This window comes from Wolffia australiana, chromosome 15 (genome assembly GCF_029677425.1).
Source record: "Wolffia australiana isolate 7733 chromosome 15, ASM2967742v1".
Taxonomy (NCBI): domain Eukaryota; kingdom Viridiplantae; phylum Streptophyta; class Magnoliopsida; order Alismatales; family Araceae; genus Wolffia; species Wolffia australiana.
The window spans coordinates 10311850-10425539 of record NC_135849.1 but is presented as its reverse complement, the minus strand read 5'-3'; the positions used below and the strand labels follow the sequence as shown (position 1 = coordinate 10425539).

The 113690-nt window shown below is 42.1% G+C and overlaps 4 protein-coding genes across 4 annotated transcripts; all 4 read right to left on the bottom strand.

Annotated features, from left to right (window-relative positions):
• Window positions 1–4530: 4530 nt before the first annotated feature.
• LOC144713229 (FAD-dependent oxidoreductase family protein) lies at window positions 4531–7290 on the bottom strand. Its single transcript, XM_078587756.1, has 9 exons — window positions 6906–7290; window positions 6411–6468; window positions 6176–6284; window positions 5995–6097; window positions 5879–5930; window positions 5654–5800; window positions 5472–5565; window positions 5191–5317; window positions 4531–5129 (listed from the first exon to the last, which is right to left on the bottom strand). The coding sequence occupies exons 1-9, from the start codon at window positions 7073–7075 to the stop codon at window positions 4664–4666; spliced, it is 1326 nt and encodes a 441-aa protein (XP_078443882.1). The 5' UTR covers window positions 7076–7290; the 3' UTR covers window positions 4531–4663.
• Window positions 7291–10132: 2842 nt separating this feature from the next.
• Window positions 10133–11209, bottom strand: LOC144712658 (putative transcriptional regulator tpeD). The gene has a single exon (XM_078586925.1). It carries the CDS (start codon window positions 11207–11209, stop codon window positions 10133–10135), a length of 1077 nt encoding a protein of 358 aa, XP_078443051.1.
• Window positions 11210–18417: 7208 nt separating this feature from the next.
• LOC144712760 (ENHANCED DISEASE RESISTANCE protein (DUF1336)) lies at window positions 18418–87869 on the bottom strand. The gene is made up of 22 exons (XM_078587060.1): window positions 87474–87869; window positions 86691–86765; window positions 86548–86601; window positions 78540–78605; window positions 78039–78094; window positions 77867–77943; window positions 76345–76470; window positions 68887–68921; window positions 68076–68176; window positions 67906–68001; window positions 52149–52213; window positions 33233–33301; window positions 29903–30070; window positions 27892–28109; window positions 27722–27788; window positions 26288–26463; window positions 24292–24393; window positions 19527–19574; window positions 19272–19415; window positions 18928–19023; window positions 18747–18848; window positions 18418–18656 (listed from the first exon to the last, which is right to left on the bottom strand). Exons 1-22 carry the CDS (start codon window positions 87684–87686, stop codon window positions 18570–18572), a joined length of 2241 nt encoding a protein of 746 aa, XP_078443186.1. The 5' UTR covers window positions 87687–87869; the 3' UTR covers window positions 18418–18569.
• A 1720-nt stretch (window positions 87870–89589) lies between these two features.
• Window positions 89590–92563, bottom strand: LOC144713209 (putative receptor-like protein kinase At1g80640). Its single transcript, XM_078587723.1, has 10 exons — window positions 92120–92563; window positions 91475–91645; window positions 91136–91383; window positions 90894–91026; window positions 90731–90794; window positions 90549–90645; window positions 90363–90459; window positions 90167–90285; window positions 89995–90084; window positions 89590–89860 (listed from the first exon to the last, which is right to left on the bottom strand). Exons 1-10 carry the CDS (start codon window positions 92283–92285, stop codon window positions 89696–89698), a joined length of 1350 nt encoding a protein of 449 aa, XP_078443849.1. The 5' UTR covers window positions 92286–92563; the 3' UTR covers window positions 89590–89695.
• Between the last annotated feature and the right edge of the window lie 21127 nt (window positions 92564–113690).

Sequence of the window (113690 nt, the reverse complement as noted above, 5' to 3'; positions counted from 1 at the left end):
CAAAGGACTCTCATTTTAAGCACCCATGCAAGCCAGATTTGAGAGCCCCTCCATTTATTCATTCTATTTTCCAATCATCCAAGGAGTGTGTCTTCATGGTGAGAAGATCTTCTAGATTTTCAAGAAGATTTGAAGAAGAAGGCGTGGAAATCCAAGTGCGAAGAGATCACGTGGATACTTCTAGAGGCCAAACGCGTGAACGGCTTTAGAACAATCTTATTTTAAAGGGTGGAACAAGTTCCCCAAAAGGTACATTCAATGTTTTATTTTAAAGATCGATTGTGAATCGATCGACACGCTTTCACATCCATAGGAATGTGTTTTCCATGGACGAACCAAGACACCAAACCCAACAGCGCATAGGATGCTCTCAAGAATTCCTTCCAGAAGTCCTCTAGAGTTCCCTCAAAATTCCTCACCCATGATGAAGCAGACACCTCCTTTTATAAAGATCCTTTGGAAGCTTCTAGAAACCTCTCTCTCTAAAATGTTTTCAAAACTTTCTAGAACACCTAGAAAGACCCAAAATCTTCTAGAAAGATATATTAGCTTCTAAAATAGTCTAGAGGAATCCATAAATAAAGGAGTCATCTAGACTATTCTCGGGGAATCCTATTCTCTAATGATTTACCAAAAAAATTAGTTATAACTAGGATGAGAAAAAAGGGTTTGCCAGTTGACAATACCCAAAATTGTTCTAGGAGTGTTACACATATCAAGGATTGCATACATTGTAACTGACGACAAAATATTCTAGGAAAGAGCAGATAAAAACCTATTTACCTTCTGGAGCACACAATGTGGCATGCCACCTCTCATATTGGTGACTCAACCTATTGATTGGGTTAAAATCAACCCAATAGCATTTAATCAACATGTTAGATAGATAGTTTTGCTTTGATTGTGAAGTATGAATTCCTATTCATAGAATTCTGAACCATCTTTGTTCGGGAAACAAGTTTAGAAAGATGATTGAGTGGTCAAGATGGAATCATTTAAGAGGAGGGAGCTCAAGGAAGATGGTTTGAGAAAGTCCTTGGCCAAGGAAATGGAAAATCAGAGAAGACTTCTCTTATGATTTATGAAGATATCATATTAACTTGGATGGCCGATTAGGGTTTGATATTTACCACTAAGCCATTCTAGAAGTGCCAAGAAAATGAGGGACATAGTAACTGATGACAGAAAGGTTACATGAGTGAGTAAATAATCTTTGGATTATTGTTTATCTTCTAGACATAAGGTGTAGCTTGGTCCCCCACAGGCTAGAAACTCAACCTATTGATAGGTGTAAATTTATAAGTGACTAATAAACATAGAAATTAATATTTTTAATTAACCAGACTAATACATGGGCCTAGAGGATCACTGGAAAATTGTATTTTGTACATTAGAATATATAAATAAAATTTAGGGGATTTTATAAAAAAATTCTACAGTTTAAATAAGGGTAGTCCATAAAAAAATTCAACCATGCCAGAATTGTTGAGGGCCAAACCCTCATTCTCCCTTCTTCTCCCTTCTCCTCTTTTCTCTTCTTCATTCCCAATATGATTGAGACATTGTAATTACAATAATGGTGCGACAGTAAGTCTTATCAGTGAAGAAGGATATTCGATGTGTCATGGATCACACAGATACATCTAGAGGTTAGACACATGCACAAATAAACACATCTCAGTCCAGGATCCAAGAAATCACAGAATTGACCTGTGCTCATGTGATTTGATCATTATTTAATAAGTGTCATTTTGATTTTGTAAACTCATCTTTCACCATGTTAATTTATTTAGTTTCCTCCCAGTCAAGGCCATAGAACCCAACACCTAGAATATCACATGCACAAGGTATATTAGAGGCCGGCGGACATACCTAGGTTGTAGTAGTCTTTATGAGAAAATTCAGTATAAATGTATATAAAGGCCCAAACAAAATAAACTCATGCAAGTCTTTCCTTTGGATCCCTCTTCTCCCTCTATTCTTGGATGTTCTACCCTCCTTGGACACTTGTCATTTAGAAGCGGAAGATATCAGATGAGCCAAGGACCATGTAGATACATATATAGGTCAAAAATTTGTAGGGGTAATAAGAATTTGTTGAATGAAACTAACAGTTGCAAGTTTGATTTCATTCAAGGTGATAAAATATTTTTTTGGGTTTTAGTTTTAAAGGTTTGATTCAAATTGTTTTGTTCCACTACATGAATTGTGTTTGGTTTTAAGACCGTAGCCCATAATTATGCACTAATGATATCTGATATCCAAAAAAATTGGGATGGATTCGGATGAAAATATGGGATATCGATATGCATACCAATGTTATAACGTATATCGGATATCAGATTACGATCTGTATACTGCAGCATTGTGAACAATAATAGTGGATATTAAAAATCAGATGTTAGTATCTGAAATATAGATATAAAATATATTCCGATTGAACTAATGGCTCAGTTTTTTTTCACATTTAATTCATACCAAAATACCATTTGGTAAGGGAATTAAATATGACATAACTGATGATCCATAAATATGACTGAAAATCATATCTTTATTTTTTTCAGAAAATTTGGATCAATAATAATCATTATGAGATAATTATTAAAACACACCAATTAAAATTGTAAATTATTGTCATCAAAATCGAAACAATAAATGTGATTGATTCTTTGGCCGGAGTTGGGCATTAATTTTGTGGGCCCATATATTGCCTTTCTTCTGTTTGGTGGCCAACAAGTGTTTTCATCGGATGTAAATAAATAATGGAATTATAATATTGGGTTCTTATACCATGTACAAATACTACATAGGAGTTCTGCACTCCCCATTAGCGTTGTGTCTCTCACTTGTCGCAACCCTGTGGAAGTTGGGGGTGGTTTTTGGGTCTTTGTTTGGGACTCTCCCTCAACCATCTCATGGGTCTAGGTCATGGCTAATGGTGAGCTATGTCATTAGTCATGGTTCAGGATAACACAAACGGTTACCCACTGACCTAGTTGCTGATTTGTTGATCACTGTTGGCCTTGGCCTTTAGACAGCCACTCGCATTCTTTGACTTTTCTTTCAAAAAATATATCATGGTCAATTCATGTTTTGACCACAAATAAGCCACACAACCAAGATTTTTTTTGAAATAAGGTAAATAAGAAAAAAAAGTGGAAGGATTTGGGCATTGTTTCATTCAAATTTTGAAAGAATGGAATTCAAAATAAATGTAAAATTCTCAAAACCATAAATTCATGAAATTTCATTGTCTCATCCCAAAAATTCATGATATTATGTTGCTGTTGAATGTCTTACATAATATAGTTTAATAGTGCTCTGATTGCACTAATTTTTTGAGGAACAAATTGATGCATGAGGTAAAATTAAATACCATGAATTGACCATAGTATTTAATTGCCTGATAAAAACACTTAGTTGAATGAATAATATTTAAAACTTTCTCTAAATTGTTAAATCATGATTTCTATGACAGTTAATTCATAATACATTAATGCTGATACACCGTATTAATTTAAATGGCAACATATTTATACATGAGGCAAAACTGTAAATTTTAAAATCTGATGTTACATGTTATTGTCTAAAATTTTGTTAGTCATTTAAAAAATGGTTGCCATAAATTATATCTTTTGGAGTTATTTGTTACATAATATGTTACTATTGTGCACTCCTCCATTGGTTTAATTGCAAGCCTGTTGGTGCATGAGGCTGTGCTATAAGGTTTGAAAATATTGTCATTTACATTAATTACCAATTAATTTATAATTCAAAAAATGGTTGTCTTAAATTACGCCCTTATGAGTTATTTATTCCATAATATATTCCGATAAGCACTTACTAGATTAAATTAAACGCCAACATATTGACCCATGACGCACTGTTGTAAAGTTCGAAAACCATTAAGTCATACAGTATTAATTACCAATTTTGTAATATCTTAAATAATGTTTTTGTCATGTATTTTCTGTTCTTATTCCATGATGTTTACTAATAAATTTTGTGCAAACAATCCTTTACATTATCTCCTAAATCAAGTGTGTCAAAAAAATACAATTTAGTATCTTCTTGTTTTCAGAACTTGTTGCTCTCCGATTCCCCAAAATTTCCCATCTTGATGAACAATGGATGTCGACAATTGCAACCAGCACTTCAATGTGTATAGAAGCCTCGTTCTTGGTGTTGCTCTTTTGTACATGACAATTCCACTACCACACCAAGAATAGCCTCACTGCTGCTAGGCTTATCACCAATGTCAAAAAGAATTCTTGTGCTATATCTTTAATAATTGGAAAGTTCACTTGCATCTCACGAAACTTCCATTTATTGCCAACATAAATTAAACTAGTCTTTGTCCTATGATTTACGGCGCTGGTATGTTTCGAATACATCATTGAGATCTCTTCAGGGGAGAGTGACTGATACAATCCCCATGTTGGGCATACAAGCTATGGTCGACGGGGACGTAGAGAGCTCATTAGGGATCTATCTTTATCAATGTATTTTTCAGGGTAGAGAGCACCAACAAAGTTCAAATATCACTGCTGCCCGGCCAAAACTTTTTGTTACAAAGTAGAGTTACAAAAATACTAAAAAAGACTAAAGACAGTTGGATGGAAAACCTACAGATGAACAGACTGGGACACATTAAATCAATCTGTTACCTGGGTTTCAGGTGCAGCTTCTTCCAAGATATCAACTCAGATGGAAGGAAACCCTCATCCTGTAATACCACAGCTTGAGCGGTCAACTTTCCGAGAAGACCATGATAGAGCAAGCCTCTGGCGCCTAGACCTCCTATAATCCAGTACTTTGCTTGGCCCTTCTCTTTCACAAAATCGTCCACACAGCCAAGCAGAGGTAGCGAGCCGGCAGAAGTCAATGGAGGCATTGCCCTCAGACCTCCTTTCATCTCTGCCATGCTCCATTTTTCAATGGCAGGATAAACAGAGACCACCTTTGGGATAAGCTCTTCTAGTGCCCGGCATTCTTCCTGCGGAGAAACATCCGGCGAGCTGTTTTCTGATCCCCAATCCCACGTCGAGCCCATGACCAGGGTACGTGGCCCTTGCGCTGCAAGCCATGCATCTGACAGGATTGAAGGACTCCTTTCTTCATATGCCTCTCTGAATAAGATATGATCATGAGAGAAAAGTCAGGAAATAAAGATATATTTGCAGTAATAACCTCGCAGAATCAGGAAGTTGCATGTGGGCAATGACCCCTCGGCAGAGTCTCAGAGGAAGGAGGCCCTCAAGCTCTGGAAGCATTGTAGCCTTGGCGCCAAGACAGATGATCACGCAATCGTAGTCATCTGAAAGGATTTATAAATGTTTTTGATAACATGAATTTCGTTCCTTCAAGAATGCATCATTTCATAGTCATTTAGCTTACTGCATATAAACATACTCATTCTGCCGTAGATTTTCCGGAAATTTCAACGAGAAAGAATACTCTAGTAGAGCTACCTTGAAGCTCCAGCAAACTTTTGATGCGCTTCTTGAAAAATCTTATTTGCATGGAAGTTTCCTCGGACAAGTTCTTGCATGCTAAAAACAGCGCCTTTGGAATGAATGTGAGATGAACACCATGCATGTGTTTTTGATCCATAATTGACGAAAGCGAACCAATTCTAGATGAATTTTGGCACCTGAAGATACCGACTGGGATGAATGTTGACCGCATGCGGCATATAGACTGATGCATCGTAAGGCGCACGCAAGCCGGGGACCAGTTTTTGGGTTGCATCTTGACCAAGGAATTCATTGCAGAAGCCGTCGGGCAAATTTGATGCGTTCTGATTGAGCAGTTTGAATGTTTAACCACGTAAGGGAAGAACAAAGCAGATGAAAGTTTCAGGGAAGAAGAAAGATACTTCTTTCAGAATCTCAGCGTTCTTAGGAGTGGTCGCTGGTCTTATGATCCCTCTGGAAAAAATAGCAGAATACATTGATACTTCGAAATTGATAATTAACAATACTGATCACCAACCTTCTCCAAACTATCTGATCTTCATCAGAGTTTTCCTTTTCAGCAACTGATAACAGCTTCAAGCACTCTTTCCAAAATTCAGGACCTCGCCAAAGAAGCTTACCTGAAGATCATTGATTTTGCCATGCACAACACTGTATATTCATGGAGAGGAATTTCATGATCATGGCATAAACCAAACCTTTCGGTGAGTAAGGATGAATTAAGCCTCCAGCAACGCCAGATGCGCCGCCACCTATCCCAACTTCGTCGAACAGGTCAATGACGAGAGATAATTCCTTTGGATTGCTCTGATACACGAAAAAAATCAGGATAAGAGATCGTTAATATACAAGAAATTACAAAGATCCATGGCAGTTTAATCAAAACTGGAGAGGATTATGGGAAGCAGATGATTGAGCTTAGTAGAATCAAACCTCAAGAAGGTGCCAGACGACGGACAACCCCGCGAATCCAGCTCCAAGCACGGCGTACCTTCCTTCCAAAGAAATAGCACTTACGATTGAATGACCTTTTCTCTCTCATTATGAGATTTTACACACCCTACATGAACTTATAATCCGACGATCGAGTTGATTCCATGATGATTAAATGCTCATAACTCCAGCACATTCCCATGTAGTGCAGAACAGAGATTCAAAATCGTTTACAACGATGGAACAAATCAAGAAGGGATTTTACAGTTCACTTTATCTCGTCGAAAGAAAATGCGCTTTCTGACACTAAACTGTTTTCAGAACGATGAAGAAATGGATAAGAAGAAGAAATAATACTTTAAAAACTTTTACCGCAACGAAACAAATCAACAAGGGATTGATCAAGCGAATCAAAAATACAATAAGAATTCAACTATCATCAGAGTGACAAGCCGATTGAGTAACCTAGAACTGTACAAAAAGGAAGAAAGAAACCTGAGAGGTTGCAGACAGCAAGCAGATGAGGTCACGGATTTGGCGCTGCTGGATCTTCTGAGGTAGATTGGCGTTGCCAATCCTTCCCGAAGATCAGATGCAGAGCTTGGGACATCCGTTCTACGCCACAACGCACCGCCGCGGATCCAAAACCTCCCATCCAACGCCATTCCTGTGAAATTTCAACCTCCTCTCAATTCCTTCTTCGTTTATCTCTTCCTCTTCCCAACGCAGTTGAAAGTTTTGGGGATCGAATTGGATCGAATCGTTCGAAATTTGGTCGAAAGTTCCGATCGAACAAAACTCAAGTCGAGCCCGTTCGAGTTCTACCTAGACATGGTGTTCTGTTCTGTTCTCTTTATTCGCACAAAAGAACCGCACACGGGTCTGTTCTTTGTTCTGTTCATTGAATGAGCGAAATAAGAACTCACAATTCGCTCATTCGCACAAATTCGCATAATCCGCAGAAATTCACACAATTCGCACAAATTCGCACAAATTCGCACATCCGCACAAAATTCGCACAACCGCACAAAATTCGCACGAACCGCACAAATTTCGCACAAATCTTTGGAAAATTTGAATAATTTGGTTGCAAATTGCATAAAACAGTGTATAGTTGGGAGAACATTGCTAATATATCGGTTAATATTCTGACATAATAATATCCTAGTTGATATGTTATCATCCAGATGAGCAGTGGGAATATAAAATGAATTAAAAATTTTAATTGGAAGAGGTCTCATTTTAGTGGTAGAAGACTAATTGATAATGTAGTGTTTAATTTTTGTTTAGATAAGTTGAGGGTTATGGAACAAAAATTAAGAAAAGTGAGGGGCAACTAACCCCACTAAAATTAAAGTATGAGGCAGTCGTTTAATTGTTAAAATTAAATGTGGGCTTCTTATGGTTTAATTTTTTAGAAAAAAAAAGTTATGCTCTGAGTTGTTATTAATCACTAGAAGTTACAGTCACAAAATAAATGATGGCACACACAACGACAGTCACTGGAATACCGCCTTCAGGGTCACTTGAACGAGCATAAGCTCTAAGAATGATATTGCCAATTAGAGCATCTGGGTTTTTGAGGTGAGAGAAGATGAACACAGCTCCATGGATAGAAGAGGGATAACCAGAATTGCAGCGCTTCAAAACGACTCGACCGGCAGCAAGCGAGTGCTGGAAGATGCCAGAGACTTGGAGTTGTGACCAAATCTGGTGGAATTGTCTCTTGTTGCACGCGATAGATTCTAATTTTATAAGAACATGGTGGGTCAGGTTCAAAGACTGTTCTTTCCTCCCCTCCTTGCTGGGCCAAATCTTACGAGGGAAATCTTGCTGACCAGAGTGCATGAGTCTGAAATTACAAAATAATAACAATATAATCAAATGATTTCCGATGGACTGGATATTAGATTCAAAGATAATGCTTCTAAAACTTCATCGCAATCCAGAGAGAATTCAAAATAAAAAACAATAGACCAGAAGAAAAAGGATCGAGAAAAGGAAAGAATGACAAACAGTACAGTCCCGAGAAAATATCAAAAGAAGACAGAAAAACAGAAGAAAAACAAAAAAAACGAAATCAGAAGGATCATTTAAGCAATAGGAGAAAAGAAAACGACAGAGAAAAAACAGATCGAAAGAGGATCCAGACGAGAAAATATCAAAAGAAGGCAGACCACTGAAAAAACAGCTCAAAAGAGGAGAAAAACGACGGAGCAAGAAGAGATCAGAAGAGGAAAAAAATAGAGATCAGAAAAAACAGTTCAGAAGAAAAAAAGACCTAGTGCGGAAGGAAAACGAAAAAAACAAGATGGGAACAGCAGAGATCGAAAAAAGTATCAAAAAACAGAAAATAAACAAAATAACCGATAAAAACAGATCGACTGAGGATCAAGATGAAAAAAAAACGCCGAAATCAAAAAACAGAGCGCAAGTGGAGAAAAAACAGATGGAAAGAGGATCAAGATGAAAAAAAAACGTCGAAAAAGAAAAAACAGAGCGCAAGTGGAGAAAAAACAGATCGAAAGAGAATCAAGATGAGAAAAACGTAAAGTCGAAAGAAAATAAAGAAAGAAGAGAAACTAACACCGAAAAAACAGCTCAAAAGATAAAAAAAAGCCAAGATGAGAACAGCGAAGATCAAATCGGAGAGAGAGGGACTCAAAATCAGCAGCACCTGTGCGAGGAAGAGGACGGGGGAGGTGTGGCCGGTGAGCTCGGCCATCTTCACCATGGAGGATACTTGAGCTGGTTGTGTGTGAATCCGTACCTGCACTTCAACAGAAAAAATACATGGAAATTCTCAGTAGAGCACACTTCAGTAGAGAAACATGACAATCAACGCGCAATTAAAGGAGAAATAAGCGAGGATATATGGAAATTCTCTAAGTAACACGCACTCACCTTGTTCTATGATGCGTCGACACGAATGTGTGACTGGGCCGTCATCTTCGTCACCATCTTCGTCCTCATCCGCTCGCAAATCTTCGTTGCTGTACCATGACTTTAGCATCATTAGGACTTCCATGCTCTCCGCTGTGAGTCGCGATCGCCTGTAGTTGATTACACGGCAGCCTTCTGAGAATAGACGCTCACACGCCGCACTCGTCGCTTGCACAGCTAGGAACTCCTTCGCAACCGCCGCTAACGATGGGTAAGAAATCTGACCTGTTTTGAGAGAATTTTTAATCCTGTACGCATTCACGACTACAATATATATGAAAATTAAATATTACCTATCGTCTTCCACCAATGCAACACCTGTGTGTCAAAAGCTGGGGGGGCCGTCGCATACACGTCGAGCTCCTCAATAGACTCAACTCTCTGCGGTAGTTCAGAGGGATCGAGCAGTTCTTCTAGTTCCATTTGTATGAAGTCACAACTCGCTGCTATAGCGGATCGTTCGGTGAATCCACTCCCATCATTCCTAGATACCGCACGGGACTGCAGGATATTGCGCACTGTAGACAGTACATCACTCTTTGCGTGTGGATCAATCAAGCGAAGTTTCATGGATAGGTCCAGTAGAGAGGCAATAGTTAACGCCTCATTTCGCGTAAGTACGGATACATATTTCTCTAACTTCGCCCACATAGCCGCACAAACATTAGATAAGGCATTCCGTTGCCTGGCGGACATAGCGTGTCCAATGTGAACCGTGGAGGACTCTGTGACTCTCACTCTAATAAGCTCAAGGTGCCTCATCAAACCCTTAATAATTACTATGCCCTCATTAACGTCGGTGCCTTGCTCTGAATTGCGACGGAGGTACCTTGCTGTAGTGGTTTCAACAAGTCGACAAATTTCTCAATGAGGTCCCACTCTACGTCAAGTAACGACCGTTTGCGAAGCACATTTGACAGTAGCATATCGATGACGAATCTCTTGCCCATGCATCCACGGAGCATCTTGAAAGTAGAGCTCCACCGTGTGGGGCAATCTGTCGGGATCCTACTCATTTCTGTCATATTCAACTGCCGGCAATATGAGAAATATTTTGCCTCTTTCTTAGACGATCCTCTTATAGCGACAACCACCTCTCTTAGGCGCCGGACAATGCCACCTAAGGAAATCGCTAGACCAGCTGACTCCTCCGCAGGAAAGTCATTGACAATATCAGTGAGGTCGACTTCATCAACGAAGGTTACCTCGGGCGCTTCGTCAACGACATCGAGCGCCTTAAGTTCGGCCTGCATAACTAAATTGATCACGTGGGCAATACACATCACATGTCTCTTTGTAGTGAAATGGGGGTTCACGGAGCGCAACTCTCGCTCCAATTTCGCCATCATTGCTGTATTATTCGACACATTATCCGTCGTCATCGTGCATACCTTTGCGCTCAAGTTAAAATCAGAAAGAACCTCCAACACAATTTCGCTCAAGCACTTCCCACTGTGCGTGCCCTCCAACTGACATATAGCGAGGACACACTCACACATCTTCCACCCCTCGTCAATCCAATGCACAGTGAGTCCTAAAAATGATATTCGATTTGCAGAAGTCCAACAATCTAAAGTGATCGCTACTTTTTCGACGCCCTCCAATCGGGCGCGAATACCAATCTTTAACTCACTGTATAGCTTGAAGGCCTTTTCCTTCACAGCCCTTGTTGATGGGATCGAGATCTCCTCTTGTGCGATGTAGCGCAGTAATCGTATGAAGTATTTCTTGTAGACAATGTTCCACGGTGCGGCTGCCTGGCATATGAACCGTACAAGCTCCTCTTTTGTCGTCTCCGCCGTGTACCCAGTGAAGCACAATTTTCTTGTACTCTGTCGATCAAAAATGTTCGCCATAGATGGTTGGTTGGAAGAGCTCCCTTCATGAGCCCTGAGTGCGTTATACTCTTTACGGTGCACAGTCTGCAAATGACGCCATAGCACTATACTGCAGCTATATTTGTTCTGCTCTAGTGTCACTCCATGACCCCTGGGCCGAGCAGCACATAAATTGCATGTGAACACCCTAGGCGCTACCGCGGTGTAGTGTACCTGGGCAGCGCATTCGTTCTTTCTTTTCTTCTTCTTTTGGACTTGGCCAACAGTCCGCTCCGATGATGCGGAGCTCTGGGATGAAGCAGATGTATGTGATTCATGTGTTCTAGGCATCTTAGGCTACAAGTTCAAACCTAAAATGCGAGAAAGTTAAACACATCAATTAGTAGGCTAAGATTGTCACAGATAACTGTAGTGCAACAATGCTCAATCTACACTGCAACACGGCTATAGAACACAAACATTTAAATTCTAGATTATTATAACTTTCAGATGAATATGAAGTATTACGTAAGGAAAAATTTAACAAGCAAAAAATAACGAACAACAACGTAAAGTGGCGGGGATTGTTTGGAATATCCAAGATAGATGGAACAAAAAGTTAATAAAACTGAAGAAGAAAATGTACCAGGAACTACGCAACCAATTTTCCACAGGCCTCAAGAAACGCTTGCGATGCTCAGCCTACTCCACGTCGAATCAAGAATAAATATAGTGAGAGTTTCGACAACCTAGCAACCAACTGAGCATTGCATATGAAGAGGGGGATGGAGAGGAAGAGGAATTGAAAGGGGGGAACATAGAGTTACATAGATAGATGGAATATGGAGAAGAAGGGAAGAAAAGGGTAGGTGAAGAGATTAAAGAAGAAGAAGAAGAAGATTAAAACGCTGGAGAGAAAAAATAAAATAATATCAAGGACGTTGAGTAGGAAAAAAAAGAAGAAGACGAAGAGAGAAAAAAAAGGCAGGAAAAAAACTACGAAGAGAGAAACGAGGAAGAGAAAAAAGAAGAGAATAAAACGGTAGAATGTGCTGTTAAAGAAGAAGAAAAAGACAAAAAAATAAGAGTAAGATAAACTAACAGGCACAAGAGAAGAAACAAGAAGAATAAGAATATGGAGAAGAAGGGAAGGAGACAAAAGAAAAAAAAACAAAAAAATGAGGAAGAGAAAAGAGAACAAAATAAAATAATAGAATAAGAAGAAGGGGAAAATAGACTACAAGAGGAAAAAGACAAAAAAAACAAAGAAGGGAAAAAAGAGTAAGAGGAAAAAAAGAGAATAAAACTGTAGAATATGAAAATGAAGAAGATGAAGAAGATAAAAAAAGAAGAAGAAGAATATGGATAAGGGAAGAAAAGGGTAGATTAAGAGATTAAAGAAGAAGAAGAAGATTAAAATGCTGGAGAGAATAAATAAAATAATATCAAGGATGTTGAGTAGGAAAAAAAAGAAGAAGACGAAGAGAAAAAAATGAAAAGGACTATGGCAAGTTATATCCAACATCTTCATCCCATATCTGGATACTATATAGCCTATTTCCAATATCTGGTTCAGCCTTCATCCTGATATCATCATCCGTCATCAGCTCAGGACAGGCAAGAACTACTTGGGGGGATCCGGATCATTTTATTCAACTAATCCAGGTTTACTAAACAAAAATTAAGTTATGAAACTATGGAACCCCCCTATGTATGTTGGATATGTTGGATATGGAATCCCCCTATGTATGTTGGATATGTTGAATCCCCATACTTTCCACAAAACATCTAACTATGTATGTTGAAATGAGGATGCAAAACAGAATAAAACCGTCCCATGGCTGAAGTGCACTATGACTTCTGCGAGGATGCCAAAGATCATGTACTTTTATCTTAAAGCAAAGTCTGTGCCTTATACTCTTGCTTTATTTTCTCATTTTATGCCTATTCGAAGGAATTATCGTACTTCTTTACCTATTGATGTCCAATTTGCGGTCAAATGCCTTCGGTTTTTAGTCGGCCCTGTTTCCCGGTCGTACTGGGAGGCAGAGTCAGGCAGATGACAGAGAGAGATTGCTTACGGGGAAAGAAGAAGAAAAAGACTATGAATATGGCTATCCAATATAACTTGCCATAGTACTCAAATTGGGAAAATTTGTGAAATTCATTGATATCGAAACTATGAATAAAAGTCTCATGATTTAACCTTTACAAATGGAAAGTCAACATACACAACAAGGTGGCATAAGAAAGCTAATCGAAGATGAACACCATATTTCGCTTATGTTACACAGATACATGAAAACATTCCTTGACAACTCGTAAAGAGAAGCAATACCTGGACAACTAAAAGCAAATATTGATAAAATAGATTGAGTCTGGGAAATTTTAAGTCCCTGAAGACAACCCAATGGAGGATTGCTATGAGAGATGAAATATAAATGGAAATCCAGCATCAATCAATGAGAGGAATTGTAGATATATCCCCTGAGCGGGAGTCAGGTGAATCATTTAGTGTCAAGGGGAAGAAGATGGCCGAGAAGGGCGTCTGAAGACTAGATGAATTAGGTTATCTATAAAATCTTTTTCTATAATATTTGGGCCTGTTGAGATATACATCGCTGTGAACTAAGGAAGTGTGAGCGTGAGGAAGAGACAACGAGAGAAGCATACGGAGAGGGAGCGGGGGAGGGAGAGGGAGAGGGAGCGGGAGAGGGGGAGTGATTGAGCATAGGAGAAGAGGAGGGAAGAGGACGATGGAAGGGAGTTCTTACCTCGCAGATGTCTCTCTCACGCGCTGGTCGGGGACGTCGGGGACGCCAAGGCGGACTCTGCGAGGGCGGCGGCGTCGGGGACTAGAGAGTGGGAACTGGGAAGTGAGGACTGAGGACTGACCGACTGGCGAGTGGCGACTGAGGACTCCTTTAATTGTTTTTTAATATGTTTAAAAATGAACCGCACAATTCGCACAAACGAACCGCACAGGGGTTTGTGCGAAGTGCGGTTCGTTTCATTGTGCGTTCTGTTCGGAAAATCCGAACAGAACACACAATTCGCACACATTCGCTCAAAAAGAACCGCACGACCATGTCTTGTTCTACCTACAGATTGGGTTTGACTAGTCAAACTCAATAAGTTGGGTCCGGTTGCAGTCCGGACACAGTCATGTCCCAGTCCGGTCTCGGTCCAGTCATGTTGACTAGTCAAAGTCAAAATCAAAGTCAAGATGAAAAATTGGCAAGAACTTTTGCTAAAAGAATATGGCATTAGAAGGTAATTTAGAATGTCCATGTTGGAAAGTAAAAAGCTAATCAAGATGAGATAGTGCAAGAGTGCAAGAGTATTAACCAACACAATAAAAAATAAGAGTACCAAAACAAAACCAGCTAGAACCTGACAAAAAAATATTCTTATAGTATAAAAGAAGAAGAATAAAACAAGAAGAAGAAAAATAAAAATAAATGAAAATAAGATGAATAAAAGAAGAAGAGAACAATAAAAAGGAAGGAAGATGAAAATAAAATGAACAAAAGAAGAAGAGAACAAGTAGAAAAGAAAGGAAGATGAAAATAACAAGAATAAAAGGAAAATAAAAGAAGGAGAAGAGAAGAAAAAATAATAAGATAAAAAAATGAAAAACGAAAAAGAAAAAGGAGGAAAAGAAGAATAAAAGAAGAAGAAGAATAAGAAGATAAGATAAGAGATAAGAGAAAATTGATGAAGATAAGAAGAGAAGAGAAGAATAAAGAAGACCAGAAGTGAAGATAAGAAGAAAGGAAGATGAAAATCAGAAGAAAAGAAGAATAAAGGAAGAAAGGAAGTAATGAAGATCAGAAGAGAAGAAAAAGTGAAAGAGGAATACTACAAAGAAGAGAAGAACACAGAAAAGAATAGTAAGAAGAAGAAGAAGAAGAAGAAGAAGAAGAAGAAGAAGATAAGAGCAAAGAAATATGAAAAGAGCGGCGAGCGCGCGGTTGGGGGGGGGCAACAAGGGCGCAGGGATCGGGGGGGGGTGGGAGGGGTTCCGGTCTGACCTTCAGGCCAGTCCCCCAGGAAATGGGGGACTGCTGGTCCAGGTTCGGTCCGGACTGACCGGTCCCCGGTCCAAAATGTCAAAGCCTACCTACAGACAATATATTCGATCGATTCGACTGCAGTAATCGAAATTGATTGAAAATTTAATCCAACTTCTGTTCTATAGAAATCAAACAGTTGAAAAAAATGATTAAGCTTTCTCGTTCTCTCTCTCATATCACTTCTAATACATATTTTTTTTTTCACACATTTTTTTATTTGTTAAATACTGCATCATATTGTTTAAGACAATCTGACCCAATGGACAGATCGATGGTTTGGATTCAATCGAATGCTCGAATATTCGATCGATTAGATTGAATCCCCGATCCCTACCGGCATAGTTCACTTTTGGGGGATCGATCAAATTAGATCGGCTAGGTGAGCCCCACCGAGCATGAAAATTTTGATTAAGTGGCAACTCTCCATTGGATGACCTTTTTCCTAATCTTAATACTAATGCAATAGTGCCAATATGCAATTCTGCTATGTTAATAATGTAAAGCTATTGACCAGGAAGATCACCCTCTTTTGAAGAATATAGCATAAAATATCGCATTCCTCAGTCATACTGTAAAGGTTCAGCATTTAAAAAAAATGTTACATCGTAAAAAAAACAAAAAATAAATTATGCAATAACAAACTATTAACAACTCCTACTTCAATACATTCAACCAACTTCAACACTTTGTCTAATTAACATCTTAGAAAATTTCATGAAACTATTATCACCTGGTTTTTGACTTTTCGAAAATACTTATATTTTCTTTAGTACTTTAGTGGTTCCTGTTCCTGTTATGTTTTCCTTTGAATCTTACATTCGAGATAGTTTGATGATAGAAAATTTTTCAAAGATTGCTTCATCCAAAGCATGCCCTGCTGGCTCTGCTTCCCGTGATCCTACAAGTTCTCTGGGTGAGATAATATTAGACCATTCTATCTTCTGAAACCACGAATTTTCATGTTACTTGATGTACTATTTTCTATATCTTCTATGGATATGTACCCCTTGGGATTGATTTTTAGAGCATATTAAACAAAGAGATACATATTTGGGCGATAGTTAGCTCAGTGCTGATAAAGAACCCCCAAAAGTATCACCACAATCCTTGATATACACTCATTCCATGCTTTAACCCTCTTTTCCAGATATCTCGATATTGAATCAATCGAACACACTTTTAAGACGTTCCATTTTTTGGGAAACCATACACAATGTCACTGGATCTTGATTTTTCCTATATAAATGTAACTAATGTATCTCCCTGATGACGAATTTCTCCATAATGACTGTGAACTGTCACTTTTGGAGTAGCCAAATAAGGATTAACTGATCTTATAACTAAGTAGTCAATACGGCAGAACTTGAACTTAACCCCATTTTTTTCTGTAATCTGTATTTGAGTAGACATTCATCTTCACAAAAAAGTGTCGAAGGCTAATAAGTGTGGCTGTTTCATCACAAAAAATGGGATAGGACAAAAATCAATTTAAACCAAATAGAAAAAGCTATCTCACGGCCTGGATAATGATTATAAATACCCTTATTTTTAAAAGTCTGACCAAATGTAGGAAATAATATTTTCTATAAAACTGTCATTATAAGTTATTAAATGGCAAGATGAATAGAAGTTGGGCAATTTTGAATGCTACCTGTACTAAAGGGCCTAAATAATTCCTAATTGGTGCTATATGATCTGTTTCAATTGGTTGTTTTGTCACAGTGGTGGTGTTAGATTTCAAATTGTTAATAAAATGATGGCGTGTGATAATTTATGAACCAGCCGTTAGGATAGGCAGTGTTGCATGTGGATTGGGCAATGTGTGATTCAGCCCTATAGCCCATGTATAAATGTTGACTAACTTAAATGAAAAAGACTGCGCATCTATCTTTCTTTTGCTCCTGCCACTTCCACTCTTCTACCATCCATAAAGAATAGTTTGATTCCTTATTTCTATTCAAGAATGTACCGGCTGTTCCGTTATGTGTGCAAAGTGACAAAATCTTTGCTTTAGAATAAAATGATTAATTTTGTTGTTTTAGCGCAATAACAGGAATTTTCCTAATGGAACTTCTTTTGCAGTCCCAGGAGAGATGGTCCAGTAATAAAATGAGGGGTCAGTAATACAACTCATTTACATACAAATCATGAATATTTGGAAACCATATTATGGAAGGAGATAATTCTTTGGTTCGTTTGAATTGAGGAATTTCAGACCAAACTTTTGATGAACTTAGATCTTAGGCTAATCCAGAACTTACTCTTTGATATATTACTTGCTCAAAAAAGACCTGATCCCACTATGAGAAAAAAGTTTGTTCAATGTGTTACAAACTAGTGAGCCTTCTGAAGAAGCCAAAAAAATCCTACCTGAATACTAAAATGAAGGGCAGTTTTGTTATGATGGTAAACCAATGCCCAGTTCTAGAATTTGCATAACTATTGGAACACCCGATTCATAACCTTCGCAAATAGACAATCATGGATTTTAGATTCTTATATATTATCACGCTGAGAGATTTTCCGAAAGATAGTTCAGATATCCTTTGGAACCTATCTGCTCCCATTTTTTTCTTGGTCTGAGCAACCCAGTTGACAATTTACGACAAGTCTTTCTGAATTTCTGAATTTTAAGGGAAAAATTAAGCTTTCTTTACTTTTCATCGGCACAATTTGTATTACTAGGGCTAATCATATTATCAGGATTTGCAACTATTTTTCATCTGTCTTTTATGATTTGTTCTATTTGATTTCTCATTGTGGTTGTCCAGCCAACAACCTAAACCTACCAACAATTGTAGTAAAAGTAAGGATGCATAGTGCGCTTAAAAGTTTGTTAGACTTGATATGTGAGATTCCGACTTTAGGTTCTTGTCATTTCAACCCGTTGAACAGATTGAAAAGTTCTATCCAATAGACTGACTGTAGAAAGCAGATCGAAAAGACAGTAAAATAGCTTCATTCCAGTAGTATTTGTAGGACCGAAAAAACAATAAGACAGACCAACTCGACAAGATCAATCCAACCCATTCACGATCACATTGGGCTTTTAGTTGTTTTGGGCTTTCCATATCAGTTTAGATTGAAAAATTTCTACAGCCCAATAAATATGTTCCTTTCACACACCAAATAATGAATGGGTCTCAGCAGAAATGGTGACTAATTTTGCGATTGGTCTTGGAAGAGATCAGTCACCTCTCCTCTCTATACTCTTATTACCTTCTTCTGAGATCCACCAAATAAAGTGAAGTGTTCCAACCACATAAATATCAGTCTCAATTCATGACAGTAAGATACAGCCTTTATCATCCCACAAAGCTTCATCAGAAAGGGACTGCGGATTCGGGCTTCAAACGATACAAACGAACGGTTCCCAGAACGTATTCAGGGAGTTCCGAATCTTCTTTGGCCTGAGAGCATTGTCAATATTTATCAACCATGCATTGTGATAGCAGAATTTGAGACAAACCAGAAGACAGATGAGAGTTTTATGCGCTGACCTCAATGAGAATGGCCAGGTCAACGACAAGGCTGGTGACATAGCCAAGCACCAAGCCAATGATGCTCCTAGCAACGGACGATGATCCAATGTCCACATCGATCTGCAGAGAAGATGGCGAGGTAATACGGGATCAAAGTTAGAGGCAACAGAGAAAGAAGGGCTGCTCGGAGAAGACCCACTTCAAGGAAGTTATCTTGGCGTATGTAGTTGCAAGTCACGGCTTTTCCGAGGAGGCATGCTTTTGTTCCGACAGCGCGTTTCACCATCCAGTACCCCTGGAAAATCATTAGAACATTGAAAATTTCTGTCCCATATGCACAAAAAATTTTCAAATTTAAATGAATCCAATCAATGATTGACCAAGGAAATTATACTACTTTTTCCTGTATTACTTGGTCCCACTCGTCTAAATATGACTTTTTCCTTGCATCCTGCATCCCATTCATTGTATCCGGATGGATATATAGTACGTAATAAATATTTAAAATTACAATTCTAGTTTTCAGTTTAACGTTAGGCAAACCTCCACAATGCTTGGAATGAGCTTGAATCTCGCATCCCGGAAGGCATCAGATCCGTCAATGAACCTGCCCAGCAGAGAATCCTTCCTAACAGGTCGGTCAGCTCCATAGTACATCACCAGGCTGTAGTTTGGCTTGGCAGGAATCTGAAAAATTGATTGGATTTCAATATAATTTGGTTTTGCAGTTGTTTCTATGCATATGGAAGACTTCAATTTCAGTCAAAGGTGGAGATAAATCATCAGAAAAATACGTACCTGTAAATTTATGGCGAGAATAAATGGAAGCTTCTTCGCTGTTTCAGACTGAAAATGGGAAAATATGCCATTAGTTGACTGCTTGAGTTTACTAAGATGTCGATTTGTAGGAAGAGCGAAGGAGACACAGAGAGATAGAGAGAGGGGGAGAGAGGGAGGGGGCAGATAGAGAGAGACGAGGGAGGGAGGGAGATAGAGAGGGAGAAGGAGAGGGGGGAAGAGAGAGAGGGAGAGAGAAGGAGAGGGTAGGGAGAGGGAGAGAGGGAGAGGGGAAGAGAGAGAGGAGAGAGAGGAGGGGAGAGAGAGAGAGGGAGGAGGAGAGAGGGAGGGGGCGAGAGGGAGGGGAGAGAGCGGGAGAGAGTGAGAGAGGGCGGGAGAGAGCGGGAGAGAGCGGGAGAGAGCGGGAGAGAGCGGGAGAAGGGGAGAGAGGGAGAGAGAGAGGAAGAGATAAGGAAAGAGAGTGGGAGAGAGAGGGAGAGAGAGGGGGAGGGAGAGAGAGAGGGAGAGAGGGGGAGAGAGAGAGGGAGAGAGGGAGAGAGAGAGGGAGAGGAGAGAGAGAGAGAGAGAGAGAGGGACGGTGGAGGGAGGGAGAGAGGGGGGAGAGAGAGAGGGAGAGAGGGACGGTGGAGGGAGGGAGAGAGGGGGGAGAGAGAGAGGGGGAGAGGGGGGGGAGAGAGAGGGAGAGGGAGAGAGAGAGAGAGAGAGAGAGAGAGAGAGAGAGAGAGAGAGGGGGGGAGAGAGGGAGAGAGGGAGAGAGAGAGAGAGAGGGAGAGAGGGAGAGAGAGAGAGAGGGAGGGAGAGAGAGAGGGAGGGAGAGAGAGAGGGAGGGAGGAAGGGAGGGAGAGAAAGAGAGAGATACGAGGGAGGGAGAGAGGGAGAAAGGGAGTGAGGGAGGAAGGGGGAGAGAGAGAGTGACACAGGAAACACAATGTCAGATACGATGGAAGAAAAAATTCTGGCAGCCTCAAAGTATGAACTTCCTTCTCTAGATTGAAACAAATAAGGAACTTCTTCATATCTAGTAGATAGAGTGGTCGATTAAAGCAAACAACCACTGTCACTAATACATGCGGTGATGGAAGTTTAATCCTTGGAGTAAGACTATGTAGTCCTGTCCATATATGTGGGTAAACCCAAGAGTGACACAGCAACCCACAATGCCTTTAAACTAGATTTCACAATGCAGACCCATTCGCAACCAAGACCTATGAATTTACTTTGTTGGACCGCAATTTTGCATCAATATCTGCTCTGGTAGCATTCTAGATCTCCTACATTTTCTTCCCTAAGGTCCTGCCAAGTTTCACTGGAGTCAGCGATCATTCCTTGCTAAGCGCTATGTGATCTTCTGATATGATACAACTGCAGGGTATGCAAGGAGGAAGGGCCAACAGGGGCCCAAGCCTGAAGCACGGGCCGAGCCCACAACAGACTCTACTTGAGGCCCACTTTGAGGGAGCTTGACACTGGAAATTACACTGTAAGCTCTCCACCTCTCTCTCTCATAATACCACCTTTCTCCCGATTTGGCTGTGACTCTTCCACAACCCCCCCCTCCCCTGTTCATTGGCGATCCTTCACCATCCCCTTGTCATTCCTATTCTCTCATCTCTACCCCCGGAATATCTCATATCTCTCGTCTCATAACCCCTTCTAGTGCTAAATTGCACAATCATTGGACAATGAGAGTCGTTCTTCGTTGAATTTGAAGATACACTCATCACACCGATTCATCCCTGGCACTGGATCATATCATCTTCCAGCTTAGTGGCCCTGGCGATCCCATCTGCAGGTTATTAATGAATGACTCCAGTTCATCCATTGTCATCTTAGTCATAACTATGCTCATTAATTTTTGCCCAAGGTTGTCCAGCCTCTGAATTTTAGTGTTTTCAACGTTTCAATGACTTATGGAAGATTATAGAACAATGAAAGAGAAAAGTGTATAAGGGGTTGAAGGATGTCAGCACAAAGAACATTACCAGAAATGACGTTGCCAGGACTCGCATGAAAGATTATAAATAATGGAGGCCAAAGGGAGGCTGTGTCATGGCAGTAGAGAGGAAAAGGAGAGGGAAACATGCAATATTTAAACAAATCTTTTGCCCCCCTAAAAAAGGAGGGCTATTAATGTTTGAAGGGTCACTTAAAGCGATATCGTTAATGTGAGGTATCACGGGTTCGTATCAATGTCACATGACTTTGACGCCAAACATCTGAATGAACGAGGTTAGACAAAGAAGAAAGATAACGAGGGTGCATGTTAATTTACCAGCATATAACTCCCTCGCCTCCTATGTTTACTTATTTCCTCTATTTCATTGAATTAATAATTCCATTCTTATAATATTCAAAGTTCTTAGATCTAACTCGAGTAAGTCTTATTGGGTAACACTTTCCCTTACATAAAAGTGAGGGAAAACCCTAATACAACAATATCCATTTTTAGCTGATTCATGTCGGTGGTGGCTAGGGCTTTGCTTGGTGGTCCATCTATGGGGCATGAGAGGGCACATACTATCAGAGCTTGCTAGGTGATATTGGATGACTGCTGCACCACAACAATGGAAGCTAAATTCCTGGCTTACCTCACATGTGTCAACTGCATCAAGCTCTTAAAAAAAAACAGGGTCTAAAGAAGTCAAGAATTGAGAGAGAGTATTGGCTCCAAAGGAATCAAAAAAGAGGCTTGACCATCATAATCAATTTTAGGGTTCATTACATGTTATTTATAATGGTGAGAGAGAATCAAAATTGAGCCCATCTTAATGGACCATTACATCTATATATAAGAACAATTGAGAAAGAATCCCACTCAACACCATCCCTCAAGCTGATGAGAGGATATTATCCATTCCCAGTTTGCCACAACTCTTAGAATCATCATGCGGACAGGCCTATGGCGAAGATTTTGGCTCACTATTGATCAGAAGGGATATGCGGAGTGCAAAATTGTCCCAACTCAACATTCTCCTCAGTAAGTGACAATCAAATTGAACATGTTTAGTGAGATCTTATTTCACTGGACCATGGCCTATACTGAGCAGATTTATTGTCAAAAAATATCTGAGTAGGCTGATCACACGAGAGCGTCAGCTCTGCGAGAAGATTCATGAGTCATAACGCCTTGTAACGACCTTGAGCAAGGGTGCGAGACTCTGCTTCAATGCTTGACCAAGATACCACATTGCTTTCGATACGTTGTTATTATGGTGTGTGTCTGTAATTGTACTTGTGCTCTATTTTTCAATAGAATTCCATTTAAGCTCACAGATTGTGCACTTTCCAAGAGGGTTGAGGGAGATGAGAGAGAGGGAGAGAGCTGAAATCGTGCAGTAACGTATTCAACCCCCTTGAGCCCAGCATGAGGAGGGACTGAAAGTGTTTCATTCATAGGCCAGGCCTCTAAGCTAGTCCCTCTTGTTCTCTAGGATTTCTTCTGTTGATAGATCCAATGCCAGATCATATCAGCTTCTTACTGTGCCGCATAATAAGATTGCCACCAAGAAAGGTACAATACCCTGTCGTTGATTGTCGGTTAACATGTAAACCAACATAATCACCATTTGTGTACAAGGTCCGAATAGAGGCCACCCTGACGCTTGAACTGAAGACCAAGTCCAGTGATACCTGTGAGATGTTGGAGTACAATGGATGGCTGTGTACATGTGACACATTTTTGGATCATGCATGCATTGCCTCAGAACACTCAAAATACATGCAAAAATTCTCTATTTCTCTTATATTTTTGTTTAGTGACCCATTAACATGGGGCCATTTCAAATTCTCTCTCGACCCCATTATACATAGCATGTAATGAACCATAAAACTGATAATGATCCTCTTTTTGATTCCTGACTTCTTTATGGAATCATAAATAATTTAGGGTTCATTATATGCTATTTATAAGATTTCCATTCTATTTGATATTTGATATGTTGACACGGTGTAGGCCTTTCTACCACCATCTCTGCCACAGTTTCTGCTGCTGCTCGTGCTATTTCTCATTGCCATTCATAGCGTTTTTGCTAACATTCAGGTTGAGCGTAGCCTAAACTGATTATTAGGGTTAAGCCTATTTTGATTATTGATTTCTTAATTTTGTGCAATATTGGGTGCTGTGTGAGCCTGTGGAGTGAAAGCAGTGGAGCTGTACATGAGGTCGTAGCACTGATGAGTCCTACCTGATGGCTTGATGTGAATTGGTGAGGACAACAATTCCAATCGGTAGATCACACCAACTTCCTATCAAGAAAACCACTTTATCTTTAAGATTATCCAAGGTCCATGATGAGGATCAAGAACAAAAATGGAGAAGGAAGAGAATCGCAGAATGGAATGACAGGAATGGATAGATGGAGGTCCCTGGTGGAGATCTCCCATCTGGAAGCAGCCTTCATCCTGCCAGCCAGCCTCTAGGTTGCTATCTGCAACCTATTTCTTGAAATGACCAAGAATGCTCTGCTCCTTTCCTGGTCTTTCTTATTTATATGTTCCCACATAGGATGCATTGTCATCCCTTGATCGGCCTTCCATTTATTTCTTCTTTGGCAAGTCTTGGAGAAGAATCAATGTGTATCATCTCTGATATCATGTAGTGTGAAAGACATGAATTCAAAATGGGAGAGTAAATAAGATAGCATAAATGCAAAGAAGATATGAAAGAAGGGGAGAAGTGGGCCAAAGCCCATTTATATTACAGGGAACCATGCAACTGTTTAAACGGATCAAAGACTGTATAAAAATATTAAGTACAAGTCTTTACCTGGACGAGACATTTCGTATGCTGTGCAACCTGATTTATGCAATTTTCAGACTTAAGCCAGTCAACTGCAATTAACTTAAGAAGTGGATCGCCTCCTGAAACCTAAGAGCAAAAGGAATATAGAACTTATAAGAATCCAAAAAAAACAACAATTCAAACTGGTACAAGAATTTTAACTAATCAAGTATTAAATAAGTCTTTGACATTAACCGGAGACATATATGTATTTTTACTCATACTGATCCACCAATGTGTTCAGATGACCTCTCTTGTTGGTGCATCTGCGATAGGTCTTTGAATGAACCTATCAACTTTATAATTCAATGGGTCTCGAGATTCCTTGGTCTATAAGCGCCCTGATTCTTGAAAATCATAAAATACTCTTCATCTCCTTGAGGACGCTCTTATGCTTAAGATAAAACTTGATTCTCAAATGAATGGCTTACCTGAGGACCAAGGTAAACATCATCATCTGGGTGGGCGACTAAAATATCTAGTAATTTCTCAACCCGACTGCCGACTGCCTTTTCGTATGATTGAGGTCACACCTTTTTTGGCTAAACCATGCTCAAACCATTAGAATGCTGTGATAGGATCCTAGTTGGGTTCCAATCACAATGTACCTTGATTTGGGCATAGCAATGAACACGACCCTTCATTTAGGATTGATCCAAAGGGATAGTGAGAGAGGGAGAAGGAGTGCAAATTTTGGGAGTAAGATTGCTGGCCGCCAATACAAGACAGGGAGAGGATATCAGACAGATCATCGGTGGAGGGAGGTACATGCCGGGAAGAACCAAAACACCTTTGATAATTCTTGGGTTCTTGCTTACAGGGAGGGCTTTCCTATTTAAAGGGAAATCCATGTAGAATGGAAAATCACAATGGGTGTCCCTAGCAGCTAAAATACAAAAAATGCCCAAGATCCTATGGGATGATATCAAAATTTTTAACACATCCTTTGGAATCTGAAACAGATTCCTTGGCACGGAATTCTTTTTATGAATACTGTTAACATAGATTTACATGGGTACTGGGCTTTCTCCCATGACAATAATCATATCACCATTTGCTTATCTGTTATTCTTTGTAATAATCTTATGTCTTTGAAGACCATGATACAATCTATCCTCTTATGATCTAGTGTAGAGTGAGTATCATGCTATAGTACTCACATCCTATGATCATTTTTAGATTTCACATTTTCTCTTTGATATGGGTTCTCACTCTCCAGTCCCCTGTTGATGCAATAGGATAATTAGATGGCTCTTCATATTGCATCAAATCCAGGGTTCTACTAAAAGAACAAAACATACTGACATAAAATGCCATTTCTTTGGGCAGAGAGTCTGAGTATCATGCTATGGTATCCACATCCTATGAGCATTTTTAGGTTTTACATTTTCTCACTGATATATGTTCTCACTCTCCAGTGACATGTCTCTATGATATGAAAATCAGACAACTCCTCATATTGCATCAAATCCAGAGTTCTATGAAAAGAACAAACACACTGAGATCAAATGCCATTTCTTTGGGCAGCGAGTCATGCTAAGGTCATTACATCAATCCCTATCTATTTTAATGTTCAGCTTGTTCCCATTTAGTAGTTCAATCTGATTGAAGCTCTGCGATGACAACAAAAAATCAAGTGGACTAAGGTCCAAGAAGCATCTATTTGTATGTGCAATGGAATAGTATCATATAATGATCATAAATGCATTCTGAAAATTCTATGAACAAAAAGCTAGAATATGAAGAATTAGATAAAGAAATAGAGGGATAATTCAATAAAGTACTTTGATTTTCATGAAGCAAGAAGAAATAAAGCAGAGGAAATTAACGTTAGACACATTTCTCTGAAAGTAACAGCATAAATTCCGATATCAGTTCCCACTAACCTTAAATAGAGAACTTTTTTTACGTAGCTTGGAACCTAGTAATCCACCACGCAATGAACTTATAGAGAAATTTTGATATAGTGAAGAAGACTAACCTTAGCATAATCGCTCAGGTATGTCTTTCCTCTTATCATAAATCCAATGCCGCTGGGTTCCGCCCAACAGTTTGTAATATTAGAGTCCTTACCATGATCCACTGAACCCCGAAATCCATTAAGATCAATATTCATTGAAGGTATGTTGAAATCCAACTCACTTCTTTCCGCCGTATCTGCCAGAATAGGTGGGAGAAAATAAAGTCATTGCCTTTAGTGTGACACAGAGGTTATATTAGAAAGTCAATGAGATAATTTAGTAGAGTTCACAAAAAACTTGTACTAAAACTGAATAGATACTTTTTGGTGTTACCAATGGGTAAAAAAAGGAGAAATCAGCTTTGAACCAGGCTAAACTTATGTGAGTTCCTCAACATTGATCTAGAGGTTTTCTGAATAAATGAAACCAGGTAGCAAGATTGAGGTTGCCTCGTTCTTGGTCATCCAAAATCAGCTGCGAGACTATTTTCTCCTGAATTGCGTCAGAGTCCAGTTCCCAAGGCCCATAAATAACCCATTCCTGGGAGACAATTTTCTCTCATTCTCCCTTTACATTATTGCTTCTTTTGTGCCAGAGAATCAACATATAGGAAGACAACCTCCATGAACACTATATTAGTCAAACAGGAAATACACCTAGAACAAGTGGAAATAAGAGACCAAAACTGAAATTCGACAATGAAGAAATAAGAAAAAGAAGTTCAAAAAATATTTTATTGTTAAGATCAAGGGAATTAATATCATTAGCTAGCATTGATTTACCATATTTTATTTCTATATTTGTCTTTGATAGCAAAGATAACGTCAAACACAAAATAAAATAGTTTTTCCCATTTTTTACAATCGTACCCAAAAGTCTCTGTAATTGTACATAAATCCATTTTATTTTTGGACCGTTCAACCCCATAACCCTTGAATATTGTATAAAATTAGGGCTTCTCTGCCCTTGCAATGTATGTTCTTTCCACCTCTATTTTTCTCATTTTCTCTTCTCTGCTGCTCACATTCAAAGTTCTCTCCATGGAGATTTAAAGCTCCCGCACTGGTCTTGTGGAGGCTCATTGCAACATTCAGATCTCTCCCTTGCCCTGGACTCTGGTCTATTTACTTCCAGTCTTTAGGTGTATGTCGGCCACATTTCTATAAATGGACCCATATGACTAAGCTGTTAAGTCACTTATTCTCCCAAGTGAGAACAAGTGACTTAATATGAGTGGGCCCAATTTAAGAATGAGCCACTTAATATGAGTAGGCTCAGCCCATTAGCTTTCATTGGCTGGTATTTAAACTGGCTGTAATAGGTGAAAAAGTAAGAAGTCCTATTCTTGTTTTTGTTAACCCTAGCCACCACAAGAGAGGTTTAGGAGAGGGTGCTGGAAGAAGAACCAGAGCTGCGCAAGGGGAACAAAATACAAAAACTATCAAGAGGACTACCTTTCCTTCTTTTCAAAGAGAAGCTTGCAATTGCCCATGAAACATTTTTCAGTGTCACTCGTCTACCCTGAAAATAGAAAAGCCAACATAAACATAGAGTATATATAAAGTAATAGCTAACATAAACATGGATTTTAGTTTAAGTTCTCTATGAAGAGATTAATTCCCACCTTAATGGGGACACCATTATCATCAACATTTTCATCATCACCATCACTATCTTCATCATTTATTGACTCATCATTTGCAATTGCATCATAAAATTCCTCCACTTCTTGGCTATCAAGATCAGAACCGGGAGTAGGAGTATCAAGGCTAGTCGAACCAAACACATCCAATGAAGAATCAAATGCCAAGGACGGATTAGCTTGAAAATATTCCTTTAATCCTGGAGAAGACAGGGAAGCCAGGCTTCAATTTGCGTAGAAAGTATTTCAGAATGTGGAAATAAAGAAAGTCAAGAATTAGGAAAATTATTTCTTATTAATTTAGACTAGATGAATTGAAGGAAATTATTTCTTTACAGATATTCCCAAGAAATTTTATCCGGATGGATGACTAGTACTTATTGGTCTTCACTTTTGGTTTTTTTGGTAACTGTAATACTATGATTTGAAACTTTCTGCGTTATTCTTGAAAAAAAGATAGAAAGCATAAAGGACTGCAATAGGGACAATAATGGTAGATGTTCCTAAAAAATATAAAAATTTTGCGCCCATTGAAAGGTAGTTTAGCAGAATAAGAAAATAAGTTACGATCCTAAAAACGAACAAATAGTTTTAAGATTCATATGTTATTAAAGTTACCCCCTTTTTAGGCAAAATAAAATCACAAAAAGAACTGACCTAAGTTTCTCCATTTTCTATCTCATATTTTACCATATCTATTCTCCATCTCTGATACGATCCTCGATCTAGGCTTGTATCGGGAAGGTGCGTAGCAGGCGAGGTGAGGTAGAAGTTCTTGGGGTAGAGAGGGGAAATGGCAATGATCTGAGGAAGGGCCGAATGGATGGGGCAGGGATCGACCTGGGATGAGCCGGCTGAAGACGCGGTGAGGAAGAGATGATCATGAGAGACGGGGATCGTAGAGAGAGAGAGAGAGGACCTAGACGTGGAGAGGAGAGACAAGAGACCTTATTTCATACTTCTTGGCTGCCCTCCTAAAGAGAGGGCATCCCTATTTAAAGGAAATACAAAATATAACCAAATCACCAAAATGCCCTTGACGGCTAATATGACAAGACTACCTCTAGCTAGGTTCAGGATCCTATCAACCATCAAGCATCCTAATATTCTCCAATCAATTTGCCATCATGGAAAAATGATTATACTACAATCTTTTTACATAAAAATTCAGTTTTTACAAGAGTTCAAATATGTCATCTTAGTGATTTACTTACAAACTTTTTATTTGGACATGCTTGACTTTTCTTCATCCTATTTGTTTTGTCTTAGTTTGGAATAAAGATTAATTATTAGGCCCATTTTTTCTCCAAAGGGTGTGTATCTTAAGTATTCTGAAATTTCAGGATGACTATGTTAGGACTCCACTATGAGTCTACAAAAGAAAGCCCTGTGGCCCCCTCTGGCCTCGCAACCGGCAACAGCGCCCGCGGAAGTAACAGAAGGGGATTCCGTCTTAAGGGGAGGAATGAAGAAAGAAGGGGATATCGAAGAATCAGTACTGTCTTCCTCCTTGCTCTCTCTCTCTCTCCTCCCTCGCCCTGACCCTTCCCTGACCTAATTGTTTTCTCTCCCCTCCTCTGTCCTTTCTCCTCCTACCAGGCTACCTAGCGTCCGATAGCCGCATCACGGGAAGGGCTTCCCCTAGCCAAGGCGTCACCCTGTTTTACCTTATTCGAACCTCTCTCTCTCCTTCTCCCCTATTCTGAACCGTTTGGGTGGCTAAGAACCCTTTTTGGTTCTTCCTCTCTTCTACTCGACGGAGAAGTTGGAATTCTAACAGACTAACAACGGATTTAAGAGAGAAAAACAATATAAATTAAATAAATTTTCCCTTTTTAGTACAGAAAGAAATCACATAAAACTTGTGCATAAAAACAGAGCACAAGAAATTTACATACATTTACATGAAAATTGCAATCAAGCAACAGATTGTGCATCAGTTTCAATTTATTCCAAGACAAGAATAATCATATATCTATGAAATCTTATAAACCTGCGACTTGGGACAACATAGCAAATGGGACTGTCTTTTCAAAATTTGAGTAGCTTTTAGACTTCCATCTGTCCCAGAATCTGCGATTTATCTCCAACATCTGTGTCACTTGGCATTTTCTAATATTAGACTGAGGCGTGCTTATCCTTCTGATTTCCCATATTGATGCTTCAAAAGAAATATACTTGTAAGAAATTTTACAATCATAGCTCGAGTCAATCAAACCAGAAAATTACAACAAAAGAGACTCCTTCCTAGAAAGGATAAAGTGATGCCTATTAAATTGATCTTTCATGAACTTAATATTTCTGTTCAGTAGGCTAATAACAAGGGGGTCTGAAGTCTTTGGCTTGTTTTGGTGAGCTTCCTTGCCTGATATTGGAGCTGCAATCTTTTGGATCCTTTAATGCAGATTTTACTCTTTAAGAGATAGAGACTAATTTATGAATAGGCTTAATGGTTCCCTTTCCTAAATAATGGTAGATAACCCCCTTATTGTAATTTGAGTTAGGTTTTCACCTCTACACTTTGCCTGATTCTCAGGGTGGCGAGGTTCCTCCCCCACCCTGCTCTCTCTCCATGCCTGATCCCTTGCCACTCTATCTCCCAGTGGATTTAACATGGTATCAGAGCTGAAGGTTTGCAGTTCCTTCACTTGATGCCCCCACGATTGTTGAGCTGCCATCATTATCGTCTTTAGCATTGTCATTGTCCCTGCCCATCCAAGGATCTCCCATCACCACTGTCCTATGCCATCTTGTCGTGCGTCCTCATTTCCATGTTCCCTGTCATCTTCTGCTCCTGTCGGTGGCACCAAAGGATGACTAGTTGCCTATCATGGTGCTACAGGATGATATTCATGCCTACTACGGCTGCAATTGGCTCTCTACCCCATCTTCCGTGTCTGACAGTCCTATACATGGCTGCTCTGATGCTGTCAAAGTTGCACAACAGTCCTCTCCCTAGTCTCAATGATGTGTCTCTCACAACAGCAAAGTCACCTTAGGAAAAAACTATCTCAGTTTCTGAGTCATCCCTATGTCATGTCATCACATTCTGCCCCTTGAGCTCAACTCACAACATCACAGTGCCTTTGTCACTTCCGGATTAATAGAAATATGTGCCACATCAGCACACGTGCCCCACATCAGCAGCGCTCTACCACAACACTACACCTTTATGATGACACACAAAGACATATGCCAACCATGTTACACACCTGTGCATGCCAGTGTGAAATAGCTGCAGCCCTTGTTGTGCCCTTGCCAGACATCTCTAAGCGTGATCCTGCGATTGTCCCCTTAATGTGCCCTTGGCTGGGTGCTATAGTTCCAACTTGGGCACCCCATGTCGTGCTTTCTTAGTGTCCTTTTGGTACTTTGCGACGTCTCTGTAATATTTCTCAACAACATTGTGGCACTTTCTGGCACCCTTGTGACTCTTTATCAGCATCCTTGTGGTGCTATTTGGTGGCCCTAGGATATTTATAGTGCATTTATTGTGCTTTGTGACAACCTTTGTTTGTTTTCATCATTCTTTTTGATGTTTTAATCACCCTTATACTGTTTCTTTGCTTCCCTGTGGTTCTTTCCTTGGAGTTTTTTTATGTTGAATGTCATCCTTGTAGTGTCTTTGCGGCGACCATCATTCACCAGTGTCTTCTAAGGATTGCGCTTCTTCTTTTGGTGATCCTCTTTTGGGGTTCTTACTTTGACAACACTTCTGTGCCATAGAAGAGCCTATTTTTGCACTTTCAAATTTCAATTACTGTATTACGTTTAAGTACTTTGAATGTGATACTCTTCCTCACCGCCATTGTTTTGGAATTATGGACATGTCAAAGTCTACACAATCCTCCCCCTCGTAGCCGATTTTTTGTCGGCCACCATCAAACCAGCACAACGTTTCCAATTCCTGCCACTGCTACGAGTGCCTCCCGTACTGCCTAACCTTACCATCGCTGCCAATATTGCATGCTGTCACCACTGCACGCATCATTGTGCCTGCCATAGTCACCTCACTTCACCACTGTCACTGTCACAGCGGCAACACACACCACTGCTACTAATGGTTCCACCTTATCATATAGCTATTGTCAAGCTGTTGCCATCACACTGAGTCGACCTGTCCTTGAGGGTACAATGATAGGCGCATGATGATTGTAAAAAACCGCCATGGCATATTCGCCGCCAACCCTATGCTTATCCTCCTTATTAGATCCAACGGTGGCCCACTCTACCACTACCACTCTGATACGAACCTCAGACTTGGTTCGTATCGGGAGGAGGTTGGAAGACGAGGTAGGGTAGAAGTTCCCGGGGTAGAGAGGTGAAACGGGAATGATCGGGAGGAGGCCGAGCAGAGGGGATAGGGATCGGCCGGGGACAAGCTGCCTGGAGATGCGGTGAGGAAGAGGCGATCTCGGGGGATGGGGATCGTGAAGGGAGAGGGGATACCAGACCTGGACTTGGAGAGGGGAGACAAGGCACTACTTCATTATTCTCCTTCTTTCTTGGCTGCCCTCCTAAAGGGAGGGCATCCCTATTTAAAGGGAAATACATAATAGCAAGTGACTAAAATGCCCCTGTGGGCTAAATGACGAAACTACCCCTAGATAGGTTTAGGATCCTCTCCAGGATCCTATCACACTCTTCAGTGCAGCCATGGACCCCTGCAAACAAGCATGCAGACCAACTATAGAGGTTCATCTTGGATTGATAGAGTCTTGCTGAGAAATCATTACAGAAAGTCCAGTCAATGGGAGATTCAAATGACAACTCAGCTTTAAGCAAAAAAATAACCAATTCTTGAATATCATTGTAGGGCTACAAATGGAGATACTTTTTGATGAATAATCAATTGGGGCTCTTCTTGGCACAAGTTAACTGTATCCTGCAGTAAGAGGGCCAGTACTGTATTTGGAAGTTCTCGAGGTTACCTTCCAGTTTCCACATCTTTTTGCTCTCCTTTTCCTATCTTATCTTCCTCCTCATTTTCTTGAATCAAGATAGATCTCCATGGGGCATCAATCATTTTCCTTTCCTCTTCTCTCTCTTCTTGGCTTAGGGCCAAGTATGGATTAGGGCCCTTCACATGAAACTCTTTCAGCTTTGTAGTTGGAAAACAAAGTCTAATGTGTAGCAAATGTTAAAACTTGCTACACACTACCTGACCATTGCCTCTGTATTTGTATAATTATCGCATATACTTGTAAATAAATGTTAAGCTTTTACTTTCCCTATTTGTGTCTCTCTTTTCTCTCATATTGGTTGGAGAAACCTAACACAAAGCAAAATAAATATAACCAATAAAGACCTGAAAATATCTTACAATTTATCTTGATTCTCTTGTACGAAGATCTTGGAGGTTTCTTCTTGTGAACAGGAGATTGTAATATAGCTGAAAAAATATATAAAATGATTAGTTGAATCTATGAAAGATTATTACACTGGAAATTATATGATGCCTACTACGTTCAGGCACATTTTTCAGGATTTTCATGTTCTAGTAAGAATTAATATTTTCAACAATATATCAAGACAGATTTTGAGATGTACATAACTCAACTATGATAGAGCAGAGATAGGAAAGAAAAATGGATCAAAGTGACAAGAAACAAGGGTGGCCAAAGAATTTTTTTTTCTTTCATTCACTACTGTTAAGAAGAAATGACTCATCTCTATCATCGAAATTGTCTTTACAAGTTTTGTAACTGTAATTATCTCCTTTCCTATTTATAATTGTTGTCATGAAATGGATACTGATCCTGTCATATGATGAAAAGATCCAATATCATGTATTCTAATACAATAAAATGTGTTTTGCCCTGCATCAATACATGGGTGTTTCTTGTTTCCACCTCTACTTTTTTCTTCTTCCTATCCGATAATGCTTCAAGCACGACGACTCTCATTGAAGAAGAGCCGATGAAGGCAGTCCCCTTGACTCGTCGTCAAATGGCAAGGAAAGAAAAGGATGCAGTCCCAATCAATTGGGATGGCACAACGATGGCCAAGGAAGGCACTGTGACCAGGCTGTCATTGACAGAGGACGCAGGTACTAAAAACCATTGCGGTCGTCAAGGAGAGTCGATGAAGGCAGTTCCTATGACTCATCCTCAAATGGCAATAAAAGAAAATTGCCGCTGTCGTAATCTGTCGAGGTGGCACGACGATGGCAAACAGTGGCCGGAATCATTGTTCAAAACTCCATAAATATTATTGGCCCTCGTTCAAGCAATCTTGCAAACCGAGAAAAACTTGGCAAGAAGAAAAGAAGGATTGTCAGCCATGTTGATTTCGAATTTGTCACCAGGTGAGCGGAAAGGTCATCGTAGGACCATATCGAATCTCTAATAAATTTTCTATACAGAGATATGCAACTCAACTTGTTCCTGCCCTGGGGGAGAGGAAGAGAGAGAGAGAAGATGTTTCTGTGGCAGAGGGAAGACTGGGAATGGCAAGAAAAAGATGAAGGATCATCGACGAAGCGGTTGTAGCTCAAAGGGAAGATGAAGTTGGCCTACAAGCACAAGGGAGAGAGTTACACCCGACTGAGGAAGAGGAGGGGAATGGTGTAGAATGACTTATACAACTGGATTTCTGCCCTAGTCTCTTCCAAGGCGGGGCATAAGTAATATGGGTGGGTCATTGTGCCCGGGCTTTGCTTCTGTCGGGGTTCCTTTCACTCATATACCCGTCCCTGAATCATATCAGTGAGTCAGTCCCGTCAACCTTGCTTTGATACCATGGCAAGTTTGTGAGATTGAGTTGATGAGATAACACAGGCAGCGAGAAAGAGCTACAAAACTCTTAGGGCGTAAACAATCCTTGGAGATGATAGAAGAATAAATAAGCTAGCCTCAAACAAAATTCAAAAGAGCCCAGGTGTGATCTTTCCTTGTTTTTACCTTCCTCAACCGCTGGTACTCCATCAATTGGTACTCCATTTCCTTTTTCCGCTGCTTTATCTGATTCATTTCTAGTCACTTGGGTGCAGTATAAGGGGGGTAAGAGGAGAGTTGTGACCTTCAGACAATAGACTTGCCTGTTTTTTCCTTTTTAAGTCATTAAAGGCAGTAGGGCACGCCATTATGCTGGATTCCACTCTTGAGCCATTGCCCACTCTCTGGGAGAGCTTGTTTGGCTCATAACCTGCTCTGTTTTTTTGAGCAGTAATACTGTTTAAGGGTGAACTCACTTGCTGATTGAAAATCCGACCTGGGTAGAGAGGCATTCCATGTATGATCTTAGTTTTTAACGATGTCCTTCTGGTCGGTAAAGATAATTGATGGCAGTATGAGAACTCAAATCTCCCCTGTTATTGTTCACTCATCTGCTGATTATGCTAAGTCCTGTTATGACTTACCTAAAGCCCTTGAAGTCTTCAAGCTGAAAGGACCAAATTTATTAGAATGGTCTGAATATATTAAGATGATCTTTCAAGAACGACGAAAGCTCACACGCCTCACTACATACCCACCAACCTCCTTTAATCCACTTTATGAAGGGTGGCTTGAGGCAGATGCCTTGCTTAAGGCATGGAACCCGCTATTGGTCGGACTCTACTACGATCCCATACGTGAAGGATGTCTCGGAGAAAGTCCATCAGACCCACTCCAAATGACACGATAAAGCTTGCATAGTTGTACTCTTTCAGCAATCAATCACCCTTAACCAAGGGAGTATGAAAGTACTTGAGTATGCTTCGGCTCTAGAAGCAATTTGGAATGAATTAGATCACTACAGACCTGTGAAAAACCTAGACACAGAGGAAGGATCCTATGTTCTAGAAGACAAAGTGCACAAGTTTATATCAGGAATAAATGCACAGTTTGACACACTTAAAACCCTACTCATTAGTAGAGAAATAACTCCTATTTTTGAAGAAACAGCGAGTCTTGCCATCTGAGAAGGGCCGTCTATAAACAATGATTGTAGACCCTATCCAGGAGACAACAGCCTTTGGGATCAAATCATCCACAAAGAAAATTCCCACCATGGCTGCTGGCCAATCACAAGGGCCTACAGAACAAAGAGGTCCGATAATCATTGCTGAAGAAGATCCCAAAGCACACATGTGGTGCAGTCTCTGTGGCAAGTGACGTCATATGCAGGATATGTGTTGGACACTTCACGGGAAGCCTCAATATAGTCTGAAGAAGACATTTTTAAGTGAGACGCATGAAGAGATTCCATGGAGGTTTCCACAAGAACAATCACCCATCAGGACTATGATATGGTTCTAACTAAATCAAGAAACGAATTCTTGAAAAAGATAGAATTGACTCACAATGGTAGTGTAGCAATACAATTCTTCAGATAGAGTAAGATCCCAGATCCGTAGCGCCTTCTCGAGCTACCCAGCCGAATGCAGCTTCAGCTCAGCAACGCCTCCAATCTCCATGTTCTTTCTCCAAGTGATCGATCCCCTCCCATTCAGAGGGTTTTTCCTTATATAGGAGCAAGATCTCCCTGCTCCTAGCCCAGGCAGTAAGTTACTGCCCTGGGCGGTTACCTCCTTGGTTTAGATTCCCTCCACACGTGCGGACCCAGGTGTGGTCCCATGTGCAGATGCCTCAATCTTATTTTTCCCTTTTCTTTTATAAGTGATCCAAGGTATCGTAACAGACTATTACTCAACACCAAGGATCTTCAAATGGGGAAAATCCTAATCTTTCAACTTTAACCACAGTTATATCTGCAGAGGAGGTTGAAAAGTTGAAGCAGGAACTTGATCAGATGTGTCGAATGATGGTCACTGCATCAGTTGCACCCTCCACTACCTCACCTGGTATGATCCCTTATGGTTACACTAGTTTCATATCTCAAAATGCACCTAATGCACCTTTATGGTTACACTCGATTCAGGACCCACAGATCACATGACTCCGCTAAAGCATTTCTTTTATTCACTATACACCGTTTTCCTCTACTCATAAAGTGTTAACTGCCAATGGCCATCTCATCCCTATCACTGCCATTGACACTATTCACATCCCAAGGGTCGGGTCCTTTAAAGGCACTCTTCATCTTCTGTCTCTCTCCGCCAATCCAATTTCCTTGAGTAGGCTGAGAGAATCAATGATGCATGACTTGGTCTTTACTGAAACTGGATGTGTTCTTGTGAATCAGATTACCAAGAGGAGTAAACGACGCAGTCTGTACTACTTTTGAGGAGCAGCATGCCCCATCCACCTCCAATCATGTCACAAAGGCCCTTCACAACACTGTGTCACCCTCAAGAGAGGCACTCCTACTTCATCAACGACTAGGACATCCATCTCTTGCAACATTGCCTGTATTATTTCCCCAAGTTTGTAGTCATTTAAACCCATTGGATATTGTTTGTGAAACTTGTCAAATAGCTAAGCACACACGTGCTCGCTATCCTCCGTCACTTCAGAGATGTCAACAACCCTTTGCATTAATTCACATTGATATCTGGGGACCATCTCCCGGCCCCACAACAGGGACCAATCGTTGGTTTATCACCTTCATAGATGACTGTACTAGAATGACTTGGGTATTCTTTATGCCTCCGAAATCAGACTCTGTGCAACTAATCATTAGATTTTTCCAAATGGTTCACATACAAGATCATCCAACGATTTTGTTCCAAGAATGCTAAGGATTATGTAAATTATGAGTTATGCAGTTTTTTCCAAACACACGGAGTTGTGCATGAGACATCACGCGTCAACACCCCAGAACAGAATGGAGTTGCTGAATGGAAGAATAGGCTTCTATTAGACGTCACCAGGGCTCTCCTCATCCATAATCATGCGCCTAAATATCTCTGGGTTGATGTCTTGTTGACCACCATGCACTTGCTAAATATGTGGCCTACACGAGAACTAGGACATAAAAGTCCCATTGACGAACTTGAAAACACATACCAAGTGTTCGATTATGATCCTCACTTCCACTTAAAACCTTTGGCTACACGGCCTATCTACATTGCTATGCTGTCATGAAATTCTAGCCACGTGCACTCAGATGTATCTTTGTAGGTTACTCTATGACTCAAAAGGGGAATTGGTGTTATGACCCTAAGGACCGAAAATACTATGTGACACTTCATGTCAGCTTCCATGAACACGTTCCATTCTATATGAGTACTTCAAGCCAGTCTGATCATAATATGGATCCAATCATGACACTTCCAGCAACCACCAGTCCACACTTAAATGAACTTTTGAATCACAGTAGTAATGACCCACTAATCGCTTCAGTTCCGAAACACACCAGTGAACTTGGTCCTACACCTGTCGCACTAGAATAAAGTGAGGGTAAAATACAAAGATTTGGTAAACAAGTATACCATCAGAGGGTCGATCCAGGTTCATTCACCCTACTCACCAGAATGGTGTGTGAGAATGTGATAGGTCTCCCGGGCTGCGTCGAGGGCATTCTCATCATGTTTCCCTTTTATGTTCCTTTAAATAGCCTGACCCTCCTTCTGGGGAGGGCAGATTGGATGTTGGTTCTTAAGTGATAGTTGGTTTTCCCTTCCCTCTCGTCTCTTCTATATCCACGCTCCGCCTCCCTCCACGATCCCCATTCTCGTGATCGTCTCTGCTTCACCGCGTCTTCAAGCGGCTCTTCCCCGGTCAATCCCTACCTCCCCTGCTCGGTCTCCTCTCCTACCCTTCCCGTTTCTCCTCTCTACCCTGGGAAATTCTACGTCGTCTCATCCTCCACTCCTTCCGATACGAGCCTAGATCAAGGTTCGTATCAGAATGATTGGGTCCCTACTCGGACCTATCAGAGGATGAAGAGGATGGCAGACATTGGACTCCACATGTGTCGCCGACTGCACGTGTGACGCACAACTAACGCCCGGTAGGGTTTCATTAAATAAAACTGCAGACAACTGGTCGAGACACAGAAAAGATTCCAAGTGATTGTTTCTGCCTGGGGAGCGGAGATCCTTCAGCTCGAAGGAGAAGGAGCTGCAGCCGATTCGGCCAGGCCTCTTCTTACTTTCCTTCAGTTCAACAGTTCTTCCCTATATCTCTCTTATCTCTTCTACTTTTGTTTCTCTGAATAAGAGACCTCAGTATTACACTTGGTTCGTACATAGAAATTGTGGTCAACTACTTGTTAAGTCTTGAATTTTTCCCCTGGTTTACGATTCCTCTTCATTTGCACATCAGAGTCCTAACAGGGAAATTGGACACTCTATTTCCTATTCAGGCATACATCTCCCCTTGGTTATTTACCAAACCTTATCAAGCATTTATCTCTAAAGTTGGCTCAGTGCCTACCCCTACTGTGACCAAAGCCCTGAAAAATAGCCATGGGAAGATGGCTATGGAAGAGGAAATGACAGCTCTACACAAAATTCAAACTTGGTCTTTGGTTCCGTTACCACACAAAGAAAAACCAGTAGGATGCAGGTGGGTTTTTACCATTTAGTATTGTCCAAATGGGGACATCGACAGGTATAAAGCCCGCCTAGTTGCTAGAGGCTACACACAAACCTTTGGCATCGACTACCTAGAGACGTTTGCCCCAGTAGCCAAAATGAACACAATGCAGATTCTGATTTCTCTTGCCGCGGTTAAAGGATGGAATCTGCATCAACTGGATGTCAATAATGCTTTTCTACATGGCAATTTAGAGGAGGAGATAAATATGAGTATCCCCCCCAGCTTTAACACAGATAAAACTCAGAATATGGTCTGCAAACTACATAAAACCTTGTATGGACTCAAGCAGTCTCCATGAGCGTGGTTTGGGGAATTCACTGAATCCATGAAACACATGGGTTATACACAAAGCAATGGAGATCACACATTGTTCATCAAACATACATCAGTTGACATAAATACTACTTGTCTAGGTAGATGACATGATTTTGATTGGAGATGATCCAACAGAAATAGAGAGGTCAAATGATCACTTAGCTAGGGATTTTGATATCAAACGCTTAGGTAAACTTCGGTATTGAAGTGGCCTACTCAGGAGGAGAGATTGTATTATCCCAACTTAAATACACTTTTGATTTGTTAACTGAGATGGGGATGCTTGGCTGTAAACCTGTGTCTTCACCAGTGGATCCTGACCTCAAGTTAGGACTAGGAACATATACCCCACCAACTGACAAGGCCAGGTATCAAAGGCTAGTGGGAAAACTCATTTCTCTTTCTCATACCCATCCTGACATTTCTTATGCTGCCGGACTTGTCAGTCAACTTATGCAAGATCCTAGAGAATTACATGAAACTGCAGTAATCCGTACACTCAGATACTTGAAAGGAACCCCTGAATATGGGATTACATTTCAGAAAAATAAACATACTAATCTAGAAATTTTACTGATGCAGATTATGCAGGGAACATTTTTGATGTACACTCCACTACAAGGGAATTTTTTCTTTCCTAGAGGGCAACCTCATCTCTTGGTGAAGTAAAAAATAGATGGTCATGTTGTGATCTAGTGCGGAGGGAGAATTTTGTGCCATAGCGCATGGCATATGTGAAGCACTCTGGCTTAAATCCATTGTGGAAGACCTGAAAATTCCATTTAAGACTCCTATCCACCTCTTCTGTGACAACAAATCTGCAATTGAGATTACTTGAATTCTAGTTCAACATGATCCTACCAAGAATGTGGAGGTGGACCGACACTTCATTAAAGAGAAATTGGAAAGGTGGTTAATCACTACGCCATATGTCAAGTCAGAAGATCAATGTGCTGTCGTGTTCACAGAAGGACTCCACAGTCCTGCCTTGCAAAACCTTTTTTGCAAGCTGGGAATGAAGAATATACACTCTCCAGATTGAGGGTGAATGTTGGCGGAGCTATAAGATTTTTCATCTTTTCCTTATTCAACCCTGTAAGTCTGTATATTACATCTATATCCCTATTCATTTTTTCGACCATTGTATCTTTTAACGGGTCTCACAAATGGCCAGTGGACCCGTCGTGTATAAATCTAGGACTTTTTGGCCATCAGAGTAAGTGAAATTTTTTTCTCATTCTTTCTCATTCCCCTACACAAGCCAATATATTAACAATGAGGTTTTTAACGCACATATATAGACCAAGGTTTCAAGAGCTGTTACAACACCTAGTTGGTGTCTAGGTAACATAGCGCGTGAGCTTCACGTGCTATGCCATAGCACTTTCGTTAGGTCTGGTGGAGCAGAACAGACCAGCTGCCAGCCTCCACATTTTGGTTATCAAAAAAGGATTACTTTTATTCTTCCCATGAGCATACGGTTTAAATACCAATGAGATACAACTGTGGGCTTAGGCCTTGGCCCGGGGTGAGTTTAAGTGACTTAATTCTCATGTATATGAATATGTCACTTAAACAGTGAACAAAATAGAAGTAAAACAATATCCTCTGCTTAATTTCTTTAATGGACAGATTTAAAGGGCCCCATCGCTTAGGTTAGGCTGTAGCGGACCCGAACCTGGGCTTGTTGCTTGCCGCCAATTGGCTCGGTCTGTGTCCTTGTAGTCTGTAGACTGAAGAATGGATTGTTTGGTCTTGATAAATATCTAAGAGCTTGAAGAGTTCTCCATGTCATGAAATTGTTTGGTAATAGACAGAGCAATGAAGACCATTCGTTGTTTATTAAACATGGTTCCTCAGGTTACCCGACTGTCCTTATTGTGAATATGGATGATATTCTCATTAATGACTATGATAGTGTAGGAATTCTGAAGTCGTCAAGTGAGCCGGCAAAGTATTTAAACATTAAGTCACGGGGAACTCTGAAGTTCTTTTGGGAGTCGAAGGTTTTTTTTGGAAAACACATAGGCGGTCACCTGAAAAGATCGGTGATCACCAGAAAGATACATGCCTCAAGCCCTAAGGCTCCATTACATGGGTATTCATCCTCTTCCCCCATCCATCCCCAGCTTGGGGGAACCAAGACGGCATGAGTCCCTCCGCTTCATGTGCTAGCCTGTCCGTGGAGGCCTTCCCCCCACTAAATATCACTTCATTTCTCTGGCGCCAAATTCTCCAAAGCACTGTCAGCGCTCAGCCCCCCACTTCATTTCATCTAGGACCAAGTCTCTTCATGGACTCCCAAAAGGCCTCCTCTGATGACGTGTCCACCACCATCTGTGTTCAAGTGGCCCAGAACGTTCGAGCGTAAGGGCACCCAAAGAATAAATGGTTACAGTCCTCGATGCGTACTGTGCAAAATACACATTCCGCCGATGCGTCAGAATACATCCGCTTGCGGAAGACGCGAGTCGCCAATCTCTTTTGATATAAAAGCCACACGAAAATTGTCACCTTCAGAGGGACCTTTAGGCACCATATAGTTTGGCATGTGTGGACAGTGTCTTGGTTTTCCACGTTTCCCTGAACGATCCCTGTGTAAGCTTTCCGCACTGAAAATGGAGCGCTTAACCATCTTTTTCGTCTGATTTAGGGTGCCCACGTCCCTCGGAGTTCACGTGCTGTCCCAACACTCTCCCACTGCGGTCACAGGGCATTATGCTAGCGCAAATAGCTGTGGGAATGCTACTCGCACGGGGGCGCATGGCGACCAGTAGTCTGTCCAGAAGCGAAATATAGAGCCGTTGCCTCTTCGGGCTGAGTAGAACTCCCGAACTTTGGGGAAAATTTGTCTAAGACCTTGCCAGAATAGTGACGGCCCCCCTGACTGGGGTTGTTTTCTCATCCTAGCTTAAGCCTTTGTCATGATCCTTGTAGGACTTGGTCCTCACATGGTTGCATGATCCTTGTCACCCACTTCGCCAATAGTGCCGAATTTATACTTAGGGTTGTGCAGAACACCCAGACCTCCTTGTTTAAGGGGCTCGCAAATGGTATCCCATGCAACTGGTGCTAGAACTCGGCTTTGGTCACTTTTGGGTCCTTTCCAGAAGAAGCATCTCATCAAGCCCTCGAGTCTCTGATGGACTCCAACTGGCAGCTTGTACACTGAGAGATAGAAAATGGGGATATCTGATAGAACTAACCTCAGAAGCACCAGCCGGACACCTATGGATAACACTTCAGCTTGCTTTCCTTTCAACCGTCGCTCAACCTTCTCTATCACCAGCTGCCAATCTGCCTTTGTCATCTGCCCTCTTGTCAGTGGCAAACCCAAATATCTCATTGGAAGGCTGCCGATCGATGTACCCAATACTTCCATTCCTTTTCGGAATGGAAGTATCCCATACGATAAGTGGCATTATCATTTCTCAACATAAAAATAGAAATCATCTCCTCAAGGAGGCAAGAATGACGGGTTGCAGATTCATATGTATCCCAGTTGATGTGAAAATAGTTTTACAGTTGATAAGCACTCATTCCAGCAATGGTGGGCAGACTAATTTATTTAAATCATATTTATCCAAATGTTTCCTTTGCAGTTAGTACAATGAGTCAATACAAGAGTGTTCCACATGATTCTCATTACTAGGTTGCAAACAGAATCTTAAGTTATTTTAAATACACTTCAACAAGGTTTTAATTTATACGGAGTTGTGGTCTGTTAGTATAAATCTACTTAGATGCAGATTATGCTGGTTTGCCAGAGGACAGAAGGTCCACATCCAGATGCTGTGCCTCTTTCGACAGGATTCTGATTACATGGAGAACTAAGAACTTGAATGTGGCCAGATCAAGTTCTGAAGCATAATGCAGATCTATGGCACAACGTGTTTGTGAGGCTCTAGATAAAGTGAATATCAAATCAGCTACCTTTTCTGATCGCTATGATTGAGTCATCAATCAGCCAACTGCTCTTACTGCCTAAGGTGCTGCCTCTGGGACCTCTGACTTGAGCACTCAGCATTAACATCTCCCAAACATTTCCTTCAGAAATTTCACTTTACAGGGCACAATCTTTTTCATGGTGCCAAAAAAGTCAAGTGAAAGTTGACGAAACACCTTCACTAGGATGGACTTCTATCAACCTTTTATACTTCCACTGGATTGATGTTGAGGGTGCCATACATTTCCAGGTTATTGGACAGTATCAGTCCCACAATTGTCGTGTAGTTTTGATGACTCTGCTCTGCCAAACAATTTGGAAAAGTGGTCACGAGAGACTCGTACAAAAAAGAATAATATGGCTATAATTGGTGACTCAACTAATCTTGTCCAAGGCAATTGGTCTCTTATGAAGTAAAACACTGAGTAAACTTCTCAATGGACTGAGCCTGATCACTATACCCTATCACCACCATTGATCTTGGCTAATTCTTAAAAATTCACATATTAGAATTCACAATTATGATAGGGCTTAACTAAGAATTTCTCTTCCCATTCAATTCCACTTCCAAGAGAAGAGTCCGACTTGTGAGGAGGTTATGCATGTTACTTGGTTAAAGGAGACCAGTGTGAGCTTTATACACTTCGCCAGGCAGGCCAAGGCACTTCGGTATTCCAGCAGCTATTATGCTTTGCTTCTAGGGGGAGTGCAGTATGATCATCAAGAAATGAACCAAAACTGATCCTTCATTATTTTTCTATAACTGTGGTCACTAAAAAGAAGCATGCTATAAACTACAGAAGAAAGCAACTTATTAGAGTCAATAAGCCATGGTTGCTTCATTGATGGCTATTGCTCCCAAGGACTGATAGCCATTGGTCTGTTTTCAACAGTTTCTTCTTGTTAGTGAGAGAGTCTCCCTCATGGGCTAATGGGCCCTATTCTATTAGCCCATTAGCCCAACTATCCTTCTCTCCCTCTTAGGGTATACATACCCTTCTATGTACTCTGGTTGAGGTATGTGGTTACCTTCCTCCTTCCTTCCTCAACATGGTATCAGAGCTCCAGAGCTCTCCTAGGGTTTGACATCGCCCGCCCATCGCCGCCGCACGCACAGCAGCAACCCCGCCACCGCGCACGCAGCAGCAGCCGCCGCCGAGCACGCCGCAGCAAACTGCCGCCACGCACGTAGCAGCAGCCACCGCCGCACGCGCAGCAGCACCCCGCCGCCGCGCACGCAGCAGCAGCCGCCGCCGCGCACGCCGCAGCAAGCCGCCGCCGCACGCGCAGCAGCAGACAGCCGCCGCGCGCACCGTAGCAACCCGCCGCCGCGCACGCAGCAGCAGCAGACCGCCGCCGCGCGCGCCGCAGCAACCCGCAGCCGCGCACGCAGCTGCAAGCCGCAGCCGCAGCCGCTGTTCGCCCCTGCCGCATGCGCCGCTGCCGCACCATGCCGTTCATTGAGCATAATTTCATGGAGAAGCCCCTGTCTTACAAGGTGGCTCATCCGCTTCCGTCAATCCTGGAGGTGACACTCCTACGGGCCCCGAATCTTCTCCAGTGGATGCGCTTCGTCGAGACCAACTTGAAGGCGCGCCAGCTCTTCAAGCACTGCACTGAAGACCCACTGACCGTCGACCACCCACACCATGCTGCGTGGGACGTTGAGGAACAGTTCATCCACGGCTGGCTGTATACGTACACCCTATCTCCAGAATTCCGTGACCGTTTTCCGCATCATAAAACGGTGAAAGGCTTCTGGGATCAGGCGCGGTCCTTCTGCGGCAGGGAAAACGACTGGTGGCGCCTTTACTCCCTTGCATGTCAGGCCAGTTATCTCTGTCAGGGTTTGATGACGATCCCCGACTATGCACTTGCCCACAAGAAGATGTGGGACGAAGTAGATTACTACCTACCGCCCGACGACCCGACGTCCAAGACGTACCATAATGTGCTTCTTCTGCGGATCATGGGCTTCCTCAGCGGCCTGAATCGCGAGTATGATGACGTCCGTCGTCGTGCCTTGCATTGCAAGGAAGGTCCTCCTGCCCTAGAGGAGTTGGTGAAGGAACTCCAAGAGGAGGAAAGCCACTTCCTCCATGGGACTCCCTCCTCCGGCCCTCCAGGTGAGTTGACCGCACTGCTGTATGCCCCCGCATCTTCTGTACACTCTTCAGGCAGCAAGCCACCGCCGCTCCTCCCTACGCCCACCTCCGCCGCTCCACCAGCTGGGACGACGATTTGCTCGTATTGCGGCAAACCGGGCCACGGGAAGAAAAAGTGCAAGAAGCGACTGAATGATTGGAGAAAGAAGAAAGAGGCCGCAGAAGGCAAGGCCATGGTGGCCCAGTCTGATTCGTCCTCCGCCAGCACCTCCTCAGTGACCATGGACCAGCTTCAGGCAGATTTGGCCCGCCTTCGTGACCAGATGGCTGCCCTGCAGAACCCGTCCATGGCCTACTTCGGCGGTTTTGGTGCGTCTCATACTCCTCCCTCTTCAGATGCATGGTACTGTGGTCATACGGCCTTCCACTCACCTGTCGTCTCCGATACTACTTGGGTACTTGACTCGGGGGCCACCGAACATATGACCCCGAGCAATGCCCGGTTTGTATCCTACGAGAGGCATCGTGGTGGCCGTACTGTCCTCACGGCCGGGGGTGGACGTCTCCGTGTGGCCGGAATCGGGGCGGTCTATGTGGACGGCCTTGGTGTGGTCCACAACGTTCTGCATGTCCCCGACCTGCGGGCAGTTCTTATGTCTCCGCAGCGTTTAGTTGATGCCGTTTCCTGTTCCTTCCACCTCCAGCCTGACGGCATGTTCTGTCTGACAAGGTGGGCCAGACTACACTGATTAGGCGGGAGAACGGACTGCTGCTGCTGGACGATGGAGGCTGCTCCTAGTGCTTCATGGTGCACCGGACTCTTCTCTCGGTGGCTGAGCAGCGTCGGGGATGCCTTCTGATGGAGCATCAGCGACTTGGACACCCACCTTTCTCGACTTTACAGCGTCTTTTTCCGTTGTTGTGTTCGGGCGTGGACCTTAAGACTGTGATTTGTGAAGCTTGTCAGTTAGCCAAGCACCGCAGATCCTCTTTTGCTTCATCCCTGTCTCACACCTCAACTCCGCTGTTCCGCGTCCACAGTGATGTTTGGGGGCCGGCACCGCAGACCAATCTGAAGGGGCACCACTATTTCTCCTCTTTATGGACGAAGCTACCCGCTATACGTGGGTCTACCTCCTGACTGCGAAGTCGGAGGTTGCGCAGAATGTTCGGCATTTTTGCGCCATGGTACAGACGCAGTTTGGTCGAGGCATCCAGCGCTTTCGTTCCGACAATGCTCGGGACTTCTTCAACGCTGACCTCGACTCCTTTGCCGACCGGGGTATCCTACATGAGTCCTCCTGCGTGGCCACGCCAGAGCAGAATGGCATGGCTGAACGTTGGATCGGCTATGTTACCTCGACGGCGCGGACATTGCTGCTGGACTCCAAGGCGCCGTGGCGGTATTGGGGAGATGCGGTTTTGACGAGCACTCATTTCGTTAACCGTATTTCCACCCCGCTCCTGGAGTTCTCCAGCCCCTTGGACCGGATGACGGTGGCCTTCCCGAATGCTTCCTTGCGAACGGGACTCTTGCCTCGTATCTTTGGCTGCACCGCCTACGCCCATGATACCTCTCCAGCGCGCACGAAGCTCGATGCCCGAGCATTCCGGTGTGTGTTCGTGGGGTACTCTTCCCTCCAAAAAGGGTACCGGTGCTATCATCTGCCCTCTCGGCGTTTCTTCATCTCGGCAAACGTCACCTTTGCCGAGCATGAACCCTACTTTGCGGACTACTCTACCTCATCCCGCCTTCCGTTGGATGAGGCTCCTCCGGTCCCCCCCTTGGGGCCATGCCCGATCATGGAACCCGCTACCCCCCTTCACCCTCCTCCATCCATGATCTCTCTCCCCTTGATTCCTCTTCATCCGTTCCTCCTCCGGTGCCTTTGGACGTGTCCTCCACCTCGTCTTCCCTTCCGGCCTCCCCTACTTCGGCCCCTCTTCCCCTCCCGTTGGTCTCGGTCACTCCTTCCGATGCGTCACCCTCGTCTCCCCCCGGTGACCACCCCTCGTCTCCTTCCGAGCCTTTTCCACCTACCACTTCCAGCCTCCCCTCGTCCACCGGTGCGTCTCCTCCGACTCCCAGTGCGTCGGCTGGCGCTCCCCCCGGTGAGTCCCCTCTTGCTTTCGCTCATTCTCCGTCGACCGATCCAGTCCCACCTCTTGTCGAAGGTGACGACCTGTTGGATTGGCCTATTGCTTTACGGAAAGGGGTTCGTCAGTGCACTAAGACCCCTCTCTATCCTCTCTCTCATTACCTCTCCTTTGACCGGCTGAGTCCTCCCTACCGGTTGTTTCTTACCCGCATCGAGTCGGATCCCATTCCTCGCCGCTTAGCCGATGCTATCGCTTCTCCTCATTGGAAAGTGGCGATGGACGAGGAGATGCAGTCTCTCCTCAAGAACCACACGTGGGACGTCGTTTCACTCCCTCCTGGCAAGAGGGTAGTGGACTGCAAGTGGATACATGCCAAGAAGTACCATGCAGACAGTACTCTCGAACGCCTCAAGTCTCGGCTTGTGGCTCGGGGGTTCACTCAGTCCTATGGCGTGGACTACTTCGAGACGTTCTCTCCAGTGGCGAAGATGGAGACTGTCCGTCTTCTCCTGGCGCTTGCCGTGCTCTTCCACTGGGCCATCCGCCAGTTCGACGTCAAGAACGCCTTCTTGCACGGCGACTTGACGGAGGAGGTGTACATGCAGCAGCCACCGGGCTACTCACTCGGCCCCCCCGGTCACGTGTGCCGACTGCGGAAGTCCCTTTATGGACTCAAGCAGTCCCCGCGCATGTGGTTTGGGCGGTTCTCCTCTGTTCTGAAGACCAAAGGGTACACTCAGAGCAATGGAGATGCCTCTCTCTTCTTCTGCCACCGCCTGACTGGTGTCTCCATTCCTGTCGTGTACGTCGACGACATCCTCATCACGGGATCTGATGCTGCTGAAGCCATCCGCCTCAGCACTGCCTTGGCTAAGGAGTTTGAGATCAAGGCCCTCGGTCTTCTTTGCTACTTCCTTGGTCTTGAGGTGGCCTACTCCCCTCGTGGGATCTTTGTCTCGCAGCAGAAGTACGCCGTCGACTTACTGGCCCTGACAGGTCTGACCGACTGTGCGCCGGTGAGCACTCCTATTGATCCCAACGTGAAGTTGGGCAAAGGGGAGGATTCGCCGCTGACGAACTCCCACCGGTATCAGCAGCTGGTGGGGAAGCTCCTCTACTTGACGCACACTCGGCCCGACATCGCCTTCACCGTCAACCTGCTCAGTCAGTTTATGCACTCCCCACGAGAGATTCACTGTCAGGCCGCCCACCGGGTTCTTGCGTACCTGAAGGGCTGCCCCGGAAAGGGCCTGCTCTTCCCTCGCAGCCCTGACCGGACAGTGAAAGTATACACTGATGCTGACTTTGCCGGCTCCGTTGTGGATCATTGGTCTACCACGGGATACTGCACTTTTGTCTTTGGCAGTCTCGTCAGCTGGAAAAGCAGCAAGCAGGACAAGTGTCCCGCTCTAGTGCCGAAGCCGAGTACCGAGCACTCGCCGATGGGGCCTCTGAGGGCCAGTGGATCTATGGCATCCTTCACGATCTCCGCGTGGAGTATGCTGGCCCGATTCACTTCTACTGCGACAACAAGTCGACGATTGCGCTGGCCAAGAACCCTGGACAACAGGGCCGCATCAAGCACATGGAGCGCAATCGCTACTTTTTCAAGGAGCGAATGGACGAAGGGATCTTTGATCTGGACTTTGTTGCATCCGCCGACCAGGCAGCGGACGTCCTCACCAAGGGACTCTCCCGCCCCCTTCTTCAACGTGCTGTCTCCAAGCTCGGCATGGAAGACATCCATACTTCGCTTGCGGGGGGGTGTTGAGGAAGGAAGGAGGAAGGTAACCACATACCTCAACCAGAGTACATAGAAGGCTATTGCTCCCAATGACTGATAGCCATTGGTCTGTTTTCAACAGTTTCTTCTCTCAGAATTCAGCAAGCTTTTGTATCAACAAATTCCTATTGTGGAGGTGTGTCACCACTTCTGTGCTCAGGCATGAAATTCTCTTCACCACAAAATATAGCCCTTTAGAAATGCTTGGAATTTAGCTCCTGTTTATTTGAATTATCTAATGGGCAAACACCTGAGAGATTTTTTCATTCTTACTTTGCTCACTTCTCTAGTAATGCTTACGCCTTTTCCATAGAAATCGAATGGGTCAATTGTGCTATAAGGTCGCATGACCTTTGCAATCAAACCTTAATTTTTTTCAGAAAAAATGAAAATAGTTGGAGTATCCTTTTTTTTTTGAATAACAAAAAAGGTGGTCACCCGAAAAGGGTCGGTAAACAACCTCCGATTACATGCCTTAAACCGTAAGGCTCTATTACAAAGGGGTTTATCCTCTCCTCTCTCTTTTCCTGACTCAGGGGAACCAAGCTGCCAGAAGTCCTTCCACCTCGTGGGCTAGCCCATCCGTAGAGGCCGTCCCCCCATGAAAGATCACGTCATTTCTGGTGTGCCATATTCCCCAGAGCACTGCCAACAATTTGCCCCCTGTTTCTCTTTGTCTAGAGCCGCGTCTCTGTATTGAGTCCCAGAAGGCTTCCTCTGATGTCGGGTTCACCGCCTTCTGAGTTCGAGTAGCCCAAATTGTGCGAACAAGAGGGCACTCGAAGAATAGGTGATCACAATCCTCTCCTCCTCCTGTGCAAAATACGCATTCTGTCGGTGTGTGGATACATCTTCTTTCGGAAGACTCGGGTTGTCACTCTTTTTTGAAACACAAGCCACCCAAAGATCTTCAGTTTCAGAGGGACCTTTAGACGCCATATGACTTGGCATGTGTGTGTTACGTTCCTAAGTCCCAAACCCCCTTGTAACCAAGAAGGAAAATATATCAACCACCAAAAGACGAGGAAACTCCTTCGTCACAAAGAAGCGTTTAGGGTTTCTAGAGCACAACGGTCTCCCGTGACGCTTGTGAAACAAGAGGGGAAATAGAGGTAGTGAGAGGGGGAAATGAAGAGGGCGATAGGCTTCTTCCAAAGGAGGGACAGCAGCTCGCCTGAATGATGCCTTGCTTGGGCGAGACCCTGAGGATGCGGGATGAGTGTATTAGGTCACAGGGAAAGGGATGAGAAGTAAGAGGGACTCGGGGTGAGATGAGGGAAATAACATACCGTGAAATTACTTTCTGCCTTCGTTACTCTCTGCTGGGCTGCTTATACCCTTCTTCCAACGGCTCCTTTGGTACACCCGATGGTGGACCATATCAGTGTGCGCCATCTCTATATTTTCTATGTTGGCTGACAGATTCTCACGTAGGCTTTCCGGACTGTAAAGGGGGAATTGGACCAGTCCCAGCCATAACTCACGGTGGCTCTAGTTCGAAGCTGATTCAATGCTTGTTGCACGTCCAAAAGCTCTGTTCGTCTTCGGGCTGATAGAGTGCCCACAAACCTCGGGTTCCATGTGCCGTCCCAACACTCTCCCACTGTGCCCTCGGGGCGTTGTACTAGTGCTGATAGCCGTGGGAATGTTGCTCGCAAAAAGGCCACGTGTCGACCAATGGTCTGTCCAGAAACGAAATAGCGAGCCGTCTCCTATTCGGGCTGAGTAGAATTCCTGAACTTTGGGGAAGATTTGCCTAAGGCCTTGCCAGAATGGGGACGCCCCCCTGACTGGAGCTGATTTCTTGTCCCAGTTTAGACCTTCTTCATAGTTGTCTCTCAAGATTTGAATGACTTGATCCTCGCTTGGCTGCATCATCCTTGTCACCCACTTCGCTAGTAGCGCCGTATTCATACCTTGGGTATGCAGAACACCTAGGCCTCCTTAGTTGGAGTATCGTTTAAGATGATCAAAAGATGCTTCCATCAAATTGTGGAGAAGCCCAACAGATACAGACAATTCATTCAGCTGAAATTACAGCCCAAGTTGTAGCCATTTTTTTCACACAAGGGGGGTTGTAAAATTAGACGAAATTGCTAAATCTATCATTTATGGCAGGTGTGAGGCATCCATCCTTACATCAGGGAAAGATTTCTTTGAGGATGTCTCAGGAAATTTCTGCATATTAAGTAATGTCAGCACCTGGACAACTTATAATCTCTCCATCAAATCATAAGCGAGCGTATAAGTACAGCGAGCACCTCTCACCACTTTCTTTTTGCTTACTTTTTAGTTTCCAAGTCGAAAAAATAAAGACCTCAACTTTCTGTAGCCCAAGAGAATATGCTATTTTTAAATAGCTTTATTGAAGTACCACATGATGAATTGAACAGAGAATACTATGGGCAACCACAAAGCAGGATTATGAATTTTTCAAAGGAATTGATAATCATGAGATTAATGCTCTAATTCAAAAGTATGGTTCAATAGTCTTTTATCATTTACTAAGAGTTTTGCTTGAGCCACTAATTTTTGGGATCATTTTTTAATGATAGGAAACTCACTGTATCCCCCATCTTGGCCACGAAACCATTGTCTTATGAAAACAAAATCTGTTTTTGATTTCCACCTAGAGACATCAAGAAAAAAAATTATTAAGGTTGCTCAGATTCATAACTGAATATACAAATACTAGTAAGCTAGCTCGACAACATACCACACTGAAAAAATTGAAAAGTATACTAGTGCATGGTAAAATAACATGTGCAGTTTGTAAGTGGCCTGTGGTGGATCTGCCCAAAGAAAAAGAAAAGAATCTTGGAGGCTACATCTGAGAAACAGATAAAGCCATTTTGAGAACCCTGGCCTTGTGCCTTGCAAAAAGAGAGAAGTAAACTACTCTTACAATTGTAGCCATAAGTTTTGGTCCAAGAATCTGAAATGCAAAGAGTGAAATCTGCTTCTTTGTTCTCTTTGGAGTCACCCAATATTGGATCACTTATGGCAATCATATCTGGTTCACATGCCAGCGCACTAAAAAATTAATGATTAGGGATATGTTTTCAATGAAAAATAAGTCTATAACACCATCTAATATACAAGCTCAGTATGGATGCTAAACCTGCCAAGCTAGACCACTGCATCTCTCGGTCTGGTCCAGTCATGGTCCACTCAGGTTGACTGGTCAATGTGAAAGTTAATGTCATGTTGATTTGGTCGTCTCACTGCATCTGCCTAGACTTCATCTGAATGTCGCCTCAGGTGCCAAGTAGTGTTTGATAATGAGAGAGAGAGAGGAGTGAGAGGAATATAATTATAGAGCAAAAGAGTGTGAGAATGAGAGAGGGAGATATTGAAAAGTTAGAGGGGGAGATAATGAGAGAGGGAGAGAGAAAGAGAGAGAGCAATATAATTAAAGAGCAAAAGAGTGTGAGAATGAGAGAGGGAGAGAGAAAGAGTAAGAGCAATATAATTAAAGAGCGAAAGAGTGTGAGAATGAGAGAGGGAGAGAGATGAGAAAGTTAGAGGGGGAGATAATGAGAGAGGGAGAGAGAAAGAGTGAGAGAAATATAATTCTAGAGCGAAAGAGTGTGAGAATGAGAGTGGGAGAGAGATGAGAAAGTTAGCGGGGGAGAAAGGGAGAGATTCGGAGAATGAAAGAGGGAGAGAGTGCGAGAATGAGAGAGAGAGACAGTGAAATAGTTGGAGCATGAGAGAGGGAGAGAGTGAGAAAGTTAGAGGGGTAGATAATGAAAGAGGGAGAGAATGAGAGCGAGAAAGGAAGAGAGTCAGAGAAGGAGAGAGTGTGAGAATGAGGGAATGAGATAGTGAAAAAGTGTGAGAAATGAGACACGGAGAGTGAGAGCGAGATAATGAGGGAGAGAGGGAGAGAATGAGAGCAAGAAAGGAAGAGAGTCAGAGAAGGAGAGAGGGAGAATGAGAGAGACATAATGCAAGAGAGAGGGAGAAAGTGAGAGCGAGATAATGAGAAAGAGAGAGGGAGAGTGAGAGCGAGCTAATATGAGAGAGAGAGAGAGAGAGGGAGAGAGTCAGAGAGAGCTAATGAGAGAGAGAGGGACAAAGGGAGAGAGGGAGAGCGAGATAATTAGAGAGAGAGGGAGAGTGAGAGTGATTGAATGATAGAGACAGAGAGAGGGAGAGAGCGAGAGAGAGGGAGAGTGAGAGTGAGATAATGAGAGATAGAGAAGGCAAGGAGGAGAGTGAGTGGGGGAGGCTGAGAAATTGAGAGGGGGAGTGTGTGAGAGGGGGAGACTGAGAAATCGAGAGGGAGAGAGGGAGGAAATAAAGTAGGGAGATTATGAGAGTGAGGAAAGGAGAGAGTGGAAGTGAGACGGAGATAGTGCAAGACGGAGAGAATACGAGACAGAGAGAGGGCAAGAGTGAGACAGTGAGAGGGTGAATGAGAGGCAAGACTAAGAGAGAGAGACTGAGGAAGGGACTGCAAGAGGGAGAGAGAGAGAGGGAGTGGGTAAGAGGGAGAGAGTTTGAGACAGAGAGAGAGAGAGGGAGAGAGTGTACATGGGAGAGATTGATTGAAGGAGAGGGAGAGAGAGAGAAAAAGAGGGAGAGTGAGCGGGAAAGAGCGCGAGCAGGAGGGACTTCAAGGAGAGAGGGAGAGAGTGAAATGGCATGGGTAGGAAGAAGAGAGTGTGAGACGGAGAGAGTGTGAGGGGGAGAGACTGCAAGGAGAGAGGAAGACAGTGAGAAGGAGCAGGTGGGAGGTAGAGAGTGCAAAAGGGAGAGTGTGCGAGAGTGCGCGAGTGAGAGGCAGAGAGGGAGAGGGGGAGAGAGCCAGAGAGGGAGAGGGAGTGGGTGAGGGAGAGTGGGGGGAGAGGCGAGAGTTATTATAATATAACATAAGGTATTATATTTACATGGACGGCCATTGGTCTGGTTAGAAGTGCAAATTGGAACCAGACCGAACATTTGATCAGGCCGAAGAAGGCTGAATGACTGTCCAGTTTGGTCCGGTCTGACGGAACTTCAGTCAGACCGTGTCCTTCCTTAGCATTAATTTTCTCCTTGCATAATTACTGATCAAACTTAATATGATTTTTATTTTTTTTGAAAAAATAGGGAAGATCACCTAAGAATGGTGTTCAACCTGATACTGTTAAAAGTAGATAAACGGTTAATACTCATGATGTACAGGATGGCCCTCCCTTCTAAACTTATACACAACAAAACTCAACATGTCACGAAGAACACTTTTCGCTGGAAACCGTCCTCCCCTTAAAAACCATCTCATTATGATGCAGACATACCGCCCATAATACCGTCAAGAGACTTCCCCATTCTGCCTTCTTTCCCTGACAGAGCCCCAGAAGTATCATCCCAACACTAATAAATCGTGGCATGACGACTCTGCCCATGTTCATAAAGGCGTAGAAACTCTACCAATAAAATACCTTTAGGGTGACCAATTGTCCAACCAATATCTAAAAAAAGATCCCAAAGCTTGGCATAAAAAATTTCTCAGATTCAAGTGAGTGTCAGCTGCATAACATGCCAGAAAGTAGATTCCCCTTGAACTAGAACCACTTGCCTCTCCCAATCCAGCCTTGAGCTATAATTGTCCTTCAGGATATTCATGACCATATCCTCCTCCGACTGCATAATTCTGTCCACCCATTATGTCAACAATGCCAAGTTCATGGAGTGCGTATGAAGCCCCCAACCCTCGATCTAGTGGTCTACAAACAACATTGTAGGAGACCATAGGCATTCCCTTGCCATTCCTGGTCCCTGACTGTTTTCAGAAAAACGTCTCATCAAGCCATCGAGGCGACTTCCTACCTGGTAGGCATTATAAAGATCACAAAGAAGAAAATCAATTTCACCATGATTTGTCCGTTCATTTGTGACACGATTACTGGCAACTGCAATAGCTGACTTGTTGTCACAATACTTTTTCTCTGCCTTTGGTTTTTCTACTTTTAGCTCTTGAGGAGTACCTTGATCCTAAATACTTCAGCAGGGATCAAAATTCAAACTTCACCTGAATTTGGCAATGACCTGTTATTTTTTGCTGCTCCATGTCACAGGTTGCCTCCGATGAAAGAGCAACATGCAGACATTGTTAGTCAGAGACTGATCCGTCATTGACAGCACTAGTTCAGATGATGGCGGGCAATTTTATAGCAATCCTGAATAAAAGTCTTAACCCCAATGTAGTCCTCTGATTGACCAGTGACCAGCCAATGGTCATCATTTCAGTCAGCTCGTCCAACATTAGATGCAACATCAGCACTCAAGATCGGTGTTAGGCATCAGGTGCAGAGTTGGGGTTCAACAACTGTGTCACGCATCTGCTGTGGCAACCACAAATGACATCGTCATGATCGCTCTCCTGAACCTGCTCCTACCAGATGCAGCCAATTGACTCATTGGTATCTTCAGAACTGAGAAGGTGAGCTACACAGTTTGGCACCTTCTTTGGACTAGCATATTTTTGGCAATGAGGTCCCACTACCTAGGGGACTGTTCCCTGATAAATGCCCTACTCTTATAACAATCAGCTAGAAGAAACTCCCCATCTCTAGGGCTTCGTTGATGCCTTAGAGAGGAGGCCTGCATTCAACGTTCAGGGGAAGGAACCCAGAGGTTCAGTCTAGAAAGGGGGAAAGTAAAGTAAAGGGGAAACAAGGAGAGCGAAGATCGCCACTCTGGTGGTAGGATGCCGACTCCACCGCAGGGAAGAACTTCTGCACGATGGGGAGGCGAGCACGGTAAAGAGGAGAAGATAGAGGTAGAGGGCTAGGGAAAGAGAGGGGAAACACTCACATTGAGATTGCCTGCATTCTCCTTCAACTTCTCCACCTTAAGTTAGGCCTTCTGGTCGGCTGTTGGGCTGGTTCGACTTCCTGGGCCACCGGCATTCATAAATGCCGGCCCGGGATCATATCAATACTCCCCCCTATTTGAGTCAGCTTGTCCTTGAGCTGGAAACTTGGTAAATTGTTGACGGAGGACGGAAGCCAGCTCCCATGTTGCCTCGTGGGGCGTCAGATTACGCTACTGGGTAAGGAATAGCAGGCCTTGGGACGAGGGCCGAAAAGCCGTGATTGCTTCGAGGTAAACCAGCCATTTGTTCTCTTCACAGAGAGATGAAGGAACGGGTAGAGGATGACCCGACGGCACGCTCCAGCTGTGAAACATAGAAAGCTGGGTGTAAATGAACCTTAGGGGAAAATCGAGGTGATAAATGACAGCCCCAATGCGCTGGATCATACGATACGCTCCGAAGAATTTAGGTCCCAACTTCTCGTTTGGTTGACGTGCCAAGGTCTTCATCTGGAAGGGCCGAAGTTTGACATAAACTTGCTCACGTTCTTTGAATGACACCCCCACGCCGTTTCTTGTCCACCTGGTATTTCATTTGGGATTGAGCCCGAGTGAGGTGCATCTTTATGTGAAGAATGCAGAGAATTCTGCCTTTGGGAACAGATAGGACAAATGAGGCCTTTTTGAGACAAATGAGAAAGATACAGAAGAAGTTTATTGAGATTTTTTATACAGAGAAAAGGGGAAAAACTCACATATAAACAGGTTGGGAAAGACTTTCCTTTATAGGCTAAGTCCTTTCTCAAGATAGCCGTTGGGGGCAACGGTCATATAGCCGTTGCCCCAACGGCTATTTTTAAGGGGCAAAAAGGTCATTCTTTGGGGAGCGATAGAAAAAGAAAGAAAAGAAGGAAAAAGAAAGGAAAAAGAAGAGAAAGTAGGAGAGATAGGTGGGCCATTTATAACTCATGGCCCACCTTTACATGTGTGTCAAAATAGAAAAGGATGAAATTAGATGTTTAACACTCCCCCTCAAGTTGGGCATAGATGTTAATCATGCCCAACTTGGACGCCAAATCTTGAAACTGTCTTCCTGGTAGTCCTTTGGTCAGAATGTCAGCCACCTGTTGCGGTGATGGTATGTATTCTGGACTGATGAGTCCAGAATTAATCTTCTCTTTGATGTAGTGTCTGTCAATTCTTGCATGCTTCAGACGATCATGATGCACGGGGTTCTTGGCCATAGCAATAGCTGATTGACTGTCAGAATATAAGATGATTGGCTTTGGAGGAATGAGTTTTAAATCAGTTAGAATATCGTTAAGCCACATTCCTTCGCAAACACCTTTCTTTAAAGCCCTGAGTTCTGCTTCAGCAATCGATATTGAGACTTCCGCTGCTTCTTGCTACGCCAGGTGATTAAATTTCTTCCCAAAAACTGCAGTATCCAGATGTAGATCGACTATCATCCAGAGAGCTTGCATAATCTGAATCGGTGAAGATTTTAACCGTAGGGTCTCCCCCTGCCTGAAATAGAAGACCCTTCCCAATTGTCCCTTTCAAATAGGAGAGAATACGGTCAGCTGCTGTCTGATGAGACTGTCGTGGATCTGACATATACTGACTTAAAGAGTTCACAGCAAAGGATATATCTGGTCTTGTGTGGTTTAGATAGAGTAATCTGCCAATCAATCTCTGAAATGATGTCTTATTGATGGGGTCCTTGTCGCTCTGCTTGGCTTGAAGTTTGACATTTGTATCCACTGGAGTGCTTACTGGCTTACAATCCAATTTACCTGTATCCTTGAGTAGATCCAGGACGTACTTGTGTTGAGATAGGACAATGCCGATCCTGGAATAAGCTACTTCAATACCAAGAAAATAAGTGAGTTGACCTAAAGATTTAATATCAAAGTTGCTGGTCAGATGACGTTTAGATTTCCAATTTCCTTGATATCATTGCCAGTAACGATAATATCATCAACATAGACGATTAAAATAGCCAGTTTGGAGTCTTGGCCATGTTTGAAGAATAGGGTATGATCACCCTCACTTTGTGAGTATCCAACTGATATGAGAGTAGATGAAAATTTCTCAAACCATGCTCTTGGGGATTGCTTTAATCCATACAGAGATTTCTTTGCGACACATCTGATGAGTTTTCATGCAATAGATAACCGGGGGGAGGAGCCATATATACCTCTTCTTGCAGTTCTCCATGTAGGAATGCATTTTTAACATCAAATTGCGAAAGATCCCACTGATGCATGGCTGCAAGTGCAATTACTAATCTTACTGTATTCAGCTTGGCGACTGGAGCGGATGTCTCATGATAGTCTATTCCATAAGACTGGGTATATCCTCTGGCCACCAGTCGAGCTTTATACCTTGCAATAGAGCCATCTGAATTATATTTAATCGTATATACCCATCTGCTACCAACCAATTTCTTTCCTTCTGGGAGTGGGCCCATATCCCATGTACCATTCTTCCTTAATGCCAACATTTCGTCATCCATAGCAGTTTTCCATTCGGCTTGAGACATAGCTTCTTGAACATTTCTTGGAATGACAGTGGTCAGTAGTACCTGAACAATCTTTCTGTAACCTGAGGACAGACGATCATAAGACACATAATTGCATATGGGATATAATTTCTTACTGCGGCATTCCCGAGTACCCTTGCTGATGGCAATAGACCAACCTTGATTAGCTGGTGCCGAAAGGTCTTCATGAGTATCTTCCTCGTTCTCCATCTGAGTAAACTCTTGTTCTCCATCTAACTCTGGATTGTCCTCAGCCGTTTCCGCTCGATCCATAGCTGGAGAGGAATTTTCAGATGGATTAAATCCCAGATTTTCCGTATCTAAATCTGTTCCTGTTTCATTTACTTCCAAATAACAGTCAGATCGATGTCCCTCATTGTAGAACATGCTGTATTCATCAAACTTCACGTCTGCGGTAACAAATGTTTTCTTAGTAAGAGGATGGTAACACACATAACCTTTCTGAGTAGATGAATACCCCACAAAAATGCACTTGAAAGCTCTGGAGTCCAATTTTCCTGCAAAGTGGGAATAAACATATGCTACACACCCAAATACTTTAGCAACCAAATTTGTATGAAGAGATAATTCTGGGTGACTTCAGGCTAATAGATCAATCGGTGACAGTAATGACAGGGTTTTAGATGGCGTTCGGTTGATAAGATGTACAGCAGTAGCCACAGCATCACTCCAATAAGTCTTGGGGCAGTTTCCTTGAAATAATAGAGATCTGGCTGAAGACATAATGTGCCCAATCTTTCTTTCAGCAAGTCCATTTTGCTGAGGAGTGTTCACACATGAGGATTCATGGATAATTCCATGATCATTCATGTATTGATTAACTTCAGAACTGAAATACTCCCTTGCATTATCAGATCGAAGTATTCTAACCCTTTTCCCAAACTGGTTATTGATCAACTCGATGAATCTGATGATCACGGTTGGGACTTCTGATTTGTGTTTAAGCAGGTAGATCCAGGAATATCTTGAGTAATCATCCACAAAGATTATAAACCATCGGTGCTGCGATCTTCCTGTAGTAGAACAAGGACCCCAAACGTCACTATGAACCATATCGAATGGAAAATTCTTCCTATGATTAGTTCTTGAAAAATGAGATCTTCTATGCTTGGCAAATTGACAAGACTCACAAACCAATCTTTGGATATCAATGTTTTTAAACAAATCAGGGTACACTTGTTTCAGAAGATGAAAGGAAGGGTGTCCAAGTCTCCTGTGCAGTAAGAAAATACTGTTTCTTGACTGAGTGTTGAGAACCATCTTCAGAGTCCTCTGTCCTTCTAGTCCGTCCACTAGCAGGAGTCCCCCTTGCCTTCTAGCAGATAAAGTCTTCTGGCCGGTTTCCTTTTCACACAAAAAACAGTTAGATGAGTCAAATATAAATCTCCAACCTGTGTCGTCCACTAGTCGTTGTAGTGACAACAAGTTGGCTTTAAGTCCTGGTACATGAAGAGCACTTTGTAGTAATACATCTTTAATCTTTATTTTCCCAATTCCTGCCACTTTTAGAATCCCACCCTTGGCAGTAAAGACAACATGATTATCATCTATTACTTTATATTCCTCAAAGCATGATTTATCAGGTGACATGTGATCTGTGGCTCCAGAATCTACTATCCATCCATGTGATTCTGGTTGAAGATTTTCATATGTAGTAAATGCAATACTTTTATATTCACCTGATTGGGCGAGAGACGTGGAGCTGAATTTCTTGAATACTTTATCGACTTCTTCAGCTATGAGCTTTTGAATATCTCCTTCTTCTTTCGTTGGTGCTTCTCCCACTTGACTGCTGGAGGATGCAACGTAGGCTTTATTCTTTGCTCCTGGGTTCCATAACCCTTTCTTTTGAGGTCTTCCTTCCATGCCAGCTTCCGGCACTCCTTAATATGATGTCCTGGCTTGGTACAGTAGGCGCAGACTCCGGGTTCTGTGCCGGTTGCTTCCTTAGACACGTGCATAGACGATTTTTCTCTTGACTCTTCTTTTTTAGCGGCATGTGCTACTGAGACAGAGGGCTCAGTCGATAATTGTTGCTTTTGGCCTTCTGGCGGCTTGATCTTCTTTCTACCATCGGCGCTTGTTGCCTCGAGATCGCTTCTTCCAATGTAGGGAATTTCTCCCGATGGATTAGCTGGGATCGGAGACTTTCATATTCAGAATTTAAGCCCATGAGGAAGGTAAGTGTTCTTACTTTAATCTCCCTTTGCCAGTACTCGAGATTCTGAATTGAGACTGGCCATAGCTGATCGATTTCCCTCCATATTGCCTTGAGTTGGGACGCATATGAAGCTACTGATAATTCCTTCTGCCGGATGAACTTTACTTGAAGAAGGAGGTCATACACCCTCCAATCGTTTTGCATTTCTGCACAGGATTTACGGATTTCCCTCCATATATCTGCAACAACATCCATTAGATAATACTGATTTCTTTGTTCTACCTCCATATTTCTCACCATCCAGTTGGTGATGTATGCTTCTTCTGCACGCCAAAGCTTCAATCTGAGCCTATCGGTAGGTGGTGAATCATCAGTAAGATGGTCACCCATGAAGGCGGCGACCAGTGACCTTTCGGTCAATTTCATCTAACTATATCCGTTTGTACCATCATACTTAAGATCCAGATCTGGTATGACCAGTCTGTTCTTAGTATAATCATATATATGAAGCACTTCGTCTGCAGAGGATTCTTCTTCCGAGCTGTATGCAGAAGCTTTGGCCTGCTTGGAAACTTTCCTGGAAGCAGCCTTTTTTCCCATATGATGATAGAACTTGCTTGCAGACTTGCAGACTTGCAGACTATGGAGCTCCTTTCGTCAGGGAAGGTTGAATGAATCAACCTTGCTCTGATACCATGTGAAGAATGCAGAGAATTCTGCCTTTGGGAACAGATAGGACAAATGAGGCCTTTTTGAGACAAATGAGAAAGATACAGAAGAAGTTTATTGAGATTTTTTATACAGAGAAAAGGGGAAAAACTCACATATAAACAGGTTGGGAAAGACTTTCCTTTATAGGCTAAGTCCTTTCTCAAGATAGCCGTTGGGGGCAACGGTCATATAGCCGTTGCCCCAACGGCTATTTTTAAGGGGCAAAAAGGTCATTCTTTGGGGAGCGATAGAAAAAGAAAGAAAAAGAAGGAAAAAAGAAAGGAAAAAAGAAGAGAAAGTAGGAGAGAGATAGGTGGGCCATTTATAACTCATGGCCCACCTTTTTACATGTGTGTCAAAATAGAAAAGGATGAAATTAGATGTTTAACACTTTAGATTGTCGAGCATGAGATCCCGCTCTTGGAGTAATTTGTCAAGGTCTTCAATGGGCGAGGGTGGAGCCCCATACCAACAATGGTGGGAGGGCCATGTCCATACACGGTGCGAAACAGTGACGTTTTAAGGCCGGTGTGGTGGGATGTGTTGTAGCTCAATTCTGCCCAAGGGAGATAAGTGCTACATTTCCGGGATTGATCCCCTGCGAAACATCGTAAATACGTCTCTAGGCCCCGGTTGACTACCTCAGTCTGCCCATCCGTCTGCGGATGATGCGCGGAACTGCATTTGAGGGTGGTGCCTTGCAGAGAATGCAGGCTGGTCCAAAAAGCGCTCATGAATGTGCTGCCATGATCCAACACAATGGACTGTGGAACACTGTGGAGCCAAATCACCTCTTGAATAAACTTGACTGCAACCTCTTTGGCTGTGAAGGGATGTCGCATGGCGATGAAACGGCCGTATTTGCTGAGACAATCCACCACGACGAAGATACAATTGAACCGCTCGGATTTTGGAAGTCCCTCAATGAAGTCCATGGACATTTCTTCCCAAATTTGTGTTGGGACTGACAATGGTTGGAGTAGCCCAGCAGGGGTGAGTGAAGATGACTTGAACTGTTGGCAGCGAGGGCAAGTGTTGACATATGTCTTGATATTGCACTTCATGCCAGACCAAAAGAACTGTTGGTTAATTCGTAGGTATGCCTTGAGGAACCCCACATGCCCTCCAATTTTGCCATCGTGAAATTCCTGCAAGATTTGGTTAATGTAAGGAGAAGAGTGGGGAAGAACCAACCTCCCGTCATGTAGCAGGTGCACATCTGTCAAGGAATAATGTAGCGGTGGGGACGGGCCTTGATGTACCGCTTGGGCGATATTTTGTAAGACCGGGTCTTGAGAAACCTCTTGGCACATAGCGGTCAAATCAAGCTACAGACTGATGGAGATGGAACCCCGGAGGGAGTCCCAGGGGGAAGACGAGACAGTGCATTGGCTACTTTGTTGAATCTCCCCGCCTTGTATTGGACTGAGAAGCGAAAACCCAGCAGTTTCGCCAAAAAGCAGCTGTATTCTCTATGGACTTCCTTTGATCAAAAAGGTGCTTGAGACTGCATTGGTTGGTCCAAATGATGAAATGCTGGAAAAGCAAATAACAACGCCACTTGCAAACAGCCCACACGATTGCAATCAGTCCCCGCTCGTAAGCGGCCTTGGAGCACATTGTGGGTTGTAGGGCTTGGCTGCAGAAAGGCAATGGGTCGGTTGTGTTGAATGAGGACGGCGCCCACGCCTAATTTGGATGCATTTTTCTCTAAGACGAATTCCTCTGAGAAATCTGGCAGGGCGAGGACAGGGGTGGTGGAGAGAACTGTTTTGAGCGTCTCAAAGGCTTCTTGCATGGACTCCGTCCAAATAAATTTCCTCTTTTTTAGTAGCTGGGTAAGGGGCCAGGCCAACGTAACATATCCAACTACAAAACGACGGCAATACCTCGCCAACCCTAAAAATCCCCGCAGTTTGTGGACATTCTGGGGTATGGGCCAGGAGGAGACTGCTGTCACCTTTCTTGCATCGTAGTGACTCTGTCGGCAAGCTATAATGACACCTAGTGGCCTAAGTACTCCAGGTGGGATTGGTAGAAGAAACACGTTTTGGAGTTGATAGGAAGGTGATTTTGTGCAAGAACCTTTTAGTGCTTGATGCAAGTGGTGAGTGTGCTCGGTGATGCTTTTGCTGTAAATGAGGATGCCATCGAAGAATACCAGGATGAATTGCCATAAGAATGGTTGGAAGATTAAGTTCATCATAGCTTGGAATGTTGCGGGGACATCGGTCAATCCGAACGGCATCACCACATACACATTATGGCCTTGATGTGTGCAAAACGCGGTCTTCTCTACATCTTCCTCGCGCATCCAGATTTGATGGTAGCCGGACTTCAAATCTAGCTTGGAGAACGTAGACATGCCATGAAACTCTTCGAGTAGCTCTTGGACGACTGGTATTGGAAAGCGGTTGGGGACTTTGATCTTGTTTAATGCTTGGAAATCCACACAAAAATGCCAGCTGTTGTCTTTCTTCTTGACCAATAGAGCGGGACTGGAATAAGCGCTGCGGACGGCCGGATGATGCCGACAACCAATTTCTCTGTGACGAGATTCTCCAGCTTGTTTTTCTGCAATTGTGAGTAGCGATATGGTCGATAATTTACGGGTCCCATATCTGGCTTGAGGGCGATCTGATGGTCCAGTTGTCATGATGGGGGAGTTCTGTAGGACGTTGCAAACACCGTGGGGAAATACTGTTTTAGAGTGATGAGATGTTCCCCCCCCTGGTGTGTGCACCTGAAGAGCCGGAGATGCCAGTATCGGTTGGAGTTTAGCATGCAAAAAAACTTTCCACCGTGGATCCCTGAGAAGGCAGGTCTCCGTGAGGCGGCTGGTTCCCGGGTTGCCTTCGAGTGTGTGCCAAACCCCATCCACCTGAAAACGCAGCAACAGTAAACCCCAGTGGGCCTGGGTCCATCCTAAGGAGCTAAGCCAGTCCAGCCCCAAGATGACGTCAACGCAGAGTCCCTGGACAGGCATGAGGTCGGTCACCACGATGTGCCCTTGGAGACATAGGGGCACTTGAGGGCAGTGTGACTCTCCCCTAATGGTGCGGCCGTCTCTGAGGCAGATGTCAAATGGAGCAGTCTGGTGGAATAGTAGCTTTAAGTCCCGAGCGAGTTGCTGCTGAATGAAATTGTCTGTCGCTCCGGTGTCTATCAAAACCTCTACATCGTGTCCTGTAAGTGTGCCGTGTAGATGCAAAGACCGTTGGGTTCTTTGTGACGTCATACCCAGTGCTGTTTTTGGGATATGAAGGCCAGGGTCATATCCCCCTCGTCCTCACTTTCGGCCTCCCTTGGGTCCATTGATCCTCGTACTCAGAGTGGTCATCCTCATTATCAGCATCCAGGCAGAGGTGAACCTGAAGATCCTTGCGGCAGCAGTGGCCTAAGGTGATTTTGTCATCACAAAGGAAACAGAGTCCTTGGGCTTTACGCTGATGTAATTCTTACATGGTGAGATGCACTCTCTGTAAGGGGCTCCTAGCTGAGGTCGCTGGCCGGGCCTGTAGCAGTGGCTTGTCGGTTTCTGGACCATCTGTCTGTCTAGTTGATCTGAATGTTCGGGCACCCCGACCCGTGTCGACGTTGTCTTGTGTCACCTCATCCACCTCTAATGCTAGATCAAACAATTCATCCGGTGACTGCGGGTCTCGCTGTCGTATCTCTTTATGGATGGCAGGCTTGAGGGCGGTCAGGATGGCATTGACGGTCGTACGCTCGCAGAGGTCGGGAATATAGCCGGCCAAATGGACAAACTCATCCAGTACTCATCCACAATGCCCGTCTGCCTCAATTGAAATAGGCGTGTATAAGCTTGGCACGGTTTGAGGCCGAACAACCTGCATAGTTGTCCCTTGAAGTCTTCCCAACTTTGAAACCCCGCGTGGTCGTCCTTGTAACAGAACCATTTGGACGCCTTGCCTTCTAGGTATGACAACGCCACCCTCAGTGGTTCCCGGTCGTCTGCTGGATATGATCTGAAATACTGCTCCACTTTCCACAGCCACTTCTCAGGGTCCCCGCCAAAGAAGACGGAAATATTGGCAGTGCGGTGCCTATGACGCGACCCACAGTAGTTTTCCTCCGCCGTCCTGAGCCCACATCCACACCCCATATCTTCATGGTCGTCAAATCCAACGGTTGCATCTCGAACATTTACCGTCCCTCGATCATGTCGCGGCATCACTGGGGGAAGTCGTCGGGTACGGTCAGCCCTGGGGCCCGTTTGCTCTCCTTGGTCGGGTGGGTCCCGCCATTGTTGCTGCTCCTCAAGACTCTGTACTCCGACCTTGGCTGGTGCTGTGGAAGCAACCAATTTTTTGCTACGCCTCTAGCCTCGTCCCTAGGGCCTCAAGGGGCCCACGCTGTCTCTTAATTAGTTCAGCCGCCTTTTGCTGGTAGTTCTTGTGTTGTCTCAGCCCACAACCAAGGCAGAGCTCACTGAATAAGCTCTCAGCAATGGCCAACCCTGCCAGGGATCAATGGCCGTGCCTGCGCGTGACGGTGATGGCTGGTTGATTGGCCAAGGTGGGACCCAGGCATTGGGCCCGAATTGGACCTATATCATTTGTCTTGGTCTTTTCTATCCAGTGGGTGCCCAGCATGCCCTGGTTCCGACGGCCTCAGCTCCAAGAGAATGAGTTAAGTCTGCCGGAGACAATGAGGCACGTGGTCTTGCTAGGTGGCCTCATCCTCCTTGCCGGAAGGGTTTGGTAGGATGGGCTGTGGTCCCATCAGGACCTGTTAGCCATGGTCATGCCCCCCCTGAGGGAGGGGTAGGAGCCCATGGTGGGATGCGGGAAAACCCGAGTGGCCTTGCCCTGGGCCTCCTCGCCGGGAGAGCTCCAGAGGGCGGTTGCCCTTCCTAGGCCTTGGTGTTTCCGGTTTGAGGATTCTCCCCGTCCTGGACATCCTGAGGCCCAAGGCCTGCACGGAGTGTTGGGGATGACGCCGAGCTGCTGGACAAGGGCCGAGGACCCCCACCCAACTCGGGAGGAGCAGCTGAACCGTGTGAAGATGAGCTGCGCAGAACCAGCAAGGCGTCTAGCTTCTCGTTGACAAGCGTCTGGTCAGCACTTATGTCTTGGACGCCTGCCACCATGGCACTCTTCATCATGCACGCTTGCAGATCGGAAACGCTGGCTTCCAAGTCTTTGAGCGCACCCTTGGAAGAACTCTTGGCTCCGCCGGCGGCCAACTTCTTCTTTGGCATGTTTACATTGGAGGAATGAGAGGTTCTGATACCACTTGATAAACACCCAACTCTAATAACGATCAGCTAGAAGGAAGTCCTCGTCTCTAGGGCTTCGTCAATGCCTTTGAGAGGAGGGCTGCATTCAATGTTTAGGGGAAGGAACCCTGAGGTTCAATCTAGAAAGGGGGAAAGTATAGTAGAGGGGAAACAAGGAGAGCAAAGATCGCCACTCCGGAGGTAAGACGCCAGCTCCACCGCAGGGAAGAACTTCTGCACGAAGGGGAGGCGAGCACGGTCAGGAGGAGAAGATGGAGACAGAAGGCTAGGGAAAGAGAGGGGAAACATTTATGTTCAGATTGCCTGCATTCTCCTTCGACTTCTCCACCTTAAGTTAGGTCTTCTTGTAGGCTGTCGGGTTGGCTCGGCTTCCTGGGCTGCCGGCATTCAGAAATGCCACCCACTATCATATCATTCCCTACCTCATTTATAGGCTGACCTTCCATAAGTACTGCCAGATCTTTCAGGTCTGGGCATATTGTGGGTGTGTACAAGTCCCACTTCCGTTGTTCATGTGTTTGTTTAATACAGATCTTTAAGGGAAGGGAGGAGGGGTGGTAGATGTTCATGTCGGGTCTATGTTGTAATGGACTTTGCTGTACAAGACAACTTAACCAAAATAGTTCTCTTCTGCCTCTAATGATGGCTACTTCCTTTTGAGGGAAATGCTGAAGAGTAACAGATAAAACTGTCCTTTTTGGCTTGAGAGGTGAGGCCGAGTGTATCACTTATAGTGCCTAACTCATATCATTATGTGATAGTGGCCGCACGAAATGAAATTAAATTTAACAAAAAATGAGAGGAAATGAAATTTACCAACTTAAATGATTGGGCTTATATGTTCCATAGACAATGTCGTAGTGCCCATCTACTGACTCTACTAACTCCAGATCGGCGGTGATCATATCCCACCTACAAAGATGTTTTAAAACAATAAAAGAACAGGAGGGCAAGGTCTGTCAATCACAGAAGAGATATTCACTTACTCATATCTTTTTTGTTTATCAATACTGATAACTGTTTCAAAGACTGTATCCACGCTTGCATCGACAATACCAACAGCTTTCACAATAAAGCTTTTGCCACCCTAAAAGTCCCAGAAAAGAGATGCATGAATGCAACTTTCAAAAAGTGATGCCTTAACACCCCAAACTGAGAGTGTAACAAAAGATGGGGCTTCAAGAGGAAAATAATTGATGTCTTCAAAGAGTAGCATATTTACTGTGCTTGGAAATGAATCAGCCTCTACCTGAGTAATTCTTCTCTAATTGCTCGCACTTACATTATTTCCTTATTCAATATTTGTGGCCCTAAAAACTACTAAGCAAGGACATGATCAAGCATTATTATGCACACAGACTGATTAATTATGGGCTATATGCTCTCAGTTATTACATTCACGCTGTTCTCAAGAAGTAGTCCTTGATTTGATGAAAAAAGAGAGCGATTTATTATTCGGGCTAGTGACCTCTAATATAGGAATAAAAGTATCGAATCAACTTCAAGAAGATTTGTTTAACAATGACCATGAATAATGCTATGTACTAAACACATAACACACAATCCAAGCACATACAATAGAAACATCTCTAATTTAGTCCAAAAATATGCATTGTGTTCACCACTGGTAGACATCGACATCATAAAAAAATTCATTAAGATTTACTTAAGGTAGAATACATTGCCACTAGACTTTGTAAAGAATTAACAATACCAACCAATATGGTAGATTACAGATTGATCAAAAGGTTACTTATCATTAGCCATGAAATTTGAATGAAATTTCAGTTTTATCACCTTATAGTATGTGATGTCCTCAAAAATTCGAATACCTGAAAATTTTCAAGAAAAAACAATTATGTCTCCACAGAAAATTACAGATGGCAAAATCCAAACATATCATTTTCCCAATAAATGTTAAAACCCTAAGCCAATCTTCCAAAATTTTTCTCTATTTTCCTTTGTTCAGAGAATTTAGAGTTTATCTTGAATTTTTTCCATTGAGAAAAATAAAATAAAAAAGATAAAAACATATGCCAAAAACCAATCAAATATACATTGTTATGATTAATGTGCGAGGGAACTTGGGTCTAGAATAGATATATTTGTCTTCCAAAACAATTTGGAAGGACTCTAGTCCTCATAAGGTGGTTAGAATTCGAAAGCTGAATGCGACAAAGCTGTAAAAACCATTCCATCACACAAAATGGGTTCTACAGGAAATCCTATGAGGACAGTGGCTATACAAAGGATGACAATAGAAGGCATCATCTAGGAGAATAATCAAAACAGAAGCCGACTCTCAGACCCCCTCCTTACTAACCTTTTAATATAGTTTTCCCATCATAGTCCTCTCTGGTCTTGATCAGGATCTTCCCTGCTGCTTGTGCTATTGTGATATGTCCTTCCCATGGGAATTCTTTTCCTTTGAAGGTCTCACATTCACATTGGCCAGTGAAGTATTCAAGACAATCTACCACGGGTCTGACAGAAGTGGGATGTGTGGAGAGAAAAAAGAACAGGACCTGGTCATCGGGTGCAAATACCACCCGGTTATGTCATCTTTGCCAAAGCATTGACCTGGTCTCTTTCATCCTGCATTGATGTCACCAATCCTTCTGTGATTTCCGCCAGCATTGTGGCTTTTCTCCTTGGATCAAGTCCCTGCACCGTAACCCTACCTACCTTCCCCAACTCCAATATCCTCAGCCTTTCATCCTTCCTGTCCACCACCCATGCCTTCCCCCCAATACCTTTGTATAGTTGGATATCCCTTTTTTAATTCACCTGTTCCTGCAAAGTCCATTGCCCCGTTCTGCTCTACTTGTCTCCTCTCTTGAAGATGTCACGGTCTCCAACTCAACATGGACCTCCGGCAGCAACATCTAATGACTTCCCCCTGGTGTTGCCTGCAATGCGTGATGTCATTAGCTGGATCCTCCATTGTCTGGTTAACCTGCTCTGATGCCTCCAACAGCATCAATGACTTATGCAGTGTCAGCTGATTGATAGTCTCCTAATGTTCTGTAAATGTGGAAAGTCCCTCTCCCTTTTACCCAGAATCTTTCTGAACATGATCTCAAGTCCCCCTTGACAGATATCTACTGGATTCCAATGATGCTATCAATGGGGCCACAACCTTAGTCTTACCATAAATATAGCCTCAAGACCTCAAAGCTTAAACAGCACTGGCATTTGCACTCCCCCGATATTTGCGGACTTCAATACCACCACATTGGGATTCCTAAAAGCCAGTCCAGTTAAGATGAGGTTATGGAGCCTCTCCATTGGCCTGGCCATAGCCTTCATTGCCTATTATGCTCAATATCTCACTGAAACCCCTCTAGCTTCCAAATTAGTTGTCGTTGACTCTCCCTCTAAGACTCCATCAGGCGGGAGAGCCATTGAACCTCCGATCTCCTAGTGACTTTTTGTGTTCATCCACAAAGCACGATGTAAAGCGCCATGGAGGCTCCTTGTATGAAGAAAGCACTCGTATCTAACTGCAAAAATTTTGCGTGATCCAATCCCAGAAACTTCTTCCATTACTTGCACCATACCTCAACCAACATCAGAAAGTGATGTAGCCCAGAAGCCCATTTTCTAAGGCCCATTAGCAAGCTGTGGCCCAAGAAGGAGATTCTTCTAGAACTGACAGAATCTGCAGAAATATACCTAGAGCCCCTCAAAATTCTCTGACAGGATTTTCTCTGACAAGATCTTCTGACAGGATTTTCCCTGACAAGATCTTATGACATGATTATCTCTGACAGGATTTCCTCTGACAAGATCTTCTGACAGGATTATCTCTGACAAGATCTTCTGACAGAATCCTCTGCCAGATTCTTCTTCTGTCAGGATCTCTGCTCTAACTTGTCAGTTCTGCATATCTTCTGTTTTGTCACATCAGGATCTTCTTGAGCCACACTAATATCTCCTGACAGCTTCTACAGGCCCCACAATCTGCAGGATATCTTTGCTCAGGCCTGACAAGCTGCTTATCCTCTGTTTTAGCTTGTCAGATTTGTTTTTCTCAATGTTTTGACTTGTCTTGTCATGGGTACAGTCATTATGGACGACCCTACACTTCTTATGGCCTATATAAGGCCCCCCATGTACCCTGAGTGAGGATTATTGAAATATATTGTCTTGTTGAAACTGTTGTTTCTCCCCTCTGAGTGTTCTCTTCGTTAGAGAGTGCTTGTGTGCTTGTGGATTCAAGTGCAACCCCTTGTGGACTCAAGGGTTGGGGAAGATACTTCTGTGGATTCAAGACTTGGCTCCTTCCAGTAGAGCAAGGCTTGTGGATTCAAGTCGTGTTCCTACATCGTTCCTGTGCTAAGGTTGCGTCAGAAAGCCACCAACTTCCCCCACCATAAACTGCTGAAGAACAAAACTCTATGGATCGACCTCCCAACTGTTGGTGGATCCTCCCTAGCTCTCGAAACACATCCTGCCCTTTCGCCTCCTACACAGGCCCACTTTCCCTCTTCCAATCATTTTCCCCACAAGGACTAAAACTGAGAGTGGTGCCCCCCTGCCTCTGCATCTCCGGCAAATCATCAACTCCCTGAATTACTTGACATTTTCTGACCTTCACCCAGCAATCATCATCTTCATCCATGGTCCAATGTACTTTGTGTTCAAACTTTGTACAAGTAGATAATTCAGCATTCCCAAGAGACCCAACTCCCTGCCCATTGGGAACCAAGCCTCCCCATCTCTGGCTATCTCTTGTGGGCCTTGTTGATGATCTTCAACATGCGCCATTCCCATGCCCATACACCCACTGCCTAATGCAAACTCCCATTTCCATCAAGGATGAGTGAACCCTCCGCCACTGCCATCACAACCTCTGAAAGATCATCTGTCACGATCTTCTTTCAGTCCTTTGCCACCAAACCAATCCACTGTAGCTGCGGCTGCCGGCAGAGTCACCCAATCTGACACCAGCAAAGGTATCATCGTGAAGTCTGAACTCGATACTACAAAAATGTAAACAAGAGTTCTTTCCTAATTCAAGATCTGACTCCTAAGGGACTCATATTGTTAAATGCAACAAGGAATTTGCATAGTATGCTTCCACAATATAGAGTATGAGTCTTCCAGGGGTCCATAGTGGTCAAACTCTCTCCAGATGACCTGAAACCCAAACCTATACTCTAACTCCATCTTCTCCCCTTAGCACATTTTAGCTAGTTTGGATGTTCTTTCATAGATGCACCATAAGTTTTTTTCTAGATAGTACTCTCATGAATACAACCCCAGATATGCATTGTGATGTGATACGCACTCGCATCTATGAGTGTTGTCCCTGGCCCAAGCCAAAGGACGACAGGCCAACCCAGCCCAGAAAGGGCCAATGGCTGGGCTTACTTAAGCCAGATGTGAGAGAGGAGAAATCAACTTTTGACTGGTGTAAGTGCTCTCACGCACCTCCCCTGTCTCTGGCTCTCTCCTGATCTAAAACCTCTTTGGCCCTCTTCAGGTCTAGCCATGTGAACACAATGGGTACGTCACTTGAGTGCATGACATCGTCCATCCTGCCTGCTTGACAGTGTCGTCCAGTCTGTTGGCCTCCTTCCCACTCTCTTTCTCCACTCTTGGTACCAGAGCCCACATCCTCCTGCCATGAAAGATCGCCTTCAACCTCAGGAACTCCAGTTTGAGCGCATACTCCACCTCTTGGATCACCAAGATTGGCCAACTCCACACCCTTAGAGTCCGTGGTCGTCATCATCCACTGAGCCTTCCCCAAAACCGCTGCCAACGGAGCCGCATCGGACCCTCCACTGCCCCCTGCCAGGGGAGCCGCTGCCAACCCCGCTTCTTCCTCCACTGTCAAGAATGAGCAGCCGCACAGAACCCTGATGGATTTTGACTGCCCACTCCCAAACCCTAGCAGGCCGAGCTGGGGGGGCCTGCTTGGCCACCTTTCCCAGCCCTTACAGACCTGTCGTCCTTGCTATGTTGGGAACGGGTCGCCTTTAAAAACCCAGGAGTTGGGCCCATTTTTAATCACTACTGGTTGCCCAATCACCCCCCTGATGGATGAAGGGTCCGCCGCGCCTGTGGCTTCCTGTCATATATTGCAGAGCCGGCCCCCATTGCCTGCGGTTCAACAGGGCCCAACCAACCTCAGAGAAGCTTATCCCACCACCTCCACAAGAGAGCTACGAGCAAGAGAATATGCCACTTTTGAACTGCCAGATCCAAACAGGCACATCTGGTCTCAGCGAAAGCCGAGTGGTGCAAGCACCAAGAGGGGCTCTCATGACTGAGCTCCCCGCGTACCAGATTAGCTCTTCAGGAACGTGGACAAGAACACCAGGGGAGTGGTACACCATTGCCGCGCGGTTGCCGCCGAGAGTTATCCTAAGATCCTTGAACCCCAGCTTATTCCAGCTCAGACAACCCCTCTCCGGTTTGGGGCCAACAACCACCTCCACGTCTGCCTGTCATAAAGCTGTGCCATGATCATGGAGTTGCATTTCCGGGAGACACAAAGTCGGAAGATGATGACACTGAGGACGATCATCGAGGCAGTTTCGAGCATGAACTCTGAGGCTGAAATCCCCCATCAAGGCTCCCCTAGACCACCTTTACGCTGACATCCAAAATTCTCAGGTGGGAACTTCTATTGTCGGGATCACCATGTGTAGCACTATTTCTAATCCTACCCAACGCTTGGCCACTTATTGTCAACTTGTACCCCTTGTTGAAACTATGTTCCACCCTCTCTCTTTCTCCACTCTTCCCTATGTGCTGTCCTCTTGTGATCTCATTGTCAACATCATCATGGAGTTTATTAAGGACAACTTAAGTTACAATCTAGGGTTGCATCACATAGACATTTTTTTTTCTTTTTTTTTTTAAACGAAAAAGGGGGTCACCAGTAAGACGGTGCCCCCATTGCCATAACTATGTAAATCATTACAAGGTATGGATGCCTAGAGGCGAAACGCGGTTACATGCCGCGGCACCACACTGAAGCACTTCAAAAAGAGATTACCTGCCACGTAGCCAAAAAGCCATGGCTGAAAATAAGCATCAGCTTTTTCCCAGATGACAAACAGGTGTTCTTTCAATCCACGTCCCTTCAATATGAGTTCTCAACATACTGACTACAATTCAACAGATTTAATCTCATGAACTTTAAGACTTTGGGTATCACCATGGAAGTCATGATCTGACTTAATAGTTCTCTAATCTTTTGGATGATCACCTTTTCCAAAGTTTCAGCCATCTCCTAGTTGTTCGCTTCTAGTCAGCTTTGCCTTCAGCAGGGGTTGACAGATTTTTCACATTGATAAGCACAGAGAGAGAAGTATATGCTAGGTATGGAGAGCGCCAAGGAAAGATGGTAGACCATGACATGTCGGATCATGGTATGGCATCCCACTACTTGTACGATGACAATCGCGATAATTGATCACCACGAAAAATCCAGTTGCCAATCATTGACAAGAGAAGGGCTTGACTGCTTACGGTTATTCATCTTCCTGCTTCCTTCACAACAGTTGTGACCACTGGTGAGCAGGCAATTTCCAGATGCCAATCTTTTCCTAGAGGACTTGACAGCTACCAGTAACTCGACTTCCTGTGTGGCATGCAGAAGCTACTGCGGCAAACATCAGAAATGGTAGGTACCAATGAAATTGAAGGCAGGACAATCAACAAAGCCAGTGGCGGCTGGTTGGCTCTGATACCATGTGAACTTTTGTGTCCCCCCCAATCACTGCCAATACTCTAGAGCTTTAGACCTAAACATTATTATGGTATAACAAATTTTCTTACTCAACAATAGGTTGGAAAGCCCCACTTATACAAGAGAGTTGACGGCCCTTAAAATGATGGACTCATCTAGTTTCAAAAGGAAAGGCGCTTCCTAATAATGTCTCATTCATGACCTTATGGGTTAAAGGTTGTGACCTTTACATGAGGGTCCAGGGTGACATTTACTGGTATGTATTTTCTTCTATCCCTCTTCATTGCATCTCCTCCAAGCTTTGAATCAAATTCTATCCATCAGACAGAGGTCTATAGATGATAGGGACTTGCGTGTAATTTTCCATGGGGCATCTAATCCTTGTCTAAGGGTAGCGATTGATTTAGTCAAATTTTTTAGAGTTTCTACTTTATTCTTCTCTCTACGCCTGACTCTGACATGATCCGGTAGCAGGTCTATGCTCAGGAGGAAGGCCCGAGTAGGGCCCATTATGCAAGCACAGGCCCAACCCCCATCATCTCCTATTTAAAGGCCTCTCTCGAGACCGGAGGAGGCAGGCATTCACACAGTAAGTTCCTCTCCTCCCCTTCTTGCCCCACTTCCTCTCTCCTTGATTCCTCACTCTCTCTCTCTTGGTTCAAAAGTCGACGCACTCTCCCTCCAGTCGAGCCAGCAGCTACTCTCGAGCAACCATTCCCGTTTCTCTCCTCTCTACCCCGGGAACCTTCTCTCCTATCCTCTACCCCCTATTCTGTCATCAGCACTTGAAACGTGGTTATTTCATTGAACGTTTGGTTTACAATTGACCATCGACATGTCCCCGACATGGGAATGTATCAGACTCCCAGGGCAGCAGGGTTACTCCTGCTTGTCCTATCTATTCCTGGTTCATTCCATTTTTTCTTCCTATCTCACACAACTCCTTCCCAATGGAATCCAAGACACAACGTTTTTCAGTCATTGAAAACCTGCGTGGTCCTCAATATAATCAGCAAGAGTACCAAGTTTGTCATTTATCCAGTTTATAAATGTGATCTTTAATTTGTTTAGGAAAAAATAAAATTCTGAAAATAGATCAACCCCAAGAAATATCAATGTAATATATCGACGAAAAATCTAAAGACAAAAAGACACAAATACGGAGCATAGTATAAGCCTTGAACTGAAAATGGAAATTTTTAGATTTTGGAAGTTCAATTCAGACTGTTTTTTTTTTTTGTATATGTAACCCTCCTGTCTGAGTACTTAGATATATGTCCTCCAGTAATGTCTCTTTTTTTTTCCGTTGTAAATGGGTTCAATTTTAAAGATCAGAACTCAATATGTAATTATTTAAAAGGGGTGGTCAGGATTCCCTGCAAATAAACTAACGGGAATGTTTCTTAGCTTCTATCTATTTTCTTCTTCATTCTTCCTCTTGTTCTGATGATGCCCTAACCAACCTCGCCTGAGAAAACTTCGAGAAGATGGTGCACAGGATGTGAGAAGAACAACATAAATGATTAAATAAGAAATAAAAACCATACCATTAATGGTTTGAACACATTTCCAGTTATGAGTCTCAATTGCATCCCCATCATTTTCTTGATAGTAAACTGGATTCTTGGAATCTCTACCTAAATTTGACGTCTTGCGCAGCAAAATCTCGGGGCCTGAGTGATATTGTACATAAGAAGTGATTAAAAGAGCATCAATATTATAGTAATGAGTATGTCCAACCATAGCAAAAAAGGATCACTAATAAAAGAAAGAGGACATGAGATAGTGTAGAAAGGAAGAATAGTAAAGAGACTAGGACAAAATTGGTGTTAAGCTCTAACAGATCAACACACTTCACATGTATCTTTCTTATATCAGTTACCGATTATGTTGACCACCTTATCAGCTTCATAACAAGAATGCATTTCTTAATGGGAAGTTGGAGTAGGCCTGCATTGAGCAAAACCTATGGGTTTATCACCACCGATGGGTCTGATCTAGCTTGTTAATGTCACAGGCAATTTATTCATTAATTCTATATATATATAATGGAGCCAAGGGGGAGACGAGCGAGAGAAGGAGAGAGAGTCTCCCCGGGGGGGGGAGGGGGGAGTCGGGGGGAGAGGGCGGTGGTCAGGATTTCTGGGATTGATAAAATAAAGACATTTTTTAATTCACTATGCTACAAAGGACCAACCTCGGAGTGCCCAAAAAAATGGGTCAAATGGTTGTATTATGCAGAGTATAATTACAGCAGTTCATTCTATTCATCAATTAAGGCTGCCTATGGCCAAGACCCTTCCCCACTTACTCATTATGGATCACCATCTACACCAATTGATTCGCTGGATCATATGTTCACTGGAAGAGACTATATCTTAACCCATCTGAAAAGTCATCTATCAAAAGTGCAATCTCTCAAGAAAAATCAGGCAGATAAACTCCGTCATGACATTGATTTCCATGAAGGGGATGACGTCTACCTGAAAATCTGTCCATACAGAATGAAATCCTCACCAAAAAGGAAATCTGAGCAAATTTCTCTCATTTTTTTCAGTCCATATCAAATCCCTAGAAGATCAGTTTTGTAGCTTAGAAATTTGATCTTCCCAGCTTTGCAAAGATCCACCAGGTTTTCCATGTTTCAAAATGATGTAAAGCTTTGGGTGATAACTCTACTGTTTTGCCTATCCCTATTCATGTCTTTGATGATTTGGAATGGAAGGTGTATCTTAGTGTCCAGATCAGTGAGCTCCTGATACCCTCTCGTCCGCTTCTCTCCTCTGACACTCCAAAGTCCAATAATGCCCCTCCCTGCAAGGGTCCTCAAGACTTCAACCACGGAAAACCTCACACTTTCCCTTATTTCAAGACATATTTATAGATCCTACTGATTTGATTCATAAATGATTAGACTATCCTTTTCTACTCTGAGGAACATAACAAATTGAAAAGGCAAGATTACTATACTGCTTAGAAGCCAAAAAATTTAGTTATTTATTTCTCTTTATCTTAAGTATACCCATTCACAAAAAGAGTAACACTTAAAGAAAATAAAATGAGATTCACCTTTCCCATTTCTAATCAAGTTCTTCATGCCATGAGCATATCTCCTAACACGAGGTCGGTGGCCTTCAAGGTTGAGCCTGAGTGGAAAGGCAAATCAATATTAAGAAGGCTTTCACCCTGAAAAGAAAACGTGAACAAAAATAAACATTATTATATCTGGGTTCAAGCTCACTCATTTTCCGTTGTCAATATATCTTTAGATCCACCTTTGGTGATTTCATACACAGCCTGAGGAAGAAAATACAAAACATCTTCATTAAATCACACATATTCAGTAAAAAAAGTCATCAGTCTTGTGCCTGCAACAATTTGACATTAATTCAATTTTTAAAATGTAAAGGATTTGCCTCCAAAAGTCCAGATGAGACATAGCTTAATACATCTCACAACACTTCTGCAAATAAAATATTTTTTACAAAGAACCTTTCCCACTGTGGGTTGATTTAGAAAAGGAGTCTATTTCTTATGGTTACCATGAAAGAATCTCTTCCGGGTGCTTTTCACATTAATTTTCAAAGAGCCAATCAATCATAAAGGGGTTAATATTTCTTTGATAGATTGGGCTTTCTTTCATAAACGTTTTCGTGTCCTCCTCCACTATCTTACAATGTTTCCACGGGGTTCTCCCAGAGACATTATGGTATTTATTCATCATTCCATGTCACCCATGTACCTGTTGTTTTGCCTTATCGAAAACCTCAAGCCAATTGGCCATTTCTCCAGCTGTTGCAAAAGCAATCTTGCAAAATGACAGTACACATGTCAAAGCCTCTACCAGACTAAGGAAAAGCAATAAATAATATCACGATAGAAGATTAAGAGAGTTTAATGATTTTAAAAGAGCTGAGGAGTAAAAGATTTACATGTATCCCGACCATAACCGGAGAACAAATAATTCATTCAATTCATTACAAGGACTCTGATACTCAAAATCTCATAGATATAAAGATTGAGTTTGGCAAGAAAACTTAGGCCAATAATTTTTCTACCATCTTGAAGAACAAACATAATTTTTTTTTGAAGAAAGATAGGAGAGATGACACAAATCAGTGATCCCCCTGTTGTGATATATAAATAGGAACGTTAAGTACATAAATGGCCTACGCAGCCGCCCCGTGCCCTGGCAATGGGCCTTTAAACTATGCAGAGGTAAAACATGCCACGACTTGCACAACACCGTTCCTTGATGCTTCCCATCTGTTGAATATGACTTTGTTCCTGTGCAGCCATAATACCCAGAACACTATGAAGAGTCGACCATGCCCCTCTCGCCCCTCTGCATGGGCTGCCTTGTATAGAGTCCAAAAAGGCTTCCTCTAAGGAGACATCCATCCCCAGAATTGGCTGATGGCTCTACACAGCATGGGCAAACAAGCACTCGAAGAATAAATGGTCAGAGTCTTCTTCGAGGCATCTGGGAGCCATCTCTTCTTAACGAGTTTTGTTACGAGTTTTTGTCGAAGCAGCAACCTACAGAAAAATCTCACCTTTAGGGGACGCTTTTGTCTCCATATGATGCGACACGCATGGAGGATCCTCAGTTCTTCCCCCAAATATCTGCAGCAGAGTCTTGTGTAGACATCTCGAACAGAGAAGGGTGTGCCTATCCACTCCCACCCGTCTTGTGTCCCTCCTAGTGGGGGGAGATGGATCAGGATCTGCTGCAGCCTTATATATTCTTCAGTTCTTTGGTGGGACATGGTGTCATCAAGGCCTGGGACCCATGTGTCATCCCAGCATTCCCAAACCATGGCATGTGGGTTCCATGCAAGAGAAAACAAGCGCGAGAATTTTGAAATTAGTATGCCCAAACCCAACCATGCGTCTAGCCAAAAACAGAATAATGTGCCCTCCCCCAGCTTGGCTTTGAAGAATTCTTGGACTTAAGGAAACGTCTAACTCATTTTTCACCAAAAAGCAGAGGACCCACAGACCGGAGCCGCATGACTCTATCAGTCCAAGCGGGATCCATAAATGTTCTTCGGAATTCGTGTAACCATATCTGTATCCAGTCCCATCAGCCTGCTCATCCACTTCGCCAATAAAGCTATATTTTTTCTTTTGAAAAGTGACTTAAGGCGGTCACGCAACCACCCTAAGTTACTTGTGAAGGTAGCTAAAGCTCTCCACACTACACAGCCAACCCCTCCCTTATCTGATTAGCCCTCGAACAAACCATGATGCCATGAGGCCCTCAACCTCATGGGTGAGCCTGTCCTTGGACACCTTACGTCCCATAAATACTGTCTCATTGCGGTGTAACCGTATTGTCCAGATCACTGTCATTGCTCGACCCCCCTCCTCACTCCTAGGGCCTCCTTGCCTTAGAACTCCCAAAAGACCCCTCCGACATCACATTCGCCACCAGCTGCCCTTGGGTGGCCCAGATTGAGCAGGCGAGTGGGCATTTGAAGAATAAATGATTGCAGTTTTTGTCGCCACTCGTGCATAAAATGCATGCCGCGGAGGTGTCAGGATAAATCCTCTTTCGGAAGATCTGTGTCACGAGTCTCTTGCGCAGTAAGAGCCATCCAAAGATCTTAACCTTTAGTGGAACCTTTAGGCACCAAATGGCCCGACATGCCTAGATTGTTGATTGGGCCTCATTTCCGTGGCAGATCCTCATGTAGGCCTTCTGAACAGAAAAGGGAGCGCCTGTCCAAACCCATCCATATTGTTCTCCATGTCTTGGCCTGCACTAGATCAAAGCTTGTTGTATGCCCAAGAAATCCGCCACCCTCCTGTTTGACAGAGCACCGTCGACCCTCGGATTCCATGTGTTGTCCCAACATTCCCCCCCTATGGCATCGGGGCATCTGGCCAGCGCATAGAGCCGAGGGAATGTCTCCCTCAAAGGGCCATCCAAAGACCACTCGTCCTAAGTTGAAGTCTTGCATTTTCAATACTCCCATCCCCCCAAGCAGATCGGTCCACACAATATGTCCTACGATATGACGGCCATCCCCTGCCCCTCCTTCGACCCTGAGCTTTTCCATAGGACCTTCGTATCATACTTTTCAGGCATTTGCCGACCCCATTTGTAGCTTCAACACCGAGAGGTAGAAGATAGGAATCGCTAAAAGCATGTGTCGCAACAACACCAATCATGGCCCAACATGCATGCCAGACCTTCCCCATCACCTACTCCACAAAGAAATAAGGGGAAAATAGGATTGGACCTCACAGTAGCCAAGCTTCAGATCCTGCGAACTGAAGGACTCAACTTTTATTGCAATGAGAAGTATTTTTCTGGTATTTTTTAAACACAGATTTATGATACTTGTAAGAAGTTGACATAGATCCCACAATTTGATATCAAGAATTGATCCAATCTCGTAGAATTGTCTCAATACGAAGACTGGAAAAGATGAGATAGAAAGAAAAACACTCGAAGGAGTAGATCGACGATGGAGATCTCCTGGAGCTCCTTCTGGTTGGCAGGCACGCTCCTGCTCCCCCAGCCCTCTTGCCAAAACTTGGCAGTTGATTTCTCTCCGTATCCAGTTTCCCGCTTCTTTCTCTGATTTATAATAGGTCTGCACGTGTGAGGTCACACGTGCCTTCTTTTCTTCGTCGGATATTTCTTGGAGAAGAATCGGTGCATGTCAGAAGTCAAGGGGAGATTGTCCTTTTTAACTATATAGTGGGTTATTTAAGTAACCTATGAAACTAATTGAGGTGAATAGAACAGAATGAACATTCTCAAGTTCGAGCCTAAAATTTCTTTCTAGAGCAATGTGGCCACCCTTCATTCTCCCTAATTTTTCCCAAATTCTCACTGGTTGGTAATCGTCATAGTTCTAAAAGAGTTAAATCCTGCAGCCCCCAATATTGAGCAAACACTGAGCCAAAGTAGGACAATGAGGCCTCCTCAGATGACCCACCCAGTTGAACATTGTTATCATGATTCAAATAATGTAGGTTCTGACTTTGCTACAGGAGCTGTTTTTGACATTTAAAACAAGAGCTGTTTTTGACTTTGCTACAGGACCTCCATGTAATTCAAGGATAAATGAAGAGAATGAAGTATCAAGGGGTTGAAGGGTGAGAGGAGGTCTTGTCAACAGACTGATCAGCGGCGACATGCAGAGATAATGGAGTATCAAGGGTGCTTTAAGCTGGGTCCAGTAAATAGGACTAGTGGATCCCACAGATGGAAGCCAAGGTGGTTGGGCAACAGTCAACAGATAATTTGAAGGTAAAATTGGCTTAAATGGGTAATGCCTGCAGTCACACTAGAGGCAAAAAATCATATTCATAAAGAGATGATGGGGATGGATATGAAGGTGAAGACCACCCTGACTCTCCTCACAGAGACATTGGCGAAAGGCATCATTCCTTGTGTGGTTGGGGCGGCCAGACACAAGGAGGGGGAACCCCATGGGCTGGCACAAAAATTATCCTCAGGAAGGCAGAGTCCAGTAACCAGCCCAGGACATAGAGGTTCTGATACGCTCCTGAAGGACACGAGATGTTGTCGAACAAATCTTGAACCAAAATTTCAAGATAATACTCCAAATGGTAGCAACTCGAACCAATGTAGTCAGGGGTAGGGTACTTGAATTAAGAATACAATGCAGAAGAGATCAATACGACAGACCAGATCGGTCGGTAGTCCTGTGGCAAAGGGAGGATCTCCCTAAACCAGCCAAGCATGAGCCTCAGGGTGTCTGGGAGCACCCCTCTAAGAAGAGTCAGTTAGCCATCGTCCTTCCCTACTTGATCCCTCTTCATATTTATAATGTCCACCACCGTTTCTAATTGTCCTCGTGCCCAGTTCCGCATGAGTTGACCAGATACATTTCTTATGTCGCAAGTAAGTGCGTGGAAGAGTCGTATCAGGCTCTCAAAGGGGGGTTCCAGCAGAAAGTGGACGAAGAGCATGAGGGCTGGTTCACAGCGAGTCCAAGCTGGACAAGGTCTAAGTAGCTTTTTGTAAGGGGAGAGAGACTGACAAGTTGGGAAAGGGAGCGGCTTGCTTCAGCTGCTTGGATGGCGGTCACCATGCGAAAGTATGTCAGAAACCCCACATTTGCCACAGCTGCTAAGGCACAGGACATTGCCAGTTTGGGTGTCTGCAAAAAGAGCGGCGGAAGAACGAATAGAACACCCCAATACAGGCTGCACAAGGAGCAGGGGAAGTCAAAAAGCGTGGGAGGGCCACATGGCAGAGAGAGAGACCAAAATACATAGAAACCTTCTTTTGGGAAGCCTCATGGACAATGTGGTGGGGGCATTTCCAACGTTGGAGGAGGTTAGGCAGGAGATATGGATGGGTTCAGGTGGAACTATAGTGATTTGACTCAGGGAGTTTTCTTTATTGGAGGGACATCCATGGCACGTTGTGCAGCTCGACTCTGACACTCTGCAGAGGGAGGCAGTGACAGAAGCATCTAATTGTTATATTAGAAGCTCAAGGGGTATCGATGGGGCACAGAACAAGTGTTATATTAGAAGCTCGAGGGTGACAATATGGTTGCAACACAATAAGGTCATTTTGTGAGGATGGGAGTTCCCCTCCCTCCACACCGATGTAGAGAGTTTAGTCTCTGTCTGGTTTAGATGGAGAATGGAGGGTGTGTTGACCCCGCGGGTCAAGGGTGTATTGAGACTTGTCTACATAGTAATCATATCGCAAGGTTCACACATCTAGGGTGACCTTCCCCCTCCTTTTTTTCTAGGAAAACATTTGAGTCCCTCTAGAACCATACATTTTTTTATGTACCTGCTGAAATATATCCAGCATTCGGGCCTCAAAGGAGCACTACTGCTGCCAATAAGTCTTGGAAAATTTCACGACAAACAGTGCAATTTTACAAAGGTACTTGATAATTTCATATCAAGGTTCATATAGAGAGTCATCATCAATCCCATCAAGGTTCATGCTGTGATTAGTAGTCCTAATTATTCCTACAAGAAGAAATCTAGGTTTTACTGGGGTAATATGTTAATGAGAGCTAGTTCATTGAAGGCTCCAGATTTGATCCAGTTGCCTTCACAGAGACATTTTAACAAAGATGCATTTGAGTCAGGTGGACGTGTCATTTTGACTACTGAAGATAAGCCCTCAAAACTATCCAATTTATAAACTGGTGCACCTCATAGTGATTCAGACTTACCATTGAAGCCTCAAATACATCCTAGAAGAGTCTCAAATACATCTGGAATATCAAAGGGGAACACTCAACTTCGTAAATAATCAATTCGGCCAGTAGAAGGCAAACACAACTTGGTCAGCTTGTCATTAATAATCTCAATTGAGGTTCATGACAACTATGACGCTGTGTGACAAGACTGTAAAACCATGACAAGACTCAAATAAGGTCTATCAAGACATTGTAATTATTTCTTCAAAAATATTCAACTAAAATTTCCAAACAGCAGTTCCGACATTTCTGAGTATAAGATAGTGAGGGAGAGATAATGAGGGGCTAAGAAGTAGAAGAATAAGGAGAGCAGGCGAGGGGAAGATCATCGTCTCTGGAAGATACAAGAAGCCACCATCCAAGCAGGGAAGACCATCTCCAAGACAAAAGGGAAGATGGTTATGGTCGAAGGGGAAATGAGGAGGGGAAGGTCAATAAGCAATTCAAGTGTCTGCAATTTCTTTTTTTTTTTTTTGAACAATAAAGAAGATCACCCAGCTTGGTGAACCTCCGTACACGTGGACAGGGGGTATCTAGGCCAATACTGGCCCATCGTGCCCCCAATACCCTCCACCTCAGCCAGGACCAAACCAACAGAACACAAGTCTCTCCACTTCATTTATAGCCCTATCCACCGACATTGCCTTCCCCTTGAATAAGACCTCGTTGCGATGGGACCATATCACCCAAAGCACCACGAATCTCAGCCCCCCCTCCTTCTCAAACCCACGTTGACTCCGCGGCAGTGTAGCCCATAAGACCGAACTCGACGTTATCTCTCCTGGCCCCTGGCTAGCCCATATCGCACGGGCAAGCCGACATTGGAAAAAAAGATGCTAGCACTCCTCTTCCTCCTCCGTACACAGAAGGCACAGAGATGATTCTGCCGGGAAAAACCTTCGAGGTCTCACACGGGTCATTTTCCGCTTTCTGGCAAACATCCAGGCAAACACCATAACCTTCAGAGGTATCTTTGCCTCCAAATTAAGCGACATGCCCCTAAGATGATCGGGTCCTCATTGTGGTGTGTTCTCAACCTCTGGTATACTCCTCGACCGGAGAACGGGCCCAATGCCCATATCCACCCATCTGTCATCTCCTCCATTGGCCGCCAGTTGCCTAATGTTTGATGAAGGCTTAAGAAATCCTCCACCCGCTGATTACATAAGATGGCCGCACACCATCCCAACACTCTTCCACCTATGCTTGCCGATGACGGGCTAGGGCATACAGGCGAGGGAAAAGGTCTCGAAAGCGTCCACGCGACGTCCAATCATCCATCTAAAACCTAAAGCCGGCGGTTTTAGATGGATTCTCCCAGTTCCCAATTGAGCCCGGAAGAATTCCCTAACCAAGGGGAACACCTTCCTCATCCCTCTCCAAAAGGCCGACTCCCCCCTCACCTTATCCATCAAATTCTCCCAGTCCAAATTGGAGTTGTATCTGTCCCTCAAAACATCCTTAATCAGGTCATCCTCCGGTCCCACGATCCGTCTAACCCATTTCGTCAGTGGAGCCACATTCAGTGTATCTAGGTGAGGTACTCCAAGTCCACCCTATTTAGTTGGCGTGCAAATGTCTTCCCATGAAACCAACGCCATGCCACGCCCCTCCCCTGCATTGGACCCCTTCCAAAGGAATCTCCGCATGAACCCACTTAGGCGTTTCACAACACCCACCCGAAGTTTAAACACGGATAAATAAAAGGTTGGTATTGCTGATAGTACTGACCGCAATTTAAAAGGACGGATAAATAAAAGGTTGGTGTTTGCAATTTCATGCCTGTATCTAAACTCATTCCGGTCCCTAAGTAACTGTTTGGAATGCCTTTGGACTGTGTTTTCTTACAGGGCCGATGTCATTAATAAACCCTGCCAGTATCATATCAGACCACCCTCTTTAAAAAATGGACAAACAGTGAAGGATCAACTGCATGGTACAACATCTCTGTGTTCCAAAAACTGCGGTGATACCACAATCACATTTCTTTGTGTTCCAATATCCCCCGCACCATTTACAGAGCTACTACAGGCTTATCATGATAGCCCACAGGCCACCCATTCGAGATGTTGCTGAATAGTACGGACTAATGAAACAGCCAATTAGATTACGAGACTGCCTTTCCTTGTATTGCATGAACATTATCAGCGGAAGTCAGGCCAGCTAATGAATTGTTCTTTTGATGCATAAATATGGTGGCCAACCCCAGTCTCCTCAAACTCATCACTCTAGCATTAAGTTTATCCAGCCATCAGTCAAAGTCATCATCCTCCACAGTCCCAGAGCTACTGCGGACCATTTAAAAGAAGGTACATTAACTGAGTTGCTGAGGTTAGTTTCACATTCATGCCTCTCGATTGCCAAGATGAACTAAGAAATTTCTTGATTGGAGTCTGCTCTCACATCCAGCCAAAGTCATTGTTAGTTATAATTTATTCCTTGGTTTTAAATTCAAATGTACTGTTAAATCGTGATTGATAGGAATAAACTAAATTCTGGAAAAGTACTAAATTCTGGAATGGAGAAATGGCTTACCTCTCCTTTCTTTGTCTCATCCAAACGATTGTAAAATCTCAGAACATAGACATCCTAGGGGAAAAAAAAATATTCCAAGTCACATTATGAAGATGATAATATAAAAAGAAAAGTAATGTAGGCCTGGTTTTCACAATAATTACCCCATCGCCAATTTTCCTGCGTCCCATATCCTCCACCTTAAGTGCATGGCTAATGACCCCCTTCCTGATGGGTTTCTATAAACAGGACGCGGAAGCAGAAAATATCAAATTTTAAATTATTCAGAATTTTTTTTAACGAGCATTGAAATTTAGATAAATACGAACGTCCTCAAATATGATTGCTACATGCTGTAGACCTAGGAGGGAAAAAAATTTAGCCCTCTTTAAACACCAATCCAAGACATGATTCAATAGAACACGGTAAAAAGAGGTTTTTTCGACACCCTTTCAACATGGAATACTGTACATCTTTGCCAGCCGTTCTTTATAATTGAAGAACACTAAACAATATGTAAATCACGATTATAAACATAAGTACCATAGCTTCTGGGGAAAGAAAATCATTGGACTAGAGAAGTCTTCGAAACTCGATTTTCTAGGAATTTTACCCACGAGACAGAAAAGGAACGTCTCAAAAGAAATTAATGAACCAAGGGACATCTCGTAATCCCAATGTCAAACCGAAAAACAAAGGTCTTTTGATGGATTTCTAAATAAAAACAGATGAAGAGCCTTTGATTTTATACACTCAGCTCAAACTAAAAAAAGAAGATATCATCGACTCCGATGTATTTATCATGTTCCCTCGTCTTCAATGCCAAATTTATCATGGACCCTGACCGTCAGAACCTCGTGAACCATTCAACATATTTCGAGTCAACATTCGATCGTGGAATCCCACTTTCAATCCAAGAAACTTCAGGCAAAGGAAGAAGGACGGACAATCCGATGGTCTTCATTTGGATTCCTCTTGTACATGGCGATATACTTGTCCTTCAGCGTCAGATAGCGGAGATGGCAATACTCGTGGCCGACGGAATTGACGCCGAGGTGGTACACCCATCCAGAATAGATCAATCTCCTCCCGCGGCGCGACGAACCACTCTCTGGTCCGTCTTCCTCCCCGCCAGAAATTCCCACACTCCGCCCGGACATTCCTCCACCCTGTCACCGATAATCACCGATTGCTCTAACGATGATCTTCCAGCGATTGATCTAACCCAACAATCGATCCAATTCCATGGCCACCGGCGACGACGGAGTCAGATCTTTGACTGCGTGCTCCAGTGGAAAGCAGATCTGGGCTCCCTCTAGTTTCAATTCATCGTTCTAGATTATTTAATTACAGTTCGGGAAATAAATATGCCCTGGACTACGGTCTTCTCCGTGCGATGTGCGGTTGTGCGGAGCGTCCGCACCGCACACAATGCAGGCCTGTGTGATGTGCGGTTGTGCGTTTACGTGCGTTTTTTCTTTTAAGAATAAAAGTCGTCGTTTCTCATCTCTCTCTCATCACTCTCTCCACTCTCTTTCGCTGTTTCTCATCTTTCTTTCATCACTCTCTCGTCTCTCTCTTTCGCTGTTTCTCATCTCTCTCTCGTCTCTCTCTTTCGCTGTTTCTCATCTCTCTCTCGTCTCTCTCTTTCGCTGTTTCTCATCTCTCTCTCATCTCTCTTTAACAAACATCCTCAAGTAGGGAACTAGGGATCAGGGATGGTCTTGTTCGTGTTCTTTTTTTAAAAAAAAAACTACTGCTTCTCATCTCTATCAACTCTCTCTCATATCTTTCTCTCAAATCTCCCATCTTTCTTTATCGCTCATCTTTCATATCTCCCCTCTCTCTCATCTTTCATATCTCGTCTCTTTCATCTCTTATCTTTCTCTCACATCTCTCATTTCTCATCTCTCTCTCATATCTCTCACATCTCTCCTCTCGCATCTCTCTCTCATAACACTCATCTCTCTCACACGCATCTCCCATCCTTCTCTCTCATCTCTCTCTCACACATCTCCCATCCTTCTCTCTCATCTCTCTCTCACACATCTCCCATCCTTCTCTCACATATTTCCTCTCTCATCTCTCTCTCGCACATCTCTCCAATCTCTCACATCTCTTTCATCTCTCTCACATCTCTCCCATCGCTCTATCGTCCCACATCTCTCTAATCTCCCTCTTATCTTACATTCTCTCGTCTCACATCTCTCTGTCATCTCTCATCTCGTCTCTCTCATCTATATATTGCCTCACGTTTCATCTCTCTCGCCTCACATCTCTCTGTCGACTCTCGAGTTATGTGCACTTATATAGAATATTGTTTTTGAATATTAATTAAGATACCATTATGTGGCTCTACTTCGATCTATTGATTCCTCATTAAATTTATGCTTACGATAGGCCCCAATATCATAGGATACGCAGTGACGCAGTGTCGCAGTGCCCGAGGGAAAGGGGAATTCGCTTGCATCAGTTGTGTCAAAAAGCCCATTGATTCTACTACGGACGCATTCAATAGTTTTTTGCATTGATTTGAGAATTTTCGGTCATTAAATCTATTTAATAGGAAATAACCCGCGTATATCCCATAGGAACTTAGGAAGCGACAGGACTACATATTTGTGGGAGTTAGAGATGGTAAAATCTGGGCCACTAATCTGCAAATTCACAGAAAACGCATAATATGACGAGAGGGTCCAAAAAATATACTTCAAAGGTTCTTCATAGTCGCGCAAAAAACAACAAAATACATAGATCGACATCATTCGATTCAACACAACCATGACTTAATAATTTAAAATTAATAAAGAAAATACTTAATTTGTAATTAATTTTACTTGTTCCCAATTTCTTAATAGCCACATTTTTTAATGAGTTTTCATCAAAGAAGGGCTTTCCACATCTAATCAATCAATAACCGCATAAATAACAGTTAAAACAGTACGCAGCCCGCACCACATTTAAGTGGCGATTAAAATAACCGGAGCTTGCTAAGATTCTCAGCAATCGACCAGCAGATTCACGGAGTGCGGACTACGTATAACAATATGTACACCCAAATCATGGGACTGAAAACTTTGGCGATTATAAAAACTCTATACAGCCGATTAAAACATATGACATAAGAAAAAATCTCAAGATCTAACACCTCGGTTGCATCAGAAATTGGTCAGAGAACAGAAGACTTGTTCTTTGATGTTGGCGAAGTTTCCTGGATCCTCAGAGAGCCACCTAGTTCAATGGGCACGAGGGGAATGAGAGAATGGAGCACATCGGTGATCAACGGTCTGTAGCTCGGCTCTGGCTGCACACAGAGCACAGCGACGGCAGCCACCTGCAAATCGGATATTGTTGAAAGAGCACTTTGTAAAAATAATTAAATATATATATATAGTAAATTAAATTTAAAATCCCACTTGGTAAAAAGATAGAAAAATAAATAAATAAATAAAAAGAAAGAAAGCGCACTTGGTATAAGTGTTTCAGGTCCATTGTGCTCCTGATGACTGGATCGATAATGTTGGGGAGCTTCGATCTGTCTGTCAACTGAGGCATGGCCTGGAGATTGAATTTGATATTAAACGCATGCCGGGCCTGAAAAGTGACTGGAGGAGCAGAAGAAAAAGGGTGAAAAAATTACCCATGTCACTATGGATTGGCATTGGGAAGGTGATATTATTTCTACAGCCTTTCTCCCCATTAGAAGCTCCAATAAGACGACGCCAAAGGCATAGACATCGCTTTTCTCAGTGAGCTTACCTGGGTAGATATGAAGAGAATTAGGGAAAATAGTTTAAAATAATAAAAAAAATCAAAGATCTTGGCCGGGTCTAAACCATCGAGAAGGTACTCTGGGGCTACATGGCCCAAGCTTCCAGGAAGTCGGACTGCGCTTTTGCTTTGGCCAATAACCGCAAGCCCAAAATCGGAGATCTGGGATTAGTGAGAAATTAAGAGGATGTTATTGCACATAGTGTGAAGTGGGTCCAAGGAATACGATATATTTAAGATTATGATTATACCTTGGCATTGAACTCGGAGTCCAACAGGACATTAGATGATCTGAGATCTCTGTGGATCACAGGCGGGTAGCAGTGCTCGTGCAGATACTCCAGTCCCCTTTTTTTTCAGCAGAGAAAAGCCATTATTTAGTCAAGATAATTAAAATTCTGACTGCTAGACTTTAGTCAGAACACGTCCTCACCTAGCAGTATCAAGAGCGATCTTCATGCGAATATGCCACGTTAGAGCCGGCGTGCTCGAGGGTCCTGTGCCAATAAAAATGTCATAAGATTGAATTTTATCTTCAACGAGATATTATTTCTGAGATCAGAAATACTAGGAGATAGAATTTATAAAATAGGTACCATGTAATTGGCATTCGAGAGATCCGTTTTGCATGAACTCGTAGACTAGAAATCTTGTTTGGCCGTCATTTGAGTAACCCACGAGAGAAACTATGTTAGGATGACGTAATCTGCAGAGCAAATCCATCTCGTTCTGCCATTACGCCAAACGAAAGATGGGAAAAGAAAGGTGAATACTACTAGAACATTAAAATTAAATAAAATATAATCACAACTACGAGGCGGCAGAACTCAACCCATACCTCAAATTCTCTCTCAAAGTTCTCCCTACCGTTCCCCATCTTCTTCACCGTGACAAGAACACCTCCATCCAAGCATGCTTTATAAACGTATCCAGAACCGCCCTCGCTCAGCACGTTGCTTTCGCTGAAATTGTTTGTTGCAGCTTGCAGCAAAGCATGATCGATAACACATACAGATCCCTTCTTGACTGCCTTAGATGAATTGAATTTGCTCATTATTGGGCCAAAAGTAGAAAGTTTTACGCCATCTGTTTAAACAAAAATCGAATAAATTAGAGTGAGTGGCGTGGTTTTTAAAATACTTGGATATAGTTGAATACATTTCAGAAGGATGGATACCTCTGTCCCGTTCACCGTTTGAATAAGATCCCTGATGGTTCTTCCTTCGATAGAACCACAAGCCGAAAAAAACCAGAACGAACGCTGCCATAGCGACGGAGGCCAGAGCTAAAGATGCAATAATTTCAGCGTTGAAATGGCGAGCATGGTGCTCAGATGGCACGGCAGTTCCTGATGGCAGCAGATCATGAGTTAGGCCGAATAACCAAGAAGGCACGAACAACAGGAAAAGCGCCAATTTGAAAAGTACAATATGTTGGATCAAAATGGATGTGGAAATTTTAAAATCATTCGGAATCAAATGTTTATGCAAAACACACGAAGAAAAAGAATCATAAGGAGATCCCAATCTTCGTTCCGAAATCTCTCTAGGTCATTGGAACTTAAGGGAAGTTACAGACTGAATTCAGAGCTGAATAATCTAGAAGTGAGCTCACTAATCCAACGAAGGCTGAACGAAACCTGGATCTTTAGTTGAAAATCACAAAACTTGAATGATTTTACCCGCTGAATGCAAACTTTGAGAAATGACTTACGAAGAAATACGTCCGAAAAAATAGGAATGACTCAACAGGACCCGAGAAAACGAGTCAACGAGAAAAAAAATAGGCACAAGAGCCCGAAGCACTGATTCCGCAATGGTACCTGAAGAAGATGATACCACCGTTTCAGGCGAAGCCCGAGCACGGTGCCGTGATTGAGGAGCAAGAGCAGGCCCATCCGCAGAAGAATGTTCCGGGGGAAATCTTGCCACCGCCAAACCCAAGAACAAGGACCAGAGAAAAATCCAGATGAAGCAAAACCGAATCATAGCTTCAACGGAGAAAATTGGGGCAAATGGAAGCTAAGAAGCGAAGGAGAAATCTACAATGCCAATTCACAATTCAGTCATCGATCTCGCCAATACGAGCTTTACAGGACAATCTACCCAAGCATAAACATCATTCTCTCGTTTTCCCGATCTCCCTACACTGCACAGTGGGAATCAAAATCAAACTAGCATACTGTCACGTTCAAGAGTAAGATCGTTTTATCCTCGGGCAAGATCCGACAGGAGCGGCCAGCGCTTGTCCGCGCTCAGATAAAAACCAGCCGGCTAATCAACCAGGCCGTTTGAATTGGAACATCGCGGGATCCGAAAATACAACAATACCCCTGACACTCTTCTCCAAAACGAAGGGTATTTTAAGAATTTCACCCCGCTTTGTAACCTTCAAAGTGGGCAACGTGACCGCAACGCGCCAACGCGACCCACGATCGCCGTCATAATTACATTCAAGCCCTCCTAAAGTCCAATTTTATTAATGTCATATCCCACAAAAAGTGGGCCCCACGACCGCCACGTGAGATAACGTGAGATACACGTCTTGATAATGGGCCGATAGTTCGGTCGAGCCCAAGATAGGCCCATTAACTCTACGGGTGCGCGACGTCCACGTGGGGAGTGAACCCTAAATTTCTCTGCCAGTCTTCCAATATCCTTTCTCCGCTTCCCAGTTCGCAGTCGTTCTCTCCAATCTTCTCCATAAATCCGAGAAATTTGTTGAGTTCTTGGCCATGGGGACCATGGCAAATCGATCGGATGGTAGAAATTCGACGAATCCTGGGAAAACTGGGAGGAACGACAGTTCGACTCTTCACCGCCGGGCGTGCAATCGGTCGAAGAAGCAGAACTCGAAGAATCGAGAGTTGCGCGGCAGCGATCGGGATTTTCCGGCGGTGGAGAAGCCCAACACCAAGAAAATCGTCATGGAGAAGGTCGTTATACTGAAGCGTGAGGATAATCCGCCAAAGGTGAGTTTCGGGTCCGCGGGGGGGATTTCCACGGAATTGGGGATTCCGATCCCGAATCGGCCGCCGCACGTTTACGCGGGCTCCGGGTTCTTCTCGTCGCCTGCCCCGAGTTCTGTTCCTCTTCCGACTTCTTTTTTGTCAGAGAAGGAGGTTGCCAGCAGCGTCGATTTAGCCACGAAAGGTATCCGATTTCTTCTCCGTCTCGATGTGACATGATGAATTGGTTACTCCAATCATCCTTGATCATCCTTCTCTCAGATCCTTCTAACATGGCGTAACCTCCAATTCCCCGAATCTCTCTCTCTGATTTTTGTGTGAGAGGATCGGATATCTGGAGGAACAAACCAGATAGATCAAAGAGAACATCCGTGATTCAAAGATTGTGCCCTACTCTTTCTGTTCGATCTTTACTCCTCTTTGATCTGTCGTCGTCATTCCTGTTGTGATTTCACCATCTTCATCCAGCATTCTGTTCTATCATGTAAAGGGTAAAATTAGCCCCGTTTTCTCAGTAGCCTCTCTGATTTCATGGTCATATTAATGAAGAAAAAATGTTTTCTCTGATTCTTTGTGCGATTCGATTAGTGTTTGCCCACTCCGACACGATATCGGGAATTTTCCAGTATCAGAGAAAATGAAAGGGGAAATTTTGATTTTCGTCTTTACTGATATCAGGGTTTCGGATGACTTTCTCAGATATAGGTTGTTACGGTACTGATATCCCGCATGTTAAATATACATGAGCATTTTAAATATACATGTGTCAGTTATTGGGTTTGCCGATATCCGACATATATATGTTATATATAATTTAAGTACACTATCATTTTCGTATGAAACATTTACATGCACAATTGCGATAAACAATTACGTGCACAGCCCTAGAAGGCATACATATGTTGAGTATATTTAATCAATAAACAATAAAGATAAACAGGTTGAGCTAAGTCGAAATCCAAGTTAGCCTGGACCGACAAGAAATGGCTCAGTTAACCGAACTCGAAACCTAGGTGGACTCGATCAGCAGTTGATTTCTAGAGCCCATAGCATTTCACAATATCCGGTATCTGGTGGATATTAGAAATCATCCTAATATTGGTTGTCTAATACTGGATTGGGCAACACTGTGTCTGGCGATCAAATTTACATGTTTAGTACAAAATTTTAAATTATACTGCACAACCATGTCAATTCAGAAATTGCTTGAGAAGAATCTGCTATCCTTCTTCTTTGACTATACAATTCTGCATTGGGGACTAAAGAGAGAAAGAGAGATTAAAAGAGATTAAGTTGTACTCACTAAGTAAATTTAGCTAGTGATGAGTAAGGATTGTATCCACACAGAACGGTGATTGGATTTAATATTCTTAAAATAGTGATATGTGTAATAAAATGGGTTATGTACACAATACAGAGTCGGGTGATGAGATTATGTGAGGCGAGACAGTGATGATTACTACTATAATTAGGAAGATTACACTAGATAGTAGATAATAGATAATGACAGTTAGAATTTTAGCCAATTGATTGTGAGCAAAGATGAAATGAAGTTAACCAGAGAGAATGTACGAGAGTGGCGTAAAGGGCGAGTCATATGAGGTGGATGATGTGTAAGATGACGACAAGATGGTGATGTGAATATGGCAAGATGTGACTAGAGGGTATATGGACATGACGTGATTAGAGGTAATGGTGGAGTGTGACGGTAAAATCAATCAATGATGTTGAGAAGGAAAAATGTAAGGTAATGATACTTACCATAGATAGTTATGTTTTGCCAGGATCATGGTGATTTCGAGTGCATGTAAGCTCCCTCTGTTCTTTGTTGCCTCTTCCCACGCACCTTAGGACATGAGGAACAAGCTTGATGGATCTCAAAAACTCCCTAGCTTTCAATCAGCCTCTATGAGTAGAAAGCAAGTTTAAGGATGAATTTGAAAATGATCCACTCTTGTATTTATATATCAAAGGGTATAAGATGGAAAGAGGGGATAAAGATGAAGCATTCTCAAATTTTCAGCTCAATTGACAGTTTGGATCATTAAATATCAAGCTTTGATGTTGGAGCAATTCTAGCCATCCATTTTTTTCTTCCTCCTTGTCATTGATGTTGGGGCCTACTAATTTTCCATTAGTGGTTAAAGTCCATTAATATTTCATGTTTTTCATTGGGGGCATCCCGTCGTTCTTCCGCAAACGTAAATTCCAAGAATGCCACATGTACCTACGGAATAAAAAGACAAGAATTTTTTTTTCCTTTTTAATGTTTAATTAATCATTGTGATGTGGGGACATGTCCGGCATGCCATATCACCATCTCTCTTATTTCTTTTAAAATATTATTCTATTAATGAAACACTGACACATCTCCTTTGCACTAGATAGAGCATTACTTCAATGATGGGGCGACATGGTAACACTTCTTTACGGGCCACATCAGCATCATTGTAATGTACATGTACATGCCACATGTACTGCTGCTAGTTTTCACTTACTCTCTCTTCCTTTTTTACTATTTTTCTTCTTAAACTACGAATATATTTATTGTGATTTAAATCTCTTCTTGTTTATAATTTTCCATGTTGCCCATTGCACCTTTTCGCAATGATTAGCACAACTATTCGTTGGGGGCACTTTTGATTGTTCGTCATGAGATTGAATCAAGTGGTGACACGTGGCACACATTCTTAAGGTGAAAATACATTTATAAATCGTTATAAAATAAATACTAAGTTGGGAAAATATAATAAATTTATATTTTGACTTAGAGAATTCATATCTCCATAAATATAAGGTCAAAAAGGTTGATACAAATATAATGAATCATAAAATTGATTACTATAAGAAAATGATGTTGAAAAAATGCTTCAAAATACCATTAAACCTGAAAAAATCATAATATGATTCTAAAATTAGATTTTATTATTTAAGGCTTGATAACGAATTTATAATTATTTAATGCATAAGATATGTAACTTTGACACAAATAACCTAATATTTTGCATGTTATCAGGGATCATTTGCCTGATTCACCAAGATTTTTAAAATAATAACTAGCAGTAATATCGTTTGAAATCACACTAAGATGGTAAGGACCTGAAAAACCACATTGGAATCTCAAAGTTTTTAGAAATGTTAATATTGTCTATAATAACAATAGTTTTTAGGGTAGAACAGGATCAAATTGTCGCTCAACAGCGAATGAATCAATAGTAATAAAATTACACTTTTCATTATGATAAATCAGAATTTGAGCTAAATAAGTCAATTTAAGGCTCGGATTTATGCAACAATGTTTATAAATTTTCCTTACTTAGAATAGGGTAAGGGTCGAATCCACAAGGAGCAGGTAATGAGAGGGTAAGTCGAATCCACAAGTATATTTTAAAATAATTATTTTAGGTTATTTCATATTTTTTGGATATTTAATAATTTTCTAAATAGGATATCAATGAAATGAAAACTAGTCAAACCTATTTTAAATAAATGAAATACATAGTTTTTTCGTTTTAGATAAGTTCTAAAAATTAAATGTGACTTTTTTATGAATGTTTGAAGAATTTTTAGGGTAATAAATAATATTTATCATTAAAGAAAACCTTCAGCCACAATTTGTGGGCTGTGGCGTTCCACTAGGTGGGTAGTAGACTGAAAACGATGGATCTTTTGCTATAGGAGGATTTTTTCAGTGTTGTTTGATGCGTTGGAAAGATTGAATTCTAGGCTATGCACTGGTATTTTTAACTAGAGGAAAATGTGATAAAATTAAAAGAAAACATTCAGGAGATCACACGAACCTTGTTGTCACTTCCCCGAGAGGCAAAGTTGTGAGATTTTGTCCAAGAATCCTAATCACACATGACCTCTCTCTCCCATAATCTTGTAGAAAAATTATGGATCAAAGAAATATGATGCACTAGGTCTCCAACAACAAGTTGGGAGAAGTAATCCAAGATGAGATACGAAGAGAGGGGAGAAGAGAATAACTAGAAGTGCCCTAACTTTCGAAGTCATTGGATTCAATTCAAAGGGTATGAAGGGCTAGGATTTCTTTATTTCCAGACTGTACCCATGTTCTCTCCTTCCCAGATTTGAAAATAGGCTTTTCAAATTAAAATTGTGGGTTAGTTCCATAATTATTGCCTTTAGTTTACCCAGTATTAAAGGAGGTTTGAATGTGCTTCTAGACTGGGCTTCTTGAGTGTTGGTTCTCCTCTTATTATCTATTAAATGGCTTAGTTTTCTACTTTCCTCCCATTTATATCTCAAATTCACCATTGCATTTACCTAAATCCTGTTGTTTGAATAAAATTCCAAGAAGATGTGAGAAATCCACTTGACTCCTTAGAGTCAAGTGGGGTTAGTCTCATTTTACCTTAAATGGTGAATAATTCTAGTGAAAATAAAAAATATGTGGTAAAAAAGAAGTATAAAGGCATAATTTTATTGATCTAATTTGATGTTATCACATTACCATTCACCATCATTCTAGGAAATATGGGCTTTCACACCATGCTAGTTATAGAAATGAGGTTATTGTGCAATATCTGCAAGATTTGGCGAGAGGAATACACATGCATTTTTTTCACCAATGATTCATCAGTGTCACAAAGGTTTTTTTAGTACTTATCAAGTTCTTACCCTTAAAATCCCCTCATTCTCAAATAGGAGGTTAGCTTGTTGCACTGTTTTGGATCTATCCCTTTGAGTAGACATTTTCTGTTCTGTCAAGTTTAGTCTCATTGTTTTTTTCCTCATTTATAGCAGCACCCTTTAGGATTACACATGTATAAGACAAAACATTCACATAGTTCATGTTTGCCATTCTTTGGCTTTGCCCTCAAGTCTTTTGCATTGCTGCCTCAAAGATTTGATTTGGCCATTGAACATTAGGTTATTGATAGTGGTTCACCGACATTTATTCAGAAGCTTCATTGATCAATGATCATCCTAATCCAAGTAAAAATTACCCACTGAGAAGATATTCAAATTGCTGAACTTCTCTATAGCTTTATCCATGTGCCACATCATTGCATCCATCAGTGTTTGAACCTCAGACTACGTAATTTTATTTAAAGGGATTACATAGTGCATTAGATCACAAAACTGCTAATCTGGGATGATTTTAGATCTATTCATATATGAGGAGATCTACTAATATGAACCATCAACGGGGATGTTCCTTTGGGAGACAATGCTTCACTGAGAAAGATTGATATCTGATGGCAAGAAACATTGGCTCAATGGCCATCATAAATACCTGTTAGAGGGGGATATTTCTAGGCCATTGAGCTAAATTTTCTTGGACCATAAGGTTCAAAAAGTATGCAACATTTTACATGTCTTAGCTATGTGAATTGATGATTTGCAACTGCCAATTTCTCAGCTGGAGAAGACAATACAGTCTTGTTATTTAGTGTGTTTTTTGTCAATATAGCAGTTGTCTTTAGCTCTTGAAAAAAATTGAGACAAACACTTACAGAAAAACACATTCTGCTTCGGTCTATGAAATGTGTGGCCGATGACACCAATGTGTGATATTGGATGACGATGCATGTTGGATGTTGTGGTCCACATTTTGGTATAAAAGAACTCAAGGATTCATATGAAATAATTAAATGAAATCTTTTTCTCAAGGATAACCATCATAAATCCTTAATGTCTCTCCACAAAAATGGTTACTTAGTCAAAATCCTACTCGCATGATTCGAAATATATAGTATTTTCTTTCAAGATATTTTTACTTCTCAAGTATTCTCTGACTAGGAATATCTAGGACATGTGTTCAAAGATGTAATATGGCTCATCATAATTCAATTATTATTTCACACATCGTTAGACTTCTTTCTAAGCATCACATAAGACAAATAATGAACATGATTTATATTAATGTATGATTATCTTGCAGCCCATAAGATTCTATCAATCTCCCACGTATACAAAAACCAGTCACTGTTAGTGAACAAGCCAGTTACTTTTAACAAAAGCTCAAAACTTGCTGAGCTCATGGCTTGGTCAATAGATTCACTATATAGTTAGCTGATGGAACTCTTTCCATCATGATATCTCCGCTTGTAATGATGTCACTAATCTAAAAAATAGTACCTCAAAATGTTCTTCAGTTTCTTATTAAAACATGGCTATTTTTCTCATGTAATTGCGCCGTAGGACCCGCACAATGATGTAATTGCATCTAGAATAAAAAATAAAAATTCCAAGGTTCGTGACAAATTTCTTAAATTAAGCATTCTTCTTAGAAACATTAGCTTCAGTGATGTACTCAGATTTTTCATCAAGTTTAGGCTTAGTCTACTTGTAACTTTTCAAAATATACTATATTGTCAGTGTGAATAATAATCTAAACATAGATGTGTTCGGTCCTTCTTAAGTACTTCATGAAAAAATATAGATCTGATAAAAATTTAAATCTATGTAATCCTTGAAATGTAATGCATATGATGTATTATGAATGTATGATATACCCTTCTTAAGTAATTAAGAGTACACTTCAAAGCTTTACATTGTTCATTTCTTAAAACAACTTAGCATCCACATACAACTCTTAGAATATAAGCCATATTAGGCCTTCTACATACAACAATGTACTTTATGAAGCCGATTGTCAAGGCAAGTAGGATTTCTTTTCATTTTTTCTCTCTCGGTTGGAATTTCTTTATAACCACTCCTTTGAAGAAAAACTCTATTCCTTATTGATATGATACATCTGTAGGAATCCTCCAGCCAAAAGATTTAAAGAAATATGTTTGTGTACATGGATCAGACAATCTTCGTAGACCACTTGGTTTATCTCTATAGATGTGTATTCCTTAAATTTAGGTTGCTTCTCCCAAATCCTTAATGGAAGAATTCTTTGGAACCCATGCCTATATTACAGATAATGTTCATACATCATTCCTAATGAGTAAAATGTCATCTATGTAAAATATTGGTAAAGCGGTTGTACTCCCACTAGTATTTAAATAAACACATCTCAAATTCAGTTATTTCATTTTTTTAACCATCTTCCTATTTTTCTTATTCATATTCAACCAGGAAATTTTAATTCAATTATTTTATATTTTAATTTAATTTCTCTTACTGGTATTCTTCTCCTCCTCTTCTTCTTTGTCATATTCTCATTCCTCTTCTTGATTTATTGATAAGTTTAATTCAATTATTTAATTTTTATCACCTTCTTTATTATTTCTTCTCTTTATAATTCTCTTTATTATTTCTTCGTCCCCTTCTTGTTCACCTTCCTCGTCGTCTTTGTCCTATTCACATTGCTCTTCTTGGTCGACGGAAGACTTTAACTTCAATTATTTAATGTTTTTTGTCAACCTTCTCCTATTCTGGTTTTTCTTCTTAATTTTTAATTATTCCTCTTCCTCTTCCTCTTCTTCTTCGTCTAATTCTCATTATTCTTCTTGATCGATAAATATATTCCATTCAACTATTTAATATTTTTTGTCACTTTCTTCTTTATGAGTGGAGATTTGCTTTTTCTTACTTACAGTTTTAAAATTCTTCATCATGTTATTCTTATTCTCTTTAATATTCTTTTTCTTCATCTTTAGCTTCTTCATATTATTCTCAATATTTTACTTAATCAATGGATATTTTTTTTAATTTAATTAGTTAATTATTAATAATGTTCTTCCTTTTCTGATTTTTCTTCGTTGTCTTTTTCTTCTTGAATGTTGAATGCCATTGAGCTTAAGTCAATGCATAAATTTTGATTTATTTACCCTATGAAGTCAACATACACTTTGGTCCACCTATGTAATTTGGTAAACCTGTTCCCAAGCCAGGATAAATATAGTTCAAATGATGTTTAGTGAGTTTAGGCTGATTTGGAAACTCACAATCATATATACACATATCATCAATGCCTGTGGAATGCCATTACATAGTTGACTTGGCATATCAGGTCAATGGGTCAACATACACATTTTGAGTCCAAATTTGGGCAGTCAACCTCTTCCATACTGTGTGACCAAATTCCAAAATTTCAGATTGATTCAAACTATTTTGTTTTGTCGAAAACATTGACCAATGTATGCTTTCTGTTTTGGGGTCAACCATGAGTCTTTTAGTTAAATATTTTCATATGATATTTGATGTAAAATTTATATTTTAAAATGACACCTTTTCATATTTTATCAAATAATCTTTCAAGTTTTTTTTTCAGGATTTTTATGAAGAGCTTTAGATGCCTCAATCATAAATTTATTTCTGCATGCTCATCTCGGGTCAACATTGCATGAATTTTTTGAAAAATAGGTTTTGATTAATACAGATCAAATTAAATAGGGTTGGGAAAAAATGTTTCATTCATTCGCGAACATGCGAATGAACGAACACAAACACAAACAGTCCAGATGGGACAGGAACATGTTCGTGAACAATTTGCGATCAGATGAACTGTTCGCGAAAAGGTGGCATTCCCGAAGTAATGTTGTTTTCAATATTAAATATTATTATTTTTACTAAAAGAGATAGAGAGTGAGAGCGAGAGAGAGAGAGCGAGAGAGAGAGAGAGTGTGAGTGAGTGAGTGAGTGAGTGAGTGAGAGAGAGAGAGAGAGAGAGAGAGAGAGAGAGAGAGAGAGAGAGAGAGAACATGATCTCCTCTCTCCCGCCCTCCTCTCCCGTCTCCCGTGCCCCAACCTCTCCCCTCCCTCCCTCCCTCTTTCATTCAGTCTCCCCGCTCCCTCTCCCGTGCCCCCTTTCTCTCTCCCCGAACCTCGCTCCCTCTCCCCACCCTCCTCTCCTGTGCCCTACCGTGTGCGGCCGTGCCCCCCCTCTCTCTCTCCACCCCACTCTCTCTCCCTGCCCCTCTCTCCTCACATCTGCCCCCTCCGTCCTCCACCTCCCTCTCTCTCTCTCTCTCTCTCTCTCTTTCTCCACCCCCTCTCCCCTGACTACAGTCTCTCTCTCTCTCTCTCTCTCTCTCTCTCTCTCTCTCTCTCTCTCTGATGGAGCGCACCCAAGCGTCATCGACAACATGTCATCGGAGAAGTCTTCGTCGACATCAGCATCACCGCCAGTCTGTGACTAGCCCGATAGGCATGCCAAAGCGTCCGTGAAGATGTCCGGGTTTAAATACCCAGGGTAGAGCACGTCCGCACTCGTATCGTTGTGTTTTCATCTTTGTCCGTATTGTTTTATTTTCACATCGTTTCATTCCCTATGTCCTTTATTTTTCATTCCCTATGTCCTTTATTTGTGTTTTAAAAGGGGGGTCTCTTATTGGAGTCCCCTTGTTGGACCCATTGTAAGGGGCCCATCATGGCCCTATATGAGGCCATGATGACCCCACGTTCAATCTTAGATCTGGATTTTGCAATTGTTGCAGTTACCATGTCATCCAGGTCTCACTTTGAAGAAGGAAGAAGAAAGGAGCAAGGAGGAAGGGAACTGAACGGAGGAAGACGGGTTGCTGCCAGGGAAGCTACAGCGAGGACAACCTACCTGGGAACGAGGGTCACCTATTTTCTTCCTGTGGTACTGTCCCATCCTCGCCAATTTTCCCAGATCCGTTATTCCCATACGGCCGGCGTGCAGCCGTCATTCTGACCGCAAGTGATGGAAATTGATCGACCAATGCCACCGCTCGCCCCTTCCAGTGCGAGAGAGAACGCTGAATGTGTCCAAGGGGAGTACATCCCACCATTTCGGTGAACGCACTAAGAGGGAAAGAATCGGTCATGCCTTGAGAGCAAATTGATGTGGAATCCTCGCCCTCATTCCTTATCGGTTGTTGTTCAGAGGGACTGCCAGCCTGGGCAGGTTCTCTCCAACGATTTTCTGCCCTCTTGACGAATCTCTGGATCTCTTGTGTGGATGCCTGCAGAAATTCCCCATCGACGTTTTGGGAGGCCCTGATGTTTGGAGGCCCCTACCCTGTAGATTCGTCCTGCTCATAAGTCTTAGAGCATCCGGACCTCTGCCATTTGGAAGACCCCGCCAACGTCTGGGGTTTACTTTGACGCCGCGAACAACTACAATGATTGGGCACCTGCTAAGTTGGGAATTAAACGGGAACTGTTCCGACGGTCTACGCTCTGGTGTGTTATCTGTGGACCACTAGACGGTTGTGCACTCGTGACGGCATCCGTCCCCTATGTGTGTCACAAGGGGTCCGGACATAACTCCCGCTCCGGCGCCCCTTGTGCGTTCATTGACACCCGTCGCCCTGCTGGTCTATCAGTAAGGATTGCGACATCGAAGATTGTCTTCCTCCTACCACTTCGGCTTACCACTAACGTCCTCCGTCCGTGCTCCTACGCCGCCGCCTGTTGAGCTATGCTGATCCTTCTCCGACACCCCTCTCCCTGCGCCAATCCGCTCCAGCACTTGCGCCGGCGGACATTCCAATGACGCGCAATGCCACCGACGAGGTACGCCGTCCCTTGCTCATCCATTATATTAATTTCTAAAGTATATTTTCGGCTGCACTCCACCGCGCTCAGGTTAGATTAGGGGAGAGAAACTTATTAAATATCTATGTGTTGAGAGTCTTTCTAGGTACGGGCCGAGCCCGCTCGTTACGTGGGAGCCCTACGGAATTACTCCATGTGGTGCTGTAGTCGCCATCGTCGCTCTGACGAGGGTCATAAGGTCCCTGTCACCGTCACCGGACGCCCATTTCTGAGCTTGGAGTTTGGCGAATCACCACGAGTCAGGGCCTGCACGTACATTCTCCTAGGTCACATCGCATCACGTAGTTACATTCACTTAGTGAAATTTACCCATCGGATGACGCTATCGACAACGTCCGACATCATTTCTCTCTCGCTCCCCATGCCTTCTCTTGTGCTCCCCTCCCCCTTGTTCCCTCTCTCATTTCTCTCTATCTCTCTCTCACTCCCCATCCTCTCTCCTGTGCTCCCCTCCCCCTTGCTCCCCCTCTCTCTCTCTCTATCTCTATCTCTTTGATCATACATTTTTTTTACCGTTTTAAAAAAGAGTAACGTTCATGTTCGTTCGCGAACGAACATGAATGAACCGAACACAAACGAACCAAACACGAACATGAACCGATTTTTATGGCTGTTCATTCGTCAATGAACAGTGTTCGTTCAAAGACAAAACATGAACTTCCCTACCCTGAAATTAAAGCAACTTATTCAAATGAAAATTGTGAAAATTTAATTAAGTTTATTAAAAATATTTATTTCATATTTATCAGATGTTATTTAGTTTTTGTTTATGATATATGATTTAATTTTTTCTACTGACATAGATGATGTGACATTATAGTGAGGATGTCAGGGTTCCGTAGAACTTCCATGAATAACCTCATAAAGTCTGTGCTTGGTAAGAAAAATATAAGGGTAAGAAGGTCATGGCCATTACTATAATTCAAAAATGTTTGAACTTAATGCTGCCACTGACTTTTTTTAGTAAAAAAAGCCCCATTCCATAAATCCCCCAACATTAAAAAAAGTAGGGTTCCTTTTAAAGACGTCCTTGAGCATCCAACAATACAACCAGAAATGAGAAGAAAGAAGTGAAGAATAAAGCCACCCATTCAAAGAAAGCTACTCATTGCGTTGAATGTGTAAGGCTGTCGAGTGGAGGAGGAATCTAGGATTTTCTTTCTTCTTGGTATGCCCATTTTTGTTCTTGCCTTGTGTGTTTGATATGAGGATAGTCACAGAAGGACGTTGGATGTGAGAAGGTCATAAGGTGAGAATATCAAGACAACAAGGAGACGAGAAGGCAAACATTCAATACACACATCTATAAGGTGCATCGTTTCTAAAAAATCTACTCAAGATACTATTAGATTAGAAAATAATATTTATGTATTTGCAAAGGGGAGGAAATATCATTCAGAAATCTTGAGCGATGATCAATTGAGAGAAAAGGTTTGACATATTAGCTAAAGAGAAGATAATTTTTTTTTGGATGGAAGAGTCTAGTTGATAAAGATTATCGTGGAAATGTAAAGGCATTGATTCTGGGAAAGAAGAAATTCATGGGTTGTTTTAGAAGGTTATTTAATCAGTTTTTTGAAAATAAGTCTAAAATGAATCTAGTGTGAGAATATTTTTGATTGATTGTAAGCATTTATGTGACTTTTGAAAAGAAGCTTTCAGTATCCTTGAGAGAGGGAGTTTACTTGATTTAAATTAATAAATTAAGATGATATACTTTGAAGAGGATTCAGTGAATATATTTTAAGACTTAATCATAATATATTGTGTGTGATTTTTTAGCAAGATGTGATGAAGTTATTTTGGGCTTATTGGATCAAGATAGTGGACATATCAAATAGTTATATAGTGTTATTGGGGCTAGTGTGAAGTCATAAGAAACCCTTTGGAAAGAGAAATAATTCTGGTAAAAGTTCAAACAAAAGGAAAATCAAAGCCAAAATTCAACTTTAGGATATAAAAATAAACAGGATAAACTTCTTAACTTGAAGTCATCTATTTCCATTTTCTTGTCATTGATTTATTTGCCTGTATAATCTTGAGAAGTCAAGGAACACGAAGAGAGGTTTCTCAATTTAGGTATGGGGTTAACTTCAGCAGTTTAGTAATCTCATTCATGATGGATAAGGGGGAAAGTAAAGTTACCTGAGTGCTCGAATGAAGAGGTTGTGTAAGATGCACATGCAACATGGCTAAGAGGGTGTAGGCAAATTGCGTTCTTAATTTTATTGTCGTTGGAATTTAATTTTCATAAATCACATTTATTTGATAAAAATAGAAAACTCACTCAAATGTATAGGAGTGAGGTCGTATCCACAAGGAGTGGCCTTTAGATGTGAATTCAATAATTTATTTATAGTTAAGGATAAGTAATAATAGGAATAAATATAATGAATATAGTAGAATATAAATAATTTTTTGGTGAAGATAGTGTCTAATGGATTAGAGAATTAAGATAATATCTACCAAATTAAAATGTTGGTTATGTGCATTATCCAAAATTTAGAATCTCTCTGTTTTTCCCAATTTCAATACTAAGGATTGCCTCTGTTGAAATTGCCTTATTTTAGGTAGAATATGTCGAAATTTACATAAATCATTCTCTCTAATATTTTTATTAAAAATTTTAATTATCTCTGAAACCAATGACGTTGTTCTATGTACCAAAACAAGTTAAAGGAATATGAGTCCTCTTTGCATGAGGTTGTGATAGGCTAGGATCTAGAATTTATTTGAAGACTAGCTTTCTTGTACTATCATCTGGATATATAAATGTTGAAAGAATTCATTATATAAATAAAACACCTTTTAATCAAGACATCATATAAGTATCCAAAAATTCTCTTTTAGATGTCCTGAAAATTGAGACATCCTCAACTGCAGATTACCAGAGTTTTGCTTCATCGTTTAGGCTAGATTCTTCACACTTTAACTATATACATCTTATTTTCCACAACTTTTATGGATTGTAAGTGATGGGTTTTCTGGGAAAAAAGTTCACCACGTCCAAAATGTGAAATGTTTATAAGCCAAGATAAGATCCTTCGCTATAACATTAAATAGTTCATCATTGGTCACACTATGTCCAACAGGGTGAAATTTTAAATATTTTGGTGAACCATTTGTTAGATGTGTCCGTGAAAAGTCAATTGAGTGAAAATAAACATGTATCATTAATTAACAATTAAAATTCACATACACAAGTATCCTTCTCCTCAATCTTATTTAAAAGTTTTCATGCACTTTTAGGTATATAGCCACATGAATGTGTCTTAAAAAGACTCCAAGATTTCCTTGGCATATTCACCATTTCTAAAATTGGAGAAGGGGATACTCAACCCATAAGGCATGAGTAGTGATGTATATGATTAAATCTCAAATTTCATAAGAATGTATCTTAGGCAATCTTGACTTCCCAATTAACCCAAGATCATAGGGCTGAGCCTGGTTTTATATAACTCTAGCTATTTTAAGAGCCAAAATAAATTTAGGATATTAAGAAATATCCAATGGATATTTTCCTGTTAATGACTACTGCCGTAGCGATTATGTTATTTCTCAGATAAATGGAATACATATTGTTAATAATTTTTAAGGAGTATACTTTAATGATAAAAAGCAGAAGTAATAAAATATAATATCATATGAACATGATACATTTAGAAAGATAACATATCTTCGCAGAGAGGTTTGAGGTTCATGATCCATTTAGTGATGATCACAGGATTTCTGATATTTCGTTGCTACAACTTTATATGTCTCTTATCTTTCATCCACATTGTCAAAACAAGTGAAAGTGAAAATACTAAAAAGTGGGATCGAGTTAGTTTTTAAAAATACACAATTATTTTTATTAAATGGAGTTATTACATTCCTTGATAAATAAATACTTGCTTATGTTTATTAAATTGAATTATTACATTCCTATATTAATTCTCACCAGCCTTCTCAGTATGCAAGGATGATTTATCATGGTTAGGGAACCAACCTAATTGGTTTTATAATCCAAAAAGAATGAGTCACTACGACTTCAAATGATCTTTAGTGAAAACTGGCAGATTGCTCTGGTTACAATTACCATCTGAGCTCTTTGCACCATTGTCTCATAATAGTATCATAATATCTTCAGAATGGAGATGTATTCAACTCTTTTCCTTAATTCTTCTCTAGAAGTTCATTTAACTTCTCCATAAGGATGCCTGATAATCTTAATTTCAGGGGTTTATATTCGCCGTTGGTAATTGAGATTCTCATGAAAAATTATTCTATTTAATTTGCTATCGTGAATGCCATATTTTTTTATTGTAATGAAAATTTCTTCTATTTAATTTGCTATCGTGAAATGCTTTCATTTTGGCTTTGTAATTACAGAATTTTTGTAACGCTTCATTTCTTAATTCTTGAAATTCTTGGAGTTGCAACATACTATTTTTCCCTGCATCTTCCATATCAAGATTCAATTTTCTAATTGCCCAGTAAGCTCGATGTTGAATCTCAACCGGAAGATGGCATGTTTTTTCAAATATGAGTCTATAAGGGGACATCCCAATGTGTCCCCTATAGGCTGTCCTATAAGACCACAAGGCATCAGGTAATCTTTTGCTCCAATCCTTACCATCCGGCCGTACAATCTTTTTAAGGATATTTTTGATTTCATGGTTACTAACCTCAACCTGGCCATTGGCTTGTGAATGGTAAGGAGTTGTCATCTTATGATGAACCCCATACTTCTTGAGGAGGGGGTTAAAATGTGAGTTATTAAAATGGGACCCACCATCACTAATTATTTCTCTTGAACCTCCGAATCTAGAGAATATATATTGAGTTAAAAATTTCTATACTACCTTATGATCATTTGTCCTAGTGGGTTTTGACTCAACCCACTTAGACACATAATCCACGGCCATCAATTTATTTTCATGTCCAAAGGATGGTGAAAAAGGCTCCACAAAATCTACACCCCATAAATCAAAGATCTCTATTTCTATAATCGGCTTTAGTGGCATGGCATCATTCTTTCTTAAATTAATCATGGATTGGCATTTTAAATAATTTTTTCAAAATTTTTATGAATCTCTAATTAACGTAGGCAAAAAGAAACTGCATTGAAGAATTTTTGAAGCCGTAATTCTTTATGCAAAATGTCCCCCACAAAAAGATAAACGACATAACTCTAGGATATTCCTATGTTCGTCTTCTGGAACACATCTTCTCAAGATTTGATCATCCCCTAAATGAAATAAGTCAGGATCTTCCCAAAAAAAGTATTCGATTTCTTTCATAAATATCTTCTTTTTTTGTTCAGACCAATCCTCCGGGGTTCTACCTGAAGCTAGTTAACTGTGTGTGCAAACCATGGGACTTTTCTAGTGCTAATCTTAAGGATATGCTCATAAGGGAAATTTTCAACAATAGGGATTGGGTCACTTATATTCAGTCGGGATAAATGATCAGCTACATAATTTTCAGATCCTCGTTTATCCTTAATGTCCAGGTCAAATTTTTGCATTAATAATATACACCTAATAAATCTAGGTTTTGCCTCCTTTTTATTTATTAAATATCTAATAGCTTCATGATCAGAAAATACTGCTATTTTACTACATAATAAATAAGATCTGAATTTATCTAATGCAAACACAATCACTAGATATTCTTTTTCAGTTGTAGTGTAGCGTACCTGTGCATCTTCTAAGGTTTTGCTAGCATAGTAGATGGCCACGGGCTTCTTGTCAATTCGTTGACCAAGCACTACTCCTACTGCAAAATCAGAAGCATCACACATAAGTTTAAATGGGTAGTTCCAGTTTGGAGTTTGTAGTATTGGTGCTTTCACTAGAGCCCCCTTTGTCTGCAAAAAAGTCTGCTTCCTTGCATAGTCAATTATGAAGTTCACATATTTAGCCAATAAGTTAGTCAACGGTCTTGATAATTTAGCAAATTCTTCAATGAACTGTCTTAGAAGTCTGCGTGGTCGAGGAACCCTCCAAGTTCCTGGGTGTTGATGGGAAGTGGAAGGTTCTGGATCACCTTCACTTTGGCCCTGTCCACCTCTAACCCATGGCTGCTAACCATGTGTCCCAGTACTATTTCCTGTTGGACCATGAAGTGGGACTTTTCCCAACTGAGTACTAGCCGTCTCTCCACGCAAATCTTTTTGTTCAAGGTTGGCTCTTGAGTTATTTTCTTCTCTCATTCACTCCATTTCCTTCTTGAATTCTTGTAGCATTCCGATTATAAGAGCTTGCCTCTGCTCCATTTTTTTGTTTCTACTGCACATTCCTGTAGGGCTCATCATATGATGGATTAGTAGTTTGGTGAGAGGTATTGTGATTAGGCCTTGGATGGAAATTTCTCTGTTTCTGTTGAAAAGGAATAGGATTTTGATATGGGTTTCTTGGCATGTTATTCTTTAGATAGCCACTATCTCTAGGATTCCATGAATTTTGAGCTATAGGTGTATTCATCTTGGACCGATCAATAGCCATGATTTTCTCATGCATTGGACAATATATTTTACATTATCAGCACTAGAGAAATGATGACAAAGTGAAAAAATCCATTTGAGAAGAGTGAGAGGAATTAGGTGATTTTAAACTATCAATTCGTGTAGTTAGATCATAAACAGCTTTTACAAATTGTTCAATTCGTATATCGGGTTCAATGGCATTCACGTCAATCATTCCTTCCCTCTTAAGATTTGCATTTCTCCCATTACGATTAAGAGCAGCATAATATGAATCATTTTCTGCTAGTGTTTCTAAAATGCCTAGAGCTTCATCCAAATATTTATGCATAAATGTACCTCCACTAGCCGCATCAATCATCTTCTGAACTTGATTTCGTAATCCTGCATGAAATGTTTGGACTATCTCCCATTCTTCGATGCCATGGTGTGGACATTTTCAAGTGAATTCTTTTAAACTTTCCCATGCTTCTCCTACGTATTCATCGGGCCCTTGACAAAACTCTCTTATCGCTCGTCGGTATGAATTCATTTTTCCAACTGAGTAGAATTTTTTTAAGAATGCGATTTCCATCTCTTTCCATAAATCAAAATTCAGAGATAAAGATGTAAACCAACTTCTAGATTTATTTCTAAGACTGAAAGGAAATGACCACATTCTAATAACCTCATTTGTAACAACATGGAAGTGAAATGTTTGACAAATCAAAGTAAATTCTTCCAAATGTTTATACGGCTCTTCTTGAGATAACCCATGGAAATTAGGGAGCGACTGAATCATATGATGATTAATTTTAACATTTGAACCCTCATCGATAGGTGGATTAATCTTAGTAAGAGGCTCGTATCCTAAAGGAGCAGAAAATTCTTTTAATCTATGTCTTCTATTTCCTTCGTTTATAACACAATTCTCAAGGTGGTTGATTTGATTATTCGAAGCCACTCCTTCATCTCCTTCACTTTCATTCTCATTTTGTTTTGGTGATCATCTACTGTTCATGATGAGATAAATCCTTTAAACTTGTAAAATTTTTAGAGTTTTTAAGATGGGAGTTGTACCTTTTCTTCGTGTCTTCGTCGATCTCATGGAGCTGATTGCACTATTTTGATCATTATTAGTAATATAGAGAAAATCACCAAAATAAAAGAAATTAAATCCTTAATGGCTACCATTCCCGCGCAACGGTGCCAATTGATAATCCCAATTTTAGGGGTTTATATTCATCCTTGGTAACTGAGATTATTCAATAAAAATATATTAACCGTACTTAAGAATACTTAGTGATGAGCATGGTTCGTCTCCACAGGGAACGATGATTAAGGAATTAAATTCTTATGCTAAAGATGAGCAACGAGAGGATAGATGAAGACAAGATTCAATGATATGAGCTAGTGTATCGATTAAAAAAGTACACAAGGTATATATTAATTTAACTTAAAGAAAAGAGTAAGTGAATGTGACAGACACAATGATGAACGACCGTATGAACGAGGATAGTGGTTGGATATGGAGTGATACAATGGCGAGAATAGAGAGATGAGAGAAGAGAGTAAAATGTGAGTGAAGATACGGTGATAAACCCTAATTATGTTAACTATGGTGGAGGGAAAGAGACAATGTAAGGCGAATACACTTACCTTAGATCCTTACGTCCTGCCAAGATCATGGTGACTTACGAGTGCAGGTAAGCTCCCCCTCTTCTCCACTACTTCTCCCCACACATCCTGGACACCAAGAACACACTTGACGGATCTCAAAACTCAGCATCTTTCAATCAGCCTACACAAGTAGGGAGAAAATTCAAGATGAATTTCATAATGATCCAAGCCTCTATTTATAGATCGGAGGTATGGATGGAAAGAAGAGGGGAAGACGAAGCAGTGCTGAAAATTTCAGCTCAATCGGAGTTGTAGATCAAAAGTTATGGCTGTTTAAGAAATCTTAGTAATTGAAAATTTCTCTGTCCTCCTCATCATCATTATTTTTCATGCCCGTTGAGAAGTCAAACTGCTTTAAATTTTGCCCTTTTCATATTCCTTGTGATGCTTGTCATATTCTGCGCCACATGCACCTTTGGAGAAGAAAAAGAAAGAAAAAAAGGAGAAAAAGGAAGAAGAAAAGAAGATTCCTCGTAGCTGACTTGGCGGCGCGTCACCACACGCCACGTCAGTGCGGGCCTCTTTATTTTCCTCTTAGCGACAACCACATGCGCGCCACATCACCTTGTGCAGGCTACGTATACATGTGGCCTCGCGTGGCGCAGCCAGGTCGCTCCTGATCTACCAAAAAGAATAAAAAACAAAGTGAAAAAATGTTTTTTGTCTTCTTCTCCCTCAGCCCATGTGCACATTTATTTTTTTAAAAATGCCTTAATTTTTTTCATTTGTCCACGTTGCCCCCCTACGTCTGAAATTCAAAAGATCATTCCCTAGTAATAATTGCAATCATCGCTTCCCGAATCGCAAACATGAGATGTTGGCTGGCGCCAAACATTAGAATCATTTCTCATTCGTCGGTGTACGATGGAGTGAACAGCAACATGTGGTGGTGCAAAATAAAAAAGGCTTGTAATATTTAAACATCCATATTAATTAAAATAAAATACCAAAAAGTACCTATAATAATATTTTTCAACTCAGAAAAATCATATCTTTTCAATTTAATTTCAAAAAATTTAAGAAAAATCATATTCTGTCTCAAAAATTATATTCTTTTAGAATCTATTTAGGAAAAATCTAAAAAATGCATAAAATTTAGAAATTCATTCTAAAGTGCAAATATGAGTAATTTAATGCAGATAAACATGTAATTATGATCATATAAGGTTTTAAAAATGCATGTTATCAATGCCAAGAGGTCCTTGAACATTTTACATTCTCACTCATCTGATGCGTATACTCTAGATTAGTCTTCCATACCTATATGCTTGAACATGAAGTTTTGGTAGATTAGTATCCTAGTTTTATCCCCCATGTCTCAAAGTCCTCCAAAATACACTTTTTTAGTTCAATTAAAATAAAATTCCTCAGATATTGTTGAAAGATTAGAAACGGAAAATTAAGCTGATATTCAAGAATAAAATCTTACAAACTAGATAGTTCTGATTCAGTAGATACTGAAATTGTTTTTTGATAATCCAATTCTGAAATTATTTTCTATGTACATAGATCTTAATTAGGAAATGGAGGGATTACATCTATTAAAAAAATTACCATAAACAAATGAACTATGATAGGAATATCTCATTTTTTGATACCATTCAAAACTACACATATGTTTCAAATTTAATATTGAAAAACACTATATATAAAATTTGAAATCAACTTTGTAGAAGGTTGCGGTGAGGGATATCATGAACATTAATATCTAAATTTAAGAGTGAGATTCAATGTCCACTACTATAGGAAATTGTAGAAAGAGAGCTAGTATTCACTTCTTTATAAAGTTGAAGAAAACTATTTAATTTTTCCTGCTCACCCAAGTTACTAAGAATTATTAATACTGTAAGAATG

Coding starts and splice junctions, on each gene's coding strand:
- LOC144713229 (XM_078587756.1), bottom strand. CDS start 7,075: ATGGCGTTGGATGGGAGGTTTTGGATCCGCGGCGGTGCGTTGTGGCGT. Junction 6,469..6,905: donor TGCTGTCTGCAACCTCTCAG/GTTTCTTTCTTC, acceptor TTTGGAAGGAAG/GTACGCCGTGCTTGGAGCTG. Junction 5,130..5,190: donor CAACTTCCTGATTCTGCGAG/GTTATTACTGCA, acceptor TATCTTATTCAG/AGAGGCATATGAAGAAAGGA.
- LOC144712658 (XM_078586925.1), bottom strand. CDS start 11,209: ATGGCGAACATTTTTGATCGACAGAGTACAAGAAAATTGTGCTTCACT.
- LOC144712760 (XM_078587060.1), bottom strand. CDS start 87,686: ATGTCCGGGCGGAGTGTGGGAATTTCTGGCGGGGAGGAAGACGGACCA. Junction 28,110..29,902: donor TATGTTGTCCCAAGTCGCAG/GTTTATAAGATT, acceptor TGTCTTCTCCAG/GATTAAAGGAATATTTTCAA. Junction 18,657..18,746: donor ACCTGGCCATTCTCATTGAG/GTCAGCGCATAA, acceptor CAATGCTCTCAG/GCCAAAGAAGATTCGGAACT.
- LOC144713209 (XM_078587723.1), bottom strand. CDS start 92,285: ATGATTCGGTTTTGCTTCATCTGGATTTTTCTCTGGTCCTTGTTCTTG. Junction 91,646..92,119: donor GGTGGTATCATCTTCTTCAG/GTACCATTGCGG, acceptor TGCTGCCATCAG/GAACTGCCGTGCCATCTGAG. Junction 90,646..90,730: donor ATCGCTCTTGATACTGCTAG/GTGAGGACGTGT, acceptor CTGAAAAAAAAG/GGGACTGGAGTATCTGCACG.